Genomic DNA, 144,179 nt, shown 5'->3' with positions numbered 1-144,179 from the left:
TCACGTCTTTCTACTTGTTTTCTTTACAATCAGCACCTGTGTGGCCGCAGTGGGCGGGGCCATGACTAACATTTCTTCACGTGCACACGAAGTGGACAAGGGTATGTGTCGGTCCTCCTGCGGCGGCAGCGAGCAGGTGTTCATCTCTCCTCCTTGCGTGACACCTTGGACGAGTGCCAGGCGGTGGACCTGAGAACACGAGATGCACGCTGTCAAAACTAGAGAAGTATATCATGACGATATTATCGATACCCATACCAATATCGATACCGGTATTCATCGGTACTCCTATCAGTACTATATGTAATTTGTGTCAGTAAAGATGTGAAAAAAATGCATTTTTATTAGCACAGGAGGTTGTGCACAAGTAACATCATGGAACATCTCACAGCAGGGAAGTCTTTTAACAAGTCTTAAACAAGCCAACGATGTTTGCATGTCATCATCTTGTCAAGACCACAGCGACCCATCACCCTGTTTCTATCTTACAATGACACTTACTATCTGTCCATCCATTTTCAACCGCTTGTCCCTATAATAACATTAAAAATAATAGTAATAAAATAATGATTGATACATTTTGTAACTAATTCTTATTCGTGTCTATGTTGCACATGGACCTATTTGAGTGACGGACTCAAATCCAGTATTGACAGCCAACATATGTGTGTTGTATTAATTTAAAAAAAACAGTGATTATTTAAAATGTTAACTATTATTACTGGATCGGTAGTAGGACGGCCAGGTTGATGAAGCGCCGTAGTGGCAGTTATAGGGATGTAAATCTCTTTTTGATGGACGATTTGATTCGCAACTCGATACATGGATTTCCAAAATTATTTGATGCGATTCGATTTAGCATATGAACCATTCATTAAGATTCCATACGGTGTATGCATGATTAAATTCTATGGTTAACATTTGTTGACGGACATTCCTTTTTACACCACAAAAGAACAAAAGCATTCCTTCCTGTGCGTACACTCCTCCTCAGGAGCAAGTGCTCAGACTAGAACTGTCCAAGCTAAATCTATGAGCATGAACTGATGAAAACTACTCAGATGAGAGGCCAAATGTCCTGTAAAACAATGGATCAGTTGAATGCCATGGGAATAACAATAATCTGATAAATGAGAACACCTGCAGGCACATTCATCTTTAAATATAAAAATACACATTCTATAAAAGTGACATGATTCCAGTATTTTTTGTTATTTTTACAACAACATATTATCTCCAAAGATGTTAAATAAAGTAAAAAGGCAAACATGTCTAATATATATTTATTTTCCACGAATCAAGTCAGTGCGGTCACGGACGCCTACGTGTCCTAGCCAAAGGCTTGACTGGGGCGGCGGGACTTCCTGGACAAGGATGGAAAGTAACTTGTGTTGTGCGGGTGAAAGGTCGTTTGAGAAAAGAGAGCGGGACACGAAGGTTGAGCCCGTTGTGCGAGAACGATGCATTTTGTGAAATAAAGTAAGAAGCTGGGAATCCGCCATTATCTGGAGCTTCTTTTTATTAACTACCGGTAGCTGCACACGCTGGAATTGAGTATTAAGGGCAGAATAATTCATTTATTGACAGTGCAGTGTGAAAGCCCATGTGTTTACTTTGCAATTAAGTAAACGCAGTCTCAAAGAAATATAACCTGCGGAGGCACTTTCTGACAAAACACCCACATTTTGATGTCCGGCCCCTGAGACCATGGGCTCTTCAAACTGCGGCCCTCTTCATTATGCAGTTGAATAGCCCTGTCCTAAAGATTCACAACTGAATCTTATAGATTGAAGGCGCTGTAATAGAACCGGCCACTTTTCGAACCGAATATCGTTAACCCTCGGTGGTCACGAGTTAAACGGTGTTCATTTCAAACGGACACTAAGGCTCAATATGAATTTTCCCTCCTGCCCCTTCCCTCTTCTACTAGAACCCTCGCCCCCCACTGGCTCTAGCATCTAGTGCCATGGTGAAGTATTGAAAATACACCCCAATGCATACGGATGTTGATCAACTCTCGCCGTTTGCCAGCAGTGACGTAAGGCAGATGCGACAAATGTTTGTTTACTTTCAAGATGCCGTCACACGCGATGTTCGACTTTGTTTGGGCTCTTTTTTTTTTTATTTGCTGGTTTAGAAGACAACGTTTTAGGCGAAATATGCAAGTGCTGGCGAAAATTAGTTTCATTGTGTATTTGTGTTTGAAGCCAATATTTACATTAAAATGGTTTTGAGTCTGACTAAAATCAGCAGTGTCGTTACTATGACAATTAATTACGCTGATTACTTAGATTTGTACACTTCGCTGGGTTTCTGGTCTGCCCCCTTTCTCCTCGCACTCGACAATGTAGGGAGGTCTGCGAGCTCACTTCGCTTCGACGGAAATACTTCGCCCTTCCTCTCTACCTGGCGAATAATTTGAACGACTCTTGATTGACATGAACACACATAACCGAGCAGGGAGGACAAAAACAAGGGCGGAGGAGGGGTATTCCAATTGAGCCTAGCTCTTATTAGCGTGCATAACTTTGAGGACTAGGAGGAATATTGTTGTGTGGTGTTGCTTCCTTATTTGTGATTATTCCAAGCTGATTTTCATCTACCCGTGAATGTGATTGTGTCATAATTTATCAACTCGATTAAAAAAAAAAAGAAGATAACAGTATCATTAGTTCGGAATCTTCACGGTCTTCCTGGAACGACCCAATTACATACATACATCCCCAGTCAAGACGAGGGAAGGCGGCGGGCTCACCTGATGAAGGTCTTGAAGGCGGCGCTCTGAGGGTTGATGCACAGCGGCACTCGCTTGCCCTGCTGGTGCTCGGTGATGAAGCGATGGATAAGCTCTGAGAAGAGGAACACGTCAGTCACATGCCAACACTTGTAGGAGGGTGCGCGGGGGATGGGGGGTGGGCGTACCTTTGCCCTGCCACACCGACAGCAGGCTGTTCTCGTAGCTGTGGCTGAATGGACGCTCCGCCGCCGGCTCAAAGTCGCGCGTGTACACGCGCCCGCTGGGCACTGAGTAGCAGCACTGGCACATGCACGTGTGGTAGCGCAGGCGCCCTTCGTCCAGGTACGGGTGAGACAGCGCGTCGCCGCCGGAAATCCGCTTTGCCTGCGGGGAAAAGGCGGATGAGACTTGGCCAAACAAAACGCTTACAGGAGGCGGCGTTCGGAACTCACCGGATCGAAGACAAGCATGCGACAGAGCAGGTGCACGGCCTCGTGCGTGGCGCCGTCTGACAGCATGTAGAGCACCGACAACGACGGCTGCGCAAACGCACACACATGTTGTAGCACATAAATGTCCTAAGCAGGAAGGGGCGGGGTCAGAGCGTACCGGCTTGTGTGGCCCACGCAGGATGTGGGCTCTGGCACCCTCACAGGCAGACGCCAGCGCCGACAGCGGCGGCGTACCCAGCAAGTCCGTGATCAGATCCAGCTGAGGAGATAGAGCACCGCGGGTCATTGAGGTCAGAGGTGAGGCAGGGCGCCGGCCGGGCGACAACGCTTACCTGCTGGATGGGACTCTGCGCCTGGAAGAGGATGCGGCGACCCAGCAGCTCGGCGAAGATGCAGCCCACAGACCACACGTCGATGGCAGAACCGTAATGCCGGCAGCCCATCAGCACCTCGGGCGCTCTGTAGTACTGCGTCACCACTTCCTGGGTCATGTGACGCGAGGGGTCCGGCTCTTCCACCCTAGCCAGCCCGAAATCACAAATCTGAATAGAGGAGAAGAAAGTTCTGCACACTGGAGACTAAATATTGTGTGTGTGCGACATTTTGGGCCACTGATCCAGATCGGATTTTTTGGCCTTTGATCTGATACCTTGAAAAAAATATAGAAAATGTTTCATAACTACAGTAAGACATTTTTATAAAGCTTATCTTATTAAATGTAGAATTTGCTAGTGTTGTTGTGAATCCGATGACATTAAATGTGTGGTATTATTGTTATATACATTTTATAAACAAAATAAAATGTCTCATGCAAAATAAGTGAACAGAAAACTATTATCTCCCATATAAATCATTTGAGTCTTGTCCTTAAGCCTTCCTGTATTAGACACTTACTCCATCACTTTTTTAAACAATAACAAAATACACCAAAAATTTATTTATTTTTAATAAAAACAAGAAGAAAAAATATCAATCTAATCACTTTAGTATCATTTATATACTCATACTATTCTAGGACTCGATGTAATCGACATCTGGATGGATCAGCCCTACTTTACATTGAAGCTTTAGCAGTTAAGTTTATTGTGTCGTCCTGCTCGATGTGTAGCATGCTCAGCCATTCCTTTTTCTTTAGTCCTCCAGTGATAACGTTACGTGAAAGAAAAAGTTAATTTCCACCATGGTGATAAGGATTAGTATCTTAGAAGCGACTTTGCACTGTGGATAGACGATATGTTTGTTGCAGACATGCACCCTCCTTAATATGAATGCAACTCCTGCATGTGTGTAGCGAGGAATATGAAATATAATAACGATGTCTTCCTTGGCCTGCATCCCTTTTGAAGGAAACCCTACACGCGAGTACAATGTAAACACCCAATCCGATCCAATGATGGAGACATCACTGTCGTGTTGCTTGGTGGAAGAACAAATACATTTAGCAAGAAAGACAAAGTGCTTAATTGACGCACAATATTCCCAGGCTTTCACGGTCCACATAAAAAAATGTGGTGGGCCTGATCCTGCCACCAGGCCTTGCGTTGAACACGTGTCCCGAGTGTTTTGTTCCATCTAGGTGCTGCTAACATTAGCTACCTTGCTCTAGATGTTGCTAATGTTTCAGCATGGAGAACAAAAGGAACATTTCAAATGTCATCTTACGCCATCACCCAAAACTAAAGGCAGCTTTGACCGTCTAAGTTTTATTACTACTTTTATTTTTAGGCTTAGTTTTCAGTTTGTCTGTGCGGACTTTATTAAGACTGTCAGCCAGTCTGTGGCAGGACATGATGCACTTCTGTTAATTATAACATTTCACATCATTCAATGTAAGTGTGTGGTTGTGTGTGTGTGCGTGTGTACTTTGAGCAGGCAGTTGCTGTTGACGAGCAGGTTTCCAGGTTTGATGTCACGATGGAGGATTCCGGCAGAGTGAAGATACTTGAGACCTGGGAGTGACAGCTGTCAATCACAGGTGCAAACAAGAGGTGGCGCTGCTGCACAGAGCTCACCTCTCAGGATCTGGTAGAGGAAGACTTTGATGTGGTCCGTGGTCAGCGGCTGTGGCGACACGATCACCTTGTGAAGGTCGCTCTGCATCAGCTCAGTGATCACGTAGCTACACTTCCTGTCAAGGACCGTAAGCTCCGCCCACATACACACTGTACAGCATGTGTCAAACTCAAGGCTTGGGGGCCAAATTTGGCCCACCACGTCAGTTATGTGGCCCACCATGTCATTTAAACTAGCCCACCACGCATCATCATTTTATTGGCCCTACTCGTCATTCAGGTGGTCAGCCACAGAATTCTGTGGTCTGCCTTTTTATTTTTAATAGCCCGCCACATCATTTATGTGGCCCATCACGTTATTTTATGTGGTCCGTCACATTAGTTTTAATGGTCCTACTCATCATTCATGTGGCCTGCCACATCATTTTAAGTGGTCCGCCACAGAATTCTATGTGGTCCGCCTCTTTATTTTTAATAGTCCGCCGCATCACATTTTATGTGGTCCGTCACATTATTTTTAATAGCCTGCCACATCATTTATGTGGCCCATCATGTTATTTTATGTGGTCCGTCACATTAGTTTTAATGGTCCTACTCATCATTCACGTGGCCTGCCACATCATTTTAAGTGGTCCGCCTCTTTATTTTTAATAGCCCGCGGCATCATTTATGTGGCCCGTCACATTAATTTTAATGGCCCTACTCGTCATTCATGTGGCCTGCTACATCATTTTATGTGGTCCGCCTCTTTATTTTTAATAGTCTGTCACATTATTTTTAATGGCCTGCCGCATCACTTATGTGGCCCGCCACATTATTTTAAGTGGCCTGCTACAAAATTGTACATGGTCCATTTTAAACTTGCCCATTACTTTTCTTTAATGGTCCACCAAATCATTTATGTGGCCAGCGAAAGGCCAGAAATAATAAAGCACTTGTGGCTAAACGTGTTTGTTCTGTTAAATTTGACAGAAAACATGACTGCATGTAATTGCATACTGTATGTTCTACTCTTTAATATTATTGAATCATGCAAAAAGATGTTTCAAGCATTTTTAGGGGGGGTATCAATCAAAAAATCTGCTATTCGCCTCGACTTATGATTGCAAAAAATAAGCAGTCGCCTATGCAAATTGTGTAACGAGGCTATTACATGATTAAATTCTTATACATTCACTCTGTGGGCAGCCATAACTGCGATGTGGCCCTTAATAAAAACAAGTTTGACATTCACACTTTACGGGGTTAGACACCGTCACCGTGGCAACCAGGAAGGCAGGAGTCAAGTGTACGAGAAGGATACATCTCCTCGAAGCAGTCTATCTGCGGCGGCTGTAAGATGTCCAACGCCGACAAGACCTGTACGACAAACATCATCACGTCATCATCATCAACAGCGTCGCGTCCACGGGGGTCAAAGGTCACGTTACGTTGTCGTGTTTGAAGAAGCACAACATGCGAAGCTCCCGGAACACTCTCTTACACGACACCAAGTTCTGGAAGACATTGGGCATCTTTTTCAGCGCCACCTTGCGTCCATCGCGAGGGTCCGTCACCGACCTGCACACACACACACCCACACTGAGGACTCCAGACGCACACAAAGCATTTTCAAAATGAATAGTGTTCTTACCACACCACACCAAAGGCGCCATAGCCAATGGGTCTGTCGGGCTCCATCTCTGCCGGGCTGGGCACCTCGCTCGCCGGGTTGCTGTACGGCTGAGGCACGGCGGCTCCACCGCCGGTGCTCCCCCCCAGAGCGGTGGGGTGCCTGGGGGTCCCGGCCGGGGCAGGGGGTCCGCTTACACACGGGGTCGCGCTGAGGCCGGCGGTGGGGGCTCCGCAGGAGTTGACGTAGAAGTACTTACGGCCCAAGTCGGAGGCTGAGAACAAATCGCCACAAACGGTCGGGCGACCTGCGCCGTGAAAGGCCATCTTCAGACTGGCGTCGGCAACGTTGTCGTTAAATCTGGCTACTTTTTTTTTGTAAACAGCTACTTGTGACAAATCTAGCAACTTTCTCCGGTGTTATTGGCAAACACGCTTTGCCTCAACGAGCGTGAGACCCTCCCCCTGTTAAAAGGACTTACGGGCAGTCAGTGTAAGTGCAGCTGGTGCTGCGCGAATTAGGCAGAGACCCTCACCACTCAAAGTCCAAACTGCAAATAAAATACGCATGTGCAAAGCTGCCGCTGTAACTGTCTAGTCACGCTCAAATAATTCACTGCAACGTCCTAATCCAATTGTTCATGTTAATGAGCCAGTCAATTGATGAGAATGTCACAACCCTCTAGTTTTGATCAAATTTGATTCTATTTAAATTGAAAGAAAAAACGCTAAAAATCAAATTAAGAAAGTTCTGAGTATAGTTAGCATTTCTTTAGAACTATTTTTTTTCTCCCACAATATTATTCCTCTCTTCTACAGCATCCATCACAATCAATTATGCAAATGAGGCGATGACCTCATCCAGCGACTTTAAGGGCAGCCAATAACTGCTTTCTTTACAGATGGTTGGCCCCCAGAGTGCTGCTGCTGGCCGGCTCGACGCGGACGGGTCGCGGATCTATGTTACGCATGATCCCAGCACGTAGAAAAATCTCCAATGACGTAATTTATGATTTAAAATAAGATTCTGATAGACAGCGGCTACCTTTGTTTGTAGCCAGTTAGCTGCTACCTAAAGGCACCCGAGTTGAAACAACAAATCACCGCCGCTGCATCAAAAACAACACTGGTGGACTTAAATGCAATAAAAGTAAAGAATATGCTGGCGAACATAAACTTAATCATAACCAATAAAGCTGTGAGCTAGCTATGCTAACCAGCTGTTAGCTAGCAAGCAGGCTAAGTAGCGTGACCCACATACTCGCATCGTTCAGCTACACTGACCTATATACTTCCATAACATTATCATTTATTTTACCGGACTCACGTCCAACCCCCGCCGGAGACAACGTCGCATTACACGGTGATGAGTGTGGAGAAAGGCCGAGAAAAAAAGATGTTGACCGTCGCCGACCAGCTAGCCGCAGCTAGCTTCTCACCGCTCGCTAGCTGGACATGATTCCTGAAGGGACGTCGAAATAAAGGCGTTTGTTGCGCTAAAATCTCCCAACACGGCCACAATGTCCGGCTAAAGCACCGACTCGTTGCAGCCTCTCACCGGCGGTTGGTTAGATGGTCGATGGATGGTAGATGGACGGTAGATGTTGCCTGCCGGAAGGAGGAGAAGCCGCCGTGTGGGGGAGGGGCGCAGCTGTAAACAAAGCTAACACTAGCTTAGCTTGGACGTCCTCAATCCAGACATGCACGCTGCTGCATTTAATACACAAACAATCAGTACGCACAGAGAAAGTTTCACCAAGAGAGCTACGATGAAGAAGAACATTCAAAGTTGATGACAACGATGTTTAGAAAATTATTTACATGCTAACACATCATTGGCTTCCTCACGCCCACTAATTAAAAGTGACAGACGTCTTTAGTTCACATGAAGCAATCATCACATGACAGTGATGTAATCATGACGTCGACACTAAGTCACGTGCTAGCTGTGTGTCTGGGGGGCGATGCTGGAGCAGTCAGTCACCAGTAGTCCCACCTCGCCGCCCCCCGACACACCGGCGGCGCCCGCCGGCTCCGCGCCTGTCGGTTCGAGGTCCGCTTGGCTGGCGTGGGTTCCCATGTGACCCTCCAGCTGCGTGGAGGTCTTGCACTGCACGCCACACAGCTGGCACAGCAGCACGCCGCCGGGCCCCGCTCCTCCGAAGCCGCCGCGCGCGCCGCCGCTCTCCTTCCACTCCTGGCCGTGGTGCTTCTGAGCGTGCACGCGCAGGTAGGTGAGCGTGGTGAAGCCTGGCGGACAAACAGCATCAGCGGGACATGTCACAAAGGCGGGGGAAGGGCCAGGTGGGAGGGGCTTACTGCGGTTGCACAGGTGGCAGGAGTGGTGCTGTGACTGGTTGTGGACTCTCATGTGGTCGCTGATGTAGGCGGCTGACAGGAGCTTCCCGCAGATGTGACATGGAACCTTCTCCTCGTGGCGAATCAGATGAGCCCGCAGACGGTCCCGCGTGGCGAAGGCCGACGTGCACGTCTGCGGACGACCACAAGACGAGGCCGGTTAGGCGGGGGCGGAGTCAGTGTGTGCGGCGGCGGCGTTGTCGTGAGTCGTTACCGTGCACTTGAAGGGCCTCTCCGTGGAGTGAACCTGACGCACGTGACTGTTGAGGTGGTCCGGGCTGAAAACAAACATCTTACACATTCAGAAACAGGAGCGGGTTCAAGGAGCAGCAGGTGGTGCAGAAGGACCACTTCACTCAATCACAGACCTACTAACCTTCCAGACATTACACTGATTGGACATCTTACTCACGTGTACAACTATGTCAACATGTCAGAAGAATGTCCTATGTGGAAAAGACACAACAATGACAATGGCTGTGTCTCAATTTGTACACTTGAATACTTACAGTGCATAGATGTGTTACATATGCATACTTGCACTCAGTCTTTGAGTGCATAAGTGTGTTTCACTTGTGTACTTACACTTAGTCTTTGAGTGCATGAGTGTGTTACACTTGTGTACTTTCACTTAGTCTTTAAGTGCATAAGTGTGTTACACTTGTGTACTTCCACTTAGTCTTTAAGTACATAAGTGTGTTACACTCGCATACTTTCACTCAGTCTTTGAGTGCATGAGTATGTTACACTTGTGTACATGCACTGTCTTTGAGAGCATAAGTGTGTTACACTTGTGTATTTACATTCAGTCTTTTTTGACTTTGTCTTTGAGAGCATTAGTGTGTTACACTTGTGTACTTACACTTAGTTACACTTGTGAACTTAACACTTAGTCTTTGAGGGCATAAGTGTGTTACACTTGTGTACTCACTTTCAGTTTTTAAGTACACTCGCATACCTAAACTTGGTCTTTGAGTGCACAAGTGTGATCTACTTGTGTACTTAGTTAGTCTTACTTAGTCTTTAAGTCCATAAGTGTGTTACACTTGTGTACTTACACTTAGTCTTTGAGAGCATAAGTGTGTTACACTTGTGTACTCACATTCAGTCTTTAAGTACATAAACACTTGCATACTTAAACTTAGCCTTAAAGTGCATAAGTGTGTTACACTCGCATACTTGCACTCAGTCTTTGAGTGCATAAGTGTGTTACACTTGTTTACTTCCACTTAGTCTTTAGGTGCATAAGTGTGTTACACTTGTGTACTTCCTCTTAGTCTTTAAGTGCATAAGTGTGTTACATTTGTGCACTTACACTTAGTTACACTTGTGTACTTACACTTACGCCTTTGAGAGCATAAGTGTGTTACACTTGTGTAGTCACATTCAGTGTGTTACACTCGCATATTTAAACTTGGTCTTTGAGTGCAAAAGTGTCATCCAGTTGTGTACATCTACTTAGTCTTTAAGTGCATAAGTGTGTTACACTTGTGTACTTCCACTTAGTCTTTAAGTGCATAAGTGTGTTAGACTCACATACTTGCACTCAGTCTTTGAGTGTTACACTTGTGTACTTACACTTAGTGTTTGCGTGCATAAGTGTGTTAAAATTGTGTACTTACATGTAGTCTTTAAGTGCATAAACACTCGCATACTTAAACTAATTATTTTGAGTGCATAAGTGTGTTACACACGCATATTTAACTTAGTCTTTTAAATACATACAGTAGGTGTGTTACACTTGAGTACTTACACTTAATGTATTCAGTGCAATACACTGTCAGTCCATGGATGTTGTACTTATAACCCTCACAATGAGGAGTGTGGTGATAGACACTTACCAGCCTCAATGGTCGCCATCTTGGCTACGTAGCGGAAGGGGAGAGACTAACAAACGAAAAGCGACGCCTTTGAAGCAGGAAGCCAGAGAATACTGGCAGATATTTGATGGGTGATCCAAATGTTAAATACTTTGTTGATACAGTAACTGCACTACACAGTCACAAACTAGGTACAAAGTGTACTTAATGAAGTGTACTTAAGCAAGTATCCCATTTGAGACCCAGCCACTATGATGCTGTGGCGAGTGTGTAAGAAGGCGTCCTACCGTGAGAAGGCCTTGGCGCAGTGAGGACACACGTAGGGCTTCTCCACGCCGCCCTGGTGCGAGCGCACGTGGTAGCTCATCCTGTCTTTCCGCTTGAAGCGCTGCTGGCAGATGGGACACGAGTACGGCTTCTCGTCCGAGTGGGACAGCCGGTGGCGGTTCAGGTGGTACACGTCTCGGAAGGCTTTCCCGCAGGCCTCACAAGCGTGGTTCTTGCGCACCTGGTTGGCGTTGGGGTTGGGGACGGGGTTGGGATTCTGCGATGGGACACACGCAAACACATTTTCCCGCTTCCATCTTTCAGTGGGGTTCTAGAAGGAGGACCCGGGCACCCACCTGCTCCACAGAGCCCACCACCACTAGGGCTGCTTGGATGGGCTGAGGCGCCATTGCCACGCTCACGCCCACCGGGGCGATGGACACTGACACCGACTGGCCGTGCAGGGGTAGGGAGTCGGGGGCCGCAGGGGAGGAGGGTTCGGGCAGAGGGGGCGGCGGCAGGGAAAGCTGGAGGAGGGACAGAGGGATCGTCTGCTTCTGGACCACCCTGCCCCCCTCCTCCTTGTCCCGGGTGCGGTCCTTCATCTTGATGCCCGTGTGGACCGACTGGTGGCGCCGCAGGTTGTAGCTGTTCTTGAACTCCTTGCTACAGGTGGCACAGACGTGGGCAGGCCGCGGGGCTTTGGGCACAGCCTTGACTGGCGGGGGACATGAGAAGAGGTCAAAAGGTGACGTGCTTTACAAACAGGTCTTCCCTCACCTGGAGGCGGCTCTTCGCTTAGTGCGGCGGTGTCCACGGTGGACGGCGGCGTGGTCATGTGATCCGCCAAAGGACTCTGCACCTCGCCGGTCAGTTCGGGCAGAAGCTCCGACTGCAAGGGCGCCTCCTGCTGGCTCGGTGTCGCCGGCGTCTGAAAAAAGAAGATTTAGCTTTCATGTGACAACAAAATTTAACAGACAGCGACTGCCTCATTTCTCACCAATAAGTTTAGTGACTAATTAGCAGAAGACATCCATGAAGTAGTACAATTACAGTGCAGTCAGACCTCCATTTACGAACCCCTCTATTTGTCAATTTACAAACTTTTAGATCGAGTCAATTATGGTTCCGTGTGCGAACCATGTATAACCATACATTTTACTTTTTAAAACGTTTATTATTGTAGCAATATGGTTTTTAAAGTTAAGAATTTTTATATTTCTGATCGTTTGTGAGGGCACCAAAGGGACTTTCGTTTATGTGCACGTGTTGGCAGAGCAGCGCATACAGGACAGTTAAGTTCGTCAATCGAGGTTCCAATGTACAGTATATGCCATGCACAGGTAATACAGTATGTACATGAATACAATACACTGCCATTTATATATGTAATACAAGTAATTCATGAATTAATACAGTATATATCATTCATGTATGTAAATACAGTATACTGTATGTCATTCATGTATGTAATACAATATATGTCATGTAATACAGTATGTCATATATGTAATACAGTATGTCATTCATATATGTACAGTATATTTCATGTAATACAGTATGTCATTCATGTATGTAATATATGTCATGTAATACAGTATATGTCATGCAATACAGTATGTCATGTAATACAGTATAAGTCATTCATGTATGTAATTCACTATGTTATTCATGTATGTAATACAGTGTCATTCATGAATCACGTCATTCATGTAATATAATAATTTCATGTAATACAGTATATGTCATTCATGTATGTAATCCCATATATGTCATTCATGTATGTAATATAGTATATGTAATTCATTAATCATGTCATGTATGTAATACAGTAATTTCATGTAATAGAGTATATATCATTCATATATGTAATACAGTATACTTCATTCATGTATGTAATACAGTGTATGTCATGTAATACAGTAATTTCATGTAATAAAGTATTAGGCATTCATATATGTAATACAGTATATGTCATTCATGTATGGAATACAGTATATGTCATGTAATACAGTAATTTAATTGAATACTGTATGTCATTTATGTATGCAACACAGTATATGTAATTCATGTATGTAATACAGTAATTTAATTTAATACAGTATGTCATTCATATATGTAATATAGTATATGTCATTCATATATGTAATACCATATGTCATTCATGTATGGAATACAGTATATGTCATGTAATACAGTATATGTCATTCATATATGTAATACCATGTCATTCATGTATGGAATACAGTATATGTCATTCATATATGTAATACCATGTGTCATTCATGTATGGAATACAGTATGTCATGTAATACAGTAATTTAATTTAATACAGTATATGTCATTCATATATGTAATGCAGTATATGTCATTCATATATGTAATACCATATGTCATTCATGTATGGAATACAGTATATGTCATGTAATACAGTAATTTCATTTAATACAGTATGTCATTCATGTATGTAATAAAGTATATGTCCTTCATATATGTAATACAGTATATGTCATTCATATATGTAATACCATATGTCATTCATGTATGGAATACAGTATATGTCATGTAATACAGTAATTTCATTTAATATAGTATGTCATTCATGTATGTAATACAGTATATGTCATTCATGTATGTAATACAGTATATGTCATGTAATACAGTAATTTAATTTAATACAGTATGTCATTCATGTATGTAATACAGTCTATGTAATTCATAAATGTAATACAGTATATGTCATTCATATATGTAATACCATGTGTCATTCATGTATGGAATACAGTATATGTCATGTAATACAGTAAATTTAATTTAATACAGTATGCCATTCATGTATGTAATACAGTATATGTCATTCATGTATGTAATACAGTATAAGTATTTCTCAGCATGTAAACATTGGAAGCAGGTGGGCGGCTGACCCGAGCGTGACCCCCACAAACCAAACAAGAATTTTCTCTCACCTGGAAGAGGAAATTACTCCATGATGTGTCCATGCTGCAGCCTCACTCCACCGCTGCTAAATGACTAAATACTACTAAATAGTACTACTACGTACTATAGTACTGCTAGGTAAATACTAATACGAGGCCGTATCGTCTGCTTTAAATCAGTGTTGCTTCTCCATCTTTACTCAAACAAAAGCTGTCATTCGTATTCCAGTGGTTTATGTTTACAGTGATAAACGTTAAAATGCACTAGAAAGCAAAAACATGAGTAAAATAACGTGACAAAAAGCAGCTAACGACCCCCCGCAGACATTTTTAGCAATAGCTCCAGGAAGGCCTTCGCGCGGGTGCAAAGCCTCGGCCTCGCGTTAGGTTCATCCCCCAACTAGAACGCTCCTGGTCCGCCGCGATCCCGGACTTCGCCTCGCTGTTTGAATGGCCGGGATGACATCTTTCTCTTTTTTCAAACCGTGTCCCTCCCTCCCTCGCTGTCCTTCTCCCGTTTTTTTTTTTATCTCGTCGTGTCCCTTTCAGCTTTAAAGGGAAAGTATTTGCTCTCTGCGCCTCCCCACGGATGTCTTCTCCTCCTCTCCCGACATTTCGGGGAGCTCCACCGACCGACGACCACCCGCCGCTTTCTCTCGGTCGACAACAAAGAGCACCGGGTGCTCCTTCGGTAACCGGGCCGAGCTGGACGCTTGGTAAAATGGTGTCGTTTAGGCGCAATAGGCGGCACAAGCCTCCGTCCGCCGCATCTTAAAGGTACCGATGCGCGCCAGTCAACAGCTGGACAGGCTCAGCTCTCACCAGAGTCCGTCCACAAAGTCACATGCTTTGTCTTTGGCTACTTGTCACGCCGCCTTTCACCTTCCGACCCGGCGGGTCAACTTTGAGCACCGAACTCTCCACTTCGGCACTTGGCAAACACAAACAGCTGATTTGCATGATGACTTTTATTTCCTCCATTATGTGCAATGCAAGCAAATCTGTCATTACATCTGATTTCATTTCTAGATGGTGACCTGAAGACCTGACCTAAGTCAAAACTCCTTACACTCCAATGATCACATAAGTATAGCGTGTTTTTCCTCTTTATTTACAGTATTCAAAGCACCAACCACTAGTAAATATGGTTTTTAATATCTTCATATTTACAGTCGTCCCTCGCCACATTACATTTCAAATATCGCAGCTTTATTGTATCGCAGATTATAGACCTTTATTAAGTGTTAAATGAAGTCTTATTTTTATTACATTGTATTATTTAATATCATATTGTGGTGAACAACAATGAAGTCTTTGTTTCCGGGTTAAGGGTGAAGAATGCTAACAACAACACGGCGGATAATCTTGGCGCTATCTTTCACAGCAACAAGCAATTTGACCAACTTTTGACAAAGCAACTTTCTGATGTACTCGAACTTAACTCCTGCCTCATCAATAACACATCTCCACATCGGTGAGTCTTTGACTTGAGTGATGTCAAAAGACAAGACAAGTTTTAGCAGTACTGGTGCGGCATTTAATGCTAACAAGACTGCTATGAGCAGCTGTTAGCGATGCTAAGTGGAGATTAACTCTGTTGAGACACTTCATCTTCAAAATGTACTGCATGGAATGCTAACAACACAGCTCATGGTCATAGCTGCGACTGTCATGTTTACCAACTTTTGCAGAACAATTTACCCCTGTGGTTTCAGCACATGTTCTAACTTAAAGGAATTAACCAGGATGTGATAAAGTATTTCCAGGTAGTGGTTGTGTTGTAGTGGCCGGGTGACAACCATAGAAATTAAGCTTGGAGGATCCTCCAGGCTACCAGTGAGTACTGTAATGTACAGTAGAACACACTCAAGGCTACTATATTGGGTGAAAATTGAACTATATGAACGTTATGTTTACAGGACTCTAATAATTGTGTAATTCTGAAAATATTTAGTTTATCAATAATAATCCTACTTTGCAAATATCCGTTTCGGCGGTCAGGCTGGGAACCAATTAACCGCGATAAACGGGGGACGACTGCTGCAGAGTTCAAACTTGTGTATACTGATATTCTCTAAAAATACATTCTGCAAATGTAACATCACCCATTCTAGATCAACTAGAGCAGCACACGTGTAAAAAAAGATACAGTTCAACACAAATTAGCACACATGATTGAAAACGTTTTTACATGAAGGCCTTTGTTCAAAACATAAAAGATAATTCCATCCATCAATGCTAAGCTAAGTCAGTTTGTGGCTAAAATGTGTGCAAAAAACACGAGTTGGCTCGAGGTCCCCAGAAGAATAAATAATTAAAAAAGGCTGGTTAATTAACCAAAAGAAGTCACACATAAACCAGCGCGAGTCAACAATACTTAAAGCAGTCAAAAGACGTCGTCGGCGCTCTCACTGCGTCTTCCTGGCTATCTCGCGCTCTGCGGCATCCATGGCGACCATGTTCTGGGAGGAGTTAATGAGGTGCACCACGCTGATGGCCGACTTGAGCACGCACACCACCCCGCTGAGTCCCAGCAGCCAGTACAGCCATGCTGCAAAACACACACGCACACGTTGTATTATATATATATATATATATATATATATATATATATATATATATACATACATATACACACACATATACATACATATATATATACAGTATATAAGTAGCAATCATTTGTAATCCTGTGTGTGTTGTGTACAATGCGTAATATGTTTATAGTGATGCTAAATTAATAATGTATATCCACGTCGTTGTCCGTGTGTCTTAGATTATCGGCGCCGATATTTGGCATTTTGACGTGTATCATTTTGTTTCTCTTCTCTTTCAACTCTAATGAACTACATCAGCAGATACCATATATAAACATATGATACCACTATTTAAAAAAATAATTGATTGTTCTTACACAGCACATCATTTTTTGCTTTGGTGTCAAAACTTAATTTTTCCAGGAAAATCCAGTTTTTGTCTTTCTTTCCCGCCGTCTTATGTTTGTTCTGCCAATGAAACACAATCCTTCGTTCATAGCACTCGGAGTGTGGGCTCGTTAAAGGAGCGCGCAGAGTTTCATGTTCCGTGATTACATCAAATAATACCGCAACAGACGACAGGAAATATATCTCTGCCAAAAATCCGAACTTTGTTTAAATATCTTGACAAATATTACATTATTTCATAGGTAGAGAAGAGCAGGAAGCATCTCACACATTCTCATACTTTCTGTTTCATCCATCTGGAAAAAATGTCTCAACTATAATCTACGCGAAGGAGCCCAGAATTGTTATTAATAATGGATTAGATTTATATAGCGCTTTTCTAGACACTCAAAGCGCTTCACAGAGAAGTGAGAACCCATCATTCATTCACAGCTGCTGGTGGTAAGCTACTTTCGTAGCCATAGCTGCACCTGGGGTAGACTGACGGAAGCGTGGCTGCCAGTTTGCGCCTCCGACCACCACCTATCATTCATCATTCATTCACCAGTGTGAGCGGCACTGCGGGCAAGGCTGAAGTGTCCTGCCCAAGGACACAACAGCAGCGATTTGGATGGTAATAATAATAAAATGTTTACAATATTTCAGGGTTCCTCACAAAAAAACCACACAACGTAATACATTCATAAACTGCCATAATATTGTATTTGAGTAGATGTTGAGTTATTGTGATGTTGAAAAATGCCATATTCTTACCAATTTTCCCAGGAGATTTGCCATATTTTGAAATGCAAATGTTGATGCTCCTCTTAGACACATATAATAAAGGTGTTTGATGTATTTTTCTGCTAAATAACCCACAACATAAGCACCACATTAAACATTATGTCGCTACTGGTCCCACGCTTCCTAAGAATTTTTTTTTTTTTTTAAACATTTAGCCTTGTCCAGCTGTTTACGGGCGTATACTGTTCATGTTTAAATAACTTTTACTGCAAATGAATATCGGCACCAAATATCAGTTATTGGCCTCCTTTACTACTAATAATCGGTATCTGTATTGGCCTGAAAAAACATATCGGTTGATCTCTAGTGTGTCCTCTGCTAAAGAATGATATATGTTCCAAGATATTGCACATTTCACCAGGCTACTCAAGAGGCACTAACGTTACCTTCAGGCTGCTGGACATGATGGAGGGCGTAGAGCAGACAGAAGAAAAGCTCGTTGCCCAGACACATGACAAAGAGAACCATCTGCACACAAAAAGAACATCCAGCGTTTGCAGGAACAGTCAAGCGTGGCCAAGAAGCTCAGGCATCACCTTGTTGGTGTAGTAGAGGTGCAGGATGGGGTTGCCGGAAAGGTCGATGCTCTTGTGACTGGCTGCGCCTTTGATGGTGGAGCTACGATGCGCACACGCAAGGTGAGCTCACAGGAAGTTGAGTTACGGGAAGTTGAGATACTCACCTGTGCAGGTGCAGCCAGTGGCTGGAGATGTCCAGACACATGCTGAGCTGGAAGAGGAAGGTGTAGGCAGGGTACAGCAGCGACAGGTTGACCAGCAAACACATCGTGGCGCAGCGGTCAGTCAGCATGTCCAACATGGCGCCAAATCGGGTACCTGGAAGCCAACACACTACCCATCAGCTCATCTGCAAGGTGGTGCAATTAATACATACATACATATACGCATATATATACAATATATGTAAATATATGCGTATAAATCACATATATACATATACACACACATAAAAATATACATATATTGACATTTGACATTACACCAGTTTTAAAACCTCTGCATTGGCTCCCTGTGTGTTTCAGAATCAATTTTAAGGTTCTTCTTATGGTTTATAAATGTTTTTATGGTATTGGCCTTCTTGTCTTTCAGATTTGCTTTTACCCTACAAACCTTGGCGAGTTTGCGGGCCCTGAGATGCTCCGGAACTCATCTCCTAATTAGTCCAAAAGTCAGGACACAAAGTCACGGGATGGCATCTTTCCACTATTATGGCCCCCATCTATGGAACAGCTTGCCGAAATACCTCAGGGCTGCAGAGAACGTTAATGTTTTTAAGAGCAGGCTTAAGATCTGAATTTTATTAAGGTCATTCATACTTCACTTTTTATCTTATTACCGGTAGTTATGCAAGATTTTACTTAGTTTTGTTTATTTATTAGATATTTACTGTATATGTATTTGTTTATCTTTTTATCTTCATATGTCGTACTTGTATTTTATCCTTTATTCCTACTGATGGTTCTTACTATTCTACAGGTTTTATTATTTTTACTTTCCAGCGTTCCTCAGAGGGAGCCATCAGAGGTTATCGGACGTGCTGTGGGAGTGCTTTGTGTCAGCGTCCTAGTGGCCATGGTCTGATGACCTCCTGGTGCAGATGGCTCCTGTGATAGTGTTTACTCACATGTCACCTCTGTACTTAACCATGCATTCATTTGTTCATATACTGTATGTGCATATGTGTGTGTGTGTCAGATAAACAGACAACATTCACGCTCACATTCACACACTAGGGTCAATTTAGTGTTCCCAATCAACCTATCCCCAGGTGCATGTTTTTTGGAGGTGGGAGGAAGCTGGAGTACCCGGAGGGAACACACGCAGTCACGGGGTGAACATGCAAACTTCACACAGAAAGATCCCGAGCCCGGGATTGAACTCAGGAACTTCGTATTGTGAGGCACATGCACTAAACCCTTTACCACTGTGCTGTGTGTGTGTTTGGTATATTTGTGCGTGCATGCGTGTGTGCGATAATGGGGTATTGTTTTTCCTGTGTGATTAAAGAGGGGATAAACGGGGAAGTCTTTTAGCTGCCGCCTTGTTTTGTCATATATTACTGCCTTTGCATATATACATATATAAATATATATACATATACACACATATATACTTGTAAATGTAAATGTATATATATATATATATATATATATATATATATACACATACATGTATGTATGTATGTATGTTTATATATATATATATATATATACATACATGTATGTATGTATGTATATATATATATATATACATACACACTTACATGTATGTATGTGTATATATATACACACACACGTGTATGTATACACATTGGCCCTGCGATGAGATGGCGACTTGTCCAGGGTGTACACCGCCTTCCGCCAGAATTGCAGCTGAGATAGGCTCCAGCGCCCCCCGTGACCCCGAAGGGAGTAAGCGGTAGAAAATGTATGTATATATATATATATATATATATATATATCCTTAAGATCAGCCGATCAGCTGCTGTTGACGGTCCCTGACACAAGGCTGAAGCTTAGAGGTGACAGAGCTTTCGCCGTGGCTGCTCCCAAGCTCTGGAACGACCTACCCCTGAGTGTTAGACAAGCCTCCTCTCTTCCTGTTTTTAAATCTCTCTTAAAAACATACTTTTATTCCATGGCTTTTAACACTGAGTGATATCCATCCTGCAATGGCGCCCCATAATACACCTTCTGTGAACCTGTTTTTATGTTTTTATTTATTCTATTTTAATTATTTATTTTTTATCGTGTTCTGTTTGTGTTGTCTTTGCTCGGTACTCGTTTTATCTTTTAACCTGTTCATTGTACAGCACTTTGGCTACCCCTGTGGTAAATTTTAAATGTGCTTTATAAATAAAGTTGATTTGATTTGATATATATATATATATATATATATATATGTATGTATGTATGTATTGCAGATAGATATCATTTTTCATCATTAATAAGTGTACCATAGACAGATCATTTTCAAGTTTTTCACAGCATGACGAGACAATTAGTTTGCTTTAATGAATTGTGTTTTACACATTATGCTTTGTTTAATAGCTCAACTCAAAAAGGACAAACACACATTTAAAAAAATATATCTGCAATGTGTTGGTTTCTTGACAGATTTTGTATTTTGTAGAAATACAGAATTTCTATTCCTGCTTTGGAGAACTTGCATTCAGAGGAGGAGCTACTCTTCCATGTCTAGACACCAGTTTCACGCAATAACAACATAAAATGTGGATTATAACAATCATGGTTTGATTGTAAAAGATGTTTGGTAAAATAACAAATGCCTGAATAAATGCTTCTGATATTCTGTATTTTACATGTTGCACAAGTTAATGGTCCTCATATTGCTGCTTGACAATGTGTTAACCTTCTGTATTTATAAATAAAATGTAATATTCAGCCCGGTAAACATTATGAAACTAAGGAGTATCAAACAGAACATGTTATAAAATAATTTACACAATATTTCAGTCAGCCAGAAAAATTACCCCCCATATTCCTCAACGGATGCATTTATTTAGGGTGCAAGTATCACAGATGACTTTACAAAACATATTTGACAAAGCATGTTCGTAATCTAAGACAGTCAAGGCATTTTTATTTAGTTAATGGAGTTAAACCGGATGTAATGTATAGCGCTCTTATTTTGAAGCCAGAAAAGTGTAATTAGTTTCAAAAGGTGTCTTAACAAGACGGACCAGACATTTTGCAATAAAATATTCCCCTTTTAACTTCCTGCTTACAGTCTTTTATTTCTGTTGAGCTTTTATGCTATCTTACTAAAAGCAGTCACAGTAATGATCTGCATTTTATGTTATCAATGCACGGAAGTAAACCCCCTCTCTGAAGCGGCATTAGGCGCCTCCAATGACGTCGTCTCACGACATTCCAATATTTCCATAATGTCCCCTTTACCTTGTGCAATTTTGCTTGCCATTTTCAAGCGCGTGGCTTAACAGTAACTGAACGCCATTACGTTACACACATATATATATATACACATACATATATATATATATATATATATATATATATATATATATACAGAGGTGGGTAGTAACGCGCTACATTTACTCCGTTACATCTACTTGAGTAACTTTTGGGATAAATTGTACTTCTAAGAGTAGTTTTAATGCAACATACTTTTACTTGAGTATATTTATAGAGAAGACACGCTACTTTTACTCCGCTACTTTTATCTACATTCAGCTCGCTACTCGCTACTAATTTTTATCGATCTGTTAATGCACGCTTTGTTTGTTTTGGTCTGTCAGACAGACCTTCATAGTGCCTGCGTTTCAACAAATACAGTCACTGGTGACGTTCACTCCGTTCCACCAATCAGATGCAGTCACTGGTGACATTGGACCAATCAAACAGAGCCAGGGGTCACATGACCTCATAAGTTGAAAAACTTATTGGGGTGTTACCATTTAGTAGTCAATTGTACGGAATATGTACTGTACTGTGCAATCTACTAATAAAAGTTCCAATCAATCAATCAAAAGTGTGAAGGAAAAAAATACCCTTTTTTATTACAACCGTACATCCCGTCAAAAGCCTAAAGACTGACTGCACAGTTCCTGTCTTCACAATAAAAGTGCCGCTCCATCGCGCCTGCGCTTTCAAAATAAGAGTCTCCGAAAGCCAGCGCAAACAAGCTTGCAAGCTACGGAGTTTGCCGCCAATGTATTTCTTGTAAAGTGTATAAAAACGAATATGGAAGCTGGACAAATAAGATGCCAAAAAACAACTACTTTCATGTGGTATTAGACAGAAAGGAGGAACTTTTTTTCTCCTCCATTTGAAAACGTGGACGTTATCAGCACTACTGTCTGATTACAATCAATGCAAGTCATCAGAATCAGGTAATACACCAACTTATATTCTTGTCTTCATGAAAGAAAGGAATCTATATGTGTTAAACATGCATGTATATTCATTAAAACACCTTTAACATGTAAACAAAAACGGCAAAATAAATAAATATAAATTATATACTGTATATATCAATGTATGTATATATATATATATATATATATATATATATATATATATATATATATAAATATATATATATATATATATATATATATATATATGTATATATATGTGTGTGTGTATATATATATATATATATATATATATATGTGGGTGAGAATATATATACACACACACACACATATACATATATATATGTATACATATATGTGTATATATATATATATATATATATATGTGTGTGTGTGTGTGTGTGTGTGTGTGTGTGTGTGTGTGTGTGTATGTTACTCATCAGTTACTCAGTACTTGAGTAGTTTTTTCACAACATACTTTTTACTTTTACTCAAGTAAATATTTGGGTGACTACTCCTTACTTTTACTTGAGTAATAAATCTCTAAAGTAACAGTACTCTTACTTGAGTACAATTTCTGGCTACTCTACCCACCTCTGAATATATATACACACACGAACACATGTACTGTACATACATTGGTTGAGTGCCCTGGCGGCGTGGCCGTCGAAGGCGTCCAGTAGCGCGCTCAGCATGTAGCAGAAGCAGGCGGACCACGGACAGCAAGGCATCAGCAAGAAGGAGAGCAACGCCAAGATGATGCGAGCGTAGCCTGAGAGAGTAGACACAATTGCTTATTCCACAGACATTAGGCTATTCATGATGGAGAGAGGACCCCCTACTTTAAAACACTGTGTTTTAAATTGAACTGGTCCTAAAGGGGCCCTGTTGTTGTGCAATACTAAGATATTCAAATAATATATTACACAGGAATATACAATTGAAAAAGCCAATCAACAATCAATTACCCCCAATCACCCGCAGTACCCCCACTGACCCACGAGGGGTCACCATACGGACATACTCTTCGCTATATCGTGGTGTTTAAATGTTGCCACTATTGGACATAACGCACATTTGGAAGACACACAACATTTTCGAACAACTAGTTAGTTATTTAAGAGCCTGTTTGCCGTCTTTTATCATCCGACAATTTCACGTTATTTCAGTTAGCTTAGCAGCTACAAGCTAGTTACCACGCAGCAAACTCACCGATCAAATTGGGAACAAAGAGAAATATGTTCTCCTGTGTCATTTTTGCGTTGGGTGGATAATGTTCACTTCAAAGAGAAAACACGTCCTGCAGGTCGTAGAAAATTATTTGGGTTGGCTAAAGGAATCCTTCCTCAAGTAGAAGCTTGTCGTCGAGGTGTTGTTCAAGGTGGCCACTTCCAGTATATTCGTTTTTTTTTTATTTAAAAAAGCGTTTTGTTCCTATTACATGAGATTTTGGTTTTTTAATTGCACTATGAGGAAACACATGATCAAGAGACAAGTTAGAATATGCTATCATTTGTTGTGCAATTTTGGAGAGAACCACTATGCTTTTAATTGTGATGATTGTATTTCCGGTTTATGTCTCCTCTCCCCCATACAACAGAAACCCGACTGGTGAGTTTGACGTCATTTCCGCACGTCCCCTTTAACGCAGTTCTATTTATAGCGTCCTCGTTGTTATTGTACTAAAACAGGGGTGTCCAAACTGTTTCTACTAAGGGCCGCACACTGAAAAAATAAAACATGCGGAAGCCATTTTGATATTTTACATTTTGAGGACCCAAATAATATTACTGCCACAATTTCAACTAATTTCACGCTTCTGTTATTGCAATGCATGATACACGGGGGTATTCGAGTATTTTTATTTTTTTAAACGAGGCACTTAAATCTATATCTGCGGCCTAACAAAAAGTAAACTTTTAAATTGTCAGTATTGTGAATTGAGTAAAAAGCAGTAAAAAAAGATTGTTTGTTTCTGTACGGATCCATACAGTTTGAAAATAGTGTTCTTAAATAACGTTTGTTTTGTGTATTAGTAATCTTTTATATGACATTGTTATTGAAATTATTATTACAAAAAAGTAACAGTGTGCACGAACATAACTGCTGTAAAACAAGTTGACCGGAAGTGATACGTGTAAATACATATGATACGTACTGTCATAGACATCTTATGAGTAAACGCAGCATTGGCTGCTGTGACGCGAGAAATTCGACCGCCATCTTGAAGTGGTGATGAGGAGCCGGCGAGCAGCCTAAACTGACAGTTGACAGGTAGAAAACAAAACAGCGTTTTCCTGCTCAATTGAGCGGACTGTTGAAAATAGGAATCGGGGGGTTACTTCTCACAAGTAAGATTTAACATTAACGTACTATTGGTTGTATTTTGTGAAAATAATATTACCAGGGGGAGCAGGGGCGCCGCTAGGGATTTTGGGCCCCATGAAAATAATCTTTACAGGGCCCCCAACACAATGTCATTATTTTTTCTGTATTATAATTTCATCATCATTAGGGGCCTCTCTGGGCCCCCCTCCATCATGGGCCCCTAGAATCCGTCTCCTTTACCCCCCCTTTTCGGCGCCCCTGAGGGGGAGTTCCACAAACCACGTTAAACCCACGAAACGAAGAAGACAGGGAGTGGTAGCCTTTGCGCATGTGTGGACTGATCGGGAAGTGACAGGCCTTTTTGATACTTTTAATTTCTACAGTCTAGATTTTGTGAGTGCGATGTTAGCGAAGGATAACATTTCAACTTTTTCTCGTTACATACTTTTGATAGTTTTTTTTAGTATGTGTTTCGAGCATATTCCGAGTTGTTAAAAACGTTGGACACGCCTGAGTTAAAGAATGAAGTACTCAAACAATAGCGCAATGTACTGTTGTTTATTTTTCCAAAAGTATTTTGTTATTACGCTTCTGTACAACTTTCACAGAGGAAATGTCAAGTTTACTCCTTTAATATGTTGGACGTTCCCTTCGAGGCTTCCTACCCTAAATATTCTGATTTCTTCCTCTCTTCGAAACACTAGAAAAATAATCTTTACATGGAGGACGTTGCCATGACAACTGCCGGAAAGCGTCAAGGCATTCCTGTTTCTCTTCACGTTCTTTCATGAAATGCAACATTTGCAGCTAAATGGTCTCCAAACAAGGTCTGAGAATGTGCAAATGAGGTAGACATGACAACAAAATATGTTTCCTGCCTGATGCTTCCCAAGTTCTAGCTGGTCTTCGCAAGCTGACATGAGGTGTTTTTTGTCCACAAAAAGCAAGATCAAGTTGAGGATGGCACCAAAGCGTCATAATACTGACGCAAAGTAGAAGAAAGGAATGCTGGGAAATGTAGTCGTAACGCCACACAGCGCTGATTCTCCACCTAGTGGTCAAAATTGGCAGTCACATTTAACAAAAACTTGTCATACAACATAAATATTACAGTAGTAGCAATAACGAGAGCATCTAGTTGTCTTCAGCTGACAAAATAATCCTTATTCTTACTAAGACAGTTGGAGTTAGTGCTCGTATTTACAACAGCTTCACATTTACATACACTTCTATAAATACATGGCGTGCACCCGCCTTTAAAAGCGCCACTCAACATTTTGGGAAATTTACCGGGAATCCTTCGGAAGTCTTAGAGACGTCGCCTTGGTAACGTGCGGCGTAAAAATACTGTGATGTTCCCTTCACACATAAAAATGTTCAAAGTCAGTTATGAAAATAACTTTTTCAAATGAAGAAGTGGGGATAAAAAGCAAGGCGCAGACACCGGGCTAACTAAGCTAGTGAGAATACGGAGCAAAAAGCTAAGCTAGTGACATGTCGCATTACGTAATTGGGAAGCTTTTAAAGCAGAGCACTGCTAACATATATGGACCGTGTGCTAAGCTAAGCTAAGCTATTTCCCAAAATGTTGGTGTGGCGAAGCGAAGTTTGTTTTTGTTGATATCTGACTTCCACTCATCTATGTACAAATTGGGCGTGGCTTACAAGCACCGCTAGCTAGCTGAGAGGGACAGTTTGTGCACGCGCGCGAGGATCAGACAAGAAAACCTCAAAGTTGTTGTTGTTGTGCGCCGTCTGAAAGTGGGGCCACGGGACCGAGCGACGAGCCACGGCGGCCATGTTGCGTTCACGAGTAGGACAGGTGCGAGCCGTTGGAAATGTGGGACGTGACCGACGTGCTCCGACTCAGACCCCCGTCACTGCCGCCGCCCCCTGGGCCCCCCGAGGCCGTCCTGCGCAGAGGCTGGGGGCTGTTCCTGAGCGCCATCAGGCCGGGGCCCCTGACCCCGAGCCCCCCGCCCCCATACCCTCCCTGAGACGAGGAGGAGGAGGAAGAGGCGGAGGAGGGCGGGGAGGAGGAGAGGGCCAGGGGGGGAGGCCCGGATGGGGGGGGCAGCAGAGCAAGGGACTGCGAGGAGGCGTGGGAGGAGAGGTGATGGTGGTGATGATGGTGCCCCTGGGAATGATGGGAATAATGGCCTCCCCCTCCCACCCACTCCCTGGCCCGCTCGCGCTCGTCGCGGTACAGGTGCGGCGTGCTCTGGTGGTGCTGGTAGTGCTGCTGCGGTGCCGTCAAGTGGCTCCTTCCGGTCTTGCTGGCGTCGCCGTCCCTGCCGAAACCGTGCGAAGACACCACGGACTCCGTACGGGCGAAGACGCCCCCGCCGTGGTTCTGACTGCGCCAGGACGGCGTGGCCACCGAGTTCTGCACGCTGTGGCTCCAGTGGCTGCCCGAGCGAGGGACGGGTCGCGAGGGCCATCCCCCGGAGCCCGAGGAGGGGCTGGGGGTGGGGTAGCCCTGGTTGAAGGCCTCGGCGGGGATGCCGCTCAGCGCCATGTTGCTGAAGCCCAGGCGCATGCTCTCCGAGTCGAAGGCCTCGATCTCGTGCGCCTGACGCTCCAACAGCGTGCGGATCCGCTCCGAGCGCTCGTTCTGCAGGGACAGCATCTCCTCCTCGATCTGCGGGGACAAAGCGAGACGTGTGATATGAGCGCGATGGACAGGAGGCGGCGTGTGGGCGTACCCGCTGCTCCAGCAGGGCGCGGCGTATGGACACCCTCTGCTCCAGCTCCTTGATCTCGCGCTCATGCTGCGTGTCCGTGTGGATCTTGATCTTGCTCTGGTAGGCATTGAGCAGCTCCAGTTCCTGCTGCAGCTGCATGTGCAGCACCTGGTACTCCGCCTCCTGGGTCTCGTCCAGTCGCAGCTGAGGCAGCACAAAGGGGAGGGGCATAAAGGGTCAGGTGCTGGGCGGCAGGTGAGAGAGGACGGGTGTGCTCGGTGCGCGGGAGGTCCTTGCCTTACTCACAGCCTGAGTGGACAGCATGTCGTTGATGGAGTGGTCGTACTGCTCGGCCAAGATGGCCAGCTTACGGGTCTGCTCCTCCTTCACGCGTTTCAGCACGGCCTTGTGCTCCGACTTGGGCGTGTTCTCTAGCAGGTGGTTCCGCAAGGCTTTGTACTGACGGGTCTGGATCTTGCAGGTCTCCTGGAACTGCCGCTTGATCTGCAGCTCTTTGGACTGCGACAAAAGGGTCAGAGCCAGAGGTGTGATGTTTGCGAACGAAGCAAGTCTTCCGAACGGCTCTTTTAATTGAATGATGAGAATCGATTCACAGTTGGGGGCCGTTTTTTATTGAACATGCACATTTTTATTATAACTGTATTAATTTATTTTTTTTAATGCAAATTGCGTGCCACCTGATAGGCAACTTGACTACAAAATGAGTCGGAGTTAAAAGAAACGTAGCAGCATTCTAACCTAACTTCAAACTTTTTTTTTTTTAATCTATAACAATAAATAGTTATATACATATATACATATGTATATGTACGTATATACATACCTACATATACATATATATACATATATATATATATATATATATATATATATATATATATATATATATATGTCTTAATAAGGTTATCCAAAAAATAGTGCTCGATACCGTAGTAGAGCGCAATATATGTATGTGTGGGAAAAAAATCACAAGACTATTTCATCTCTACAGGCCTGTTTCATGAGGGGGTTCCCTCAATCATCAGGAGATTTTAATGGGAGCATTCACATACCATGGTTTATATAGGGCACAGAGTGGGTGGGTACAGGCTGGTGTAGGGGCGTGGTGATTGGCTCATGTGTTACCTAGGAGGTGTTTCAGCATGCCGCCACAGACGGAAACACCTCCTAGGTAACACATGAGCCAATCACCACGCCCCTACACCAGCCTGTACCCACCCACTCTGTGCCCTATATAAACCATGGTATGTGAATGCTCCCATTAAAATCTCCTGATGATTGAGGGAACCCCCTCATGAAACAGGCCTGTAGAGATGAAATAGTCTTGTGATTTTTTTCCCACACATACATATATATATATATATATATATATATATATATATATATATATATATATATATATATATATACACTAGAGATGCGCGGATAGGCAATTATTTCATCCGCAACCGCATCAGAAAGTCGTCAACCATCCGCAATCCACCCGATCTAACATTTGATCAGAACCGCATCCGCCCGCACCCGCCCGTTGTTATATATCTAATGTAGACGATGCAAGGCATTAGTGAGGTTATAAAGCTTTTGCCTGTTAAAGAAAGGAGACTGATCCAATGCAGCACAGACATTCGCGTGCCACGCTGTAACGACCCAGACGCACACCAGTGCGCAATCATATGGGAGTCGCGCTGAGCGCACCTCCAAGCGCGTCTCGCTGCCGGCGACGGCCGGGTATATGGGCCCGACGCTCCAGCGCCATCCATTTTCAGGGCTAGTTGATTCGGCAGGTGGGTTGTTACACACTCCTTAGCGGGTTCCAACTTCCATGGCCACCGTCCTAGCTGCTGTCTATATCAACCAGGGTGAGCCCCACCCCTTTCGTGAGCGCACTGCGCGCGGAGTGACCCCTGTTACGCGCCCCCGGCAACAGGGGTGGCGGGCAGGTAAGCTGCGCGGGCGGAGCGCGCGGAGTGACCCCTGTTACAAGCCCCCGGCCACGGGGGTGTCGGGCAGGTAAGCTGCTTACCTGCTGCACGTGACGCCGGCCGCGGCAGGGTGTCGGTGCAGTGGGCGCGGTGGTGACCCTGGACGTGCGTCGGGCCCTTCTCGCGGATCGCCTCAGCTACGGCTCCCGGTGGGGCCCTCTCGGGGGAAGGGGCCTCGGTCCCGGACCCCGGCGAGGCGTCCCTTCTCCGCTCCGTAAAAGTGTCTATCTCTTTTTCTTTTTTTTCTTCTGTTGTGGCATATGCAGCAGGTGCCTGCTTGTTTTTCGTATGTGGGTAACAACATTTAACTATGTATATATATTTCCGAATTGGTTTAACTGCCACCCGCCTGAATCTATTTAAAATCTAATTTTTTTTTATTTCAACCACCCGACCCGACCCGACCCGACCCGCGGATAAAATCTAATTTTTTTTAATTTCATCCGCCCGATCCGCGGACTCCGCGGTTGTGCCCGCAAACCGCGCATCTCTAATACACACACACATTTTTTAAATTATAATTTTTAAAATTGTTTTCATTGTTGTTTTTATTTGGATTCACTTTTCAGGTTCATTATTCTAAAACAGGGGTGTCCAAACTTTTTCCACTGAAGGCCGCACACTGAAAAACTAAAGCATACAGGGGCCATTTTGATATTATTCATTTTAAAAACCAATACAATATATAATTTTTTTAAACTTTTAGGGCTCCCTTCAAGTTTGGTTTCAGGCGCCCGGAAGGGTCTCAGTCAAAAAAAAAAAAAAAAAAGAAAATAATTATATATACAGTATATATATACCGGTATATATATATATATATTTTTTTTTCAATGCTTAAATCTCGAGATCAACTTTAAATCTATCTGTCGATATAAATATTTTTTTATGTTTAATGCTCTTTTTGACAAAGAAAACTCAGTTTTTTAATGGCAAAAACACAAAATGTGCAATGTACCCCTCTTTTTTCCAAAGTGGAATATTTGACGTGAAGTAATTGCAGCCTTATATTCTTAACAACCTTGATTTGTATTCATTATTATTTTTTGAGCAATGACAGCTTAAAAAAATCCCATAGATTTAAAAGGGCCCGACTCCTAAGTGTTACAAATAAGTCACACACTTTAGCTCTATTTGTTGATAAAAAAATGTTTTTCTTTAATCATTTTCATTTCATTTAATCAACCAGCTCAGTGGCCTTTTGGTTAGAGTGTCCGCCCTAAACTAAATGATTCTGATATACATCTTATTGTATAACTGATGCTATTGATGGTTTCCTTGATAAAAACAGTAAAAAACAAAACAACAACAACTATATAATAACAAGCCAGTCTTTTAAACGTTTTTTTTGAAAGAGCCATAAATCCCATCAATAGTTTTGAACTAACGCTTCTTAAATGATGAGCGGCCCCACTCACCTTCAGACTTTTGGGCTGCTGCCGGACCTCCACCGTGTGTTTCTGTCGAAGTTCTTGTTCCCTCCGCTTGTTGTACTCCATCTGGTTGGTCAGCTCGGTCTGGTGCTGCGTTCGGATCAGCTCCACACGCGTTCGCTGCACCGAGCCCAGCTGCCTGAACTCCAGCTCCTGCGTGGACTCATGGTGGCGCAGCAACATGGCGCACTCAAGATCCTTCTGGGTCTGCTTCTTGTTCAGGTCCTAGTGGCACATGGCGGCACATTGGACGGGACTACTTTTACAAGCGGATACAGAAACCTGTCAACTTTTCATCTGGCCCGCCACAATAAAATCCCTAAATTCAGGATAGTTTGCATTATCAAATAACTAAAAAACAGTAACAATAATAATCATATATCTAATCCATTTCGGATGGGTAATTTTATTGTGAAAATGCAAGACTTCCTCACTTTATCTGTGATTTCCTTCAAGTTGCATAACGCCAACGCCAACACAACTCTTAAATCTAACTTAATATTACTGATGTTTAATCATTACTTAATTTGACTGTGCATGCCCCTTGCTGTCATTTGGACTTATGAGCTTTAAAAATAATATTGTGAACATACACGTCTTATATTCTACACCAGGGGTGTCTAAACTTGTTGACTTGGGGGCCACATTGGGCTAAAAATTTTTGGCCACGGGCCAAAAGCCACCTGCATGTAAAGTAACTATACACTATACAGTATATATATATATATATATATATATATATATATATATATATATATATATATATATATATATATATATATATACTAATATAATTGGATATTAAGAGTATGTGAAAGTTCGACTCTGACCTTGTTTATTTCCATGACGACCTTCTTAAAGTTTTGTAATCAATCAGAAATATTAAGCAGCTAAAATGCGCCAAACATAGATAGGTGTGGAGAGAGTGTTTTGCACTTTTCCTGTCTTTTTTTTTTTGCACCATGACTAGGGAAGGTTGTTTGGATTGTGTCATATTAGTGAATGATGTGCTATTATTTTACAGTACATTCAAGGGTCATTCATTTAATTTACTCACGTCATCTACAAAATGACAGCAAATATTTAGCATTCAGAGAGAGCCTGGTGTGTAATATTAATAGTACTCCGCGTTGGATGCTTTATTGAACTCATGATGTCTTGCGGGCCGCACTTGGCTTGTGGGCCGTAGTTTGGACACCTCTCTTCTACACATTAACCAACACAGTGAAGTATTTCAAGAATACTGTATATGTATTCATACTGTATCATTTGCAGCTAATAACAAATGTATTTAAATGGCCATACAGTAGAATATTGTCAAATAGTGATTGAAAAAACCAAAGCTCAAAAACTGGCGCTTATGCCGCTAGCTTAATGTTAACTTACAGTGGACAAACCCATTGACAAGCTAAGGAAAATTAGCATGGTTATTGTCTTAAATTTGTACAAATGTTTAACAAATTGAAATAAAACATTAAATATATTTGTACTTACAGACATATAGTCACCAAACCCATCAACATACCAAACAGTGTTTCCCATACATTTATTGATTTGTTTGTGGCAACCCGCCACAAATACATTGTAGACCGCAACAAATAAAAAAAACTAATGTTTAAACTTTGCTTCTCGGGTGATAAATGTGCTGTCCTCTCCCCAACTATGTTCCACAATACAACGACAACGTTATTTGTCTTCCAATGAAAGTTTCAGGTTTCAGCAACAGGCTTCTGTAGTTAGTCAGCACAGAGTGCAGAGTAGCAGACGAGGGTAGTACAAAGTTAGCATCAATATTCGATTGTTTGTCATATGTGTTTCCTTAGCCTGTCAGTGGAATCATCGGCATGATCGGTAAGTCGGCATTAAGCTAGCAGCATACGAGCCAAACGTTATTCTTTATAACTATTATTTTTTTTAGTTTACACCAAACTGTATTGTTGATTTAACATGATTCCTACATGAATGTGTACTTCATATGAATATTCATGTACTGGCCTTTGTGTGCTTACTTTTACTGTCATTTCATTGTGGTGACTATCAGAAAACAACCTCAATATATAACCTTTTCTCTCTCTAATTTAAAGGATACAGTATATTTGGCAAACTAAATTCCAACATTAAAGCAGGGGTGTACAAAGTGCAGCCGATGTTATATTGTTGTATTGAAATAAGTAGTAACAATTGAAAAATACAGTACAACGATGTAATATAATGTAAGAAAAATACATGTTGGTACTAATAATTATCTTTGAATATATGTACACCATTTTTGTTTAGCCTTTTAAAAAATATATATATGTTAAGGCCAATTATCCAAATTATATGATGACGGCATCTTGAGAGAGCCCGCCATCACAAATAGATTGCTGTTCTGTGGGAAACATCAATTAATAATACCGGTATGTTACTTTGGATACAGTATTCATTTTACTGTCTGCTGAGTCCAGTTCTAGTCCTGCACAAACTGACAAGTTCAGAAGTAGCGTACCTCACGGAGTAAATCCTGCTCCAGGTTGTGTCGAGCAAGAAGCATCTTCCTCTTGTACTGGCGACACTGCAGCTCGTAGTACTGCCTCTGCCGGCGCAGTAGACCGGCCTCCTCCTCCGCCTGCATCTGCTGCAGACACTCCTTCTGGCGGATCAGCCATTCCTGCTTCTCCCGCTTGGGAGTGGATTGGTTCTCGTTGAGCTCCTGCTTGGGGGGGTGCAAGGAGACAACGTCAGTGGTGGGGAAAAAAAGAGCGTGAAGTGAGCGCTGCTGATGCTTCGTGCCTCTTTAAGCTGCTCCTTGCGCTGACGATACTGACGCTTCTGGGACTCTAACAAACTGGTCAGTTCTTTCTTCTGCTGGCCCAAAATGTGCTGCTGGAACTTCTTCTCTTCTGCCAGAGCAGCTTTTGTCTGCAGGAGAACATCAAAGCAGTGTATTAGGGTCACATGCCCACCATGCAGTCCAGTCCAAGTAAAGGTTTGGAATTGTGTGAGTGTGACTTAGTGATGTGCGGATTGAAACTGAAAAATTGATACCGCCATTACCAGATCTTTATGCTTTAATATCCATTCTAAAAATCTAAATATCAATACTTTTGATCCTTACATTGTTTAAAATAATGTATATCATTAACAGGACGACAGTGTATCATTAATATCTTGTCTAAATGAAACGCGATTGGTGGATCTACTTTTTCTTCCGTCAATGTAAGTACGCACAAGCAAGAAAATTACTGGCAATTAAAGTGAGTCACTCATACAGAGTTTCTGCAGGTTTTAGCAAATCTAATTTCCTGTTTTTTTTAATGCATTTTTATTGCCACAAATTTGATGCCCATGTCCTATGGCAAAGAGTTATTCTAAACAGTCAAAAGCTTACAACTGTCTATATAGACAACATTGTAAGTGTTTGACAATGATAATCTTGAATAGTTGAAATGTTTACATTAACTGTTACTCTTTAGTGGATTAGAATTGTCTTATGAAACTGTTTACTCTTTTTCTGTAATGGTAGCAGCAGCTGCCAGTCGTCATAGCGTCGTGGCAGCAGCATAAGTAGCTTTGTCGGTCACGCCAAAGAAATGTGGCACTATTTACTGATGCTTGTCTTCAGGGGCGCCGAAAAGGGGGGGTAAAGGAGACGGATTCTAGGGGCCCATGATGGAGGGGGGCCCAGAGAGGCCCCCAATGATGATGAAATTATAATACAGAAAAAATAATGACACTGTGTTGGGGGCCCTGTAAAGATTATTTTCATGGGGCCCAAAATCCCTAGCGGCGCCCCTGCTTGTCTTTATTGCCTACAATGTATATCATTAACAGGAAGACAGTGTATCATATATATCTTGTCTAATAGAAACGCGATTGGTGGGAACTACTTTTTCTTCCGCCGAGGTAAGTATGTGATACGCAAGCAAGAAAACTGATGGCAATTAAAATTAGTCACTCAATGGGTTATTGCAGGTTTTAGCAAATCTAATTTGATGCTTTTTAATGCCACCATAGTTGTAGCAGCAGCTGCCAGTTGTGGTGGCATCATGGCGGCAGCAGAAGTAGCTTTGTTGGTCACACCAAAGAAATTTGGCACTGTTAACTGATGCTTGCCTTTAATTGACGATTTGTGATTAACTAATAGCATGTGTGATTTCTCCGCATTTAATGCCTCTAGACATGAAATGTAATGGTTTTTAATGCAATTCAAGGCCTAAATTTTCACAAAGTCCATTTAATGACTTTTAATACTTTTTAATGACCCGCGGAAACCCTGGGGTGAAACAGTATTGCAGGTACTGCGGTAGTGCGATTTCAAAATCATGGTAATAATGCCGTGACGTCTAACTGTATGAAACGAAAACTTAGTGAGTCTTGTTTTTTTCTGGCACTTATGCATTGTGCCGGTCTAAAAATAAACTAAGGGAAAGCGTCCGGTCTGCACACCGAGGGAAATATTAGAAGCTACTTGATGAAACATCAACCAGAAAAGAGATTTGAAGCCAGCAAAGCTAAACATACATTTTTAAAGGTATTTACATTATTAAAAGTTACATTGTCATATATATTTGTTAGAAAGAGTGGATATTTCAGCACAATTCTTTACACTTAAAAATACATGTTTGTATTAATAAATATGATTAGAACACTTGAGCATTATGTTTGTGTTAAATTACAACAGTCCTTCTCAAATAGTGAGGCCGGCCCCACTGGGGGGACGCGGTGCGATGCCTTTCATTGTACCAGAATACGATGAAACGTATGTAGCACTGGGCTTAACTGTAACCACAATGGGAGATGAAGAAAGACCGGTGTGTTGTTTACGTTAATTTTAATAAGCTTTCAATGTTATGCAGAGGTATAGTTATAACAATTATATAGACAAATTATAATATTTAATGTCACGGTGGAGAGTGGGGGTGCGAAATATTTTCTTCTTCCTATGGGAGGCATAACAGAAAATATTTGAGAAGCCCTGAATTACAGTAAGTGTGTTTATCCTAAACATTCCTGCCACTTCAGTTGACACACTGGCATTTTTAAGACTTTTTTTTCTTTCTTTTTTTACATATACCACAATAATATCCCACCGTAGCTATAATACCGTGATATTTTGATATTGTTACATCCCTAGTCACTCAGTATTATAAAACAGCAAGTGTATGTATTCTTTTATTGTATGCTATTTGGAGACACTACACGCAGCATTGAGCAATAAGACAACACATTCAGTGAAGAATAACGCTATCATTTGTTTCACTCGGTGATTTTATATAATTTTAAAGAGGATTCCCGAAAAGCAGCAACACTTAAAATACACTACTTTTTAAATTTTACAAGTCACATTAGGTATATTTGCACAAAGTATCGGATCGGTATCTATCGCCGATACCAGTCTGAATTTTACTCTGTATTGGATCGGAAAGAAAATCAGTGGTATCGCACATCACTAGTGTGTGTGTGTATGTGTGTGCTTGTCTGCTGCCAGGATCAACCCCATCAGTGATGGTATGATGTGGCCAACAACAATGAAGGACTAAAAAGGAGAAAAACACACACATACACACCAAAAAAACTAACAACAATAGAGGACATTTTTTTTCTTCTTTTTCCTCATTCTGCAAGTGACCATTCTCCCATTATGTCAAGCCCCCACCCCTTTAGCTGCGCTACCAGTAAGAAAGTGTGATGATGAAGACACAGTGGGGTCACTGGTGTAAATATTCCTTACCTCTTTCTCCAAGATGGCCTGGTGCTTCTTGACCAACTTGTCGGTTTCAGAAGAGAAACTGTTCCTCTGGTTCTCCAGCTCCTTGTCCAACTTGAGCTGATGCTCGTCCATCTCCGCCTTCAGCTTGTTCTCCAGGCCCATCAGCTGCTTCTGGTGCTGCCGCCTCATGCGCTTGTATCCAGACATCTGCTCCCGCAGCGCAGAGCCCTGCTCATGCTCCTGAATCTGCCGGGTCACCTGCAGGACAAGTTGGGACACGTTGGAGTCACGAGCGCGGGCGAGACGTGCACGTCGCACTCGGACCTACCAAGGAGGCGGTCCTGATGGTGGCAAAGTGGTCACGCTTGCGATAGTAGGCTCGGTGGCGGCCTGCAGAGGGCGCCTGTGGTTGCTCAAGCTCTGGCTGGTAAGGGTCATCGTAGATGTTGTCCTGAGCCTGATTGGTGACAGGGTTCATTTAAAAGTTGCCCAGCAGCGTGAGAAGAGTTGGTGTTTACCGTGGGCCGGTGGATGATGGAGCTGTTGGATGTGACCGTGTGTTCGCCCTCCTGCATCATGGCCATCTCGCCGCTGCTGTCGTCTGAGGCGTCGGCCAGGCTGTTGACGGAGCTGCTCTGGGAGCTGGCTGAGATGGACATGCTGGGTACGGACTGGGAGCTCTCCATGCTGTTGACTGTACCTGTCCTCAACAGGTACTGCTCCGCCTCCTAACGCACACACACACACACACACACACTGAGTACATCACTCAGCTCTTTCCGCGCTCCCTTCTCTCTCCCAGCTCACCTCCTCGTCCTCTCCTCCCTCAGACACAGGGCCGTTCTGCTGGGTCTCCTGGAAGAGGATCTTCTTCATCTTGCGGTACTGCAGGTTGTCCAGCTCTCGTACAGCATCCTTGGTGCGAGCGATCAGGTCCATAACCGCCGTCAAAGGGCGCTCGCGACACAGGAAGCGATGCTGAAGACGCAACAGAAGAGGAGAAATAGAGTCCAAGTAATGTTCTGCATCCTCTTCACCCAAGACCAGCTAGACTAACACCCAAGTGGAGCTGACAAAAATAGTGACTTGAAACAAAAGCTGCTCCAATAGACGTGAATTGTGCCACTGGGATGTAATAATAAACTGTAAAACTTCTGACGGTTAGTATTACCGCTTTAAATTAACGTGATGGAAAAAACGTGACTGATAACTGCATTTTGATAAACTCACGGACTGACTAGCGCTAGCTCACAAGCTTGAAGGGGAATTGCGTTTTTTTTTTTAATTGTGTCTTTCATTCACAATGAAAGACAACACGTTTTACTTTTTTTATGCATTCTAACTCGTAAATACGCGCTATCAGGGTAGCCAATAGGAGTCGCTCTATTCCGCCTATAATGCACTCTAAAAAACAGTCAAAGACCTCCTTTAAGGTTTTATATCCATCCTTTTAAGTATATACATAATGTAGTAACATTTATAATAACATGAACATATTAATTTCACAGACGCAAAGCAACGGTCGTTTTTCCCTTTAACAACGATACCACTACTAACCATAGCAGACTTAATGACAGACAACAAAAACTACTTTGGGACAAATGATGATCAGAAACGTATATTTTTTATCCTGATTATAAGGAGAATGATCTACAAATTTTAGACGTTTCATGTAAAACAGATCCAGTTTTAGTGAAACACTAAGCATCATGTAGCAATATTGCTAATTGCTAAACAAGATATACAAACTACGAACATAATAAAACAATCACTTACTGTACAATATCTGCTCTCACTGAAATGCCGACTGGTGGGATGTTTATATCTTCCAGTTTGTATGAAGAATTAATCATAATCTTCACGCAGCTTAAAAAAAGGTTCCTCAAGTCTGTTTGTGTCTTTCTCGCCATTTCCGGGTCTAAGTTGGACGTCAAAGTTGACTAACTTCTCTGTTTATGGCCACAACCTTATACTATCCAGGTGAGAGGCATGATTTATAATTTAGAAGTAACTTTCACCAACTCAAGTTAGCTGTTTGTGATTACGGCACCGCTAAAAATTAGCGGTGCTAATCAATGTCAATAAAACAAAAGAAATATGGTTCAACCCCCCCTCACCTCAGAACCCCATCATCATAAACACACAAACAGTTAAAACAGTTGACACTTTTAAATACCTGGGCGTAACCTTGGACAATAAACTCACCTTTGGTCAGCACACCACGGACATTCAAAAAAGAAGTCAACAAAGACTGTCAGCCATCCGAAAACTCAAAGGACTATACGTTGCACCTCATCTCCTGTTATTACTTTACCAAAGCATTGTTCAACCCATCCTTATGTACTGTTCCACATGTTTTTTCACCATGCTTTCTGTAACCAACCGGACCAAACTCACACGCATTACAAACATAGCAGCTAAAATCATCGGCCTACCCACACCCAACATTTTAGACTAAAACCACAGGTCCATCACTCGACTGGCAAAAACAATAGTCCAGGATATCACTCACCCACTACACCAATACATCATCCCACTACCATCAGGGCGCAGGTACAGAACCATCAAATTCCGGAGGGCCCGCCTCAGGAAAAGCCTTATCCTTGCAGCTATAGCAGCCCTTAACAGCAGGCCCGGCCGACCTGTCTGACAAGCCTGTAAATGTGTGTTGGTCATGTAGGATGCCCTTTTGTTATTTTTGTTTTTGTGATGTGTACCGTAATGTCTATTGTTCAAATGTACGGCAGTGAAAATGAATTTCTCCAAGGGGACCAATAAATCTAAATCTAAAATAGATCCTCTGCATTAGCGCTTATTATATCAATATGGTTAATACTTGGTTAATATTCAAGTCACAAGATGTTAATGTTTTTAAGAGGGCTTTATGGGCACAATAGATTCCTCCCATTAGCTGCATGGATAGCCACCTCATACTTGCCGTATTTTACATGTTAGAATGCATAAAATAACTAACATACAGTATGTGTTCTTGTCTTACATAGGGGTTGTAAATGATAGGCAACATTTCCCAAAAAATGCAGTTCTCCTTTAAATGCTAACATGAAAACCATATACATTAACATCTTTCTCCATTACGAAAGGACATAACCCAATCTCAACTTATATAAACAAATTACTGTCTGGACAACTAAGATATTCAATTGTGCACATTGAACCTACAAGCTGTGCTCTCTTAAAGCAGAATGATCCTTCTATACTCAGAGGAATATGCAATCTATTAACCCCGGAAGTTAAAAGTAGGAGCTGGGAATGACGTCACAGTCGAGTTGGTGTTCCAGTTACATTGTTTTTGTTTTCTTTTACAACTTTTTGAACAAAGATGAAAGTGTCTCCAACAGGAAGTGAACTTGCGGGACGTCACATAAACCGGACGTGAAGCAAAGTGATCAATTTGCCTTTATCAATAAACAAAAAACTAACTCTAAAAAAAAATTATTGAAAAAATTGTGTCAATTTATTATAGTTATTGATTTAGTAAAACTTGGTTAAAAGATTTCAGCATGTGTTTAGCAATATCGTGAAAGAAATGATAACCGTGACAATTTTGCTGACAATAACCGTGATATGACATTTTCATGTGGTGACATCCCTTCTCTATATATATCGGATTCTTGTAAACAGGTGAATTAATGAGGATTCCACATTAAATCTATGGAAGCTAAACAATCAAAGTGTTCCAGTTCTCACATTGAGCAGCACATCAGAGGTGGGCCGGTCCTGCGGAATCTTCTGTAGACACGAGTCCACAAAGTTGCGGAAGGAGTCGGACCTTAGTGAGTTGCAGGATGAGTTGGTTAGGAATGAGGAGGGTCAATATGGGGTCATGCTGTCTCACCAGTGATTGGACTGCAGGACGGGGCTTTCGTTCTGAGCGATGTGGTATAAGGCACTCATAGCGTTCATGTTGAACAGGGGCGGCTTCCTCTCCGCTGTGACCACAACACATGTTAGACTTTTCCTTTCATCTGCTACATCTCCATTCAACCACTCAACATTTGATTGGGAATAAGATCAACTCTTTTGGTGAATACTGCCACAATAACTCAACGAATGTGTGTCAAAGTCAACCAAAACAAGTGAAATCTGATAAATGAGGAAATGTTTCTTGAACTCATCTTGATGAGTTTGCATGTGTCCATATTGATATCTCTGCTTATTACTGCTGACACGTTATTGATTCAATGACATATTTCTTCAATTACACAATGGTGCTTGACAAAAGAGCGAGTGCATCTCCTACCCAGCTCTATGCAGGTGATTCCCAGCGACCACACGTCCACTTTGCCATCGTACTGACCCTCGTCCATAGCCAGGATCACCTCTGGAGCCATCCTGTACAAGCACAGCACAGCACAGGTAGGGCAACATTTGTACCATCTTTAGATTCAATAGGAGGTGTCAGAAGATAGCTTCTGTCACATTTTCTCATCCGTATTTATTATTTGACACTAGGGATGTATCGATATGAACAGTTTTTATCACGGGTATTGTGACTAAAATGATCACGGTTATCATTATTATCGTGGTATTGTTGAATGTGCTCAAAAAGTACTAATAAACGCACTAAAACTTTTAACCTAGTTATATATATATTTTTTTTAGACACACTATTAGAAAAGCCACTATTTTGCATATTTTGTGTTTCTGATGCTTCACTGACATAGTTTTATATGTTTTAATGGATAAGCTTTTATTGTTTTAAAAAATGCTTTGGATTGTAGCACTTTAAGATTTATTTCAATGAAAAGTGCATAACAAATTAAATCTCTTATTGATATTATTGTTCATTACTTCTGGCGGGCGTCCTTGAAGGCACCGTATAAAAACACCTTTGTCTCATATTGCTCAGAGTATAGAATGATTACTTTGTGCTAAGAGTGCACAGCTTGTAGTTTCAATTTTCAAACTGAATATCTTGACAGTAAAATATTTATATACGTTTAGATTGGAGTATGTTTTGTCTTATTGGGGAAAAACTAGGCCTGGCCCAATAACACATTTTGCTCGAGGATATATTGACCTACAAAGTATTACCAATATACAATATTTTTTAACATTATTTTGAGACCAAATTAACCACTAATGTTAATACATAATATTAATGTAAGTATAAACTTTAAAATGCCAAAAAAAATTGCATACTTTAAAATTGTAATTGGAATGTAAAGTTTTAAATACCAATAATAATACCAAATAAAGCAAACAAATAATAAAAAAAAAAAAAAAGCTCTGTTAGCAAAATTTTGCACTTGAATATAAAATCACTATCAAAAGCAACAAAATAACCTGAAGGTGTTGCTGGAAGACCATCAAATATACACAACCAAAACAATAGATAAAATCTTCAAATGACATTATTGTGACCAAAATGATCACGGTTAATATTGAATGTGCTCATAATGTACTGATGCGCACACTAAAATCTTTTGACCACGCTATTCTTTCAATAACTAAAATAAATAGACACACAATATACTTTCTTGGCAGAGGAAACATCAAATATTGTTCTGGCTTCATAAAAGCCATATTTCTATTTGTGTGTTCAAATATGTTTATCTTCTATTTTAATGTGTAACCATTTAAGAATGTTTTTGTAATAAATGCAAATTTGGTGATCGGTTTGTTTCACTTCCGGTTTATGTGACATCACGTGAGTTCGCTTCCTGTTGTTTGGACGTCCTTCAGTTTCAACGCGATGCCGTGGAGTTTATTTTCGAACACTTTGTTCTAAGGCAACACAGCCTTTAAGTTCATTGTGAATACAGTGGAACCTCGTTTTACAAACTTAATTGATTCTTGAATATGGTTTGCAAACCGAAAAGTTTGTGTAGTGAAGCAGAGTTCCCCATAAGAAACAATGTAAACATGAATAATTGGTTATAGCTTCGACAAAAGTTGCTATTTTGTTAAAAAAAAATGCGCGCTTTGAAGACACTACGGGTGTAAGGATTAATTTGAACAACGATTCGATATTTGTGATAGCCGATACAAATTATTTTAATTTAAAGTGGTAATATTTCAGTGGTGATCATTAACACCGCTTATTGCCACATCCCTATTGACACTAATGTTTCTTGACTGGTGCGCTCCATGTCGCTGCACACTGTGCCACTCACCAGTAAGGCGTACCCACAAAGGAATTGGCCGGGGCCACGATGGACGCGGAGCCAAAGTCGCCCAGTTTAACTTGGCCTGGCTCCGTCAGCAGGATGTTGCCTGCTTTCACGTCTCTGTGGGCAACATCATGATAACAAAGAAAGAAGCATGACGATGCAGAGAAGAGCTTGGACGTTACCTATGGATCATGTTGTGAGAGTGAAGGTACGCCAGTCCCTGCAGTGCACCGTGGGTAATAGCAGCAATCTCAACTTCTTGCAGGGGCTTTTTGTGAACTGCAAACGACAAGGAGGTCAACAAAAGACACCCAAGCAACCGTGATGACCATCTTTTGTGCTTTTCTGACCTTCTAGGAGATCGGAGGCGGAGCCTAAGCAATACTCCATCACCAGCTGCAAAGGACAAGACAAACGTCTCAAAAAACACGAAGGTGTCACACACTAATTGGACATACCCATGCTGTGTGCTCCTTCAGGTAACATCCACGATACTCAATAGTGTTTGGATGGCGAAGTTTCTGCAGGAACTTCACCTCCTTGATAATGTCCTGCCATTTCTGCACACGAGAGCAACAACACTCGGTCAGCATTCGTATGCTACGTGTAACCGCATGCACACGCCCGTGTCTGTCGCACGCTCACCTCGTTTGTCTGCTTGCCGCTGTACGACATCTTCTTGATGGCCACCACTTCATTGTTGCACACATCTCTGGCCTGAAATAAGAACATATGTGTTTAAAAAGGAGTGACTTGATATATTATTAACACACTTTAGTGTCATGTCAAGATGCAACACTATGTGGCCAAATACCCAGCTGTTCAGTCCCTTTATGGAACAATTCCCCTTTTACTTTGTGTGCGGGGTATGGCTGCATGAGTTCTGCGATTTAAAAAAGAAACGAAACAGGGAACCTTTCTCATACAGGGCAAAGGGCTGGTGCTTGAGCAGTGTTTATTACCATCAACTTCACTAATTTATTTTTTTTAAAGGGGAAATGCACTTTTGGGGAATTTTGCCTATCGCTCACAATCATTATGAAAGACAAGAACAGACTTGTCTTTTTTTTTTTTTAGGATTCTAAAGATGATAAAAAAACGCTTGCAAAATGCGGCTAATAGAATTAACCATTGTAGCCTTTAAAGTCCTCTAAAATAACTTCAAAACCCTCCATCAAGGTTTTATATACACACTGCAAGTATGGCTGGGGGATATGGCCTTTTATTAATATCTCAATATTTTTAGGCCATGTCACGATACACGATATATATCTCAATATTTTGCCTTAGACTTGGATGAACACTTGATGCATATAATCACACCAGTATGATGATTCTATGTGTCTACATTAAAACATTCTTGTTAATACTGCATTAAGATATGCTCTTTTTAAAGTATCATGCAGAGAGGGAAATCACAACTAAGTCAATTTACCAAAACTGTATTTATTAAACAGTTATTAAGCAGTGGCACATACATTCATGTCATTTCCAAAACAGAAAGTGCAAGATTGTCAGAGACATTTTAAAACAAGCTATAAGTGCACTTTTGTGAATGATGTCACCAAGATGACTTATCAAAACAACACTAAATTAAAGTGTACTTTTTGTACAGAACGCCACTACAATAGTTAAAAACAAATAAAGTGCACTTTTGTGCATGATGTCACACAAGATATTTCAACAACTGTCAAATGCAAATGAGCTGCATAATAGGAAATCAAATAGTGTATGTTCTTCGCTATATGGTAGAATACTGTGGACGTTATCTCCTTCTGTTGTTGATTTTTTTTTTCCATACGGTGTTGATGTGGAAATATTTGCTTCGGCATTTTGTTGGTGTGGCACCGGCCGGAGATGTTGACGTGCAGAGTTTCAAGCATTCCTCATTCTCTAGCGGGTGACTTTTCAAATGATGCTACATTAGCAGTGCTGCTACTTTTTGTAGCAACGCTTTTGCCGCATAACTGTTGAACTAGGGCTGGGCGATATATCGATATACTCGATATATCGCGGGTTTGTCTCTGTGCAATATAGAAAATGACTATATCGTGATATTGGAGAATACGTTCTCACGCAGTTGCTTTTAGCTGCAAGCATTACACTACAGGCTGTTCTCACTCTTTCTAGTCTCTCCTTCTCACAGAGACTTAAACAAGCGCACCTTCTTACATACGTCACATACGTATACGCCCTCGCTGAGTAAAGAGGTAGCAGCATGGCTAAAGTTAGCTGTGGTGCGAGTGGTAATACGAGAGAAAGAAGGTGCGAATCTGGTAACAAACGAAGGAAGAATTAATTCCTAAGAAAAACAGCACGGGGTCCATCGTCTGGCGGTGGTTTGGTTTCAAGTGGGAATATGTCAATCAGACAACCGTAATTTGTCAAGTGTGGGGCGAAAGCGTTGCTAACATGTAGCATCATTTGAAAAGTCACCCGCTAGAGAATGAAGAGTGCTTACTCCGCACGTCAACATCTCCGTTCGGTGCCACACCAACAAAATGCCGAGGCAACCATTTCCACATCAACACTGTATGAAAAAAATTGTCCACGACATAAGGAGATAACGTCTGCCGGAACCTACCACATAGCGAAGGACGTACACTATTTGATTTCCTAATATGCAGCTAATTTTTATTTGACAGTTATTGAAATATCTTGTGTGACATCATGCACAGAAGTGCACTTTATTTGTTTTAAAGGGGAACATTATCACCAGACCTATGTAAGCGTCAATATATACCTTGATGTTGCAGAAAAAAAGACCATATATTTTCTTAACCGATTTCCGAACTCTAAATGGGTTAATTTTGGCGAATTAAACGTCTTTCTAATATTCGCTCTCGGAGCGATGACGTCACGTTGTGACGTCACATCGGGAAGCAATCCGCCATTTTCTCAAACACTGAGTCAAATCAGCTCTGTTATTTTCTGTTTTTTCGACTGTTTTCCGTACCTTGGAGACATCATGCCTCATCGGTGTGTTGTCGGAGGGTGTAACAACACGAACAGGGACGGATTCAAGTTGCACCAGTGGCCCAAAGACGCGAAAGTGGCAAGAAATTGGACGTTTGTTCCGCACATTTTACCGACGAAAGCTATGCTACGACAGAGATGGCAAGAATGTGTGGATATCCTGCGACACTCAAAGCAGATGCATTTCCAAAGATAAAGTCAAAGAAATCTGCCGCCAGACCCCCATTGAATCTGCCGGGGTGTGTGAGCAATTCAGGGACAAAGGACCTCGGTAGCACGGCAAGCAATGGCGGCAGTTTGTTCCCGCAGACGAGCGAGCTAAACCCCCTGGATGTCTTGGCTCACACCGTCCCGAAGATGATCAAGAGAAGAATATCGACCCTAGCTTCCCTGGCCTGCTGACATGAGGGTATGTCTACAGAATATATTAATTGATGAAAATTGGGCTGTCTGCACTCTCAAAGTGCATGTTGTTGCCAAATGTATTTCATATGCTGTAAACCTAGTTCATAGTTGTTAGTTTCCTTTAATGCCAAACAAACACATACCAGTCGTTGGTTAGAAGGCGATCGCCGAATTCGTCCTCGCTTTCTCCCGTGTCGCTGACTGTCGTGTCGTTTTCGTCGGTTTCGCTTGCATACGGTTCAAACCGATATGTCTCAATAGCTTCAGTTTCTCCTTCAATTTCGTTTTCGCTACTTGCCTCCACACTACAACCATCCGTTTCAATACATTCGTAATCTGTTGAATCGCTTAAGCCGCTGAAATCCGAGTCTGAATCCGAGCTAATGTCGCTATAGCTTGCTGTTCTTTCCGCCATGTTTGTTTGTGTTGGCTTCACTATGTGACGTCACAGGAAAATGGACGGGTGGTTAAAATCAGGCACTTTGAAGCTTTTTTTAGGGATACTGCGTGATGGGTAAAATTTTGAAAAAAACTTCGAAAAATATAATAAGCCACTGGGAACTGATTTTTAATGGTTTTAACCATTCTGAAATTGTGATAATGTTCCCCTTTAAACTATTGTAGTGGCGTTCTGTACAAAAAGTGCACTTTAATTTAGTGTTGTTTTGATTTGTCATCTTGAGGACATCATGCACAAAAGTGCACTAATAGCTTGTTTTAAAATGTCTCTGACAATATTGCACGTTCTGTTTTGGAATGACATGAATGTTTGTGCCACTGCTTAATAACTGTTTAATAAATACAGTGTTGGTCAATTGACTTAGTTGTGATTTCCCTCTCTGCATGAAAGTTTAAAATGAGCATATATTAATGCAGTATGAACAAGAATGTTTTAATGTAGACACATAGAATCATCATACTGCTGTGATTATATGCATCAAGTGTTAATTCAAGGCTAAAGCAAAATATCGAGATATATATCGTGTATCGCGATATGGCCTAAAAATATCGAGATATTAAAAAAAGGCCATATCGCCCAGCCCTATGTTGAACATATTCCCGCTTGAAGCCAAACCACCGCCAGACGATGGATCCCGTGCTGTTTTTCTAGGGAATTAATTCTTCCTCCATTTGTTACCAGATTCGCACCTTCTCTCTCTCTCGTATTACCACCCGCACCGTACTGTTAGCATCACAGCTAACGTTACCATGTCGCTACCTCTCTGCTCCGCGGGAGCGTGTGACATTGCACACATGACGTGTGTAAGAAGGTGCGCTTGTTTTACGTATCTGTGAGAAAGAGAGACAAGAAAGAGTGGGAAACGCATGTAGTGTAATGCCCGCAGCTAAAAGCAACTGCGTGAGAATGTATACTCGAATATCACGATATAGTCATTTTCTATATCGCACAGAGACAAACCCGCGATATATCGAGTATATCAATATATCGCCCAGGCCCAACTGCAAGCATATATACTGCAGTAACAGACAAGTTCATAACAATATGTAATATGTTCAATATTTACAGTATTTTGATCACTTTAAGCAATACCGGAACTTATTTCCTCAGCGCATTTATTTTCATTCCCATAGAAATGCATTTCCGACCCCTGGCAACAAATGTGTGTTCCTACTTTCGAAAACAAACGCCTGTGTTTTCTAATCATGGCAGACTTGGCAACAGAAGACGACTATTTTTGAAAAATGAAGATTCACATCTTTATCTTTTTGAAGCTGAATACACAGAGGATGAACTACGGATTATAGAAGCCAGCACAAATAGAGGGTGAAACATTGAAGCATACGGAAGCCGAGCGAGTGAGGTCGATGTGACTTGACAGTGTGAATGTGGAACTTGGGGACAACCTATGGACTGCTTACCCAAAATCAACTGGAAGAAAGCTTCCCTGGCCAGCTTGACCAAGCGGACAACTGTGCATTAAGTGAGTGACTATATTATCGATCATCATACATGCAGCACAACAAACTTGTTGGTACAACTACAGTACATATGCTGTCGATCGAGTTGTGTACAACCAAAACATGAAATGTGGGCCAAATCTTTACAGGTACTGTAATATGATCATGTTTTTCAGTCAATACAGACTGGTGTCCTATTGCATTTCGTTGTGCATAACAAACTCAAAAGCCATTCAGCTGCTGACGCAGAAGGCAGCTTACAGCTTAAGCTGTAGCATGCCGTCGCAAAACAATGTGTTACTACACTAGAAAAAGAGTACTGTGGTCCATCCATCCATTTTTTACCGCTTGTCCCTTACGGGGTCGCGGGGGGTGCTGGAGCCTATCTCAGTATTTACTCTTATTACAACAATGTCGCTACAGCTTGGTTATTATAAAGGTTAGGGAATGTAAATGAAGTATTGTTGGTGGTTTTTGAAAGCATTTTCAAAGTGACTTAGAGGCAGAATTGATTGAGCCAATTAGCTGCATTGCTAGCCACCTAGAGCGAGACGATTATTACAAATTAGGATGCAAAAAAACCCTAAACCTTTGTCCTCGTCTCCTATAATGATTGTGAACGATAATTGAAGTTCTCCTTTACATACTAAGTAGGGCTGGGCGATATGGCCTTTTATTAATATCTCGATATTTTTTAGCCATGTCACGATACACGATATATATCTCAATATTTATCCTTAGCCTTGAATGAACACTTGATGCATATAATCACAGCAGTATGATGATTCTATGTGTCTACATTAAAACATTCTTGTTCATACTGCATTAATATATGCTAATTTTAAACTTTCATGCAGAGAGGGAAACCACAACTAAGTCAATTTACCAAAACTGTATTTATTAAACAGTTATTAAGCAGTGGCACAAACATTCATGTCATTTCCAAAACAGAAAGTGCAAGATTGTCAGAGACATTTTAAAACAAGCTATGAGTGCACTTTTGTGCGTGATGTTACTAAGATGACATATCAAAACAACACTAAATTAAAGTGCACTTTTTGTATAGAACGCCACTACAATATTCTAAAACAAATAAAGTGCACTTTTGTGCATGATGTCACACAAGATATTTCAATAACTGTCAAATAAAAATTAGCTGCATAATAGGACATCAAATAGTGTATGTCCTTCGCTATGTGGTAGGTTACTGCGGACGTTATCTCCTTATGTTGTTGACTATTTCTTTCATACGGTGTTGATGTGGAAATGGAAGATGCCAGGCTCAATTGGGTCAGTGCTTGTTGCTTGGGCATTTTGTTGGTGTGGCACCGAATGGAGATGTTGACATGCGGAGTTTCAAGTACTCTTCCTTCTCTAGCGGGTGACTTTTCAAATGATGCTACAAATTAGCAGCGGTGCTAAGTTGCTAACGCTTTTGCCGCATGCTTGTTCAACATCTTCGCGCTTGAAGCCAAACCACCGCCAGACGATGGACCCCGTGCTGTTTTTTCTTGGGAATTAATTCTTCTTCCTTCATTTGTTATCAGATTCGCACCTTCTTTCTCTCGTATTACTACCACTTGCACCTCTTCGTTAGCATCACAGCTAATGTTACCCATGCTGCTACCTCTCTGCTCCGCGAGAGCGTATGACGTTGCACGCGTCAGTATGTGATGTATGTAAGAAGGTGCGCTTGTTTTAAGTCTCCGTGAGAAGGAGAGACAAGAAAGAGTGAAGAAAAGCCTGTAGTTTAATGCCTGCAGCTAAAAGCAACTGCGTGAGAACATATACTCGAATATCAGGATATAGTCATTTTCTATATCGCACAGAGACAAACCCGCGATATATCGAGTATATTGATGTATCGCCCAGCCCTAATACTAAGTACTGATATCATATGTGTATATATTGTATCTGCTAATGTAGTTATGTTGTTGTTGTTTTAAAAAAATGCCAAATATTGGCGCCAATAATCGGCCTGGCCAATATTCGGTCGATCTCTAGTGCTAATGACGCCAGAAGCTGCAGACTCTTTTTAAGAGTATTCCATTGGAGACACAGCTTTTGTTACAACACAGAAATGAGCTGGCAGAAAGGTTTTGTACTTGGTTTGACACTGCAAAGTACAGAAAAGTTGAAAAAAATAGTACTCACAAAGTAGACAGCTCCAAAGCTGCCATGGCCGATCTCCCTGAGGTCAGCAAACAGCTTCTCTGGGTCATCTCTGCAGAAGAGGTCCGCCACGTCCGGGTCCTTAAGATTGCCCGCCCGTGCGCTCGAGGGCATGGCCAGGGCCTGGAGGGGCGACATTCACGCAGCATGAGTAAATAGTGCAACATAAGAGCTCACAACCAGGATATACGAATAATAATATTGCATCTTCGTTCATCATGTTATTGATGTGCTTTAACACTCCAATGTATCATGCATCCTCCAGCTGGATCCTCTCCCACAGAAGTGGGATGTGGAAGTGATGGAAGAGGAAGACTAGAGAGGAAGAGGAGCATGAAGAGGAGCATGAAGAACAGCGTGGGAGCAACAAAATGGCAGTTGCTTCTCACAAAGTGTACTTTATCATGGGTGGCGAGTCGTGTTGTCACGTTAACCAACCTTTGCAGTGCTTGATGTGTGGGGGGGACTAAAGACAGGTGTGATGCTACAATACTCATCATGAGAGAGAATAATGGCAATTGTCACGTAACCTTTTGACAGTTTTTCTTAGACCATTAAAGAGTTGTGCCTTTTTTAAATGGACCAGCACCCCCGCGACCCCGAAAGGGACAAGCGGTAGTAAATGGATGAATGGATGGATGGAGACAGCTGATATTGACGTGTGGTGGTGCTCACAAGGCTGTAGATTGTGAAATATTCCTTCAAAAAGTTGTACCCCGAGGTGGACCACTCTTCCTTGCACAGCTGTGGGCTGACCTTGCTGAGCCCAGAAGAAGATCCCCTGTGATGATGGACTGGACTCCCACATGACCTATTAATCTAATAATGCAATAATCCAACAATATTAACGTAACAATTCAATAATTACACCCACTCGACATCCATGGCAGCCGATTACACTGCAAGGTTGGTCCTTACATCTGTGATCCTGTCTCAAGGCTTCCTCGTTTTCCCCAGCTGGGCTCTTTCGAGTTTTTCCTTGCACGAATGTGGATTTAGATCGGAGGATGTTGTCGTAAGTTCGTGAAGCTCTTTGAAGGACTTGTGATTAAGGGATTTATAAATGCACTTTGATCGATTGATTGAAGTAATGCACGCTCAGGGAAGCAAAATTACGTTTCCATATTCTTTGTTACACACATGCAAGCGGTGTAGGAGAGAGTGCATGTCTTTCCAGAACACCGGCTGCAATTTGAACAGAAGCTGCATCGGCTAATATCCATCCACAGAAGCAGCTTCCAAGTTACTCATCCTGGCTTTCGTGGTAGCAAATAAACTATGTTTCTAAAAAGTATTGTTAGCAGTGAAGGACTACAGCAGTGGTTCTCAAACTTTTTTCACCAAATACTATCTCAGAAAACACTTGGCTCTCCGAGTACCACCATACATACCACCATGATCGTAGTAGGCTTAAGTATTCATTAAAACTAGGCAGATATTTAATTTAATTAGGCTCCAGCACCCGCCGCGACCCCGAAAGGGACAAGCGGTAGAAAATGGATGGATGGGATGGAAGTATATTTTAAATATTTAGGACACACTTTGTCTTGTTGTTATTATTATATAACACCCTTTCTTTGCGGTTTGTGTTTTTGTTCGGAATAAGTTCCAAGATCGAGGATTCCAATTTTGTAGTCTACAGTCTAGTATGTTCATTCACTAGGGGTGTAACGGTACGTGTATTGGTATTGAACCGTTTCGGTACGGGGGTTTCGGTTCGGTTCGGAGGTGTACCGAACGAGTTTCCACACGAACATATTAAGTAGCCGCCAAAGCTAAAGTCTTAACAAGCTGCTCCGCTTCTACTGCCTGTCTCTGTCAGCACTCTGCAGCACCCAGCATTGTCCCACCCACACAACCATCTGGTTGGTAACACACAAAGCGGTAACAGCCAATCAGCAGTGCGTATTCAGAGCGCATGGAGTCAGTGCTCGTCGTGATGAGCATGTGGGTGTTTAGCAGGTAAGCATAATGCAGCGGACTCTCCCCAAATTATAATAAACACCTCCCAGTCAACTACTAGTAACATCACTATGAGCCCGTTGACGTTCTAGAAATATAAACTGCAGCTCAGCTCGCTCGCAGTCCTGGCTTGAGGTGAAGGCTAATTCGCTTTTAGCGTAACGTTAGCTCATTTTGCGGTGTGTGTGTGTGTTATGGACAGCAAAGCCCTGTCTGTCTGTTATTTCACTTTACCTTTTTCTGTGTTGATTGAGCTGTGTTGAAGCAGCAAAAAAGGACATTATGTTAAATGAAGAGTTTCCTGAAGCTGTCTCTGATAGTTGATATAATAATGTAACTGCATCATTAAGCCTACACAAACTCCATGGTGTTCAGGGATGAATAGTCTCTCCTATTGCTATTGTACTATTTTTTCAGCTATAGTTACATTAATCATTAGTAATGGAGCAGCTTAGTTTTGAATGGCAGGGTCCCTGCTATCACAAGTTGATAAAAATATAACATTTACATAATAAAAATCAACTACAGGCTTCCCAAATGCTGTAATAAATTAAGCATGATGAGTTGACTTGAAACTTTTTAATGTTGCACTTTTTATATGTAGAAGAAAAGTTTTGTAATTTTATTTAATCTGAGCAACAACTTGAGGCAGTTTAATGTTGATTAACGTGGACCCCGACTTAAACAAGTTGAAAAACTTATTCGGGTGTTACCATTTAGTGGTCAGTTGTACGGAATATGTACTGTACTGTGCAATCTACTAATAAGAGTCTCAATCAATCAATCAAAAAAAGCACTTTATATGTAAATAATGATAAATGGGTTATTCTTGTATAGCGCTTTTCTACCTTCAAGGTACTCAAAGCGCTTTGACAGTATTTCCACATTCACCCATTCACACACACATTCACACACTGATGGCGGGAGCTGCCATGCAAGGCGCTAACCAGCACCCATCAGGAGCAAGGGTGAAGTGTCTTGCCCAAGGACACAACGGACTTGACTAGGATGGTAGAAGTAGAAAGGTTTTGTTAAGAAACCATTCTGAGCCTTATCTTATTTAGTTTTTATTTTATATATGTTGACCACATTAACCCTGGCAATGGACCCTGTGTGTATATGTATGTTATGCCATTGTTTACAAATTTGGTAAATAAATAACCAAAACATTTATATTTAGTCGTTTTCTTACTGTACCGAAAATGAACTGAACTGTGACCTCTAAACTGAGGTACGTACGTAGGTACGTTTAAAGTATCGAAATACATTTTGGCATCGGGACAACACTAGCTGGTACTGCACCATCCCTGCCAATGCTGGCTTGATCCTTCAAAGTTCATTCATGTAATTCTCAGCAGAAACAGTAGGGGAAGTATTTTGCAGTGAGCAACTATAACACTCTTTGACTATTTAGCTTGTTAGCTTCATCCATTCATTGAGTAATTGTCTTAAACAGACTCCAACCATGTGCACAGTAGTAAATGGATTATATATGTTATATATTCTACTTAGGGGACGGCGTGGCGCAGTGGAAGAGTGGCCGTGCGCGACCCGAGGGTCCTGGTTCAATCCCCACCTAGTACCAACCTCGTCATGTCCGTTGTGTCCTGAGCAAGACACTTCACCCTTGCTCCTGATGGGTGCTGGTTAGCGCCTTGCATGGCAGCTCCCTCCATCAGTGTGTGAATGTGTGTGTGAATGGGTAAATGTGGAAGTAGTGTCAAAGCGCTTTGAGTACCTTGAAGGTAGAAAAGCGCTATACAAGTACAACCCATTTATTTAAATGTGGAAGTAGTGTCAAAGCGCTTTGAGTACCTTGAAGGTAGAAAAGCGCTATACAAGTACAACCCATTTATCATTATTTATTTACTTTCAAGGTACTCAAAGCACTTTGACACTATTTATACATTCACACACACATTCACACACTGATGACAGAAGCTGCCACCTAACCACGACCCATCAGGAGCAAGGGTGAAGTATCTTTCCCAAGTACACCATGGACGTCACTAATGGCGGAAGTTAATGCCATAACTTACATTCTTTTTTTCTGGTGAATGCACACCATCAGCATTAAAGTTGTACATTTAACATGTGTGCATAACACTCAAAACACTCAAAGAATGTAAACAAAATTGTAAAATCACATTGAACACTTAACAATAAGCTCTTAAAATGTATGTGCAAAAATAAGGAATATGTAATAAATGTTTAATACAGTGTAAGAAAATAGTGCAAAGTGTGAAAATGTAAACAGAGAAACCTGAGAAGAACTATTTTCTGCAGATTTAGTGCGAGAAAGTTACAGCTGTTCTCTAAAGGGTAAGCACGGCTAAGGTGGCGTGGTACTACCGGTCTTGCATTATTTCCAGACCACATTGGTCTGACTACGATCCCTTTGAAAAAATCCCAAAACGTCCCATACTGTCCAGGTGACTTTTCCTCTTTTATCCACAATTTCTTCATTTTGACTTTCTCTTCTAACTCCATGCCAAGAATCAACCGCCAGACAACAAGATCACACAACCAAACTTGGTAGTAAATACTGTTATCTGATTGGCTGTTAGCGTGTCACTCCTACTGATCAGTGATCACTTCCTGCGTTGCTCTGTTACCGGAGAGCGAGTGCCATTGTTCATACAACCAACCTTGCTTTGCAACTTTTACTTTCTAACGAAGAAACAAATATACATATATTGAATGTTTTATCGCATTTCTTATATCGATTACGTGTCTATCCTGATATTATATATAATTTTATCGCCCAGGCCTTTGTGTGCATTAATAAAAATGTAAGAAAAAAACAACTCTCCGCTGTTCGCCGCCACACAGCTCAATGTGCACCCACACACACACACACACACACACACACACACCACCTTTTTAAAGTGTGCCCTATGTCTGCCTATTAAAGTTCCGGGCACTCCAAGCGGTCCAGATTTTGGCATTTTTTATTGGTTACACTCAAACAATTAATCGAAGCGGCAGAATATAAATAAAAACATTTTACTAATTGAATTAATGGATTAATTTGCAGCCCTTTCAAACAAACGTTCCTTCTCTTCACAGTGACATAATTTCACTCAAATCACATTCATTTCCACGACTTTACGTGTTTAATAGTAGATGAATTCAAATCATTAATTCAGTCCACAATCGCACGTTAGTGCTGGTAAGATACAGCTGTCAAAGGTAGACTGACAAAAACATGGCTGCCAATGTGTGCCTCTCCGACAGAAGACACTGGACTAGAAGGACCAACAACCTCCAGTTTCCGGACAATCTGTTCTAACAGGATTGTGTCCCACCTTCATTATCCTGCTCTCATTATCATCCATTCTTTTCTCACCGCAGTGTGAAAAGAAAAGTGTGTGTAAGAAGGCGGATGTGGAGCAGATGTACTTGTGTGTGTGTGTGTGTGTGTGTGTGTGTGTGTGTGTGTGTGTGTGTGTGTGTGTGTGTGTGTGTGTGTGTGTGTGTGTGTGTGTGTGTGTGTGTGTGTGTGAAGCGTGCAGACAGCATCAGCGGGCCTTAGTGATTCAGTCAATGCATAAAGAGAGCCTTTGGGCCTACGTCAACCAGCGCATCAACCCCCACCCAACATTCTTTCAAAATGCGGTCAACCAATTTCCATTTATACATTTTGTGGCCTTCAGCGGCCTGATGCAGCTCGACACACTGCGAGGAAGCGGACGCATGCAGCTGCTGGGAGAAGTCAGCGCCTGTGAAGCATCACATGACAATACACTCCGCACAAGCAATCAGTTCGTGTCCATGCACTAAATTAGTCCGACTTCTCAAATAGTTGGGCTCTAAATAAGACTCCTACAGCCCATGGAAATACCTTAATCCGATCGTGTTCGTTTTTTTGAAAAGTCGGACTAACACACCTGGACTATGCGATTGGAAACCAGATCTCTTGAGGGGGTGGGAGGTGGGGGTGCGGCAGGAGAGGACCCTTAGTATCGTCCATGCTCGACTAACTGGTTAATAAAAGTGCCACTGACTGTTTACAGTACAGTTGTCATTCACTTCAATTTCAGTGAATCGCGCTAAAGAATTAATATCTTCATATGTATACTTACGAGATATACTTTTTCGTCCAGCCCTATGGAGCAGGTATATTAAAGGCAAATAATAAAGCATACACAAACCTCTTCACACTGCATTTGTGCAAGCCAACTGATTCCCTTTCCGTACAACTGGCGAGGTAGTCCAGAACACAGAACAATAGCAACCTTCCTCTGGATATCAGTCGGGGAACTACGGATTTAAAACTCCTTCTATCAATCCCCAGAGCCTTTTGAATTAACTCTGAGACATTCAAAAGTTTTGTTTCCATGATTTTCGTCCAAAAATTCCTTCGAAAAAACTTTTCCGCCGGTCTTTCAGTGCATCCGACCTACATCCGCCCCGATACAGTCTTGGTAGTAGCGGCATGTTCGTAGCGCAATCCAAGATAATTTCTAATGCTGTCTGCTTCTTAACATCAACATAGCCATTAGAGACGTAATATTTGTAATCTGTGTCAATATCACAGCGGACATCACAACAGAGCTATGCTGTTAACGTGGTAGAAGCCACAGGCGCCTGGTGTGACGTCATATGAGTCAACCAGAAAATAAATAAATTAACCGAGCTAAAAGGAAATAAGTGCCCCTTCAGTGTACGGGAGGCACACTGCACTGCGTATGACCAATGGTTGCATTAGAGAAAGTGCATGGACACTTGGACTTCACACGTCGGTATGAAAATACAAAAAAACAACTATTTGAGAAATCAGACTAATTTAGTGCATGTAAACGCAGTGAATGACATTAGAAATCGACCGATTCTCGGCTCCGATATTTGGCATTTTCTACCGCTTGACCCTTTTGGGGTCGCGGGGGGTGCTGGAGCCTATCTCAGCTGCACCGAAAATACCAGTACTTTGTAGGCCTTTGCCGATGTTCGATAAGCCAATTAACCGGACGATAAATGAAAAGGAAGTCAGTAAGTTTGCCAGCCTCGACAATCGCCATATGTATCTGTTGTTATGAGTTACAAGAGCGGTCACTCTTTTGCATCGGTTTCAGCAGCTATAAGTGATTGTACTACAAATAATTGGTAGTAGTAATGATAACCACTGTAAAACACCAAACAGTTGGTATTATCGTGTTTAATGAAAAAGATTGAAAAACTGGGATTGATAACCACATGTTGCTAAAATTATGGTGACCAACTAGCGTTAGCTTGCTGGCTATCTTATTGCTAACATGTAAACCAGTGACATTAACATCTTTCCCCATTAAGAAACGTCATTCACCCATCTAAACTTGTATAAACTGGGTTACAGTAATCATATTAAACAAAAAGGCTGTGCTGTTTTTGCACAGTTATCGATATAAATTCCACAGTGTCGCGTTGAAACAGACGAGTGTCCGTTTAACAGGAAGTAAACTTGTGTGACGTCACATAAACTGGAAGTGAATTAACTGATCAACCAAATACATTCATTAAAAAAAAATTTACAAATGAAAATGGAAGGGCATAAACATATTTAAACACACAAATAAAATTAATAGGGCATTAATGAAGCCAGAACAATATTTGACGTTTCTTCTCCCAAGAAAATATACTGTGTAGCTAGTTATTTTATTTATTAAAAAATACAACTTGGTTAAAAGATTTAAGTGTGTGTATAATTATTTTTGTGCCCATTCAACAATACCGCGATAATAATAACCATAATCATTTTGGTCCCAATAACTTTATTTAAATATTTTATTTATTGTTTTGGTTTTATATATTTGAGAGTGCCCTACCTCTCATTAACAAAATTGGAAACCTATTTTATTGCTTTTGGTTGTGATTTTCATTCAAGTGCAAAATTTTGCTAACAGAATTTTTTTTTTTTATTGTTTGTTTTATTTAACTTGGATATCCAAAATTTAACATTCCAATAATAACATTCCTTGTTTTTTTGGTGAAATGAAGTCATGCCTTGGAGCGCTTTTTCCGGTCCATTTTTTTCCTGCTTTCCCCATCTGCGCCTAATGACTGAGCTACGTGACGTCATTTCTTGTGATGTCCCACGGGGCATTTCTTGTCGGGATGGGATTCGTTCCCAGGGATTCGAATAAAGAACCAACTCGTTTTCTTTACTATAGTGGTCTTGATAACGGGTACCGGTTCTCAAAAAGGGATTCGAGTCAGAGGACTCGGTTCTTTTCTTATCGAACAACCGGGAAAACCGGTTTCGAGCATCATCCCTTATGGGGGTGTATTAGTGCCCAAGACATGGGTAACTTACGGGTAACTTACACATCTGTGAAGGCGCCATTAATGTTGAAAGTTACATACAGATTTTGGAGCAACATATGTTTCCATCCAAGCAACGTTACCATGGACGCCCCTGCTTATTTCAGCAAAACAATGCCAAGCCACGTGTTACATCAACCTGGCTTCATAGTAAAAGAGTGCGGGTACTAGACTGGCCTGCCTGTAGTCCAGACCTGTCTCCCATTGAAAATGTGTGGCGCATTATGAAGCCTAAAATACCACAGCGGAGACCCTCGGACTGTTGAACAACTTAAGCTGTACATCAAGCAAGAATGGGAAAGAATTCCACCTGAGAAGCTTAAAAAATGTATCTCCTCAGTTTCCAAACGTTTACTGAGTGTTGTTAAAAGGAAAGGCCATGTAACACAGTGGTAAACATGCCCTTTCCCAACTACTTTGGCACATGTTGCAGCCATGAAATTCTAAGTTAATTATTATTTGCAAAAAAAAAATAAAGTTTATGAGTTTGAACATCAAATATCTTGTCTTTGTAGTGCATTCAATTGAATATGGGTTGAAAAGGATTTGCAAATCATTGTATTCCGTTTATATTTTTACATCTAACACAATTTCCCAACTCATATGGAAACAGGGTTTGTACAGTACACTGATGCTATAGTGTTTCAATAAAGCTGCATCCGTTTGGTCCTCGGATTTTTAAACTTATTGCTCATCCTCTTTGTTTTCAGGCTCAAAAATATAAGATTCTGGGTCATAATTTTTAAACGCCCGTCGATTTGTTCCATTGTTTCTATATTGTAGGTTGTTGTTGTTTTGGCTTTCGCTGGGCAGGAAACCCTGAAATGACGCAGTAACAAACTGAGAAATCACAGCTCTACAGGCTTAGCTAAATTTGCTTTGATATGCAATCAAGTGAGGGTTTGTGGGGTGGTGGAACAAGATTGTGCAAACTACGTGAGGCAAAGAGTTTATTCCAGGCTTGAGCCTCAGCAGCTCCAATGGAGGACGTTGTCGACTTTAGTGGGAAGGCAACAGAAGTTGGACAGCTGCCAGAGGTTGGTAAATAAAGTCATGTCGATCTCTAGCTAAAAGCTAATACTAGTGAGTAATACAGTGGCATGTGGCGGGGAAGCTCGTAACTCCAATGTATGCTGGAAACTTAAAACATACAACAAGCTGAGGGACGGCTCTTGTATCTCAAAATACTACTTTTCCCAAAATTCCCAAATTATGTGGGCTCTATTGATAACCTCACTAACAACTTTAACGACACCCTGCGCGAAACCATTGATAGTATAGCACCGCTAAAGCTAAAAAGGGCCCCTAAAAGGCGTACCTCATGGTTTACAGAAGAAACTAGAGCTTTTAAATTATCATGTAGAAAGCTGGAACGAAAATGGCGCGCGACTAAACTTGAGATTTTCCATCAAGCATGGAGTGAGTTTAATAATTTATAAACGCATGCTTACCTTAGCTAAAGCTAAATACTACTCAAATATAAGGCTGCAGCTAACGATTATTTTTCTATCGATTAATCTATAGATTATTTTTTCGATTAATCGGTTAATCTATAGATTATTTTTTTCGATTAATCTATAGATTATTTTTCCTTTTACCGATTATTTTTTTTATTTAAAATGAAGATGAAAAAATAAATGTAGGCCAGTTTTTTCAAAAGGCATGGCTTTTATTTACAAAAAAAAAAGTATGGCCACTCAGTCAACATTGACAACAATATGACAAAATATTCTGTAACAATGTAAACATTTAACAAAATTAAAAGTAGCTTATTTGCTTTTAATGTGCAAATATAAAAGTAAACATCCAGTGCAAATCTTAATATTCTGCAATAGTATAAGCATTTCAAAAGTAAAAGTATTGCTTATTTTGCTTTAAAATGTGCAAAAATAAAGATAAACATCCAATTCAAAAAAGTGCAAAACGGAAATATTCTGTAACAACAGTGTAAACATTTCAACAAAAGTAAAAGTATTGCTTATTTGCTAAAATGTGCAAAAATAAAGATAAACATCCAATACAAAAAAGTGCAAAACGAAATATTCTGTAACAACAGTGTAAACATTTCAACAAAAGTAAAACTTTTGCTTATTTTGCTTAATAACACAACAATGATAGTATGATTAAAGTGAAAGTTAATTGTTCGTTTGTACATAGTATACGTAATTGTTAATGTTGTAAAAGGTATTTGCACAACTAATTAACATTAGCGTTAAAGAGGAGCGCGTCTTTGTAAACACTGAACAGGCACGCCAAACGCTCCTCTCAGAGCGAAACGGTGCTTTAGTTTATGAATTTACAACGCAGATACAAATGACACATTCATGTTTTTGTGTAATGATGACAACGTATACTCACGCGGACGATTAACTAGTTGATGGTGATGGCAAGAACGCTGCCGTTGTGCTGCTATGATAGGCCATTTCCGCTCGACACAGTGTGCATACAACAACATTATTAGCAGAGGTGGGTAGAGTAGCCAGAAATTGTACTCAAGTAAGAGTACTGTTACTTTAGAGATTTATTACTCAAGTAAAAGTAAGGAGTAGTCACCCAAATATTTACTTGAGTAAAAGTAAAAAGTATGTTGTGAAAAAACTACTCAAGTACTGAGTAACATACACACACATATCATATATATATATATATATATATATATATATATATATATATATATATATATATATATATATATATATATATATATATATGTGTGTATATATATATACACACACACACACACACACACATACATATATATATATATATATATATATATATATATATATATATATATACATACACATACATTGATATATACAGTATATAATTTATATTTATTTATTTTGCCGTTTTTGTTTACATGTTAAAGGGGTTTTAATAATTATACATGCATGTTTAACATATAGATTCCTTTCTTTCATGAAGACAAGAATATAAGTTGGTGTATTACCTGATTCTGATGACTTGCATTGATTGTAATCAGGAAGCAGTGCTGGTAACGTCCACGTTTTCAAATGGAGGAGAAAAAAAGTTCCTCCTTTCTGTCTAATACCACATGAAAGTGGTTGTTATTTGGCATCTTATTTGTCCACCTTCCATATTCGTTTTTATACCCTTTACAAGAAATACATTGGCGGCAAACACCGTAGCTTGCTAGCTTGTTTGCGCTGGCTTTCGGAGACTCTTATTTTGAAAGCGCAGGCGCGATGGAGCGGGACTTTTATTGTGAAGACAGGAACTGTGCAGTCAGTCTTTACGGTTGAAATTAAAAAAGGGTCTTTTTTCCTTCACACTTTTGATTTGATTGATTGGAACTTTTATTAGTAGATTGCACAGTACAGTACATATTCCGTACAATTGACCACTAAATGGTAACACCCGAAGTTAGCTCGGAGACCGTCAGGTCATGTGACCCCTGGCTCTGTTTGATTGGTCCAACGTCACCAGTGACTGCATCTAATTGGTGGAACGAAGTGAAACGTCACCAGTAAGGCAGGCACTTTGAAGGTCTGTCTGACAGACCAAAACAAACAAAGCGTGCATTAACAGATCGATAAAAATTAGTAGCGAGTAGCGAGCTGAATGTAGATAAAAGTAGCGGAGTAAAAGTAGCGTTTCTTCTTAGGCCGTTTATTGAAATACTTCCACACTTTTGACGACTTTTGGCGTGCTTTTTTCCCCTCGCTCGCACCGCTCGCATCGTCTGCTTTGCGCTCCGCCATGACGGTAGTGTGACGTAAATATGCGACGCGTCGACGAACAAAAACGTCCTCGACGTATTTACGTAACCGATGACGTCGACTACGTCGACGCGTCGTTTCAGCCCTACTCAAATCTCTAATCCACCTCAACAAAAACAATCCTAAATATTTGTTCAGTACAGTAGCATCGCTAACCCAACAAGGGACTCCTCCCAGTAGCTCCACCCACTCGGTAGATGACTTTATGAATTTCTTTAATAAGAAAATTTAACTCATTAGAAAAGAGATTAAAGACAACGCATCCCAGCTACAACTGGGTTCTATTAACACAGATACGACTGATATTGCCTTCCAAAATAGTCTCTCTCTTTTTGATGAAATTACATTAGAGGAATTGCTACGGCGTGTAAATGGAATAAAACAAACAACATGTTTACTTGACCCACTATTATATATATATTAGGTCCATCAGAAAAGTAGGTAAGAGGTAAACAGTGCACTAAAGAGCCTGGACACAACTAAAGCAGCAGGACCTGACCAAATTGAACCCTTTTTCTTAAAATTGGCTGCTGATTTTGTTGCTGAGCCTCTCTCGCATATTTTTAACCTAAGTCTAACAAGTAAAAGCATTCCAAAAATCTGGAAATCGGCCTTTGTTCTTCCCCTGCTAAAAGGGGGTGAGCCCACAAATATAAATAATTACAGACCAATTTCTAAATTATGCATTTTAGCAAAATTGTTTGAGAAGATCATCAGTAACCAGCTAGAGGATTTTTTTAGAATCAAACAATATTTTATCTCCATTTCAATCTGGTTTTAGAAAACAGCATAGCACTATTACAGCTGCTCTTAAGGTCCTCAATGATTTAATCGAGGCTGTAGACGGCAAGAAATATTGTGTCGCCCTATTTATTGATTTGTCAAAAGCATTTGACACAGTAGACCATAGTCTGTTAATTCAAGCCCTTCATCACGTTGGATTATCTAAAAATGCAGCTGCTTGGTTCACAGACTATCTTTCCAGCAGAACACAACGTGTACAGGTGGCTGGGACCACCTCTTCATTACTGGACATTACCAAAGGAGTTCCACATGGCTCAGTGCTGGGGCCCATTTTATTTTCTATCTACTTAAATAATCTTTGCAATAATTTGTCAAATGCAATGTACCATTTTTATGCAGACGACACCATTACGGTATATATTGCTGTTCAACCTCAATCACTCAGGCTTTTGAGTTTTTACAAGCTGCTTTTGATGTCATCCAGGCTCGCCTATTTGATCTTAAATTGGTTTTAAATACAGATAAAAGCAAGGTAATGGTTTTCTCTCATTCAAGGGTGCTACTGGAAAATATTCAAAATATCGTAACATCAAATGGAAACCCTATAGAGCAGGTCTTAAATTACAAGTACTTGGGTTTTACTCTTGATCAGGAGCTTTCATTTAAAGCCCATATTAATAACTTGGTCTCTAAGCTTAGGGTAAAGCTTGGTTTCTTTTTTAGAAATAAAAACTGCTTCTCCTTAAAGTCAGAAAGAAATTGGTGACAGCAACTATCTTGCCTGTAATTGATTATGGAGACGTGGTTTATTTTAGTGCTTCATCTAAATGCCTCCAGTCCTTGGACACTGTTTTTTATTCAGCACTAAGATTTGTTACTGGCTGTCGTAGTCTCACCCACCATTGTCAACTGTATATGAAGTCAGACTTATCTTCATTGAGTGCACGCAGATACACACATTGGCTGACTATCATTTATAAGGCTCTTTTAGGTTTAATAGCTCCATACTTGTGTACTCTGTTTCAAAGAAAAAGCAGCTCTTACGCATTACGTTCTAACAATTTGTATGTTTTAACTGTTCCTCATGTACGGACGGAATTTGGCAAAAGAGCTTTTGGCATTACTGCTCCTATGGCATTGAATGCATTGCAGACAAAACTGAAACTTACAGAACTACTTCCATTTGGAGCCTTCCGTTCTGTCCTGAGGGACAGACAGCGAGAGACGTTTGCACAGTGCCTGTGTTTTTAAAAGGTGTAAATCTTTTTTGTTTTACAGTTCCCTTATGTATTTTAAAATGTATGTTTTAACGTATTTTTTTTTTAAACTGCTCTGTGACATGTGCTGTTGACCTCTTGGCCAGGTCACCCTTGTGAAAGAGATCTTGATCTCAATGGGTTTCTCATCTGGTTAAATAAAGGTTCTAATCAGTGCTAAATATTATAAACATATCACTTTCCACTGGCACTGTTCCCCTAGCATTCAAAAAAGCGGTTATTCATCCTCTGCTCAAAAGACCTAACCTCGATCCTGACCTCATGGTAAACTACCGGCCGGTGTCTCACCTTCCGTTTATTTCGAAAATCCTCAAAAAAAATGTTGCACAGCAGTTAAATGAACACTTAGCGTCTAACAATTTCTGTGAACCCTTTCAATCCGGTTTCAGGGCAGATCACTCTACGGAGACAGCCCTAGCAAAAATGACTAATAATCTATTGCTAACGATGGATTCTGATGCGTCATCTATGTTGCTGCTTCTTGATCTTAGCGCTGCTTTCGATACCGTCGATCATAATATTTTATTAGAGCGTATCAAAACACGTATTGGTATGTCAGACTTAGCCTTGTCTTGGTTTAACTCCTATCTTACTGACAGGATGCAGTGCGTCTCCCATAACAATGTGACCCTGGACTATGTTAAGGTAATGTGTGGAGTTCCTCAGGGTTCGGTTCTTGGCCCTGCACTCTTCAGCATCTACATGCTGCCGCTAGGTGACATCATACTCAAATACGGTGTTAGCTTTCACTGTTATGCTGATGACACCCAACTCTACATGCCCCTAAAGCTGACCAACACGCCGGATTGTAGTCAGCTGGAGGCGTGTCTTAATGAAATGAAACAATGGATGTCCGCTAACTTTTTGCAACTCAACGCTAAGAAAGCGGAAATGCTGATTATCGGTCCTGCTAAACACCGACACCTATTTAATAATACCACCATAACATTTGGCAACCAAACAATTACACAAGGCGACTCGGTAAAGAATCTGGGTATTATCTTCGACCCAACTCTCTCGTTTGAGTCACACATCAAGAGTGTTACTAAAACGGCCTTCTTTCATCTCCGTAATATCGCTAAAATTTGTTCCATTTTGTCCACTAGCGACGCTGAGATCAATATTCATGCGCTCGTTACGTCTCGTCTCGATTACTGTCACGTATTATTTTCGGGTTTCCCTATGTCTAGCATTAAAAAATTACAGTTGGTACAAAATGCGGCTGCTAGACTTTTGACAACAACAAGAAAGTTTGATCATATTACGCCTATACTGGCTCACCTGCACTGGCTTCCTGTACACTTAAGATGTGACTTTAAGGTTTTACTACTTACGTATAAAATACTACACGGTCTAGCTCCATCCTATCTTGTTGATTGTATTGTACCATATGTCTCGGCAAAAAATCTGCGTTCAAAGAACTCCGGCTTATTAGTGATTCCCAGAGCCCAAAAAAAGTCTGCGGGCTATAGAGCGTTTTCTATTCGAGCTCCAGTACTCTGGAATGCCCTCCCGATAACAGTTAGAGATGCTACCTCAGTAGAAGCATTTAAATCCCATCTTAAAACTCATTTGTATATTCTAGCCTTTAAATAGACCCCCCTTTTAGACCAGTTGATCTGCCGTTTCTTTTCTGCTCTGCCCCCCTCTCCTTCGTGGAGGGGGGGAGGGGGGCAGGTTCGGTGGCCACGGATGAAGCGCTGGCTGTCCAAAGTCGGGACCCGGGGTGGACCACTCGTCTGTGCATCGGTTGGGGACGTCTCTGCGCTGCTGACCAGTCTCCGCTCGGGAAGGTCTCCTGCTGGCCCCACTATGGACTGGACTCTCACTATTATGTTAAATCCACTATGGACTGGACTCTCACAATGCTAGATCCACTCGACGTCCATTGCACCGGTCGCTCACTTTTGTGAGGATTATGTGAGCGTCCAGTCGGTCGCCATCCCAGTGAGAGTAGAAATATTACAGTAAATGTTTGTTTTATTCTAGTTTGTTTTATTCTAGTTTGTTATGTTTAATTTGTATGTTTAGCACCTAGCAATGCTGCTGATGCTATAGTGTTTCAATAAAGCCTCATCCGTTCAGCACTCGGCTTCTAAAACTTATTGCTCATCCTCCTTGTGTTCGGGCTCAAAAATATAAGGTTCTGGGTCATAATTTTTCCCAAAGTGATCGTTGTCGGCTCTCACAAAGTCTACTTGATTAGCTGGGGAAGGGATCTGTGGTTTGTCCCTCGACCTCACGGATCACGTGACTGGCTTGCTCATTAACTCTCAAAATGGTTTGGGAATTTCCGTGAGATTTATACTATTTTGATCATATCTTGCAAACTTTGTAAGTCTTTTGGTGTCATAAATCAGATATACAGTCGTGGTCAAAAGTTTACATACACTTTTAAAGAACATAATGTTATGGCTGACATGAAATAATTTTCACACCTCTTATTTTTTTGTGATAGAGTGATTGGAGCACATACTTATTGGTCACAAAAAACTTTCATGAAGTTTGGTTCTTTTATGAATTTATTATGGGTCTACTGGAAATGTGACCAAATCTGCTGGGTCAAAAGTATACATACAGCAATGTTAATATTTGGGTACATGATGCTGGGTATTGTGGCCAAACAGGTACAATTTTGTTTCATCTGACATCACATGGACAAAGATAAGATAAGATCTGTGGTCAGATGAAACAAAAATTGAGCTGTTTGGCTACAATACCAAGCAATATGCTTGGAGGAGAAAAGGCAAGGCCTTTAATCCCAGGAACACCATCCCATCGGTCAAGCATAGTGGTGGTAACATTATGCTCTGGGCTGCCTGTTTTGCTGCCAATGGAACTGGTGCTTTACAGAGAGTAAATGGGATAATGAAAAAGAAGGATTACCTCCAGATTCTTCAGGACAACCTAAAATCATCAGCCAGGAGGTTGGGTCTTGGTCGCAGTTGGGTGTTCCAACAGGACAATGACTCCAAACACACGTCAAAAGTGGTAAAGGAATGGCTAAATCAGGCTAGAATTAAGGTTTTAGAATGGCCTTCCCAAAGTCCTGACTTAAATGTGTGGACAATGCTGAAGAAACAAGTCCATGTCAGAAAACCAACAAATTTAGCTGAACTGCACCAATTTAGTCAAGAGGAGTGGTCAAAAATTCAACCAGATGCTGGTTAGAAGATTGTGGATGGCTACCAAAAGCGCCTTATTACAGTGAAACTTGCCAAGGGAAATGTAACCAAATATAAACATTGCTGTATGTATACTTTTGACCCAGCAGATTTGGTCACATTTTCAATAGACCCATAATAAAATAACCAAGCTTGAATTAATGTTTTTTGTGACCAACAAGTATGTGCTTCAATCACTCTATCACAAAAAAACAAAAATTGTCGAAATTATTGGAAACTCAAGACAGCCATGACATCATGTTCTTTACAAGTGTATGTAAACTTTTGACCACAACTGTATATGATAATAGCTTCAATATAGAGTCAACTTGTTTTTCCATTATACTGGTACATTCCTCAAAATTGACGGGAGCCATATTGGTTTTGATAATTAAAAAAATATAAAAATGGCCCCCGCATGCTCTAATTTTTCAGTGTGCAGCTTCAGTGAAAAAAGTTTGGACACCTCTGCTCTAAAACATAGAAATCAAAATAGAAACAAAGACACACTATTCGTTTGTTCTTAGCCATTCAGTGTTGCATGACATGTGATTAGTCAGTGATGCCGAATGAGCATCACATGACTCAGGAACACATTTGGATAATGGAAGCTGACAACTCCACACACTACTAGTAGACTGACAGCTGTGACTTATTTTTAACTTTCATATATGAAACGCATCTGTCAATTCTCTGACTGCTTGGGTCTGGGGATTTGTTTTTAGGCGGGGGGGGGATTGTGCAATTTTGTCGATGACGTCAAAAGTGACCAATTTGTCTGCATCATGTCATTGGTTTCCTTCCATTGAAGCAGAACGTGTGAACAATAACAATATATGACAAAAGCGAATATAAATAGATGATTGTTGCAAAACTATCATTGAACTCCTCCCTAAGTGGAGGAGTTCAAGTACCTCGGAGTCTTGTTCACGAGTGAGGGAAGAGTGGATCGTGAGATCGACAGGCGCATCGGTGCGGCGTCTTCAGTAATGCGGACGCTGAATCGATCCGTTGTGGTGAAGAAGGAGTTGATCCGGAAGGCAAAGCTCTCAATTTATCGGTCAATCTACATTCCCATCCTCACCTATGGTCATGAGCTTTGGGTTATGACTGAAAGGACAAGATCACGGGTACAAGCGGCCGAAATGAGCTTCCTCCGCCGGGTGGCAGGGCTCTCCCTTAGAGATAGGGTGAGGAGCTCGGTCATCCGGGTGGAGCTCAAAGTAAAGCCGCTGCTCCTCCACATCGAGAGGAGCCAGATGAGAAGGTTCGGGCATCTGGTCAGGATGCCACCCGAACACCTCCCTAGGGCGGTGTTTCGGGCACGTCCGACCGGTAGGAGGCCACGGGGAAGACCCAGGACATGTTGGGAAGACTATGTCTCCTGGCTGGCCTGGGAATGCCTCAGGATCTCCCGGGAGGAGCTGGACGAAGTGGCTGGGGAGAGGGAAGTCTGGGCTTCCCTGCTTAGGCTGCTGCCTCCGCGACCCGACCTCGGATAAGCGGAAGAAGATGGATGGATGGATGATTGTTGCAAAACTGATGGAGATACCTTGTCTTATTCGGCTCTACCTTCGCGAAGTGCGGACTGACGTGTCAACAACATCCTGATGTAATCATACAATTGTCTTTAGAAAACATTTAGACGCTAAATGGCTAAAAGTAGCTTTACTTACCGCGGCTTATTGTGGTTCCGCTCTGGAACGAAAAACCAGCGCGAGCAGTCCAGCTAACGGGCGAGTGTCCTCATTGCAGCAGCAAATCAACACGGCGTTTGCTCATCTTCACCACAATACCTCCAATGAAATTGACCGGACTGTGCTTCAGAAAAGGCCCGCCGGTCGCTCCTGACTCGCCCGTTAGCTCCGCTCTCCTCTCCGCTGCTAACATCCGATACACTGCTAGCTTTAGCCCTGCTAGCTTGCAACGTTAGCGCCTGTGCGGGGTGTGGCTGGTGTTTGGCCACGAAGCTCCAACTCTGGGTCTAATGTCCCATCGATGATCGGATAATTATCCTTTAAAACTTTATTTCAAACATAAGCCCAATTTTTCTCTTGGCCTTGATTCAGCCACCGTTTTTGTTCAAGATGGCACAGACAGATGGGGCGGGACTCCGGTGCAAGCCGGAAAACTATTTTCTCTACTTCCGGTAAGACTTCCACTTCAAAAAATAAAAAACCGAAAACTACGTTTAGTTTTTCAAAATAAGATAGTTTAAAGCATTCATACTCATAAAGGATGTCTTGATCATCCATCCATCCATTTTCTACCGCTTGTCCCTTTTGGGGTTGTGGGGGGTGCTGGAGCCTATCTCAGCTGCATTCGGGCGGAAGGCGGGCTACACCCTGGGAAAGTCGCCACCTCATCACAGGGCCAACACAGATAGACAGACAACATTCACACTCACATTCACACACTAGGGCCAATTTAGTGTTGCCAATAAACCTATCCCCAGGTGCATATTTTTGGCGGTGGGAGGAAGCCGGAGTACCCGGAGGGAACCCATCATGTCAACTTTCTTCACAAACACCGGTTTATTTTTGTTATTCAAACTATTTCCTTTACTTCCGGTAAGACTTCCACTTTAAAAAATTAAAACCGAAAATTACGTTTAGTATTTCAAAATAAGATAGTTTAAAGCATTCATACTCATATATTATGGGCCGTTATTTTTGGCAGTAACTAGCCTAACGCATTATTTTTTATATTCAGTAACTCTGTTACCGTTACTACATGATGCGTTACTGCGTTATTTTACTTTATTTTTTATGTAGTATCGGCCAGAAACAGAAGATCTGAGTGTGTTTTATTGGAGAGTTGCAATGTCGTCCTTCTGATTCTTCCTGTGTCACAAGAGGCGCGCTCTGTGTGTGTGTGGGGGGGGGGGGGGGGGGGGGGGGCCGAGTTTCTTAACATGGAGATATTCTCACTACTTTTCTTTTGTCGAGCACAGAGAAAACAACATTTTAGTTCAATGTAAGTTGTGTCTTCGATCAAAGATCCTATCTACTGCCCAAAACAGCAATTCAAATCTGCTGAAACAGAGGTATCCTAGTGGGCCAGGCCAATCTTTCCTTATCTATAAACTAAAACTGGGGAAATGCGTAGTGGTCTGGGCTTCAGTACAGTGTTGATCTCCTAAAGACATGATTTTATTTCACAATTCCTGGAGAGAAAAAATGCCTGGTTAGGCTTTGTGTATGTCATGTGTGCCTTCCTTAGGTGAAGCCAGGTTTAAAGCTATGTTGTTATTATGCTGTTTGTTATTTATGTATATTATGTTGCAGCTATTTAAAATAGTTGTTTTCAATTTGTTCCGGCATGAAATAAATTGGCCCTTTGAAACATATCTTTGTGTATGTGTGTTGTATGTAGACCACATGGCTTAGCAAAGTTCAATGATGCAAATGCATGTCAAGTTGCTCAACAGATTGTATTATTCTCCAGTGCAATAACAGTATTGAAATGAAGGCTAAAAGGGCATTAATGGGAGCCTTAAAAATAAAAAGAAGAAAAAAAGAAGTAACTAAATAGTTACTGTTCACAGTAACGCATTACTTTTTGGTGTAAGTAACTGAGTTAGTAACTGAGTTACTTTTGAAATAAAGTAACTAGTAACTGTAACTAGTTACTGGTTTTCAGTAATCAACCCAACACTGATTATGGGTTGTTGATGTCAAATTTATTCACAAACACTGATTTATTTTTGTTATTCAAACTATTTCCTCTACGTCCGGTAAGACTTCTGCTTCAAAAAATAAAAAACGAAAACTACGTTAAGTTTTTCAAAATACTCAGTTGCCTAGTGGTTAGAGTGTGAGTTCAATAGTCATACCAAAGACTATAAAAATGGGACCCATTACCTCCCTGCTTGGCACTCAGCATCAAGGGTTGGAATTGGGGGTTAAATCACCAAAAATGATTCCCGGGTGCGGCACCGCTGCTGCCCACTGCTCCCCTCACCTCCTAGGGGGTGAACAAGGGGATGGATCAAATGCAGAGGACACATTTCACCACACCTAGTGTGTGTGTGACAATCATTGGTACTTTAACTTTAACTTTAAAAGCATTCATACTCATAAAGGATGTCTTGATCATGTCAACTTTATTCACAAACACCGGTTTACTTTTGTTATTCAAACTATTTCCTGTACTTCCGTTAAGACTTCCAAAAAATAAAAACCGAAAACTATCCATTCATCCATCCATTTTCTACCGCTTATTCCCTTCGGGGTCATGGGGGGCGCTGGAGCCTATCTCAGCTACAATCGGGCGGAAGGCGGGGTACACCCTGGACAAGTCGCCACCTCATCACAGGGCCAACACAGATAGACAGACAACATTCACACTCACATTCACACAACCGAAAACTATGTTTAGTTTTTCAAAATAAGATAGTTTAAAGCAGGGGTCGGGAACCTTTTTGGCTGAGAGAGCCATGAAAGCCAAATATTTTTAAAATGTATTTCCGTGAGAGCCATATAATATTTTTTTTAACACTGAATACAACTAAATGCGTGCATTTTTAAGTAAGACCAACATTTTTAGAGAATAATAAGTCTCTCATTTTTTTAATAACATTGTTATTCGGAAGCTAACCAATAATAAATAAAATACTTCTTACCATTAATGCGACTTCTTGAACAGGTGCGGTAGAAAACGGATGGATGGATTAAAATGCATGAGAATGTTTTATATTTTGAATGTTATTTTTAACACTGTGATTACCAGCGGAATTATTCAGTACTTATCCTGTTAAGTAATGTCAGCTAAGATTTATCTGAGAGCCAGGTGCAGTCATCAAAAGAGCCACATCTGGCTCTAGAGCCATAGGTTCCCTACCCCTGGTTTAAAGCATTCATACTCATAAGTTATGTCTTGATCATGTCAACTTTATTCACAAACACTGATTTATTTTTGTTAGTCAAACTATTTCCTCTACTCCCGGTAAAACTTCCATTTCAAAAAAAAAATTGAAAACTATGTTTAGTTTTTCAAAATAAGATAGTTTAAAGCAGTTATTTTTAACCAGTGTGCCGCGGCACACTAGTGTGCCGTGAGAGATCGTCAGCTGTGCCGTGGGAAATTATTTAATATCTCCTAATTAACCATTGTCGGGTGTCTGTGCTATAATAAAGTGCGGCAGATAATGTAATACTCTTCTATTTCAGTAGGTGGCAGCAGAGGGCGATAAATACCTGTAAAGACAATTGAGTTAGCGCTGCGCAACACATGACAGTGACAGTTTGGGATCGCAGCAAGAGGAGGCGAGCAAGTGACAGTTTTGATTGATTGATTGAGACTTTTATTAGTAGATTGCACAGTGAAGTACATATTCTGTACAATTGACCACTAAATGGTAACACCCGAATAAGTTTTTCAACTTGTTGATTCATGATACAGATATATACTATCAGATATATACTAGGCTCTGCGATGAGGTGGCGACTTGTCCAGGGTGTACCCCGCCTTCCGCCCGATTGTAGCTGAGATAGGCTCCAGCGCCCCCCATGACCCCGAAGGGAATAAGCGGTAGAAAATGGATGGATGGATGGATATATACTATCATCATAATACAGTCATCACACAAGATAATCATCAGAGTATATACATTGAATTATTTACATGATTTACAATCCGGGTTGTGGGATGTGGAGGGGGGGGGGGGTGGATGCAACTGCGGAACAGGGTCCTGGACAAAATTCTGACCCAGATGAAGGCCCTAGTATGAGTGGTCGACAAAATAAAAAAGACAAGACGGTAATCTCGAGGCAATACAGCGAAAGCTATCTTTCATTTGGATTTACTGTCACCGGGGATGTGACAGCACCGACTCCGCAATGCTTGGTGTGTGGTGAGTGCTATCTAATAGCGCCATGGTGCCAAGCAAGCTTAAACTCCATCTCCAAACGAAACACCCTTCCGTTCAAAACAAGCCGATGGACTATTGTGTACGCTTTCGTACAAACAATGAGAAACAGGCAACTTTTCTTAGAAAAAACACAAAGGTAAACGAGAGAGCCCTCAAAGCTAGCTACCTTGTTGCTGAACTCGTAGCTAAATCAAAAAAGTCCCACACTGTGGCAGAAACATTAATACTGCGAGCTTGTAAAGCCATTGTAAATTAGATGCTCAGGCCCAGGTTTCACACTAGGTGAGTATAAATACATTTAGAACGTATATTATTAACTATATGTATTATATACTGTGTTAGAGTGTAATTTTGTGTCATTTTGGTTGGTGGCGTGCCGCAGGATTTTGTAAATGTAAAAAGTGTGCCGCGGCTAAAAAAAGGTTGAAAATCACTGGTTTAAAGCATTCATACTCATAAATAATGGGTTGTTGATGTCAACTTTATTCACAACCACTGATTTATTTTTGTTATTCAAACTATTTCCTCTACTTCCGGTAAGTCTTCCACTTAAAAAAATAAAAACCGAAAACTACGTCTAGTTTTTCTAAATAAGATAGTTTAAAGCAGGGGTCACCAACCTTTTTGAAACCAAGAGCTACTTCATGGGTACTGATTAATGCGAAGGGCTACCAGTTTGATACACACTTAAATAAATTGCCAGAAATAGCCAATTTGCTCAATTTACCTTTAACTCTATGTTATTATTAATAATTAATGATATTTATCTTTGTGGAAACACTGATCATCTTAATGATTTCTCACAATAAATGTATATTGAAACAAATAAATATCAATATGCAACACTTTATTTTTATATTTTCTCTAAGTGCACATTTTTCAAATTGAACATTTTCAAATGATCACTTCTAAGACATCCATCCATCCATCCATTTTCTACCGCTTATTCCCTTTTGGGGTCGCGGGGGGCGCTGGAGCCTATCTCAGCTACAATCGGGCGGAAGGCGGGGTACACCCTGGACAAGTCGCCACCTCATCGCAGGGCCAACGCAGATAGACAGACAACATTCACACTCACATCCACACACTAGGGCCAATTCAGTGTTGCCAATCAACTTATCCCCAGGTGCATGTCTTTGGAGGTGGGAGGAAGCCGGAGTACCCGGAGGGAACCCACGCAGTCACGGGGAGGACATGCAAACTCCACACAGAAAGATCCCGAGCCCGGGATTGAACCCAAGACTACTCAGGACCTTCGTATTGTGAGGCAGATGCACTAACCCCTCTGCCACCGTGAAGCCCACTTCTAAGACAGTCTTGTGAAATCACAATATCCCATTTTAACTAGCTAGCGACTAACATTTTTTAACAAATCATGAATTACTTTGCATCATGTTTGTACAAATAATAATTCATGTAAAATACAAAAGTCAACCCTCAAATTTTGAAATAAATCATGTCACACTTTGAACTGGACACCAAATCTGTTATCTGTTTCTTTGTCAGTTAGTGGGAAGCCTGGCATTGCATGCTGTTAACTAGTGTGTTGTACTCTGGTTCGTAACTTGACACTGCAACTCTGAGTGAGTCTTGCAGATGTGCATCAGTGAGGCGTGTTCTGTGTTTGTTCTTGATGAAGTTCATGTCAGAAAAGGCTGATTCACAAAGATAAGTTGAACCAAACAGGCTTACAACCTTCATAGCTGCTGCGCATACACCGCTGTACTTTTCTGTGTCAACAAGGCACCAGAGATTTGGTGCAGTCTGGTGGGCTTTGAGGTGGAGGTCATTTTGCAGTGTTACAATTTCAATCTCCACCTGTTCAGCATCCAGGCTGAATGTTGCACATAATTGCTCAGCAATTCATGATATGTCCACGTTCATGAAAGGATTAGAAATGAGCGACACACATGGTTCAAGCTGACCCAGGTCACAAAACCTGTTCTCAAACTCTTGCCCAACTCTGTTTATGACCTGAGAGTACTTTTCTGCAACTTTGTCAATCATCAATCAATCTTTATTTATATAGCCCTAAATCACAAGTGTCTCAAAGGGCTGCACAAGCCACAACGACATCCTCGGTACAAAGCCCACATAAGGGCAAGGAAAAACTCACCCCAGTGGGACGTCGATGTGAATGACTATGAGAAACCTTGAAGAGGACAGCATATGTGGGTAACCCCCCCCCCTCTAGGGGAGACCGAAAGCAATGGATGTCGAGTGGGTCTGACATAATATTGTAAGAGTCCAGTCCATAGTGGATCCAACATAATAGTAGGAGTCCAGTCCATAGTGGGGCCAGCAGGACACCATCCCAAGCTGAGACGGGTCAGCAGCGCAGAGATGTTCCCAGCCGATGCACAGGCGAGCGGTCCACCCCGGGTCCCGACTCTGGACAGCCAGCACTTCATCCATGGCCACCGGACCTGTGCCCCCCCCCCCCCCCCCCCTCAAGGAAAAGGGGAGCAGAGGAGAAAAGAAAAGAAACGGCAGATCAACTGGTCCAACAGGGGGGCTATTTAAAGGCTAGAGTATACAAATGAGTTTTAAGATGGGACTTAAATGCTTCTACTGAGGTAGCATCTCTAATTGTTACCGGGAGGGCATTCCATAGTACTGGAGCCCGAATAGAAAACGCTCTATAGCCCGCAGACTTTTTTTGGGCTCTGGGAATCACTAATAAGCCGGAGTTCTTTGAACGCAAATTTCTTGCCGGGACATATGGTACAATGCAATCGACAAGATAGGACGGAGCTAGACCGTGTAGTATTTTATACGTAAGTAGTAAAACCTTAAAGTCACATCTTAAGTGCACAGGAAGCCAGTGCAGGTGAGCCAGTATAGGCGTAATATGATCAAACTTTCTTGTTCTTGTCAAAAGTCTAGCAGCCGCATTTTGTACCAATTGTAATCTTTTAATGCTAGACATAGGGAGGCCCGAAAATAATACGTTACAGTAGTCGAGACGAGACGTAACGAACGCATGAATAATGATCTCAGCGTCGCTAGTGGACAAAATGGAACGAATTTTAGCGATATTACGGAGATGAAAGAAGGCCGTTTTAGTAACACTCTTAATGTGTGACTCAAAGGAGAGAGTTGGGTTGAAAATAATACCCAGATTCTTTACTGATTCGCCTTGTGTAATTGTTTGGTTGTCAAATGTTAAGGTGGTATTATTAAATAAATGTCGGTGTTTAGCAGGACCGATAATCAGCATTTCCGTCAAAAGCCTCAGATTCTACAGATTTTCTAGATTTGCCAGAATAATTTTTTTGAATTTTAATCATAATAAGTTTGAAGAAATATTTCACAAATATTCTTCATATATTCCAAAAAACAGAAGCTAAAATGAAGAATTAAATTAAAAATGTATTTATTATTTAAATTGTCAGGAAAGAAGAGGAAGGAATTTAAAAGGTAAAAAGGTATACCGGTATGTGTTTAAAAACCCTAAAATCATTTCTAAGGTTGTATTTTTTCTCTAAATTTGTCTTTCTGAAAGTTATAAGAAGCAAAGTAAAAAAATAAATGAATTTATTTAAACAAGTGAAGACCAAGTCTTTAAAATATTTTCTTGGATTTTCAAATACTATTTGAGTTTTGTCTCTCTTAGAATTAAAAATGTCGAGCAAAGCAAGACCAGATAGCTAGTAAATAAATAAAATTTTAAAAATAGAGGCAGCTCACTGGTAAGTGCTGCTATTTGAGCTATTTTTAGAACAGGCCAGCGGGCTACTCATCTGGTCCTTACGGGCTACCTGGTGCCCGCGGGCACCGCGTTGGTGACCCCTGGTTTAAAGCATTCATACTCATACATTATGTCTTGATCATGTCAATTTTATTCACAAACACTGATTTATTTTTGTTATTCAAACTATTTCCTCTAATTCTGGTAAGACTTCCACTTCAAAAAATAAAACTATGTTTAGTTTTAAAATAAGATAGTTTAAAGCATTCATACTCATAAGTTATGTGTTGGTCATGTCAACTTTATTCACAAACACTGATTTAATTTTGGTTATTCAAACTATTTCCTATACTTCCGGTAAAACTTCCACTTTAAAAAAAAAAAAATCAAAAACTACGTTTAGTTTTTCAAAATAAGATAGTTGAAAGCATTCATACTCAAAAATGAGGTCTTGATCATCCATCCATTTTCTACCGCTTATCCGTTTTGGGGTCGCGGGGGGTGCTGGAGCCTATCTCAGCTGCAATCGGGTGGAAGGCGGTGTACACCCTGGACAAGTCGCCACCTCATCGCAGGGCCAACACAGATAGACAGACAACATTCACACTCACATTCACACACTATGGCCAATTTAGTGTTGCCAATCAACCTATCCCCAGGTGCATGTCTTTGGAGGTGGGAGGAAGCCGGAGTACCCGGAGGGAACCCACGCAGTCACGGGGACAAAATGCAAACTCCACACAGAAAGATCCCGAGCGCAGGATTGAACCCAGGACCTTCGTATTGTGAGGCAGACGCACTAACCCCTGTTCCACCGTGCTGCCTATGTCTTGATCATGCAACTTTATTCACAAACACTGATTTATTTTTGTTAGTCAAATTCTTTCATCTACTTCTGGTAAGACTTCCACTTCAAAAAATAAAAACCGAAAACTACGTTTAGTTTTTCTAAATAAGATAGGTTAAAGCATTCATACTCATAAATTATGTCTTGATCATGTCAACTTTATTCACAAACACTGATTTATTTTTGTTATTCAAACTGTTTCCTCTACTTCCGGTAAGACTTCCACTTCAAAAAATAAAAACCGAAAACTATGTTTAGCTTTTCAAAATAAGATCATTTGAAGCATTCATACTCATGAATTATGTATTGATCATGTCAACTTTATTCACAAACACTGATTTATTTTTGTTATTCAAACTAAACACATAAATTACATCACACTGCTGCGTGCATTTGGCAATTTCGTGGTTTCTGTTGCTGCTTTGCGGTGCTTTTTCGGGAACTTGTGGATCTGCCTCATGGGGAGCCATGGCCATGTTTGCGCTGGAGATCGGCTGCAAACATGGGACCCAGGAGATGCGGCCTTAGCGTTGAGCGTCGGGATGGACGAGCTTCGCTGAGCCCTGGCGATTCTCGCTCATTTCACGGATTGCACATTGGCTGAGAGCTAGTGAGCAGCCTAGGACAGCTGCCTCCTTATCTCCATTGCAGCGGTGGCTTGTGCCCGCTCAGATCAAGGTGGTTTGCAATGTGCGTCAATTTTTTCTGTGTTGTGGGGTTTTATTATTGTACTAAATGAAGAGCACACAGGTTGATGACAGACTTCATATTTCCCGAAAGTGCCTCGACTTCGAAATTCCTGTGTCTTACAGTGTTGGGACTAACACGTTACAAAGTAACGCGTTACTGTAACGTGTTACTGTAACGCCGTTAGTTTCGGCGGTAACTAGTAATCTAACGCGTTGTTTTCTATATTCAGTAACTCAGTTACCGTTACTACATGATGCGTTACTGCGTTATTTTACGTTATTTTTTATGTAGTATCGGCTAGAAACAGAAGATCTGAGTGTGTTTTATTGGAGCGCTGCAGTGTCGTCCTTCTGAATGTTCTTGTGTCACAAGCCGGAGGCGCGCTGTGTGTGTGTGTGTCTGGGTGTGGGTGTGGGCAGTGCCGGCCCAAGCCTCCATGGGGCCCTAAGCAAAATTTGATTTTGGGGCCCTCTATTTCTGCCAATAATATTGATTGTTGATCATTCACACACCTACTATAAACTCATTGCGGCTCTGGCAGTGTTGTTTACATTATCCTATTGTCAGCCTGGCATGTCTTTACAAATGACATGTCATTTATAAAGATATGGGGGTGGCCCAGTTAAGAACATAAATAATACCAATGAATGAACGAATGATGTCCAGAGTGCCACATATGGTTCCTAATCTTAAAATGTAGAAAACATTCAGCTACAAGAGTGGCCTGGGGTTGAACAGTCCCAAGTGATAAAGCTTTGTATTTACAGTAAAAGTGTCATCTTGTCTCATCAGTCTTGTACATATTAGTCTTTAATTACTAGTTTACATTTTTAGTTAATTGTTCATATTTAATGTTTACTTTGTACAAAGTGAGCGCAGTCTACTGAAGTTAAATTCATCAATAGTTTTCCCCTTTGAAAGACGCAAGGGAAATTCCTTCCATTTCACCATGTTGCTACAATGATCTTCACTGTTTTCATGCTGTTTCAGCAGTGCACCTATGTTGACCCAATCCCGCTGTCCCTCGGCTGCCAGTTTTAAGGACTTTTTGGAAAATAATTTGCAGCAAAAGCAATAGACTGCATCTTTACTTCTTGAATAAGTCAGCCAGCTACGCTTGACTTTTTCCCCATTGACTAGCTGTCTGTAGGTATAATGATAATGAAAACTTCGGCCATCATGCCGTTTGGGGAATGAAAAGTTCTCCTTAATAGATAGTGGTCCTCTGATCACCTGCTCAGTCCTGTCTGAATCTGAGAGGAAAGATATGGCGTCACATTAGTGCCAAAAATCCAAGCGCATAAAAACTGTTATCGCACGCTGATTCTCCACTTTGTGCGCGCGCGACACCCTTTTGCATGCGCGTGGTGTCTTTTTGCGCGCGCGTGGTGTCTTTTTGCGCGCGCGCGGTGCCTTTCTGGGCGCGCGCGGTGCCTTTCTGCGCGCGCGCCGTCTCGGTCTGTGCGATCTCTGTGTACTCCTGGCATCTCTCCTCGCGCTGTCATTTTTTTTGTGGCACTTTGGGGGCAGGTATGCTTAGACAGCCCCTCCTTTCTGATTGGCTCTGAGCATTTTTCATATGACCAATCATTCTCCAGCGTAGCAACGTTGTAGCCATCTTACCTCGGACAGCTAGCCTCAATCATTACATTGATGTCAAAGCAAGTTATGGTAATTTAATTAGTACATGTACCAATTAAATTACCATAACTTGCTCGATTTTCGACCAATTTACAAACGGTTTGCCTTGTTACAAATCTTATTACATGTAGATATGACATAGGATGCTGCACCTGTTGAAATTACCTCTTTCGCTATAAAAAAAAAAAAGACTTAATTGTGCAACATAGTTGTGTAGGGTCAGTGATAGTCAGTTCTCTGATTATTTTAAACTGTTTCAGAATACATTATTAAAAGGCTATTTTTAACATTTTAAAAACAAAATTCAAAGATTATTTCATTAATTTTATGGCTGAATCAAAAGAAATTCCATAAATTAGAAAACAATGTTCAAGAAGAAGTGAAAACTTTGCGCCTATAACAATCTTGATACATATTGACGATGACCCGCCCTGCTATACTTCTGATTGGCTCTGAGCATTTCGCCTGACCAATCAGAAAGAAGGGGCCGTCTAAGCATACCCGCCCCCAAAGTGCCAAAACGAAACATGCCAACGCACAGACCGAGACGGCGCGCGCGCAAAAAGGCACCACACGCGCGCAAAAGGGTGTCGCGCGCGCGCACGAAGTGGAGAATCAGCGCGCGATAACAGTTTTTATGTGCTCGGATTTTTGGCACTAATGTGACGCCATAGCAGGCGGCAAACGTCACAGGTGCAGCAGAGGCAGCTTTACATTTAAAGAGAGGCAGGAAGAATCACTAGGCCTAGATCAGCAGCAGCACTCTGTTGACCTAAAATTGTGTTTTTGTACAATAATATATCTTTGATCATTTAGAAATCATCAGTCAGACTCGTACATGCAAAAAATTAAAAATAAGATTTTTTTGTTAATTGCTTTTGGGGGCCCCCTGGTGGCCGCGGGGCCCTAAGCAAGCGCTTAGTACGCTTATGCCTTGGGCCGGCTCTGGGTGTGGGAGTGGGAAGGAGAGGGGAGGGGACGGGGGGCAGGGCCGGCCCGTGGCATAGGCCGTATAGGCAAATGCTAAGGGCGCCGTCCATCAGGGGGCGCCATGCCAGTGCCACAAATGTTGGAGGGGAAAAAAAAAAAAAAGTTGTTACTATTATTTCTAAATACAAAAAATAATCTCACGTTAATTAAAATGCAAAGTAAAGCCTATTTAATAGAAATATTATTAGTTACAACATTATCCCCCCCCCCCAGTACTGAAATGAAGGCTAAAGGGCATTAATGGGAGCTTTAAAAAAAAAAAAAAGAAGGGGAAAAAAAGTAACTAAATAGTTACTTTTCACAGTAACGCATTACTTTTTGGTGTAAGTAACTGAGTTAGTAACTGAGTTACTTTTGAAATAAAGTAACTAGTAACTGTAAGTAGTTACTAGTTTTCAGTAACTAAACCAACACTGGTGTCTTATTTCTCAACGTGCCAAATTCTTTCATCTACTTCAACACACTCAATCAATCAATCAATCAATCTTTATTTATATAGCCCTAAATCACAAGTGTCTCAAAGGGCTGCACAAGCCACAACGACATCCTCGGTACAAAGCCCACACAAAATATTACATCTAAAAATCATCCAAAAATATAGCCGACGGTAAGTTTGCATCTCTTTACTTATAGTTTAAGATACATTGTTCAGGAGAAAACTTGAAGGAAGTGTTGAGGAAAATAGAGGTTGAGTTGCTTCTGCTAAAAAAATGGTTTGATATTAATAAGTTATCATTAAATGATAAGAAAACTAAATGTATGGTGTTTAGTGGTGCAAGGACAAATTGTGAAGCAAAATTTAAAATAAATCAAGTCGAAAGTGATGGAGTATATGAAACTAAGTTCTTGGAAATAATAATTGATCATAAATTATGTTGGAAACCGCAAATTGAATATATAAAGGGAAAAAAATCCAAATCCATTGCTACTCTTTTTAAAGTAAGACACATGCTGAACAAGAAATGTCTGCATATGTTATGTTATTCTTTTATTTTTCCATATCTAACATATTGTGTTGAAGTTTGGGGAAACAAACATAGACCCAATAAATAAACTTTAAAAAAGGGTAATTAGAATAATACACAAAGCGTGCTACTATGAACCTACCAATCCATTGTTCATAAGTTCTAATGTGTTAAAATTTTCAAATATTGTGTTTTTAAAAACAATGGAAATTGTGTTTCGAGTAAAGAACAACAGCCCTCCAGCTTGTATTCTTAGGTTATTTAAATTAAGAGGAGAAAACTATAATTTACGGAGATATTGATTTTTGAAATATTTAATGTAAGAATGAATATAAAATACAAATGTATTTCATTTTTAGGAGTTAAATGGTGGAACAAGCTCAGTGATGAGTTGAAGACATTAAGGTTTAAGAAAGCCTTGAAGGGTGAAATAATAGAAAATTATAAAATATAGCAACGATTACTTTCATCCCATTGATTTTTTGAACGTTGATGTTCCAGGCAATCTAATTTTCAGTGAATAGTATAGGATAGGCAAATATAAGCCTTGTCTTCAGCCTATTCCTTTTTTGGTCATTCTTTTTCTTTTTGTGTGTGTATTTGTATGATTGTTACTATGTATAATCTGTGCTGTTAAAATGATCACACAAAATGGTTGATTATATGACCGAAATAAACTAATTTAATTTCATTTTCATTTCATGTTTATATACATATCTGTCCTTATCATCCTGAAATATGAAGTCAATCTGAGCCTTGAAACATTGTTTTTCTGCTAGCTAAAACTATATGTCTGAGGCCGCCGCCATGAAAATCCCCAAAAATTGTGAAACATTTCATCCAGAAAAACTCCACTATGGTCAGATGGTATCATAATAATACACAATTATTCACTCTAAATGGCGTTTTATGATGTTTTAAAGCATTCACCGTTTGTATTCAAAACCGTATGCTTATGGTCTTTTCTAGGTTCCATCCATCCATTTCTACCGCTTATTCCCTTCGGGGTCGCGGGGGGCCCTGGAGCCTATCTCAGCTACAATCGGGCGGAAGGCAGGGTACACCCTGGACAAGTCGCCACCTCATCACAGGGCCAACACAGATAGACAGACAGCATTCACACACTAGGGCCAATTTAGTGTTGCCAATTAACCTATCCCCAGGTGCATGTCTTTGGAGGTGCAAGGAAGCCGGAGTACCCGGAGGGAACCCACGCAGTCACGGGGAGAACATACAAACTCCACACAGAAAGATCCCGAGGCCGGGATTGAACTCACGACCACTCAGCACCTTCGTATTGTGAGGCAGACGCACTAACCCTTCTTCCACCGTGCTGCCCCTTTTCTAGGTTAATAAACTAAATGAAATAATAATAAAATAATCACGTTTTTTTCTCTCACTTCTTTAGGTTACTGAACTAATCCAATTGCTTTTTATGAATTACATTTATGACAAATAACAAGGGAGCAATGATGTTTTGAGGTTAATTTTCCAATATATAGGTCATACATTTCTCTATTGTCTTCATGGATAATTCAAGACAAAACATTTGACTGATTCTTTAACTTCAAAAATCCTTAGCTCCCTTAATAATTGGCCTATTACAATGGTGCAAGTACCATTGGACATTTTTTCCAAGGTATTTAAAATGGTATCAATTGCTTTGAGATATTTTGCATTTGAATGCGTCACATGTGGCGCGTGACATTTGATTTGGCTTTTACCTGATATTAATTATTTTATTGAAGTCATTTGTGTTTTACTTTTTATCCTATTAGTTATGCAAGATTTTATTTATTTATTTGTATTTATTTATTTACTGGATATATATATATATATATATATATATATATATATATATATATATATATATATATATATATATATATATATATATATATACAGTCGCGATCAGAAGTTTACATACATTTGTAAAGAACATAATGTCATGGCTGTCTTGAGTTTCCAATACTTTCTACAACTCTTATTTTTATTTTATTTTATTTATTTATAAAAAATTTTGCAGCACTTACTCTTCCGGGACGCTACAAAATACACCCCGCTACCACCAAACCCCCCCCCCCCCCCCCCCCCCCCCCCCCCACACACACACACACCTTGTAGCGTCCCGGAAGAGTTAGTGCTGCAAAGGGTTCTGGGTATTTGTTCTGTTGTGTTTATGTTGTGTTACGGATCGGATGTTCTCCCGAAATGTGTTTGTCATTCTTGTTTGGTGTGGATTCACAGTGTGGCGTATATTTCTAACAGTGTTAAAAAAAATAAAAATAAAATATTCGGCTACCCTCAGTGTAACCTGTATCACTGTTGATGAAGTGACTGGGCCAGCACTAGTGATGGGAATCGGCAGTTCTTTTGACTGTACTGAATCACTAGAATCAGTTCCTTAAATTGATTCGTTCAAAAGATTCGTTCACCGAATCACCCCGCGGCCACCAGGGGGCCCCCAAAAGCAATTAACAACAAAAAATTTTTTTTTATTTTTTGCATGTACGAGTCTGATTGATGATTTCTAAATGATCAAAGATATATTATTGTACAAAAACACAATTTAAGGTCAACATTTTTGCACATTGCTATTTCAGGTTTTTGTTACCAAAAATAATCAAGTGAATCAGAATCAGCTTTATTGTCCATGTTTAACACACATGGAATTTAACTTCAGTAGACTGCGCTCTCTTTGTACAAAGTAAACATTAAATATGAACAATTAACTAAAAATATAAACTAGTAATTAAAGACTAATATGTACAAGACTGATGAGACAAGATGACACTTTTACTGTAAATACAAAGCTTTATCACTTGGACTGTTCAACCCCAGGCCACTCTTGTAGCTGAATGTTTTCTACATTTTAAGATTAGGAACCATATGTGGCACTCTGGACATCATTCGTTCATTCATTGGTATTATTTATGTTCTTAACTGGGCCACCCCCATATCTTTATAAATGACATGTCATTTGTAAAGACATGCCAGGCTGACAATAGGATAATGTAAACAACACTGCCAGAGCCGCAATGAGTTTATATATTATTTATATATTATTGGCAGAAATAGAGGGCCCCAAAATAAAATTTTGCTTAGGGCCCAAGCAGTGCCGGCCCAAGCCGGCACTGCAGTACAGTGTGCGCAGGTCGGCGAATCACCGAATCACTTCTGCAGCAGCAGTTCTGTGCGCAGGTCGGCGAATCACCGAATCACTTCTGCAGCAGCAGTTCTGTAAATATGCAAACAAAAAGAAAATAAATACCTTCAAAATAAAACAAATAAATTAAGAGCCAGAAATGCCAACATAAAAACGAAATGTTCTGTAGCCTACGTTTAAAAATATAACAAAGAAAATATTCACTTAAATGTGCAAACAAAAAGAAAATAAATAGGCTACCTTAAATAAAACTAAACAAATATTAAACCAAGTGCCAGAAAAGCCAACATTAAAACTAAAATTTCTGTAGCTTACATTTAAAAATATAAAAATGGAAATATCAACTTAAATATGCAATAAAAAAGAAAATAAATAGCTTAAATAATATAAAAATCAAGATAAATAATAGCCTATGTATATGTACATACATTAGTTATTATTTTTATTTTAAATCTTCTCAAACAGCCTGCCCTACACTTTACGCCCCGCCCCTCCCCCTCGCGTCGCTGCTGCTCAGCCTTGCCCTGCACTGACTTTCTTTCTGTCTCCTCTACTCTCATAACTTTATGTGTTGAGATAATGTGTGTGTTTGTTTTCATGTCAACATTAGCCGTTAGCTTGGAGAATGAATGGAGAACGGATGCCAATGGCATGAAACATATCCCCGCGACGGGAGGAGAATCACTCGCGGCATTGGGGCAAGCAGAGCAGAGAGCGAGAGCGTTGTCGTTCACAGAGTGATTCATGTCGTTAATCCGCGCGGTGAACGAATCGTTCGCTCAGTCCCTCCCCCCGCCCCCATGATGAGTAGCTGGCTGCGTCGTTCGCCGACGTCACAGAATGCGCCAGTTCCACTCATACCGGCAGGGCCGGCCCGTGGCATAGGCCGTATAGGCAAATGCTAAGGGCGCCGTCCATCAGGGGGCGCCACGCCAGTGCCACAAATGTTGGAGAAAAAAAAAAAAAAAAAAAAGTTGGTACTATTATTTCTAAATACAAAAAATAATCCCACGTTAATTAAAATGCAAAGTAAAGCCTATTTAATAGAAATATTATTTGTTACAACATTACGCGCCCCCCTCATCCCCCGCACGTTGCGCCCCCTCCCTTCCCGTATCATGACTCTTTTTGGACGTCACCACATCAAAAAATCAACACAAGATGTCGAAACGGCTAAAACTGTCAAGTGCCCAGGGAAGAAAAAAGAGAAAAGAAGAGGAGGAGAAACGAGAAAAGACAGAGGTAGCAGGTAGGTAACGTTAGCCTACATGAAATTATTTGTCTGTTACAGAATGTGATAGTAACCTGGCTTTTTAGCATTAAGCTAATGTTACATGATTCGGCAATTGCTAATCAATAAATAGCTAGTTCTGTTTTAATGTCGGGTTAATATTGTGGAGGGGGCTAAATTGTTATGGAAAATAATAATGTAACGTTAGGTAATTACAGTACTCCCACCCAGGGGCGCCGAAAAGGGGGGGTAAAGGAGACAGATTCTAGGGGCCCATGATGGAGGGGGGCCCAGAGAGGCCCCTAATGATGACGAAATTATAATACAGAAAAAATAATGACACTGTGTTGGGGGACCTGTAAAGATTCTTTTCATGGGGCCCAAAATCCCTAGCGACGCCCCTGCTCCCACCTTACATTCCTCAGGGACATTTGTATTAGATCTTTTAAGCAGGTGTTTTTTGTTTACATTGTTATTGCCTTCTGGTTAGCTAATGTTTGCCCTGCAGGTAATAGTCACTTTTCCACCCCTTTATATATTAGGTATAGTTGTAAGTAAAAAAAAAAGGTCAAAGACAAAGCTATTCGGGTTCTTGTGAGTATATACACTTCACTGCCGATGTGGGGGGGCGCCACCTAAAATTTTGCCTAGGGCGCCAGATTGGTTAGGGCCGAGCCTGCATACCGGCATGGTCGCGGCGGAGCTCAACTGAACTGAGAAAGGAATGAATCAGTTCATGAAGTGATTCGGTTCAGTACGTTCACTAAAAAGATTCGTTCGTTCGAACGAATCGTTCGCGAACGACACAACATTAGCCAGCACTCATTGGACTGGCTGAAAAGCAGACGTGACGATTTTCAGGAGGAAGACTCTCGGGAGGGTTGGCAAGTATTAGAATTAGCGGCGAATGCGGTATACCGCGGCACCACCGCAATACACAAACCCCGTTTCCATATGAGTTGGGAAATTGTGTCAGATGTAAATATAAACGGAATACAATGATTTGCAAATCATTTTCAACCCATATTCAGTTGAATATGCTACAAAGACAACATATTTGATGTTCAAACTGATAAACCTTTTTTTTTTGCAAATAATCATTAACTTTAGAATTTGATGCCAGCAACACGTGACAAAGAAGTTGGGAAAGGTGGCAATAAATACTGATAAAGTTGAGGAATGCTCATCAAACACTTATTTGGAACATCCCACAGGTGAGTTTACAACCCCCTGGCGCTGTTTTGTACTGTTTCTGTACTTGTTTTGATTATTGTTATTATTTGCTTGTATGTAAATGTTGCATATCATAAATAAAGGTCTATAGAAAAAAGAAAAAAGAAATCCATGGGTTGAGACATTCCACCCCAGGCCGCCGAGTGGCAGCAAAGTTCCCTCGCGGTGGCTACGAGCCGGCCATTACCGGGAAAAATAGAAGAAGGTTTGAGGCGGTTGTCCATTTTGGATCGAGTGCAGCGTGAAAGTATTACTTTGACCACATCTGCTCCTCAAAGTGTTGCTTTGAGAATATCTGCTTGTGAAGCCCCTTCTGTAATATCCGCCAAGAAGCACGTACACGTCGTGTAAAAGTTTCACTTCGTGGAAGGAAGGAAGGCCTGACTGGAGCATCATGAGTTACGGAAGGCCTCCGCCTGACGTCGACGGCATGACTTCTCTCAAAGTGGACAACCTGACGTACAGAACCACGCCCGAAACTCTGCGACACGTCTTTGAGAAGTACGGCCGGGTAGGGGATGTCTACATCCCCCGGGACCGCTACTCCAAGGACAGCCGGGGCTTCGCCTTTGTCCGCTTCCACGACAAGCTGGACGCCGAGGACGCCATGGATGCCATGGACGGCGCGCTCTTGGACGGACGCGAGTTGCGGGTTCAAATGGCTCGCTACGGCCGACCCCCCGATTCACATCACGGGGGCTCCAGTCGCCGAGGTGGACCCCCCAGGAGATACGGGGGCTCCGGTCGCCGGAGCAGAAGGTGAGAGGGAATTATACTTTGCCAGATATCTGACGTATTTTTGGGCGCCATATTCGCCATCACAATAGACCAAGTATTCCTAAAAGTACATCTTCTTGTCAGCAAAACCATTTTTTAAGCTTTTTGCTGTCTTTGTGAAAGAAGTGCATTGAAGATAACCTTCATCAAAGATCAAATTAGTGAAGAAAACAAGTTTTATGTTGGGAAATTCTCTGTGTACAAAATAAGGCTCTGGGGCCATTAGCGGCCCGTAGCTAGAATTTTAAAGGCCTGCGGCACAATCGTTTGCAGTTTGATGCAAGTATGCTAGCTTTTTTTACTCATTTTGCAGCGTCAAGTTCTTCGTTACTTGTAGCCATCTGAAATGTCTGCAAAAACGTGGAAACGTGTGCTTAAAATATTCATATACGCATCATATCACCTCCACGATTTCTAAATGAAATACCAATAGAAAAAGGGTCCAAACCAGTGGTTCTTAACCTTGTTGGAGGTATCAAGCCCCACCAATTTCATATGCGCATTCACCGAACCCTTCAAAAGTGAAAAATACAATCTTTTTTTTTTTTTCAAATACAAGACATAATAATGTTTTACTGGTGCACAAAATGAACTGTGCATGAACATCACCTTGTTCAAAGAACAAAACCAACAGAGTGCATGAACTCACAACAAATTACACACCTGCAAATCAGTGTGACGTCTGCAGTTGCCGTATCCATAATACGCCGATAGGGAGAAGTTTTTATTTACACGATGAGTAGGGTGTGTCTTGACCTCCGCGGTGGAGGCTCCGTCGAACCCCTGAGGCCGACTCACCGCACCACTAGGGTTCGATCGAATCCAGGTTAAGAACCACTGGTCTAAACAAAATGTAAGCAGCCGCAGGTACTCTCAGTTGCAGGTCAGGGAGACAATCGGGAGCACCGAAACAAGCTTGCTAGTTAGCTAACCATCGAGCTAGCTTACTTGATTTCGCTCTCTAAGCCACAACGTTGACAGTTTCGCGCTCAGATGCTAATCATATTTGGATGATTACAATCCAAACACTTTTAGTTCCAAACCAAATGTAGTTCTCGAGCAGTGATCCTCAAACTGTGGTAAATGTACAACTAGTCAATCAATCAAAGTTTATTTATATAGCCCTAAATCACAAGTGTCTCAAAGGGCTGGATCTAGTGGTATGCAGGTTCCATGTAGTTGTATGCAAAAGAGTCACTCGATTGAAATAGTGTTTTATTTTCCTACATTCAAACAGTGTTACTTTTCAAACTGTGTATAATGTTACAGTGTCCATCAATATTGAATGTATTTGTTAAATCAAACCTCTGCCTTTTTCTTTTTTTTTTTACTGAATACTTATGGCTATTAAGCTACTGTATTTTAATGTTGGTCATCATAGTTGTACTTTGAAAGCAAAGTTGTATTCATTTAGTTTATTAATTCTACTAAGGATATTTTCTTGATGCTAACAAAAAGCACCAAAGACGTTATGTGGTCATCCGTGTCGAATAAAGCACTTTGCTTTCCTGCACGACAACAACTGAGCTTTAATTCCGTGATGTAAATCACTAATGAAAATACGGTGGATTGGACCAATAATTATTACTAGGACTTGATATGGACATTAGTTTATTTGCACTATCAGGTCTTAGTACCGTATTTTCCGCACTATTAGCCGCACCTAAAAACCACAAATTTACTCAAAAGCTGACAGTGCGGCTTTTAACCCGGTGCGCTTTATATATGGATAAATATTAAGATTCATTTTCATAAAGTTTCGGTCTCGCAACTTCGGTAAACAGCCGCCATCTTTTTTCCCGGTAGAACAGGAAGCGCTTCTTCTTCTACGCAAGCAACCGCCAAGGTAAGCACCCGCCCCCATAGAACAGGAAGCGCTTCTTCTTCTACTGTAAGCAACCACCCGCCCGCGTAGAAGATGAAAAAGCGCGCGGATATCACCGTACGTTTCATTTCCTTTGTGTGTTTACATCTGTAAAGACCACAAAATGGCTCCTACAAAGCGACAAGGATCCGGTTCATGAAAAGACGCAATCTCTCCATCCGCACACGGATTACTACCGTATTTCACAGCAACTGATATTCCTGTGAACCGCACTGTGGAACGGGAGCACGTACGGTGAATATTCGCACCACAGGGAATGAGAAGTCATCCTTCACTGTGGTTCTAGCTTGCCATGCTAATGAAACTTCCACCCATGGTGATATTCAAAAGGAAGACCTTGCCAAAAGAGACCTTTCCAGCCGGCGTCATCATAAAAGCTAACTCGAAGGGATGGATGAAGAAAAGATGAGCGAGTGGTTAAGGTAAGTTTAAGTTTACGCGAAGAGGCCGGGTGGCTTTTTTCACGCAGCTCTGTCCATGTTGATATACGTATGTTTGTGATTGCACATTTGCGTACATTTTGGGAGTGAACAGAGTTGTTAGAACGCTGGTTTTTAATATATTATTAAAGTTTGACTGACCTATCTGACTGTTTTTTTGACATTCCTTTAGCGCAGTTAGATGCGGCTTACAACACCGGGCGGCTTATAGGTGGACAAACTTTTGAAATATGCCGTTCATTGAAGGCGCGGCTTTTAACCCAGGGCGCCTTATGGTGCGGAAAATACGGTAGTCCTATTTAGACATAGCAACAACAAAAGAACACAAACTAATGCGATTGTTTGTCCTTTCTTTATGTTTAGTTCTGCTCTCAAACACTACTATTATAGTAGAGAATAAACTTGATTGCATCAGAGAAAGTTTCTCAAACAAATCAAATGTTCAAACAAAATTTTACAAAGTGATCACTGCAGACACAGGCGTGGTCCAATGTATGTATTGTATTGATGAAAGTGATATTTTTAAGAGCCATTTCCTTCGACGCACTTTGGCTTTTTCCCTGACTTTATTAACCACTTCTTTCGGTTGCATGTTATAGAATTTTACATGACGTTTTCAATGATAACAATTAGGGCTGGGTGCGATATGGCCTTTTAATAATATCTCAATATTTTTAGGCCATGTCACGGTACACGATATATATCTCGATATTTTGCCTTAGCCTTGAATGAACACTTGATGCATATAATCACAGCAGTATGATGATTCTATGTGTCTACATTAAAACATTCTTGTTCATACTTCATTAATATATGCTTATTTTAAACTTTCAAGCAGAGAGGGAAATCACAACTAAGTCAATTTCCCAAACTGTATTTACTAAACAGTTATTTATTAAGCATTCATAGCATTTCCAAAACAGAAAGTGCAAGATTGTCAGAGACACAAGCTATGAGTGCACTTTTGTGCATGATGTCACTAAGATGACATTAAAACAACACTAAAGTCACATATGCGGTCCTCTCCAAGGTTTCTCATAGTCATTCACATCGACGTCCCACTGGGGTGAGTTTTTCCTTGCCTGTATGTGGGCTTTGTACCGAGGATGTCGTTGTGGCTTGTGCAGCCCTTTGAGACACTTGTGATTTAGGGCTATATAAATAAAGATTGATTGATTGATTGATTGAAAGTGCACTTTTTGTACAGAACGCCACTACAATAGTTTAAACAAATAAAGTGCACTTTTGTGCATGATGTCACACAAGATATTTCAATAAGTGTCAAATAAAAATGAGCTGCATAATAGGAAATCAAATAGTGTATGTTCTTCGCTATATGCTAGGTTCCTGCGGACGTTATCTCCTTCTGTTGTTGACTATTTTTTTCATACTGTGTTGATCTGGAAATAGTTGTGCCGGCCTTTTGTTGGTGTGGCACCGAACGGAGATGTTGACATGCGGAATAAGCACTCCTTAATCTCTCGCGGATGACTTTTCAAATGATGCTACATTAGCAGTGGTGCTACTTTTTGTAGCAACGCTTTTGCCGCATACTTGTAAAACATCTTCCCGCTTGAAGCCAAACCACCGCCAGGCTATAGACCCCGTGCTGTTTTTCTTGGGAATTAATTCTTTCTTCATTTGTTACCAGATTCGCACCTTCTCTCTCTCTCTCTCGTATTACCACCCGCACCGCACCGTTAGCATCACAGCTAACGTTACCATGTCGCTACCTGTCTGCTCCGCGGGAGCGTGTGACGTTGCACACGTGACATACCGGTAATTAAGAAGGTGCGCTTGTTTTAAGTCTGTGTGAGAAGGAGAGACAAGAAAGAGTGGGAAATGCATGAAGTGTAATGCCCGCAGCCAAAAGCAACTGAGTGAGAACGTCTACTCGAATATCACGATATAGTCATTTTCTATATCGCACAGAGACAAAACCAGCCCTAATAACAATGTTAGTAAATGATCTCCTAAAAATTCTGTGGTACATTACATCGGATATGTAAGTGTCAAAAAGACAGTCAACAGAGGTTGTTAGATGAGAATAAGTATAAAGGTAAAATATAGTGTAGAAATGCACCCAATTGCAGGAAATGTGGTCTTTTTAGCTTAATTTTTAGGTATACACCTCAGCCGTATTTTGGTACTTGATGCATGCTAACATTAGTAGGCTAGCATTTTAAACACGTTTTTTGGGTACACATCTCAGCGTAGGGACTACAAAACCCATTCAGAAACACTTCCTTTATAAGTTGTACACCACAACCTTTTTTACCGCGATATAAGCCAATACCGCCAAGGGATTTAATTTATACTGTTATAAGAATTTTAGGTCATACCACCCAGCCCTAGTTCGGACTTAAATCTGTCAGTAAACTCTATATGGAAGCACTAAAAACTACAGCGTGGCTGACATAAGAGCCACCATTACATGTTATGTAGACCACAAGGACTTGCTTGACATTCGGGCTGGGCCGAGGAAGTCACTCACGCTCTGGGAAACAGGAAGTGCCACTGACAAATGGGAGGGAGACCCTCACAGTCAATTACAAAACAGTATCAACTACCAAGTTTGGTTGTGCCGTCATTCTGTCTCGCTGCGGATTCTCTGCATGGAGTGAGAAGAGAAAATAACAGAAACTTGTCTTTAGTTGTGTTGGTTTTAAAGTAGACGGTACAGCAACATCCTGACACAAATCCCCAAAAATTATTCCTGGGCATGGCCACCGCTGCTGCCCACTGCTCCCCACACCTCCCAGGGGGTGATCAAGGGTGATGGGTCAAATGCAGAGAATAATTTTGCTAGACTATAAAAATGGGACCCATTACCTCCCTGCTTGACACTCAGCATCAAGGGTTGGAATTGGGGGTTAAATCACCAAAAATGATTCCCGGGCGCGGCCACCACTGCTGCCCACTGCTCTCCTCAACTCCCAGGGGGTGATCAAGGGTGATGGGTCAAATGCAGAGAATAATTTCGCCACACCAAGTGTGTGTGTGTGACAATCATGGGTACTTTAACTTTTAATGTAATGAGTAGCTTCCAAAACTACCGTATTTTCCGCACCATAAGGCGCCCTGGGTTAAAAGCCGCGCCTTCAATGAACGGCATATTTCAAAACTTTGTCCACCTATAAGCCGCCCGGTGTTGTAAGCCGCATCTAACTGCGCTAAAGGAATGTCAAAAAACAGTCAGATAGGTCAGTCAAACTTTAATAATATATTAAAAACCAGCGTTCTAACAACTCTGTTCACTCCCAAAATGTACGCAAATGTGCAATCACAAACATACGTATATCAACATGGACAGAGCTGCGTGAAAAAAGCCACCCGGCCTCTTCGCGTAAACTTAAACTTACCTTAACCACTCGCTCATCTTTTCTTCATCCATCCCTTCGAGTTAGCTTTTTATGATGACGCCGGCTGGAAAGGTCTCTTTTGGCAAGGTCTTCCTTTTGAATATCACCATGGGTGGAAGTTTCTGGCCATTAGCATGGCAAGCTAGAACCACAGTGAAGGATGACTTCTCATTCCCTGTGGTGCGAATATTCACCGTACGTGCTCCCGTTGTATCCACAGTGCGTTTCACAGGAATATCAGTTGCTGTGAAATAGTAATCCGTGTGTGGATGGAGAGATTGCGTCTTTTCATGAACCGGATCCCTGACGCTTAGTAGGAGCCATTTTGTGGTCTTTACAGATGTAAACACACAAAGGAAATGAAACGTACGGTGATATCCGCGCGCTTTTTCTGCTTCTATGCGGGCGGGTGGTTGCTTACAGTAGAAGAAGAAGCGCTTCCTGTTCTATGGGGGCGGGTGCTTACCTTGGCGGTTGCTTGCGTAGAAGAAGAAGCGCTTCCTGTTCTACCGGGAAAAAAGATGGCGGCTGTTTACCGAAGTTGCGAGATCGAAACTTTATGAAAATGAATCGTAATATTAATCCATATATAAAGCGCACCGGGTTAAAAGCCGCACTGTCAGCTTTTGAGTAAATTTGTGGTTTTTAGGTGCGGCTAATAGTGCGGAAAATACGGTACTCTGTAGTGTTCTATAGTGTATGCACTACTGCCACATAAGGTCTCAAAACTGCAACTACCTTCAAATCTACTTGAATTATTGTAATACCTTAGCTGCGCTCATCCTACCTGGCTACCAGACACCTTCTCCACAGATAAATAGCACCCTTGGGTAAGTTGGAAATCAATTTACTGTATTTATTGGCAGGCTTAATTAAATAAGGCATAAAAAATATAAATAATTATCGATCAATACAAAAAAAAATTGCCCAGGCCTACTTTACATGTAGTAAAATCACAATATTTAAAACATCGTCATAGTGCGTCTTTGTAGGTCACGTGACCCAAGGTGCCTTTGGACTCATTGTGCCGGTCTTTCCCGCAGCCCGAGACCCAGGAGACGCAGCAGGTCCCGCAGCAGATCCCGCTCTCGCTCCCGAGGCCGATCCCGCTACAGCAGGTCCCGCTCCAGGTCTTACTCCAGATCCAAGTCCCGCTCCCCCAGGAACAAGAAGACCAACGCCAATTCCAGGTCCAAATCCCGGTCCAAGTCTGTCAGCCGCAGCCCCTCTCCCAAAAGAGTGTCCAGGTCCAAATCCAGGTCCAAAAGCCCCCCCAATTTGTCAGCGGAAAATGGAGGAGACTCTCCATAGTAGGTTGGGCGCATATAACGGGACGCCATGCTGTCGTGGTCATACAGCTGATGTGTCCCTATGTCTTCAGGTGTGGACGTTGGAGAAGACACGCTCACTCCCTGACCAGGTTGTCCTCCTTGCTCCAGTCCTTGATTCCGACGTCTTTATCCCCCTTCGATTTTAAACATCTGCTCTCAAGTGAGCGTGCTCGTGTGGCAGGGACACTTTTTAGCAGTTCCACTTCCTGTCCAGGCTGCACACAAAGCCAAGGGCGTCGGTGTGATTTAAAACTTCATACTACTTCATACAGCTACACATATTTTTTTTTTTTTATGTTGATCCTTAACGCAAGATTCAGTTTAGTTTCCGTGCCCTAGGCGCACTCGAGTAGCAGTCGTTGCGTGGCCTTCAAGGTGCCACACCTTTTTTGTATAAGGACTTGTTTGCTTTTCATTAAAAATTTTCTCAATATTGTCTTTTTTATGACAAGGTTTAGGTTTATCGCTTTTTGAACGTCTTCAAACATAAATGTTACTCAACACAAAGCTTCGCTATATGCGAGATGTGTAAGCCATCATTCCAGTCGCCATTTTTCACCTATGGTAATTTTCCTCTTTTCCCACATGTAAATATGGTTGCAATATTTAATCGCGTTATCGCCGAAGCATCAAATCATAAGGTTCATGCATTTTAGACGTGAGTAGGGCTGCAACAACTAATCGATTAAATTGATTAAAATCGATTATAAAAATAGTTGGCGATTAATTTAGTCATCGATTCGTTGGATGTATGCTATGCGCATGCGCAGAGGCTAGGTTTTTTTTTTTTTTACTTTTATTTATAAACTGCAACATTTACAAACAGCTGAGAAACAATAATCAAAATATTAGGGGTGTAACGGTAAGTGTATTTGTATCGAACCGTTTCGGTACGGGGGTTTCGTTTCAGTGCGGAAGTGTACCGAACGAGTTTCCACACGGACATATTAAGTAGCGTACTGCACGTTGTGTAAACAATACTCAGCCCCGACAGCCCCGCAAAAGATGACATGTCCGGTGAAAAGAGGACGTATGGTCAGTCTATACGTAGCCCGTTAGCTGCGAGCATGTTAGCAAAAGAGGACTAGCAGCGATCGGTTTCACCGGACTAGGTCCTGACCATACGTCCTCTTTTCACCGGACATGTCATCTTTTGCGGGGCTGTCGGGCGGTGTTTCTCAAATGTCCGGCATTTTGATTTAGGGTTGCGTGTATTTTCAATGTACGTTCAGGGTTAAGAAGGTTAAAAACACAACAAATTGTGCATGCAGCAGCATTCGTTAGGGAGGGGGACAGACAGAGAGAGCGAGAGAGTTGTGATAAATGCGCATGCGTCGTCAGGCTCTGCTTTTTATCGATACATTTATCAGATTTAATTTTTTATTATCTATAGCAGGTGTGTCAAAAGTGTGCATTTTTGTAACATTTTCCTTGTTTTATTTGGCAAGTTGAAAGAACATGGCGCCAGTATGCTGTTTTTTTTCCAATAAAATACTGGAAAGGATAGAAATGTAGTTTGTCTCTTTTATCCGATTATTAATCGAAGTAATAATCGACAGATTAATCGATTACCAAATTAATCGTTAGTTGCAGCCCTAGACGTGAGCTTAGAAGCCCTTTTGGATGCCTCATAACGCTGTTTAACAATCGTATGCATTTTGTGATGTCACTAATTGACAGACGTACTTAATTGGGCACTGAAGTACAATATGTCTTAACCATAGTTGGGCCACGAGTGCCCCCTAGAGGGCTGCCAAATGTTTCCCAGCGGCAGCAGCACTCTTGTAATGCACTTTTCCAATTGTGGCAGTAATGACAATCTCAAACAAACAGAAGAACTCTGGCGCTAAACTCAGAAGTTTCTTAAGCGCAAGAATTATGATTAAAGTGGTTAAGCTGTTTTTGTCATTTACACTTTAATTTCATTGACAGTCTAGTTAAGAAACATATTCATTTAGTTTATCTTGACACAACATATTTGTATGTAAATTTATTTTTTGCCTTCTTATGCAGTATATTTCATTTTTATTTTTACAATCAGCCTCACCTAAGCCTAAGGTTTATTTGTTAATTAAATAGTTGTCTTAATTAATCAATCAATGTTTATTTATATAGCCCTAAATCACAAGTGTCTCAAAGGGCTGCACAAGCCACAACGACATCCTCGGTACAAAGCCCACATAAGGGCAAGGAAAAACTCACCCCAGTGGGACGTCGATGTGAATGACTATGAGAAACCTTGGAGAGGACCGCATATGTGGGTAACCCCCCCCCCCTCTAGGGGAGACCGAAAGCAATGGATGTCGAGTGGGTCTGACATAATATTAATTAAAAACATGCTTTCATATCATTTGACAAGGTTGTAAACTGAGTAGATTAGATATGATTATTTAATGTCATTAAAATCAAGAGTAAGATTAATAATTCAGTGTTGATATTTGAATGGAATGGAGAGAGAAAAACGCCCCCTTTGTGACATTACTACTTGGTTTGAGGGACCGCAGGAGAAAGTGCGTTAAGTATTATTGTCATATAATCTCGGCATGCACACAGTAATATACGACATGCAGTCACATAAATGCACGTACAGGTGTTCTTATTGTCGGGGAAGGTGAATCTGTATCATGTTCATAAAGTTAAATAGCGGTGATTATTGTCATCAAGATAAATATGTAACGAGGCACATTTTCAAAGGATACATTTTGATACTTCTGGAGAGGGTGCAGTGTAAAGGGTTTCATTTGCAATCTAAAGAGAACACATGAACAGTTTGCAGACATACGCAAAAAGTGTGTATCCAGTAAATAACATCTAAACCACAAGGAAGTGTTTGAAAGTAGATTATCATCATAATTCCTCTTTAATGCACACTCCAATAATCAAAACATGTATTCAACTTTTAGCAGATCTTCTCCATGCTTTTCTCTGCACATACCATAAATAGATGGAAATACTGTGTGTATTTGGTGAGAAAAGTATTCCATCCTCTGCCGATTTTATAAGTTTGCGCCCTTTCACAGATATCAACAAGAATGATAGTTATGTGAAGCAAAATCCTAAAAAATAACATTCAGTAAATATGATACATTCATTTGTGTTTGAGGGAAATAAGTATCTCATCCAATCACCAAATGCAAAACATCACTTAGTACATGTTGGCAAGCAAAGTGGATTTGTAGTTTTTTCTTGTAGTACCTAAAGTGTATTTAAGTTTCTGTTAGTTGTAGTACTCGCTGTAGTTTATTGTAGTTTCTTCTGGGTGCAGTAGTTTATTTTAATTTCTTGTAGTTGTAGTTTATTGTAGGTGTAGAACTGTAATGTATTGTCGTAGTGTACTGTAGCTTTTACTATCCATCCATCCATTTCCTACCGCTTGTCCCTTTCAGGGTCGTGGGGGGTGCTGGAGCCCATCTCAGCTTCATTCGGGCGGAAGGCAGGGTACACCCTGGACAAGTCGCCACCTCATCGCAGGGCCAAATTTTACTAGTGCAGTGTAAATTGTATGTGTATGTAGAAGTGTTTGTATTTGTTGTAGTGTTTTATAGGTGTAGTACTGTATTGTAGTATATTCTGGGGCAGTAGTGTATTTAAATTTCTCGTAGTTGTATTAGTGTAATGTAGTTGCTTGTAGGTGTAGTGTTTTGTAGTTTATTGCCGTTGTAATAGTGTACTGTAAGTTATTGTAGTGTACTGTAGTTTTTGTAGTTGTAACATTCCAGTTTGTTGTAGTGTACTGTCCTTTTTGTACTTTCTTGTAATTATTGTAGTTTTTGTAGTTGTAGTGTATCACGGTGTATTGTATTTGTATTAGTGTATTGTAGTTTATTGCAGTTGTAATAGTGTACTGTAAGTTATTGTAGGTGTAGTGTACTGTAGTTGTAGTAATGTATTGTAGTTTGTTGTAGTGTACTGACCTTTTTGTAGCTGTTTCTTTTAGGTATAGTAATTGTAGTTTTTGTAATCGTGATAGTGTATTACGGTGTATTGTATTTGTAATAGTGTATTGTAGTTTCTTGTAAGTGTAGTGTATTGTAGTTTTTTGTAGTTGTAGTAACGTGTTGTAGTGTACTGACTTTTTTTGTAGTTGTTTCTTGTAAGTATAGTAATTATTGTAGATGTTATAATCGTAGTAGTGTATTACGGTGTATTGTATTTGTAATAGTGTACTGTACTTTCTTGTAGTTGTAATAATGTCATGCAGTCTATTGTAGTCTCTTGTAGATGTAGAAATGTTTTGTAGTTGTAATAGTGTATTTTAGTTTATTGCAGTTGTAATACTGTATTGTACTTTATTTTCTTCTCGCTGCAGGACTGTATAGTAATTTATCTAGGTGTATCGTAGTTGTAGTTTCTTGTAGTTGTGATAGTGTACTGTAGTTTATTGTAGGTCTATTGTACTGTAGTCTTTTTGTAGTAATGTGTTGTAGTTTCTTTTAGTTGTAGTTTCTTGTAAGTGTAGTAATGTTTTGTTGTCGTAGTAGTGTATTTTAGTTTATTGCAGTTGTAATAGTGTATTGTAGTTTTTTGTAGATATAATGTCATGCAGTCTATTGTAGTTGTAGTAGTCTATTGTAGTTTCTTGTCGATGTAGTAAGGTATTGTAGTTTGTTGTAGTATTAAGTTTCTTCTCGGTGCAGGATTGTATAGTAATTTATTGTAGGTGTATTGTAGTTGTGATAGTGTACTGTAGTTTATTGTAGGTGTAGTGCACTGTTGCTTTTGTAGTTGTAATAATGTGTTGTACTTTCTTGTAGTTGTTGTAGTTTCGTGTAAGTGTTTAATGCATTGTAGTTTTTGCAGTAGTGTATTGTAGCTGTAGTAGGGATTTTTAGTTTGTTGTAGTGTATTGCATTGTAGTTTATTTTCATTTTATTGTAGTGTAGTGTAGTGTAATGCATTGTAGTTTTTTGTAATAGTTAGGTTAGGCTACTATATTAGTACCTGAAGGTAAACTTGTTTTGCAGCCAGCAAGATCAGGACATCCATTAACCATACAGTCTTGTCCATGTTTGTGTAGACTAAAGGTTTGAATGAATGGATCGACTTTATTTATCCCACTAAGGGGAATCATGTGGTTGCAGCGCAGATACAAAAAGTACCGTATTTTTCGGTGTATAAGTCGCACCGGAGTATAAGTCGCACCTGCCGAAAATGCATAATAAAGAAGGAAAAAAACATAAGTCGCACTGGAGCCCGGCCAAACTATGAAAAAAACTGCGACTTATAGTCCGAAAAATACACTTAAAGGGAAACATTAAATAACACACAAAGTACATTAAAACATTGAAAAAGCACAGAGGTGATGCAATCAGCTGCGACTTCAACGGCGCCATTTCTACATACAGCTACAAAAATAAAGCAAAACAACAAATGAGCAATAAATACTTATTGCACACATACAATTGCACCATGCACAGACACAACAAAAACACAATTTCAACACCCATGTGCACATACCCTGCGCTTGCCTCTACAGCGCTCCACGGCATCGTCTGCTGGAGGGGTGAAACAGAAACAGACCCAACAAAGCAACCAAGAGAGCCGACTCCGTCCTAGGCAGCTCACTAGCCCCCGGCTAATGTCCAGTCTGTGCGGATGAGCTGTAATCTGTCTAGGGAGACCGAAGTGTCCGATTCATGCTCAACGCGAGCTCCGGTTTCTTCACGCGGACTCCGGTGTGGCACAGAGCCAGCAGCATGGTGTCCGGTGCAAACATGGCCAGAAGGCTCCCATGAGGCAGATCCAAAAGTTGCACCACCCCTTGCTGCGCAGTCCCAAAAGCCACAAACGTCAAGAACACCAAGGAGTGTATTATTAATTTCCACTTAGTAAGTTCAGATTCACGTAGCACTTTCTTTAAGGTATGGTACTCATATGTGTTTACATAAATAAGTAAATGTACAAATCACTGCAATGGGAGGTCAATATGCTTGCTGATTGGTACATTAATCAAATACATATTTCCTTAAATCAAATAAAAAATAATTTATAACCTTTATTTAATTGTTTTTTTCAGGATCAATAAAACAACCTTAAAAGTCTGTACTTTTCATATCCTAAAGTCAGTATGGTTCAAACACTTTTTCTTCTGAAATATATTTAACCAGATTAATAAACTACTACATATTTATCAGATGTCCTAATGGTATACATGTATTTGTATAATACCTGCTTATAACTATTTTATTATTTGTATAAGTGTTCAAATTCGACACGATGCGTGTATTTCATGCACAAAATAGCATGAAGACAATGAGCACACTGAGTGGAGATCTGCTCCGTGGTAACGATAGTGATGAATGTTGAATGATTATTTATAAATAAAGTGCATGTATGCATATGTATGATTGATGTAATAATATACATACTAGAAGTTGTTTACTGTTTCACAGAGCAAAGCACTGATGAGTCACGCACCACGTGACGTCAGGGGTGTGGTGACGTAACGGTAGGCGGGGCTATAAAGCCTTGTTTTCTTGTCATCGCCATCTACGGTCGCCATTTTGAGAGAGCTTGCCGGAGCCGCTGAACGTCGTCCCGTCTAAACCCCTAACTCGAGCACAAAGAAGTCTAAGTTAGCCGACAAACAGCTCGCTAACCAAGTTACTATCCGAAAGGAAAGCAAATCTTATCGTATGTCCGCTATTCAGAACCTCCAAACTTTTGGTGAGTATTTGACTGTTTGTGCGCGAGGGGTGGGGGAAGGGCGATAGCTCGCAGAGCTAATGCTAACGTTTAATCAGCCGATGTTAGTTTTTTTCCTTGCCAGTTATAATATCAGCATTATACCGTCTGAAATGGTGAATACTGTTTATGGGCAGAAAGGGTGATGCCAAGGGCTGATTTTCCAGGGTAGCCGGCCAAACCTAGCTAGGCTCATGAGGCCGCCATTAGGCCTTTAGGAAGCTAGCGGCTCGTAGGTTTGTTATTCACGGCGAGGTTTTATTCACCCAGTTTTAGCTTGGTTGGAAGTTTACTCGCGGTATATTAACAGAACATTACAACATGTCTGTCAATGCTGCCGCTCGTCGATAGTGAAAGTATTCGGTGGCTACTGGCCAGAACGCTAGCTACTCTTGAGTAAGCTGTTTTGTAGCACATCTAGTGAATGCGCATGCGCAATGTTGTCAACTCCTTAGTAAGGAAAGTAGCTATTGGCTGTCACAGAAGTCGCCAGAAGACGTCATTGCCTTATTTGCATAAATTATTGCTCTGGATGTTTTTGGTGTGTGTAATATGGGGATCGATTTTTTTAAGACAGATTTTTTTTCATTTTAATTTGAACACACACACTCACGCAATCAGTCCTGTCGCCGAAGCACCCAATTAAGTGTCAAGTTTGGGTCATGTGACTGTACACGCCTTAAGTTTTGAAGCAATGAATATTTCCGCACTGAATTTTTTTCTGCATTGAGTTTTTTACACTGCAAACTGCACTTCAGTCTCAAAGACACAATAAAAGGTTCGAAGGCACTAGGAAAGCCTCACAATAACATCGAAATGAGTTGCTAGATTTGTCGCTTGTAATCTGTTTACACAAAAGTTGCCGGATTTAGTGATAAAGTCCAAGTTGGCACCTCTGACCTTTTGCTCCAAATTAATATATTTATAAATATAATGGTGCAGCTAAGTTCTGTCACTGTCTTTGTAGACCCCTTTGCTGATGCAACTAAGGGTGATGACCGCATCCCAGCTGGGACAGAGGACTCCATCCACATAAGAATTCAACAGCGGAACGGCAGAAAGACCCTCACAACTGTCCAGGGCATCGCCGCGGACTATGATAAGAAGAAGCTAGTCAAAGCCTTCAAAAAGGTCCGTTCACGCGCCTCGTTTGGTTGTGTTGCCGTTTCATGACTTTGTTTTTGTCACCCATAGAAGTTTGCCTGCAATGGGACAGTGATCGAGCACCCAGAGTATGGTGAAGTGATCCAACTTCAGGGAGACCAGCGCAAGAATATCTGCCAGTTCCTTGTTGAGGTGGGCTCATCGGTGTCAGTATGGGTCTACGATTGTAGCCATAGAGTCTGATCATGTTTCTTTCTGTGCAGATTGACTTGGCAAAGGAAGAGCAGCTCAAAGTCCACGGCTTCTAGAGGCGAGCGGCAGCCCCTGCACCTGGAAGACCATCACTCCCCTCCCCCATCCCTCTATGTGCTGCTGTTGCTCTTCCTTCCCCCAGGCCCCCTCCTGCCATGCTGCCCACCATCTCCTGCTAGCTAAGGGGAACCTCGACCTCTAACATGGGACTCTGTAACACCACTGCCACCCCTTACCACCAGGGGGCAGACGTGATCTGGCGTAGACACACCATGGTTCAGTGTGACATCAGGGATGAATGGTGATGACGTCTACATATTTCCTCCTTCCTTGTTGCTTTTATTTTGTTCCTTTTTAGGTCTCTGCCTCGATAAAAGGCACTACTCGTAACTTTTTTTGTTTTGTACTTGAAGGTGTTTCAATAAAACGATGAGTCTCCATCTGCCTTTGAGTGGTGTTCTGGGGGCAGGATGGTCCGTGTTGGGAAAAGTCCCAATGACATGTAGACATTTTGACATTTGTTTTTAAAAGCTTTTAGCAAATATTTCAGTCAAAGGTGACATTTCTTTGGGTGATAATTAATATTGGTACCACATGTTTTCCTCCTAAGAGAGTAAGCTTGATTAGCAGCCAAAATCTACTCTGGCCTAGTTGTTAGAGTGTCTGCCCTGAGATTGGTAAGTTGTGAGTTCAAAACCCCGGCCGAGTCATACCAAATACTATTAAAAAAAAAAGGGACCCATTGCCTCCCTGCTTTGCACTCAGCATGAAGGGTTGGAATTGGGGGTTTAATCACCAGAAATTATTCTCGGGCGTGGCACTGCTGCTGCCCACTGCTCCCCTCACTTCCCAGGGGGGAGAACAAGGGGGGTCAAATGCAGAGGACAAATTTCACCACACCGTGTGTGTGTGTGACAATCATTGGTACTTTAACTTTAAGAATCATTTAACATGCAGGCAGTGAAATACTAGTATTTGCAAATACTTCAGTTCTAGTACTTTACTGAAACTAGTCCTCATTCCTTAGTAGAATCTGTCCCAAGTTATATTGACTCTTGTGACACTAACAGGTGCTTGTCAGGTTGATACATTAAAATAAATACTTAAATACCAGTGGTTTCTGATCAATTACTTAATGTCTGTGTTCAACTATCATAGCCTGGATTTAATGAAAAAACAAACCACATCTTATATTTTTAAAGATGAAAATTGGTGCATTTTCTTCCGCTTATTTGAGGTTGGGTCGCGGGGACAGCAGCCTAAGCAGGGATGCCCAGACTTTCCTCTCCCCAGCCACTTCGTCCAGCTCTTCCCGGGGGATCCCAAGGCGTTTCCAGGCCAGCCGGGAGACAATCTTGCCAACATGTCCTGGGTCTTACCTGTGGCCTCTTACTGGTCGGACGTGCCCGAAACACCTCCCTAAGGAGGCGTTTGGGTGGCATCCTGACCAGATGCCCGAACCACATTATCTGGCTCCTCTCGATGTGGAGGAGCAGCGGGTTTTCTATGAGCTCCTCCCGGATGACAGAGCTTCTCACCCTATCTCTAAGGGAGAGCCCCACCACCCGGCGGAGGAAACTCACTTCGGCCGCTTGTACCCGTGATCTTGTCCTTTCGGTTATGACCCAAAGCTCATGACCATAGGTGAGGATGGGAACGTAGATCGACCGGTAAATTGAGAGCTTTGCCTTCCGGCTCAGCTCCTTCTTCACCACAACAGATCGATACAGCGTCCACATTACTGAAGACGCTGCACCGATCCACTCTTCCCTCACTCGTGAACAAGATTCCTAGGTACTTGAACTCCTCCAACTCCTTTTGGGCAAAATATTAGAAATAACCTCCAACAATGTTTATTACATTTCTACAGTTTAGTTTACTAAAACAGTGTAAAAATGGCCACAGTTAAGTGTTAACATGACGATCACACACGCAGCTAAAATATATCAATTAACTTTCCCCTATGGTCTACAACAGGGTTCCCCAACTTTATTTCTCCCAGGGACCGGTTTAATGGATGCATTATTTCCACGGACCGACTTTCTACATGTGGCGGATAGATTCAGCCAATAAATGAGCATGAAACATTTGCCTACAATCTGGCACATTAACATTTTACATGTCCATTAATGTGCACTGTCCCATGTACTATAACAAAAGAGTTGTAATATACATCTCTTAACAAGCTTATTGGTGTGTTTAGTGGGACAGGAGAAAGTTAAGTGTGAGAAAATGCGTTACTTTATTAATTAATTGTTTCTGTGCGGCCCGGTAGGAAATGCGTCACGGACCGGTGGTTGGAGACCAATGGTCTACAACGGGGGGGGGGGGGTATGTTGATTTAATTTAAAAAAAAAAACTTTTTTTTTTCCCCTTTTTTTTCTTGTGCGGCCGGTACCAATCGGTTCGCGGTGGTTGGGGACCACTGGTCTACAAGACAATATGAAATATTTAATTTCTTTATTCAGTTCATTTCGTCATAGATTCTGAAACAAATTGTTTAGCTGACGGAAATCTTCAGATCAATTAGTTCAAAATGCTTTCGAATAGATGTGTTTTGAGCCTTCTCGTGACCCGTCCGTCTCTATGACAACACTCCTGCCGCCATATTGTTTTGTGGCGGCCAAAACGCGAGCTTCTTCTTCTTGTTACGATGCATTTTTAGTTGTTTTTTTTACGTGAAATTAAACAGACGTGGTCTCGTTGGCTCGTTTTAGATTAATCTTTCAATCCCGTCCGGAAGAGCACCGAGCAGTGAGATGATTTGTGGCCGTGAAATGTGACGAGCAGGCTAACGTAACAAGCTAGCTGCTTCGCGTTGAAATGACGATGATTGACTTTTCTTCTTTCTTTTAAAGTTTCACGTCAATGTTTCCCGCCACACAACAACGACACGGACTAGCGTCTTATTTCCTGTGTGCTTTGTCGCCTTTCCCACATAACCTGCAATACCAGGTGAGCGCAGTTCTACAGGGGGTGTGCTACATTTACCTGTCTGAGATTTGTTTCCCTCAACCCATCCATTTCCTACCACTTGTCCCATTCTGGGTCGCGGGGGGTGCTAGAGCCTATCTCAGCTGCAACCCGTCATACAGATTTTCGGTGCAAGGGATGGATTTTTATTTTTATTTTTTTTAAACTTGGAATTAGGTAGGCTATAAGGTAAACATTCCAACCATTGTACCGAAAATCTTTCTCGGACTTGAACATTGACAAGTATATTGAGGAGCAAACATAATAAACCTTTTTGAGATCATACATTTATATCCATATTTATATTTACTGCCTTCTAATGGAATTTATAAGTGCAATGTGCTTCAAAACCTTCAAACGAACTGATTAGTTCTGGTAAAGTCCGGCAAACAACGATGGAATCCTCAGAACCCCAAACTGGACCATACTCACTCTTGACTGGTAAATATGTTGTCCTGGTGCTTTTAGATCTGTCTGCTGCGTTCGACACCGTCGACCACGCCACCTTAATCACTCGTCTTGAGAACTGTGTGGGCATTAAGGGCGCCGCCCTCAACTGGTTCCGGTCGTACCTAACCGACAGGAGTTTTTGTGTAAAAGTAGACAGTTTTATGTCGTCCACAGCTCCTTTACCACATGGGGTCCCCCAGGGCTCAATCCTTGCCCCAATTTTATTTGCGCTTTACCTTCTCCCCCTTGGTTCTATTTTTAGGAAGTACAGTATTGCATTTCATTTTTATGCCGATGATTGCCAGATTTATTTTCCCATGGCACAAAATAACACGGTTCAACGTCTTATTGACTGCCTGCACGACATCAAAGTCTGGCTTTCAGCTAACTTCCTGAGCCTAAATGAAGATAAAACAGAAGTTATGTTGTTCGGTCCAAGTCGCTCTCCCTCCCCCAACGTTGACCTCGGCACTCTGACCCCGTATCTCAGCGACTCTGTCACAAACCTGGGGGTAAAGTTTGACTCAGATTTTAAATTCGAAAAACAAATCAGCAGCGTCGTTCAAAAAAGCTTTTATCAATTACGCCAAATAGCGAAAGTGAAACCGCTTCTGTCAAGACATGATCTTGAGAAATTAATCCACGCTTTTATCTCGACTCGTCTTGATTATTGCAATGCCCTGTATGTTGGCGTTAGCCAGGCCTCCCTCGCCCGCCTGCAGCTCGTGCAGGACTCTGCTGCTCGTCTGTTAACACAGACCCGCAGACGTGAGCACATCACCCCTATTTTGCGTCCCTTCACTGGCTCCCTGTGCGTTACCGAATACATTTTAAACTCCTTTTATTTGTTTTTAAATGTCTAAACAACCTCGCGCCAACCTATCTCTCCGACCTCCTTCAGCCTTACTGCCCCACCCGATCCTTAAGATCAGCCGATCAGCTGCTGTTGACGGTCCCTGACACAAGGCTGAAGCTTAGAGGTGACAGAGCTTTCGCCGTTGCTGCTCCCAAGCTCTGGAACGACCTACCCCTGAGTGTTAGACAAGCCTCCTCTCTTCCTGTTTTTAAATCTCTCTTAAAAACATACTTTTATTCCATGGCTTTTAACACTGAGTGATATCCATCCTGCAATGGCGCCCCATAATACACCTGCTGTGATCCTGTTTTTATGTTTTTATGTTTTTATTAATTCTATTTTAATTATTTATTTTCTATCGTGTTCTGTTTGTGTTGTGTTGTGTTTGCTCGGTACTCGTTTTATCTTTTAACCTGCTCATTGTACAGCACTTTGGCTACCCCTGTGGTAAATTTTAAATGTGCTCTATAAATAAAGTTGATTTGATTTGACTACGAAAACGATGAATGTCATTTGTGAAACGATAACATCATTTATGAAAACGATGAACATCGTTTGTGTAAACGATGAACATCATTTATGAAACGATAACATCATTTATAAAAACGATGAATGTTTGTTTTCATTCATGAAAACAAACATTTATGAAACAATGAACATAATTTATGAAAACGATGAACATAATTCTTGAAAACGATTAACATAATTCATGAAAACGATTAACATAATTCATGAAAACGATGAACATCGTTTTTCCATTTATGAAAACGACTAAAGTTATTTATGAAAACGATGAACACAATTTATGAAAACAATGAACAGCATTTATGAAAACGATGAACATTATTTATGAACATGAACATTATTAATGAAAACGATGACCATCATTCATGAAATGAAATTTATAAGTGCGATGTGCTTCAAAACCTACAAACGAACTGATTAGTTCTGGTAAAGCCCGGCAAACAACGATGGAATCATCAGAACCTCAAACTACACCATACTCACTCTTGACTACGAAAGTGGTGAATGTCATTTGTGAAACGATAACATCATTTATGAAAACGATGAACATCGTTTGTGTAAACGATGAACATCATTTATGAAACGATATCATTTATAAAAATGAAGAACATCGTTTTTCATTCATGAAAACAAACATTTATGAAGCAATGAACATAATTTATGAAAACGATGAACATAATTCTTGAAAACGATGAACATCGTTTTTCATTTATGAAAACGATTAACGTTATTTATGAAAACGATGAACACAATTTATGAAAACAATGAACATCATTTATGAAAACGATGAACATTTTTATGAAAATGAACATTATTTATGAAAACGATGACCATCATTCATGAAATGAAATTTATAAGTGCGATGTGCTTCAAAACCTTCAAACGAACGGATTAGTTCTGCTAAAGTCCGGCAAACAACGATGGAATCCTCAGAACCCCAAACTGGACCATACTCACTCTTGACTACGAAAACAATGAATGTCATTTGTGAAACGATAACATCATTAAGAAAACGATGAACATCGTTTGTGTAAACGATGAACATCATTTATGAAACGATAACATCATTTATAAAAACGATGAACATCGTTTTTCATTCATGAAAACAAGCATTTATGAAACGATGAACATAATTTATAAAACTATGAACATAATTCTTGAAAACTATGAACATAATTCTTGAAAACGATGAACATAATTCATGAAAACGATGAACATCGTTTTTCATTTATGAAAACGATTAACACTTATGAAAACGAACACAATTTATGAAAACAATGAACATCATTTATGAAAACGATGAACATTATTTATGAAAATGAACATTATTTATGAAAACGATGACCATCATTCATGAAATGAAATTTATAAGTGCGATGTGCTTCAAAACCTTCAAACGAACAGATTAGTTCTGGTGAAGTCCGGCAAACAACGATGGAATCCTCAGAACCTCAAACTGGACCATACTCACTCTTGACTACGAAAACGATGAATGTCATTTGTGTAAACGATGAACATCATATGTGAAACGATAACATCATTTATGAAAACGATGAACATAATTCATGAAAACGATGAACATCGTTTTTCATTTATGAAAACGATGAACACAATTTATGAAAACAATGAACATAATTTATGAAAACGATGAACATTATTTATGAAAATGAACATTATGAAAACAATGACCATCATCCATGAACATTAACAGCAATTAACATAATATATGAAAACAAAGAACATTCATGAAAACAACTGGTTAGTTAACTTATTCAAACTGGTAAATTAACTTACTATGATAACCTAATATAAACTGGTTAATCAACGTATTCAAACTGGTTAGTTAACTTACCATGAAAACCTAATAGAACCTAGTTAGTCAACTTGATATAACCTGGTTTGTTCACTTATTCTAACTGGTTAGTTAACTTACTATGGCAACCTAATACTCACTGGTTGATTAACATATTCAAACTGGTTAGTTAACTTACCATGACAACCAATATAACTTTAACTTAATATATATTGGTTAGTTAACTTACCACAATAACTTCATTTAGACTGGTTAGTTACTTAGTCAAACTGGTTAGTAAATTGATCATGGCAGCTTAATATAAACTGGTTAGTTAACCTATACAAACTAGTTAAATGAGCATGACAACTTAATATAAAGTGGTTAATTCACTTATTCAAACTGGTTAGTAAACTTATGACAGCTTAAAATAAATTGGTTAGTTAACATATTCAAACTAGTTAGTTAAATGAGCATGGCAACTTAATATAAACTGGTCAATTAACTTATTCAAACTGGTTAGTTAACTTACCACAATAACTTCAGTTATACTGGTTAGTTACTTATTCAAACTGGTTAGTAAACTTACAACGACTACTTAATATAAACTGGTTAGTTTACTCAATCAAACTAGTTTGTTCACTTACCATGACATCTTCATATACGCTGGTTAGTTAACTTGATATAAACTGGTTGGTTAACTTATTCCAACTGGTTAGTTACATTCCCATGACAATGTAATATGAACTGGTTAGTTAACTTCACTAACCACTTTGAATAAGTTAACTTATTGTGACAACATAATATAAACTGGTTAATTGACTTATTCAAACTAGTTAGTTAACCTACAATGAAAACCTAATATACATTGGTTAGTTAACTTACTAAAACTGGTTAGTACCATGGCGACTTAATACAAACTGGTTAGTTAACTTACACAAACTGGTTAGTAGCATGGTGATCTAAAACAAACCGGTTAGTTAGCTTACAATGGCGACCTAATATAAACTGGTTAGTTAACTTATTCCAACAGTTTGGTTAGTTTATTGAACTAAAGTAAGTAGAAATAAAATTGACAGGTGTGTGTGTTTCCCTGCAGACGTGGAGGAGATGTGACGTTTGTGCTGGCTGAAAATGAGCGTAAGCAAAGTTTGCTGATGTAAAAGTCAACCTGAGCCTCCATGATTGTGTCATGAAGTTTGTCATCTTTAGGTCCTTCCTGCCTGGGGGCTGTCCATCCCACTGCCTGCTGTCATCTTCATCGGCGTCTCCATTTACATGCTCGTCTTGGCGCTGGCACTCTGGATACGATTCTGCCTCAAGGTTGGCCTCACAGACTAACAAACATTGCGGTGTTATGGCGGCATTATGAAACAAGCAAACATGATGGCGGTGGTAACGAAACAAACAACATGGCGACGTTATGAAACAAACATGGCGGTGTTAATGAAACAAACAAACATGGCGGAGGTAATGAAACACACACATGGCGGTGTTTATGAAACAAACAAACATGGCGGCGTGTTAATGAAACAAATATGGAGATGTTAATGAAACAAACAAACATGGCGGCATTATGAAACAAACAAACATGGCAGTGTTAATGAAACAAATATGGAGATGTTAATGAAACAAACAAACATGGCGGCGTTATGAAACAAACATGGTGGTGTTAATGAAACAAACAAACATGGTGGTGTTAATGAAACAAACAAACATGGCGTTGTTAATGAAACAAATATGGCGGTGTTAATGAAACAAACAAACAAGGCGGTGTGAATGAAACAAACATACATGGCTGTGTTAATGAAACAAACAAACATGGTGGTGTTAATGAAACATATATGGCCTGTGAATGAAACAAACAAACATGGTGGTGTTAATGAAACAAACAAATATGGCGGTGTTAATGAAAAAAACAAACAAGGCGGTGTGAATGAAACAAACATACATGGCTGTGTTAATGAAACAAACAAACATGGCGACGTTATGAAACACACAAACATGGCGGTGTTAATGAAACAAACAAACATGGTGACGTTATGAAACACACAAACATGGCGGTGTTAATGAAACAAACAAACATGGCGGAGGTAATGAAACAAACATGGCGGTGTTAATGAAACAAATATGGCATGTTAATGAAACAAACAAACAAGGCGGTTTGAATGAAACAAACAAACATGTCGGTGTGAATGAAACAAACATACATGGCTGTGTTAATGAAACAAACAAACATGGCGACGTTATGAAACACAAACATGGCGGTGTTAATGAAACAAACAAACAAACATGGCGTAGGTAATGAAACAAGCAAACATGGCGGAGGTAATGAAACAAATATGGCGTGTTAATGAAACAAACAAACAAGGCGGTGTTAATGAAACAAACAAACATGGCGGCGTCGTTAAGGAAACAAACATGGCGTGTTTAATGAAACAAATATGGAGATGTTAATGAAACAAACAAACAAGGCGGTGTAAATGAAACAAACAAACATGGCGTGTTTAATGAAACAAATATGGAGATGTTAATGAAACAAACAAACAAGGCGGTGTAAATGAAACAAACAAACATGGCGGCGTTGTTAATGAAACAAACATGGCGAGTTTAATGAAACAAATATGGAGATGTTAATGAAACAAACAAACATGGCGGCATTATGAAACAAACAAACATGGCGGCGTTAATGAAACAAACAAAAATGGTGGTGTTAATGAAACAAACAAACATGGTGGTGTTAATGAAACAAACAAGGCGGTTTGAATGAAACAAACAAACAGGGCAGTGCTAATGAAACAAATATGCCGGTGTTAATGAAACAAACAAACAAGGCGGTTTGAATGAAACAAACATACATGGCGGTGTTAATGAAACAAACAAACATGGCGGCGTCGTTAATGAAACAAACATGGTGTGTTTAATGAAACAAATATGGAGATGTTAATGAAACAAACAAACATGGCGGCATTATGAAACAAACAAATATGGCGGTGTTAATGAAACAAACAAGGCGGTTTGAATGAAACAAACAAACATGGTGGTGTTTATGAAACAAACAAAAATGACGGTGTTAACGAAACAAACATGGTGGTGTTTATGAAACAATCAAACATGGCGGCGTTGTTAATGAAACAAACATGGCGTGTTTAATGAAACAAATATGGAGATGTTAATGAAACAAACAAACATGGCGGTGTTAATGAAACAAACAAACATGGTGGTGTTAATGAAACAAACAAACATGGTGGTGTTAATGAAACAAACAAACATGGTGGTGTTAATGAAACAAACATGGCGGTGTTAATGAAACAAATATGGCCGTGTTAATGAAACAACAAACACGGTGGTGTTAATGAAACAAACAAACATGGTGGTGTTAATGAAATAAACAAGGCGGTTTGAATAAAACAAACAAACATGGCGGTGTTAACGAAACAAACAAACATGGTGGTGTTAATGAAACAAACAAACATGGTGGTGTTAATGAAACAAACAAACATGGCGGTGTTAATGAAACAAACAAACGAGGCGGTTTGAATTAAACAAACAAACATGGCGGTGCTAATGAAACAAACATGGTGGTGGTAATGAAACACATATGGAGGTGTTAATGAAATGAAACAAACAACCATGGCTGTTAATGAAACAAATATTGAGGTGTTAATGAAACAAACATGTTGCAGGAGAGATATTCGCTGGCGTGCGACTGTGGCTGTCCAAGCTGGTCCGTGTGGGAACATTGCTTCAACGTGGCGCAGTCATGTGACTGTCGCCTCCCCTCGCTGCGCTCCTGTCTGAGGGACATGTGCGCCTCCCCCTCCGTGAGTGGCGCACACGTGGCGACACGAGCCAGGTGTAACATGTCTTCATGCTTCTTTCATCTCAGTGTGGCAGGTGGGATTGCGCGTGCACGTGTCAGCCTCCTGAGTGCGAGTCCTGCAACTGCCTTTGCTTCGAGATCCGCGTCAAATAGCATCCAGCACACTGAAGCTAAAGTCATGTATTGTGGCCACTAGGAGGCGCCAAAGTCGACAGTGAAGCCTTCAGTGTTCCCAATCTGACAATGACGTCATACGTCTGCATGTGTTTACCTTTCCATTTCAATTCTTTGACGTTTTTATTACAAATGTGTATTTTATTTTTTTAAAGACGTCACCATGAGACAAATTTAAAGCTAAATGTGGACATTGAAGAGACCTGAGAATAAAATGTACAATTATCTTTATTCTTCTGAGGAAACTTCATGAAAGAACATCTACACTACACAACAAAGTCACATGACAGTCACATGACCCACACGTGAACCTCCACTCAAACGCTCTCATTACTTCCGCCTGCTGCTGGACGTGCTGCCAGGTGACGGTCTGCTGCCGGCGAGGGGAGACAAGTGTTAAAAGGTCAAAGTTCATGCTCAGGTGAGTGGGTGCACACTGTCATCTGACCTGCGGCGAGAGGAGGCGTGGTCTCCTCGCATGTGTCGTGGCGGCGAGTAGCTGAGCGAGCGCGAATCTCGCAGCGAGTCTGCCGGCAGCCTGTCGGAAAACAACGAGCGCTGTCACCAAGTGCACAGGCAACACTTCCTGTTTAGGACTTCCTCTTCCTGTCTCATCACCAAAATGATTCCCGGGCACAGCCACCGCTGCTGCCCACTGCTCCCCTCACCTCCCAGGGGGTGATCAAGGGTGATGGGTCAAATGCAGAGAATAATTTTGCCACACCTAGTGTGTGTGTGACAATCATTGGTACTTTAACTTTAACTTTATTAGTGTACATGTGTTGTTAGTGCGTGTGTTCAGTACTTATACTTGTTTTTTTTGAGTGCATAAGTGTGTTAGCCTTATTTTCAGTAAGAGTCCGATGACCGTAATAATTATGTACAGTAGTGCACTACTTTTTGCAGTGTACTCACATAAGTATTACATTTAAGACAGCTGCACAACTGAGAATCCAAATTACTTTGCATAAATTGATTGCTGTTCTGTAGGACCATTTTTTTCCTGACAGATGTGCGTGCTTTTGTTTTGAAAATAAGCGTTTACAGACATAATTGTATGTAACACAGACAAGTGATGAGTGAATTTTTGTGATGCTGCTCGTTAAAGTTTTTTTTGTTAATAATTAGGAATTACATTACATGGTGGCGTGAGTCCAGATATACATTTTCCGTTCATTCTTACCTTTTCTTCTCGTTTTTATCACCGCCTGATGAAGAGCGTGAACGCTCAGCTTTTTCTTTCCTGGAGAAAAAAATGTACATTAAACAACCAGCAGCTTGTCACTTCCTGTTTCCTCTTTCCCTAGTCACTTCCTGTTTACGGCTTACCCCTTACCTTTGTCACTTGTTATTTTGCTCACCCCTTACATTTGTTACTTCCGGTTGTCTGCTTACCCTTTACCTTTGTCACTTCCTGTTTCCAGCTTGGCCGTTACCTTTGTCACTTCCGGTTTCCTGCTTACCCTATACATTTTTCACTTCCTGTTTCCTGCTTACCCTGTACATTTGTCACTTCCTGTTTCCTGTTTACCCTATACATTTGTCACTTCCTGTTTCCTGTTTACCCTATACATTTGTCACTTCCTGTTTCCTGCTTACCCTATACATTTTCACTTCCTGTTTCCTGCTTACCCTATACATTTGTCACTTCCTGCTTACCCTATACATTTGTCACTTCCTGTTTCCCCTATACATTTGTCACTTCCTGTTTCCTGCTTACCCTATACATTTTCACTTCCTGTTTCCTGCTTACCCTATACAGTTGTCACTTCCTGTGTCCTGCTTACCCTATACATTTGTCACTTCCTGTTTCCTGCTTACCCTATACATGTCACTTCCTGTTTCCTGTTTACCCTATACATTTGTCACTTCCTGTTTCCTGTTTACCCTATACATTTGTCACGTCCTGTTTCCTGCTTACCCTATACATTTTCACTTCCTGTTTCCTGCTTACCCTATAAATTTGTCACTTCCTGTTTCCTGCTTACCCTATACATTTTTCACTTCCTGTTTCCTGCTTACCCTATACATTTGTCACTTCCTGTGTCCTGCTTACCCTATACATTTGTCACTTCCTGTTTCCTGCTTACCCTATACATTTGTCACTTCCTGTTTCCTGCTTACCCTATACACTTGTCACTTCCTGTTTCCTGCTTACCCTTTTGCTTGTTGGTCCTCAGAGTCCGAGCTGTCTGAGGACGATGACGAGGATGAGGAGGACGAGGATGAAGATGAGCTGGAGCTGCTGCTTCCTTTCTTGTCCGTCTTGGCCTCCTTCCCGTTGACGACACGCTTAAGTCGCACTTCCTCCTGAGACTGGCGGGCCTCAGGTGGCGATGGCTTCCTGTCCAGAGAGCGAGAGGACTCCTTGCGCTCTGATTGGCTGCCAAGCGGCAACATGGAGGTCACAGCTGAGTCTTTGCAAGGAGCGGCCGAGTAGGCGGAGCTACTTTTCTGCATCTTGTCTTCACGACTTTTGTCATCCTGCTGGTTCTTCTTGTCTTTGGCCACAGCACTTCGCTCTCTGCTGTGTCCAGATGAGGACGAGGACGAGGAAGAGGATGATGATGAGGATGCGGACGAGCTGGAAGAGGACGAGGAAGACGAGGACGAAGATCTACTGGGTTGACGAGTGTCTTTAACGACGACGCGTTCCTTCCCTCTCCCTCGCTCTTTGTCCGTCTCTCTCAGACTCTTTACGTCTCTTTCTGTGGACGCAGGCCCATAACTCTGATTCTTTTGTATCGGTGAAGGAGAGCGATTGATTGGCTTCTTCAGCGAAGGTGATGGCGAACGACTGTCCAACCTTCTGCGTGGCAGAGAAGGAGGGCGGCGGCACCTAGGGAACAAAGATGGTGGGTCATGTGCACGTCTGGGACCAGAAACTTTGATACACTACATTTTCTCCCACAAATGATTGCAGATAAACCACACTGTCAGCATTTTTCTCACACTAAATGAAACATTAATGTCAATCTCAATAATTATAATAATATTCAAAATAATGCAAGATTTATTGCAGAAAAACACAATGTCAGCATTATTCCCACACTCAATGAAGCACTAATGTCAAAACCAATATTAATAATAATGATAATCATAGTAATGTGATGGCAGATAATGTCAGCATTATTCTCACACTAAATAAAGCACTAATGTCAATAGCAATATCAGTAATAGTATTATTAATGATAATAATAATAATAATAATGCAAGTATGATTGCAGATAAACCACACTGTCAGAATTATTCCCACACCAAATAAAGCACTAATGTCAATAATAGTAACGCTAGTTTTTCTTTCAAACGCAGTAAACGTTTTATTTGAAATTAGAATATTAAGAACTTTTAATTGTCCTAATAAGTAAACAATACAAATAAAATGGACTCTAATTCTCTGCCAGCAAAAGCTGCACATCAATAAATATTGTGGCTAACTTGAGAGGTTCCTGGTACGAATCCAGCCTTCACCATTTTAGCCACTGCTGTTGTGTCCTTTGGTAAGACACTTCACCCACCTTGCCTCCAGCGCCGCTCACACTGGTGTATGAATATGAATAATGTTTGGTGTATGAATAATGTTTGGTGTATGAATATGAATAATGTTTGGTGTATGAATATGATTAATCTTTGGTGTATGAATATGAATAATGTTTGGTGGTGGCCGGAGAGGCTGTAGGCGCAAATTGGCAGCCATGTTTCTTTCAGCCTACCTCTAAGCAGCTGTGGATACACATATCTCTTATCATGAATGTGGTTATTATTATTATTATAATCAAATGTAACTTCCCACCATCAATGTCTTTTTATTAATATTATATTGGAATGTAGCTTACCACCATCATGTTTATTACTATTAAATGTATCTTACCATCATTGTGTTTATTATTATTATTAAATGTATCTTACCACCATCAATTGGTATATTAGTATTCTCAACTGTAGCGTACTCGTATGTCTTTATTATAATTATTAAATATAGCTTACCATCATCAAGGTGTTTATCATTATATTAAATATAGCTTACTACCATCAAGGAGTTTATTAATATTATTATTAACTGTAACTTACAACCATCAAGGTGTTTATTGATAGTATTATTAAATGTACCTTGCCACTATAAATGTGTTTATTAATATTATTAAAGGTAGCTTACCACCATCAAATCCTTTGTTATTGTTATTAAATATAACTTACCACCACCATCAAGGTGTTTATTGATAGTATTATTAAATGTACCTTGCCACTATAAATGTGTTTATTAATATTATTAAAGGTAGCTTACCACCATCAAAGCCTTTGTTATTGTTATTAAATATAACTTACCACCATCAAGGTGTTTATTGATAGTATTATTAAATGTACCTTGCCACTATAAATGTGTTTATTAATATTATTAAAGGTAGCTTACCACCATCAAAGCCTTTGTTATTGTTATTAAATATAACTTACCACCATTAAGGTGTTTATTATTATTATTGTTATATGCAACTTACCACCTACTGGTCCTACGTTTCCTAAAAAATAATGTTAAAAACAACTTACAAGTTTTGTCCAGCGGTTTACTGACGTATAAACTTTGACAGCAAATGAATATCGGCTCCAAATATCAGTTATCGGCCTCCTTGACTACTAATAATCAGTATCTATATCGGCCCTGAAAAAAACACATTTAGTATTTTCCCTAGTTAGTAAAACTGGGTTGAGTGGCTTGTTTTATCTTTTTGTTGCCATCACTTTCCTACAATTTGGACATTACTTACTTGTTCGTCAGTGTTTCTGGTTCTTGTTGATCACGTTTGAAGCAGAAATAATTCCACGCCAAACATTTGGTTTTGCAATCATTGTTTTTCCTCCTAATATGTGTTAACTTTGCGGTGCTTCTCACTATAGCTCGTCGCTATAGTGAGACACAGAAACAAAGGTTAATGGCTGACAAGAGGGTTCACTCCATTCATTAAATTCTGCTTTTAAACAAACTCAGGTGCTGAGAACAATGCACAGAGCGAACCCTCTTGCAAGCTGATTGAAAGCGACAAAGAAAAAAACCAAGGACGTGAGAGCAAAGTTATTGAGTTCATTATCGTTGGATCAATAGACAATTGGCCCAGACATATACAGGTAAAAGCCAGTAAATTAGAATATTTTGAAAAACTTGATTTATTTCAGTAATTGCATTCAAAAGGTGTAACTTGTACATTATATTTATTCATTGCACACAGACTGATGCATTCAAATGTTTATTTCATTTAATTTTGATGATTTGTAGTGGCAACAAATGAAAATCCAAAATTCCGTGTGTCACAAAATTAGAATATTACTTAAGGCTAATACAAAAAAGGGATTTTTAGAAATGTTGGCCAACTGAAAAGTATGAAAATGAAAAATATGAGCATGTACAATACTCAATACTTGGTTGGAGCTCCTTTTGCCTCAATTACTGCGTTAATGCGGCGTGGCATGGAGTCGATGAGTTTCTGGCACTGCTCAGGTGTTATGAGAGCCCAGGTTGCTCTGATAGTGGCCTTCAACTCTTCTGCGTTTTTGGGTCTGGCATTCTGCATCTTCCTTTTCACAATACCCCACAGATTTTCTATGGGGCTAAGGTCAGGGGAGTTGGCGGGCCAATTTAGAACAGAAATACCATGGTCCGTAAACCAGGCACGGGTAGATTTTGCGCTGTGTGCAGGCGCCAAGTCCTGTTGGAACTTGAAATCTCCATCTCCATAGAGCAGGTCAGCAGCAGGAAGCATGAAGTGCTCTAAAACTTGCTGGTAGACGGCTGCGTTGACCCTGGATCTCAGGAAACAGAGTGGACCGACACCAGCAGATGACATGGCACCCCAAACCATCACCCAACCATGCAAATTTTGCATTTCCTTTGGAAATCGAGGTCCCAGAGTCTGGAGGAAGACAGGAGAGGCACAGGATCCACGTTGCCTGAAGTCTAGTGTAAAGTTTCCACCATCAGTGATGGTTTGGGGTGCCATGTCATCTGCTGGTGTCGGTCCACTCTGTTTCCTGAGATCCAGGGTCAACGCAGCCGTCTACCAGCAAGTTTTAGAGCACTTCATGCTTCCTGCTGCTGACCTGCTCTATGGAGATGGAGATTTCAAGTTCCAACAGGACTTGGCGCCTGCACACAGCGCAAAATCTACCCGTGCCTGGTTTACGGACCATGGTATTTCTGTTCTAAATTGGCCCGCCAACTCCCCTGACCTTAGCCCCATAGAAAATCTGTGGGGTATTGTGAAAAGGAAGATGCAGAATGCCAGACCCAAAAACGCAGAAGAGTTGAAGGCCACTATCAGAGCAACCTGGGCTCTCATAACACCTGAGCAGTGCCAGAAACTCATCGACTCCATGCCACGCCGCATTAACGCAGTAATTGAGGCAAAAGGAGCTCCAACCAAGTATTGAGTATTGTACATGCTCATATTTTTCATTTTCATACTTTTCAGTTGGCCAACATTTCTAAAAATCCCTTTTTTGTATTAGCCTTAAGTAATATTCTAATTTTGTGACACACGGAATTTTGGATTTTCATTTGTTGCCACTTCAAATCATCAAAATTAAATAAAATAAACATTTGAATGCATCAGTCTGTGTGCAATGAATAAATATAATGTACAAGTTACACCTTTTGAATGCAATTACTGAAATAAATCAAGTTTTTCAAAATATTCTAATTTACTGGCTTTTACCTGTATATGGGTTGTACTTGTATAGCGCTTTTCTACCTTCAAGGTACTCAAAGCGCTTTGACACTACTTCCACATTTACCCATTCACACACACATTAACACACTGATGGAGGGAGCTGCCATGCAAGGCGCTAACCAGCACCCATCAGGAGCAAGGGTGAAGTGTCTTGCTCAGGACACAACGGACATGACGAGGTTGGTACAAGGTGGGGATTGAACCAGGGACCCTCGGGTTGCGTACGGCCACTCTCACACTGCGCCAGTGAATATAAATTATATATATGAATGAGGTAGATCCCCACGACTTGATCAATTGAAAAGTAGCTCGCCTGCAGAAAAAGTGTGAGCACCCCTGATCTAGCCTATTTCTATTGTCCATCAGTCAAATATTTTTAAAGACTACTCCAATTGTTTAGCTGACTATTTATATCTGTGTGTGGCATTGCATTAGTGTTTTACAAGAATAAATAAATGCAAACAGAATAATGCCACGTATGATGTGTGGAGACATTTCACCCCAACCAATGTAGGCGGAAAGGCTGTGTACATTTGCAAATACTGTGCAAAGAGCTACGTCAAAATTGCCACAAAGATGCAGCAGCATATAGACAAGTGCCCAATAATATATCATTATTGTAATTCCCCATGAATTACCATATATTGCCATTAGTCACTTCACAAACTTCAGCTTCTGCAGAACTCTGCAGCCCGGATAATCACCAGAACCCCTTCAATCCAGCACATCACCCCTGTTCTGCAGCAACTCCACTGGCTATCCATCGAACTCGCATCCACTTTAAAATAATTATCCTTACTTTCAAAGCCATCCATAACCTCTCTCCATCATATCTCTCTGACCTGATCCATGTCGCCACGCCCTCACGTTCCCTAAGATCCTCTTCATCCATCCATCTCACTGTCCCTTTATTTAAACTGTCCACCATGGGTGCCTGAGCTTTCAGCCGCTCTGCCCCACATCTTTGGAACTCTTTACCACCAGACCTTCGCAACTTAGATTCAATATCCCTCTTCAAATCAAGACTCAAAACACACCTACTCCTGACTGCTTATTCATTGTAATCATCTTTTCTTTTCTCTTTGTTGTTGTTGTTTTTTTTATCCAATTTGATTTTATTGTTGTGATTTTGTACGGTGTCCTTGAGTGCCCAGAAAGGCGCCTTATAAATAAAATGTATTATTATTATTATTATTAATATTAATTTCCATGGACGGTGTCCAACTTTGAATCATCAAAAAATGGTCATTATTTCCAAACTTCCCCATACTTTTCAGTGTGAATGCATTTACTGTTTGCACTTGAAAGACAGAGTGTAAGTGCTAATGTGCAACTTTAGACATAGCAGAAGTCTGTGTGTAAAGTACTGTACATCAGAGTTTAAAAAAAATTCCAGGCTGCTTACCTGACAACAGGGCTCCTCCTTGGGCTCCTGGTCCTGGATCCACTACGCCTCCTCGGGCTTCTGGCTTTAGATCCACTACGCCTCCTTGGGCTCCTGGTCCTGGATCCACTACGCCTCCTCGGGCCCCTGGTCCTGGATCCGCTACGCCTCTTCGGACTCCGGGTTCTAGATCCACTACGCCTCCTAGGACTCCTGTTCCTGGATCCGTTGGTCCTCATGGGGCTCCTGGTCCTGATGGGACTCCTGGTCCTGATGGGACTCCTGGTCCTGATGGGACTCCTGGTCCTGATGGGACTCCTAAACCTGGACCCGTTAGTCCTCATGGGGCTTCTGCTCCTGGACCTGCTGCGTCTGGCAGCACGCTCACGTCCTCTGTCCCTCTGGCGGTCTCTGTCCCAGTCTGAAGGAGGACTGGTTCTCCTGTGGCGGGGGAGTGGGTCCTGGTACTGTTTGGGCGGGGTGGCACGGGACGGGGGCGAGCGTGACCTCCTGGTTGCAGGACTGGTCCTTGTGGCGCGTCTTGATTGGTCGACTCTGACCTCTGACCCCCTCACCCTATCAAGTCCAGCTAGGCGGGGGCAGGGCGGCGGACTGGGACTGTACCGCTGCTGGCCTTTGTTTGGAGGGGCGGGCACAGGTGCTGGTTGGGGGCGTCGCTCATTGCCTTCCGTCTGTTTCTGGGGTCTGGTTGGGGAGGCGACGCTTTCCACGCGTCCGTTGGCGATGTACCTTTGAACGGCCTCTCCGACAGCAGACGAGCCACGTTTGTCTTTGCTGGAAGTCGTTTTGGTTTTGGCCTCGTCTTCAGAGGACGAGGATGAGGAGGAAGACGAAGATGAGGATGAGGAAGAAGAGGAGGAGGAGTCACTGTCGCTGCTCTCCTCCCTTTTCTTCTCCGCCGGCTTCCTCTTCCTGTCTTCTAGTGTTTCTGTCCTCCTGCTGTCGCTCCTACTTCCTGCCGCTTCATCGGGCTTCCTGCCTCCTTGCAGGGCCCGCCCTCGGTCTTCCGCCCCGCGTCTTGTGTCCTCGTCCTCCCTGGGGGGTGAGCGTAAGCGGGGCTGCTGAAGCCTGGTCTTGTCATTAGTCCTCTGAGGAGGAGACTTGCTTTCTCTTCTCGTCCTGTCAGGAGGCGGCCAGGGAGACGTCTTAGTGTCTTGATGTTTCTTGAGGCTCCTGTCCTCCTCGCGTGCTCTACTCCCACCACCCCTGCTGGCCACCTTGGGAGGAGGAGAGGGAGAGGAGGAGTCATGTCTCAACCTGTGGGGGGGAGACGTCCGAGCTCCGCTCCTCTTGTCTCTGCTCCTGCTCTCTTTTCCACCTTCTGCACTTCCCGGCATTTCTGCGTCTTTGCTCCTTGACCTTCTTCGCGGGTCCTCCTTCACTCTCCTCTTCTCAGTCCCTTTGCTCATGGAGCGTCTCCTCTTCTGCGCGTCTCGGCTTCGGTCCGTCTGTGAAGGCGAGGACGAGGATGAGGAGTCTCGTCTTTTGGTGGTGGAGGTTTTTTCCCTTCCTGTCTCCTTCTCTTGTCTCCTCTAACAAGACACAGCAGACAGAAAAGCAGTCAGCATCATCATCATCATCATCATCATCATAATAATAATAAACGGCCATGGCATCATGATCCTCACCTCCCGAGGTGCTCTTTGCTCCGGGGGGTCTGCCCTCCGTTGTGGAGACGCTGGTCTGCGTGCGTCCTCTTTGTGCTGATGCTGACGCAACCTTGGCGGTGCAGGTGAGCGGCTGTTAGCAATGGAGGAACACATTTTGTAAGAAAAGTATTTCAGACAACTGACTGTACAGTAGAACTGGATTAACTTTGGTCTCATTCCCGTGAGAATCCTGCGTGTGACTGGAGAGTGGGGGTTGGTTTAGTTATCCAGGTCTAGCTGCAGTGTGCTTAAATTGGAACAGCACTTTTTTTCCCTGGGATTTTGTCTATCATTTACAATCCACAAGAACATACGTTTTTCTTTTTGTATGCATTCTAACTCATAAATACATGTGATCAAAAGTCTGCTTACAATAGATCCTATGGGGTCGCTCTATTCAGCCTACAAAGCCCTTAACACACCTCCATTAAGGTTGTATATACAAGCTGTAAGTTTATGTAATGTATTAACAGGCACATTTTATAAAAATCTGTCATATTTACGTATTTAGCTCATTTTAAGCAAACACGGCGCATTAATTTAAAAAACGCAACACGACTTTAGCATTTTTTCTTTGACAATATCACTGTTCACTGCAGACTTCATCAGAGCCAACAAACATCACTTACTGTTCAATGTCTGCTGTCGTTAGGATGCCGACTGATAGAAACTTGTTATTTTCCCGTTTAGATGAAAAATGACTCACAATATTCGTGAGGAAAAGGGGGGTGGAACCAAGCGTCTTTTCTGGTCTTTCTCGCCATGTCTAAATTGACTGTGTGTACCAACTTGTCGGAATACATCCTCATCCTTCTACAATTCAGGTGAGAGGCATGATTTATGACCGAGGCGAGGAAGCAGCTCACCATTGGGTGACGTCAACAGTGGCCAACAAGCTAGTGATCACGGCGCCGCTATAAATAGTTTGTCTGCGTTAGCGCTTATAATAACAATATCCCTAATACTTTTTAATATTCCAGTCACGAAATGTAAATGGATGACGGTGGCCTTTTTTTTTTAGATGGTTATTCATTGGGCTTTAGGGCGGAAAAGAGGACGTCCCACTTGCTCCGCTGTAATCAGACTTTTATTTAAGAGTTAGAATTAGCCATAACCCAAAGCTCATGTCCTTTCGGTCATGAGCTTTGGGTTACGACCGAAAGGACAAGATCACGGGTACAAGCGGCCGAAATGAGTTTCCTCCGCCGGGTGGTGGGACTCTCCCTTAGAGATAGGGTGAGAAGCTCTGCCATCCGGGAGGAGCTCAAAGTAAAGCCGCTGCTCCTCCACATCGAGAGGAGCCAGATGAGGTGGTTCGCGCATCTGGTCAGGATGCCACCCGAACGCACGTCCGACCGGTAGGAGGCCACGGGGAAGACCCAGGACACGTTGGGAAGACTATGTCTCCCGGCTGGCCTGGGAACGCCTCGGGATCCCCCGGGAAGAGCTGGACGAAGTGGCTGGGGAGAAGGAAGTCTGGGCTTCCCTGCTTAGCCTGCTGCCCCCGCGACCCGATCTCGGATAAGCGGAAGAAGATGGATGGATGGATGGATGGAGTTAGAATGCAGTCAATTTTATTTTGACATATTCTGACATATACTGCATTCTAACTTTTAAATAAAAGTCTGCTTACAGCGGTATATGCACATATACATATATATACATATATATACAGGTAAAAGCCAGTAAATTAGAATATTTTGAAAAACTTGATTTATTTCAGTAATTGCATTCAAAAGGTGTAACTTGTACATTATATTTATTCATTGCACACAGACTGATGCATTCAAATGTTTATTTCATTTAATTTTGATGATTTGAAGTGGCAACAAATGAAAATCCAAAATTCCGTGTGTCACAAAATTAGAATATTACTTAAGGCTAATACAAAAAAAGGGATTTTTAGAAATGTTGGCCAACTGAAAAGTATGAAAATGAAAAATATGAGCATGTACAATACTCAATACTTGGTTGGAGCTCCTTTTGCCTCAATTACTGCGTTAATGCGGCGTGGCATGGAGTCGATGAGTTTCTGGCACTGCTCAGGTGTTATGAGAGCCCAGGTTGCTCTGATAGTGGCCTTCAACTCTTCTGCATTTTTGGGTCTGGCATTCTGCATCTTCCTTTTCACAATACCCCACAGATTTTCTATGGGGCTAAGGTCAGGGGAGTTGGCGGGCCAATTTAGAACAGAAATACCATGGTCCGTAAACCAGGCACGGGTAGATTTTGCGCTGTGTGCAGGCGCCAAGTCCTGTTGGAACTTGAAATCTCCATCTCCATAGAGCAGGTCAGCAGCAGAAAGCATGAAGTGCTCTAAAACTTTCTGGTAGACGGCTGCGTTGACCCTGGATCTCAGGAAACAGAGTGGACCGACACCAGCAGATGACATGGCACCCCAAACCATCACTGATGGTGGAAACTTTACACTAGACTTCAGGCAACGTGGATCCTGTGCCTCTCCTGTCTTCCTCCAGACTCTGGGACCTCGATTTCCAAAGGAAATGCAAAATTTGCTTTCGTCAGAAAACATGACTTTGGACCACTCAGCAGCAGTCCAGCTCTTTTTTTCCTTAGCCCAGGTGAGACGCTTTTCGCGCTGTTTCTTGGTCAACAGTGGCTTGACACGAGGTATGCGGCAGTTGAAACCCATGTCTTTCAAGCGTCTCTTGGTGGTGGATCTTGAAGCACTGACTCCAGCAGCTGTCCACTCCTTCTGAATCTCCCCCACATTTTTGAATGGGTTTTTTTTCACAATCTTGACCAGGGCGCGGTGATCCCTATCGCTTGTACACTTTTTCTGACCACAGTTTTTCCTTCCCTTTGCCTCTCCATTAATGTGTTTGGACACAGAGCTCTGAGAACAGCCAGCCTCTTCAGCAATAACCTTTTGTGTCTTTCCCTCCTTGTGCAATGTGTCGATGGTTGCCTTTTGGACAGCTGTCAAATCTGAAGTCTTCCCCATGTTTGTGTAGGCTTCAGAACTGGACTGAGAGACCATTTAAAGCCCTTTGCAGGTGTTTTGAGTTAATCAGCTGATTAGTTTGTGGCACCAGGTGTCTTCAAAATTTAACCCTTACACAATATTCTAATTTTGTGACACACGGAATTTTGGATTTTCATTTGTTGCCACTTCAAATCATCAAAATTAAATGAAATAAACATTTGAATGCATCAGTCTGTGTGCAATGAATAAATATAATGTACAAGTTACACCTTTTGAATGCAATTACTGAAATAAATCAAGTTTTTCAAAATATTCTAATTTACTGGCTTTTACCTGTATATATATATACACATATATATACATACATACATATATATGCACACACACATGTATATATATATATGTGTATATATATATATATACACATATATGCACACACATATATATATATATATGTATATATATATATATATATATATATGTGTATATATATGTATACATACATATACACATATATATATGTGTATATATATATATGTATACATACATATACACATATATATATACACACATATATATATATCAGTGTTTCCCACACATTCATTTATTTGTGGCGGCCCGCCACGAAAGAATTACGTCCGCCACAAATGCATTTTTCGGCTTTTGACTCGCTCGACCGCTCATAAAAGCAATGGGACTCTGTCTGTGAATGTACCTTGTAGTTACAACTCCAGTGCAGTAGGTGGCGGTAGCCTACTATGCATTGTAACTCCAGCCAATAGCACTTAATTCACCTGGTGAGCCAGAAGAAGAAGAAGAAAAAGAAGAAGAAGAAGACGGCGGAGTAAAAGAACGGACCGACCGGATCAAAATACGAGGGTAATATAGGTTGTAGGTAGATAAGTTATAGCTGCATCGCTCGCGGCTCGTCATATATTTAACGTTAATCCGCGATTTCACAGAGCGTTTCATTGACGGTGAGCAGCCTGACGCTGCTTCATTAACACCGCCGCTGTTGTCACGTCACGTGTTACAATACCGACGAGCTAACGTGTCCAGGTTATAACCCTGTTGTCAATAAACACACGTGGAGACGGTGCTTCAGATACTGCATTAATAATGAAGCTAAATTGTCCACTGTCCACTGCAGCATGTGAATGCAAGAATAAAATCTGAGCCAACCAGCTGTTAAAATGTTGTCCAGGTTAATGTTTTGGCCATTAAAGGCCCTTCATTTCAAGATTTCAACTGTGATCGGGCTTTAAACAGGTGGCTGACCTGTTCAGATGGGTGTAACTCAGGGGTGCTCACACCTTTTCTGCAGGCGAGCCACTTTTCAATTGATCAAGTCGTGGGGATCTACCTCATTTATATATATAATTTATATTTACTTATTTATGAAATATATGTTTTTGTTAACAAGTTAAATGTGTTTAATGATAATGCAAGCATGTTTAACACATATAGTTAATATTGTTAATAAATTAAAGGTGTTTAATGATAATACAAGCATGTTTAATACATATAGTTAATATTGTTAACAAGTTAAAGGTGTTTAATGATAATACAAGCATGTTTAACACAGATAGTTAATATTGTTAATAAATTAAAGGTGTTTAATGATAATACAAGTATGTTTAATACATATAGTTAATATTGTTAACAAGTTAAAGGTGTTTAAAGATAATACAAGCATGTTTAACACAGTTAATAAATTAAAGATGTTTAATAATAATACAAGTATGTTTAATACATATAGTTAATATTGTTAACAAGTTAAAGGTGTTTAATGACAATAAAAGCATGTTTAACACATATAGTTAATATTGTTAACAAGTTAAAGGTGTTTAATGATAATGCAAGCATGTTTAACACATAGTTAATATTGTTAACAACTTAAAGGTGTTTAAAGATAATACAAGCATGTTTAACACATATAGTTAATATTGTTAACAAGTTAAAGGTGTTTAAAGATAATACAAGCATGTTTAACACATATAGATTCCTTTCTTTCATGAAGACAAGAATATAAGTTGGTGTATTACCTGATTCTGATGACTTGCATTTATTGGAATCAGACAGTGGTGCTGATAACGTCCGCATTTTCGAATGGAGGAGAAAAAAAGTCCTCCTTTCTGTCCAATACCACATGAAAGTGGTTGGTTTTTGGCACTTATTTGTCCAGCTTCTGTACTCCTTTGTATACACTTTACAAGAAATACATTGTCGGCAAACTCCGTAGCTTGCTAGCTTGTGCACGCCAGCTTTCTGAGACTCTTATTTTGTTAGCGCAACTGTGCAGTCGGTCTTTGGAGTTTTGACGACAGGTACGGCGCCAGAGTCTGTTGAAATAAAGTGTTTCTCGCCTTCCTGTCGGTAATTTTAATGAGCTAAATATGTACATAAAGTGTTGTACTTATATTCCAACTCCGCGTTTTTCTTGGTCATCGCCGCTGCCGCCGTCACCCCCCGCCCACACCACCACAAATAGATGCCTGTCCTGTGGGAAACACTGTATATATATATAAACATACACACACACATATATATATATATATATATATATATATATACATACATACATACATATATATATATATGTGTGTGTGTGTGTGTGTGTGTGTGTGTGTGTGTGTGTGTGTGTGTGTGTGTGTGTGTGTGTGTGTGGAGTTTTGCATGTTCTCCCCGTGACTGCGTGGGTTCCCTCCGGGTACTCCGGCTTCCTCCCACCTCCAACAACTTACACCTGGGGATAGATTGATTGGCAACACTAAATTGGCCCTAGTGTGTGAATGTGAGTGTGAATGTTGTCTGTCTATCTGTGTTGGCCCTGTGATGAGGTGGCGACTTGTCCAGGGTGTAAAGCGCCTTCCGCCCGAATGCAGCTGAGATAGGCTCAAGCACCCCCCGCGACCCCAAAAGGGACAAGCGGTATAAAATGGATGGATATATATATATATATATATATATATATATTTACAACTATAACAGATCGACATCAGCAGATACAATATGTACACATGAAATACCAGTAATTACCGTATTTTCCGCACTATAAGGCGCACCTAAAAACCTCCAATTTTCTCAAAAGCTGACAGTGCGCCTTATAATCCGCTGCGCCTTATATATGGACCAATATTGAGCCACAACAAACCTAAACTTTATGAACTACAGTAAGCAGCTGCCAACTTTATTTTCCCCCGTAGAAGAATAAGTTCTTCTTCTACGGTACGCAGCCGCCCCCGTAGAAGAAGAAGCGCGGTGCATGCTGGGATATATGACTGCGCGAGGCGTGTCGTTTTGATTTCCATTTGTTTGTTTATGTAAAGACCCCAAAATGGCTCCTATTAAGAGACGCTTACGACGCAGAGTTTAAACTTAAGACGATCAGTCACGCAGTAGAACACGGGAATAGAGCAGCAGCGACACTGACTCGATTAATGACGACTTCGACGAGACGAAGCCGGCCGGGCATGTTGGATGCCGTATCCGCCAAACTGTTTGATTCGGACAGTGAAGAAGAAGAATTTGAGGGATTCGTGGATGAGGGATAACTTCATAAAGTGAGCTTTACATGTTTATTTTGTGTGTTGTGTTGTGTGACATTAACGTTTGAGCAACGTTGAGTTATTGATATATTGTTATTGCTCTGCACTATTTCGAGTGTTACTATATTGTGATTGCACTAACGTTTGTTTTACCGTAACAGTATCACTGTTTTTTACGTGTTTATTGAATCAGGGAAAAGTTCCCTCCACTATGTGATATAAATGTTGCACTACATGTTATACCTTGCTGTTGTTAAAAGATAAACAAAACACGTCACTGACTTTACCTCGGGGAAAATAATAAAACAGCTGTTTATTCATTTTGAGAGTGAACAGAGTTGTCAGAACGCTGGTTTGTAATCTATTAATAAAGTTTGACTGACCTATCTGACTGTTTGGTTGACATTCCCTTTAGCGCAGCTCCATCTAATGGATGCATAAGTGCGCCTTATAATCCGGTGCGCCTTATATATGAACAAAGTTTTGAAATATGCCATTCATTGAAGGTGCGCCTTATAATCCGGTGCGCCTTATAGTGCGGAAAATAGGGTAGTATTAAAAAAAAAAGAAAAAAAAGTGAAGAAGACCAACCAACCAACCAGGGTTGCTCACGAGGAACCCTTACAATGTATATAAATCCATAAACTGTTTAAAAAATTTATCAAATAGAGTAGATGGCGAGTTATGATGATGTAGAAAAATCCTACATTACACATTTTCCCAGGAGATTTCCCATTATTTGAAATGCAAATGCAGATGCTCCTCTTAGACACATGTGTAAAGGTGTTTTTGGCTGCTAAATTAACCACAACATTAGCGTCGCATAAAACATTGTTGCTACTGGTCCCAAGTATCCTAAACAACTTAAAGCCTTGTCCACTGACATATACTATTCATGTTTAAATAACTTTTACTGCAAATGAATATCCAAATATCGGCCATATTGTTTTGCCACATAATCCTAATAAGGAACTATTAGGAGCTGTAGGATCTGGCACCTGTGAGCTGAAGTGGACGAGACGCTCCTGTGCCGCACTGTCTTTGTCTTTGCAGGACTTTTACTCGCTTTCATCGTTGTCTTCTTCTTCTTCTTGGACGCCTTCTGCTTGTCATCTGGGGAACTTTGAAGGAGAGAAAATATGAAACCAGGAGAAAAGAAAAAGGAGGCCAATGTTCCACATGTCCCTTACCCGTCTGGCTGCTCTTCCACTGACGACTCTCTGGAATCATTTAAAACAAACATTTAACTACACTCAACTTCAACTTGTAACCAGTGTGGGCGGAGCTAAGTCAATTACCGTTTCTTCTTTTTCTTGGATCTTTTCTCTCGGCGAGGAGATGGCGAGCAGCTCTGCGACCTGCACACGACGACGGTGAAGACAATTGCTTGATCAATACACTTGAAACTGTGTTTTATAGGAGGACATTTTGTTTTGATGGACACACCAAGCAGCCAATCACGCCTCATCTTATCACATAGCATAGACGTACATATGCTCCAATATGAATAAAGACCCTCTAAAAGACGTTTTACAACGAGACATAGCCAACAAATCGCCTGACATGTAGGGATGGCAATCGAAAAACGGTTCCTGTTCAGAACCGGTTTCCAGTGTATCAGTTCCTTGGAATCGCTTGTCATTTTTTCAAACGATTCCTTCAACGATTCCTATGGGGGGAATGGCATCATTCCACAATGTGTGTAGTGACGTCAGACGGCAACATGGCACCCAGGCCGCGTAAACACTCCAAAAGATTGCCACAGCGCTACATGTAATAACTGCAAGGTTGCCATTTCATCAAGGAGGACATACAGTACGAGCAATGTGCTGAACCATTTGAACAAACGAGTATGCATTATCTATAAATGAATGTCGCGTTTTTGAATCGCGCTGATCTTATCCTAGCAGCAGTTTGGCATGAATACAAGACGTACTAACTAAGACCGCCTTTAATGTTAGCGCCATTACCTGTTAAATTTAAATGACTGCCTTCTCATTTTGATGAGCATGAGGAGACATATTCTGACTGGTTTCAAAGCGGATAAGTACTCGCTCCAAGTCACGTCTACGGTGCCTCCTTTCACTGTGGCAGGTAAGCGTACATGCCACACCAGGATAGACAATCATCACCGAGCACTGACTAAGTTTATGGTCAAAAGCTTGCACACATTTGCCACGGTAGAGGCTCCTGATTTTCGGTAGGTGAATGTTCAATTGTAGTCAGAGAAAAGTTGCATGTTTTCCTTCAACCAGATTTTTACAGTCTGGATTGTACAGGTGAAACTTGTTAAAATCAATTAATGTCAGTAATTCAACTTCAAATGTGAAACGAATATGTGATGTTAACTCATGTAATGTGAGATATGTCAAGCCTTTATTTCTAATAATTGAGATCATCATGGCGCACAGTTTTTGGAAAACCCCACATTTTGCGATTTTCGATTGAAGGTTTTTATAAGCTGTAAACCATAATCATCAAAACTATATAAAAAGAAGGTTAGAAATATCTTGGGTTGAATGCTGGGCTGAGGGGTGTTGCCCCTACCCAAACCTCAACACCCCAAAACACAAAAACAAACATGATTTTACTCAATAGTACAGCAACATTGCAAAAATATCATGCATTTTAAAAATAATTTTGTTCATGAATACATCTCCTTTGCGACGGGTGCATGCACAACTGTGCGAGTGTAACAGACGCCCATCAACTTCAAGAATAGTGCTGGCGATCTGGGAGATTTTAGCTTAGTAGTCAGCATGCTTGCCTCGCACACCAACACAGCCGAGAGAGACAGTACACTATCACTACATGAAGCATAGCTGTCTGTCATTGACAGCAATGAACAACAATCATTGCATTACGCCGTCAAAATTGGCTTCAGCTCAATTAGGCCTGGTTGCATGTTAATAAGCCTGTTATATATTACTTTTGCTTTGCAGGGATGGGAGCACCCTTTGAGGAAAAAAAGAGGAACTTTCTATCAGCACGAAGTGCTGCCATACAAACTACATTTCCTGCAATTTAATGCATTTTAACACTATTTTTACCTTCAGATTTATTCTCATCGACCAACCTAGTTTGGCTGTCTTTATGACACATGTCCCAAGTAATGTTCCACAGAATCCAGTAGATCATTTACTAACATTATTATCATTGACATTGTCATGTAAAATTCTATAACACGTATGCAAAAAAGTCAAAAAACGTTTCCCATTTGGCAACTCTATTTTGTAGCCACGTCCCCTCGGGTGTTATATACTTCCGATGTTGTGACATCCATTTACAATCCGTCTCGTCAAAAATATATGTTCGCGCTGGCTACTAATACATACTCTAGAACTACAACTGCTTTGGAACTAACAGCGTTTGGGTTGTAATCTTCCATATACTGTATGATTAGCAGCAAAGTGGACAGTCGCCAACATTGGTGAGCTAGCCAGATGGTTAGCTAACGAGCAAGCTTGTTTTGGTGATCCTGGTCGCCTCCCCGTCCTACAACTCAATGCGGCGTTTCGGCGAGAGGAACAGCGACTACATGCGGCTTAGGTGAGCGTTCAACAAATTTTATTTGGACCATTTTTTTTTAAATTCATTAAAAAAAGGCAGAAGTGATATTTTGACGCAAAAATGGATGCATGCCTCCTGACCTTGCAAATCTAAACAAACCTTTGTACAATATTCTATGTGTTTTTATTTATTTCACCAGTATATTTTCGAGGTAGATGACAACAGTTTTTAAACTGTTACTAAATATGCTATTCTTGTGTAATTCCCACATGTTTTATGTTGTTAAATTCGACAGAAGAATATTTACTTTCAAAAAAGTAGTTTTTCCCTATGCTATACACAGTATGTGCCTTTAAAGACCTCACTGTTGGCTTTGTAAGGTCATGTTATCTCAAAATTAAACAAAATTGATGCTAATCCACCTTTTTTTCCAAATAAGAATCCATTAGGGTCCAAATTGTTAAGCAGAATCGAAATTGGAATCGGAACCGGAAAAATCTGATCAATTCCCATCCCTACTGGTGTGTATATTATACTTTTCCCAAATACTGCAAAAATTACAGAAATGTTTCCGCCATTAGGAGATGGCTGTCGTGTGCTCATCAAAGAACTCACCCAGCCCTCTTCCGGTTCTTTTTCTTCTTCTTCCGACTGCGTTTCTTTGGTGGGGAATCAGAGTCCTCTGAGTCTTCTATCAACCTGTCAGGAGGACAGCGAAGCAAGAAAAGACCTCAAGACCGGAAGTGTGTTCGCGCTTTAGAGTTGTCCCAATTAATTATTTTGGTACTGAAATATATTCAAAAAATTTTCAAAATAAAGGGGACCACAAAAATGTCATTATTGGCTTTTTTAAACATAAAATGTTATTTTAAACATTTTTTTTGTTGCAAGAAAAAAATGTTGGCATTACATAAAAACATACTAGATAACTTCTCTTTTAGTAGTAAGTAAGCAAACATGATACAAAGGCTCCTAATCTGGCTGCTGACATATGCAGTAACATATTGTGTCACTTTCCTGTCTATTATTTTGTCAACATTATGAGGGATAAGCGGTACAAAATGGATTATTAATCTCTTTGTTTATTTACTGCTTATATCTGTTTAGTTTCTGTTTCAACATGTTCTATCTACGTTTATGTTAAAATGTAATAAGCACTTATTATTCTGATGTTTGGATACTTTATATAAGTTTTGGGTACTATTACAAACTTGGGTATAGATCCTATACCAAGTATTTACAAGATCATACATTGGTCATTATTAAAGTTCTCCTGTGTCCCGGGACATATTTCCAGACTTTATAAACAATAAAGGAGATTTTGTGATAATAAAAAAAAATATAGATGTAATCACTGTAGTATCAACTATATAAGGCTCTTGGAGTTGGTATCGTTACAGTCGATATTTGCAATTAAAATAAAAAAGGGGACCGGTATTTTTTTTTTGTAAAGGCAGTATAATACCTTTTTTTTTTAATTATTAGGTACCGCAGTACTTTATTAGTACCAGTACAACCCAAATGTGCTTGTGTTAAAAAGCTGCTTTGCACTCACGTGTATTGCTGCTGCTGCTTTTCTCTCTCCAAACGCTCCTGCTCTCGCTTCTCTTTCTCCTTCTCTTTGCGATCGGCATGGAACGACGATCCGTCGACGTAGTCGCTGGAGATTCCAAAGGCCTCCCGCAGACGATCGTTCTTCTGCTGGTTGGCCGCGGCCAGAGCGTGAGTTTCTGTTACGCTGAGCAAAAGGAATCAGTAACGGTCAAACGCGAAGATGGCGATAGAACAGTAGCTGCCTAATTGTTGACTTACGACGCCTTGTCGGTGGAGGTGGGGGGCTTCTCTTGCTGCTCCTGCAGCATCATTCGAAAACTATTCACCTTCTCCTCAATCTCCTCTGCAGAGTATCTGACCAAGCAAGCATAAAAAACTATTAGAAACTTTCTATTAAACAAATATTACAATAAGTACAGCCAGGCCAAGCAGTATAATGCTCAGCTGTGCTGCACTTTAACAATTTACAGTCGTCCACTGCGCTTCAAATATTACAAATTCACTACATCACTTTTTTTTTTTTAAAGCATATTCTATATATTTTTGGCCTACATTTAATAATTTAAATCATATTTATGTCTTACATATCTGCAGGGTTTTGCCTTATTTTGTATTATGTTGTGGTGATGGATAAAGATATTCACAAAGCAGGACTTCTGTTTCCAGGTTCAGGGTGAACAACGCTAACACATGACAGCTAACTTTGGCGCTATGTTCACCGCGACATTCCAGTCAACCCACATTTTGATGCGCTTCATCTTCGACCCTTGCCTCATCAATACCACCTATCCACTTTAACGTGAGCGATATCAAAAGACAAGACAGACCAGTACTTGCCACTTAATGCTATCAGCAACTTTCCAGGACATGCTGAATGGAGATGAACTCATCAGCAATGCTAACAACGCAGCTAATTTTTGTAGCTGCGACTGTCAAGTTGACCAAGTTTTTACGGAACAACTTGCGCCTGTGGTTTCAGCACATGGAAACCCAGTACTAAATTAGAGGAATTACCGAGGATGTGATGAAGTATTTCCACGTTGTGGCCAATGTTCCCTCTAATTTTTCGTGTGTGAGCAAACGCAAAAACTCCCTGAGCATTCAGTGGAGCCCATGTGAGCAACATCAGACGTGCACACTGTGGCTACACCAGCAGCACACCTGTCCCAAACCTGACTAAATAACAAGTTCAATCTCCATCCATCCATCCATCCATCCATTTTCTACCGCTTGTCCCTTTCGGGGTCGCGGAGGGTGCTGCATTCGGGCGGAAGGCGGTGTACACCCTGGACAAGTCGCCACCTCATCGCAGGGCCAACACAGATAGACAGACAACATTCTCTTATTATTATAATCAAATGACAGCAGTCATTTCCATGAGATTATTTTCTAATATAAGTGTTTAGGCCCACTTACAATGACAATAACAAAAAATATTGTTTTTTATGAACTGTGTACTTGTATTGTTTGTCTGAGTGGAGGTCCTGCATTGGAAATAATTTGTACCCCTTTCAGATATTGCATTTAGTTCCCATTAAAACATTCACATGTTGCACAATGAGATGTAAGCAGGGAATCATGTGTACATTCCTGTAACTTCCTGTTTGTAAAAAATATATTTTATTAGTATTTATTTAATATACTAACAGCATTTCATGACTAATATTTATAAATTAAAATTTCTAATAAATGACACTAGAATAAGCACACATTTGATTGGTAGATCATAGTGTAACGACCTGGAATTACACTTTATGTGTGGTGTTGGAGTTGTCCGACTTTTTGTGTGGCTGTAAACACATCACTGGCTAAGTGCCATATGTGCATGTGTTGGCGCAAGTAAGAAAGAGCGAGCGGCTGCTGTTGATATAACAAAGTTTCTTTTGGTCTGGTTTGTACTGCAGAAAATGACCACTTTTGCTAGATATCATTTTTTTTACTCATGTTTTGGTGATGTGTTTATGGCCGACAAAGAGTTTTGCTCAGTAAAGTGATCGATGGAATTCATGTCCTCAAAGCGTCTCGACAGACGTTACAATATTTGAACAATGATGACGAAAACTGTTTTCTCTGTCGTGTCCGTGTGTCGAAAATTGTTATGCGCTTTTTAAATTTGACTTTGTGTGTGGCATAGATTTGCCGTGCGCAGAGGACGCTTGAGCAGTGCGCAATTGCACAGGCGCGCACCTTAGAGGGAACGTTGGTTGTGGCTGTGTTGTAGTGGCTGGGTGACGACCATAGCAATGACGCAAGGAGGATCCTCCGGGTTACCAGTGAGTACCGTATTTTCCGCACTATAAGGCGCACCTAAAAACCACACATTTTCTCAAAAGCTGACAGTGCGCCTTATAACCCGGTGCGCTTTATTACGATTCATTTTCATAAAGTTTCGATCTCGCAACTTCGGTAAACAGCCGCCATCTTTTTTCCCGGTAGAACAGGAAGCGCTTCTTCTTCTACGCAAGCAACCGCCAAGGAAAGCACCCGCCCCCATAGAACAGGAAGCGCTTCTTCTTCTACTGTAAGCAACCACCCGCCCCCGGAAGAAGAAGAAAAAACGCGCGGATATCACCGTACGTTTCATTTCCTGTTTACATCTGTAAAGACCACAAAATGGCTCCTACTAAGCGACAAGGATCCGGTTCATAAAAAGACGCAATCTCTCCATCCGCACACGGATTACTACCGTATTTCACAGCAACTGATATTCCTGTGAACCGCACTGTGGAACGGGAGCACGTACGGTGAATATTCGCACCACAGGGAATGAGAAGTCATCCTTCACTGTGGTTCTAGCTTGCCATGCTAACTTCCACCCATGGTGATATTCAAAAGGAAGACCTTGCCAAAAGAGACCTTTCCAGCCGGCGTCATCATAAAAGCTAACTCGAAGGGATGGATGGATGAAGAAAAGATGAGCGAGTGGTTAAGGGAAGTTTACGCGAAGAGGCCGGGTGGCTTTTTTCACACAGCTCCGAAGGCGAACACACCTTCACTAAGACGGGCAGACAGCGCCGGACGACATACGCCAACATTTGCCAGTGGATCGTAAATGCCTGGGCAGATATTTCGGTCACAACTGTGGTCCGAGCTTTCCGGAAGGCAGGATTCACAGAACAACAGAGACACTGACTCCGATGACTTCGACGAGACGGAACCGGCCATTTTGGATACCACGCTTGCGCAACTTTTCAATTCGGACACCGAAGACGAAGAATTCGAAGGATTTACGAATGAAGAATAACTTCAGAAGGTGAGCGCTATGTTTATTTTGTGTGTTGTGACATTAACGTTCGAGCAACATTATGTTGCTATTGCTCTACACCATTTTGAATTTTACTATGTTTGTGATTGCACATTTGCGTACATTTTGGGACAGAGTTGTTAGAACGCTGGTTTTCAATATATTATTAAAGTTTGACTGAACTATCTGACTGTTTTTTTGACATTCCCTTTAGCGCAGCGTAGGCGCGGCTTATAATCCGGGGCGGCTTATTGGTGGACAAAGTTATGAAATATGTAATTCATTGAAGGTGCGGCTAATAATCCGGTGCGCCTTATAGTGCGGAAAATACGGTACTGTAATCTACGGTAGAACCCACTTAAGGCTACTATATTGGTGAAAGAAAAGCAAAGGGAACTATAAGGCTGTTATTTCATGTCTAGAGGACTCTTAGCTATGTTAAAAAAATATTTAGAAGGTCATACACAGCTTGTTCTTGGTCAAACTATAAAAATATTTGATTATTAACTTTGCTGTCAGGCAATTGCGCACTGCTCCCGTGTCCTCACGCACAGCAATCTATGCAGTCCACAAAATCTAACCAATCCTACTATTGTTTCTGTACTATTTTCAAAGAGCAATCACAACAGATAAAACAATGACTTCAGCTGAAATATTTTGAGGAGAAGGAGGTTGTCTGCATCAACAACCACACTAAAACAACATCAGCGACAAAACTACTATGTAGCAAAACTGTTCACTTTCTGCCGTAATCGCACCAAAACAAACAAATTAAATGTCGCATTGACATCAACCGCTCGCGCTCTTTCATTTGCGCCAAAAGACGCACACACTCTGCTCAGCCAGTAATGCGTTCAGGGCCACAAAAAGTCAGGCATCTCCAAACCCCACACAAGGTTGTTACACTATGATACGATTCACACGCAGCCAATCAATTTCATTAACAGTGTGTTATGTGTGCATAAACTCTTATTTTGGCAAAACGAACAAGCACTGTACACCCAGACTCCCCAAACACATGTGTGCTTATTCTAGTGTCATGTATTAAGAATGTTTATTTGTGAATATAAATTATGACTTGCTGTTCTGAGATTACATTAATGCTATTAAACAACCCTGCAATGATGTATTTTACAGACACAAAGTTGTACACTGTATCCCATGCTTGTGCTACAGCACACATCTCATTGTGCAAAATGTGCATGTTTACAGCTGGAAAAAAATAGATCTCAGAAAGGACTACATGTCTCAAATTCTTCCACGGGAGGACCCCCACCCAGACATTCAAAATACAGCTCATGAAAAATAAGATTTTTTTTTTCATTGTCACTGGGCTAAATCTTTTACATTAGAAAATATTAGAATGAAAATGACTGCTGTTATTTGACTACTACTGTGTAATAAAACATTTAACTTGTCAGGTTTGGGACAGGTGTGTGGGATGCTGGTGTGGAGACAGTGCACATGTCTGATGTTGCAAACATGTGGTCCAAGGAATAATTAGGTAGTTTGTGCGTTTGCTCAGACACATTAAAAATTAGGAGGAACATTGCGAAGAACCAATTAGCCTCGATAAACAAGGGACAACTGTAAAACAATCCATTTGCTGGCGGGATGTATTCTCCTCACCCTTGCTCCTCCATCATGTCCTGCAGCTTGGCACACTCCACCTCCAGCTGTCTCTTTCTCTGGTGCTCCAGGATGTCGGCATTGGGCTGCCTGTTGAGCTGACTCTCCAGCCGCTCCCGATCCTTTTCGTCCCGTTCTCCACCGCGTTCATCTCGCGGCCGTTTGGCTCGCAGCGTGGACAAGTTCCGCTGCACGTAACCATTGGTGCCGCTGCCCCGAGGAGTGGTCAGGCCTATGCCATTGTACATGGCGGCTCTGTAAATGCAAACATTGATTATAGTCACGTATTCAATTCTGAAATATTGTCATAGATTCCATTCTGAATTATTGTCATTGATTGCATTCCTCATTTCTCCGGAGGACCAGCTCACGCAAACTTAAAAGTAAAGCCACATAAGTAGTTTTTAGGCACCTTTATAAAGCTTGACAAGTGTTACGGCGGGAAAAATTGTGGTTCAAATTGAGCACATGTGGTAGGTATGTGTTTTTGCAGCAGGCTGGATCGCCACAGTGGTCACTCAGACCGTTCCACGTCTGATCGCGCCATCGTGAGTAGCGACTGGGCCGCTGTATTCAGAGTTCAACTGCGTTTGCATTGTTTTCATCACAACTCTACACCAATACTCATGACGTAGAACACATATCCTAGTTTATCCACAATATCAAAATTTTCGGACCGGACAAGCTCCGTCAACATTTGGCAACAATTCCCCTGCAAAAATTCTACGATGAGTAAAATGTTCATTGGAATCTTATTATAGTATAAGTGACAAATATCTTTTAAATTGATTGATTCGCACACCAATTTTTTTGACCTATCAATTGCCTGGTCGTTTGTTTCGTGACTCTAACCAGCCATTTTTACTCAGATTTTCCGTCACTTCAACACTAATTTCATGAATGGAAATGATCAAAAAAAACACCTTAGCTTATTAGCGTAAGCTTTTAATTCTATTTCTTTGTTTAACAAGCTTTCAAATGATACCAACATTTTTAAAATGGGCTAAATATTAAGAAATGTAAGACTTTTTTTTTTATTTTTTTTTTACAAAAAGTCATACCTAAAGTATTGACCCATTGACTTTGTACTGAAGAAGTTAACGAGAAATTAGTGCATTATCTCCGGTATAAAAGTCCACAACTTTTTAAATATTTATCACAGGGAAATAATACTTATATATCTGTCTGATAATCCTAGTTCATGTAAATATTTGTATTAAATGTATGTTACATACAAACTGATCCACACCGGAAGCAATCAAACAGTATTACATGTGTGTAAAAAGAACAGAAATTGGGAGTAATGTCAGACGATCAGACACATTTACATTAAATTGCATACATGTATTTTCATGTTTTACTACTTGCAAGAAGACCCTATTACGCATGCGCAAAAAAGGCCTAAACCAAACGACGCATGTCGTCGAGTCAGAAGAATAATGAAAAATGTTTCCATTATTCGCTCGGTAGGTCATAATAACACTCGCACCAAGAAATAATTGCTAAAATGTGTGATGTACTTAGTAAAAAGGTCGTCATGGGCCTAAACACTTGTAGGCCCGACAATCACTTAGCTGAGCTATTAGCTAACTAGTTAGCAAGGAAGCTAGCGGGCTTGTTACCTACCAGGTCTTCCCTCCTTGCAGCCGACAGACACGTCACCTAGAGGAATATAAAATTAGATTTTTCTGCTTCTTAATCCCTGCTTGTATAATCACAGTTTCTTTCAAATGTTTGCTCGCAATGAAGGGAGGCTGGTTTGCTCGGGTAACTAGTCCGTCTCAAACGAAAGGAGGACGAGCTAAACTGCTTCTTCTTTTAGTCCAATGGGAGTTTTAGCCAGGACTGAAAAGGTGCATAGCGTCACCTACTGAACCGGAGTACTAACTTTATAATATTGAATAAAAAAGTGAATAAAAGAGCAAACAGGGGGAATTTAACGAGAAAAAAAGTTAAAATGTTGACATAATCTTAATCTTTTTGTATGTGTTTTTCACTTTTCTCAACTTTTCTTTAAAAGCCTAACGAGGGACGAGGGTTGCAAATTAGCATGTGGCTAGAAGTCTTATGTACTTTGACAACAGTTACCTATGGCTAGCAATGTTTAATTGTACTGTCCCTGTCATATAACACAAAGCTACCATGCAGGCTGTTTAAAACGGTCATTACATGATAATGAATCAAAATCAATGTTTTTATTAATTATTTACCTATTTAAAGCTCCAACTACTACACATCAAATATTCAACTGGGTATTAGCACTTACTACTTCTACTTGGTAGTAATAGTAAGTACACGTGTTCCTGCGTACTTAACACTTCTACTGGGTAGATGTAGTAAGTACATAGGTGTTCTTGTGTACTCACGAGGGAGCATGTTGATTATACTAAGCACTGCTCCCACCTAACTGCAGGCTTGAGTATCGTTCTCACATGAATACTCGAGTGTAGCGCTTTCTGCTTGCGACCCCCCTGACAACCCCTAGGGCAGGGGTGTCAAACTCATTTTAGATCGGGGGCCACATTGAGAAAAATATACTCCCAAGTGGGCCGGACTGGTAAAATCACAACACGATAACTTACAAATAAAGACAGCTTCAGATTGTTTTCTTTGTTTAAAAATAGAACAAACACATTCTGAAATTATACAAATCATAATGTGTTTGTTTTTTTCACAATTACCTGTTGCGGTTAATAGTATATATACTTTGTTTGTTGTTATTTACAAACCCTGTTTCCAAATGAGTTGGGAAATTGTGTTAGATGTAAATATAAACGGAATACAATGATTTGCAAATCCTTTTCAACCCATATTCAATTGAATGCACTACAAAGACAAGATATTTGATGTTCAAACTCATAAACTTTTTTTTTGCAAATAATAATTAACTTAGAATTTCATGGTTGCAACACGTGCCAAAGTAGTTGGGAAAGGGCATGTTCACCACTGTGTTACATCACCTTTTCTTTTAACAACACTCAATAAACGATTGGGAACTGAGGAAACTAATTGTTGAAGCTTTGAAAGTGGATTCTTTCCCATTCTTGTTTTATGTAGAGCTTCAGTCGTTCAACAGTCCGGGGTCTCCGCTGTCGTATTTTACGCTTCATAATGCGCCACACATTTTCAATGAGAGACAGGTCTGGACTGCAGGCAGGCCAGGAAAGTACCGCACTCTTTTTTTACGAAGCCACGCTGTTGCAACACGTGCTGAATGTGGCTTGGCATTGTCTTGCTGAAATAAGCAGGGGCATCCATGAAAAAGACGGCGCTTAGATGGCAGCATATGTTGTTCCAAAACCTGTATGTACCTTTCAGCATTAATGGTGCCTTCACAGATGTGTAAGTTACCCATGCCTTGGGCACTAATGCACCCCCATACCATCACAGATGCTGGCTTTTGAACTTTGCGTCAATAACAGTCTGGATGGTTCGCTTCCCCTTTGGTCCGGATGACACGATGTCGAATATTTCCAAAAACAATTTG

General features: G+C 41.0%; 8 protein-coding genes across 11 annotated transcripts in view; 3 read left to right on the top strand and 5 right to left on the bottom strand.

Annotated features, from left to right (window-relative positions):
* The window catches only part of nlk1 (nemo-like kinase, type 1), a 9,549-nt gene extending 1,097 nt beyond the window's left edge, over positions 1 to 8,452 (bottom strand). Inside the window, exons 1-11 of the mRNA XM_061981518.1 lie at positions 6,835 to 8,452; positions 6,632 to 6,761; positions 6,505 to 6,560; positions 5,202 to 5,308; positions 5,053 to 5,138; positions 3,522 to 3,731; positions 3,347 to 3,448; positions 3,190 to 3,276; positions 2,923 to 3,121; positions 2,756 to 2,849; positions 1 to 189 (exon numbers count right to left, since the gene is read on the bottom strand). The exon at positions 1 to 189 is cut by the window's left edge and continues 1,097 nt beyond it. Of these exons, the coding sequence (XP_061837502.1) occupies positions 141 to 189; positions 2,756 to 2,849; positions 2,923 to 3,121; positions 3,190 to 3,276; positions 3,347 to 3,448; positions 3,522 to 3,731; positions 5,053 to 5,138; positions 5,202 to 5,308; positions 6,505 to 6,560; positions 6,632 to 6,761; positions 6,835 to 7,139 (1,425 nt within the window). The 5' untranslated portion in view covers positions 7,140 to 8,452 and the 3' untranslated portion in view covers positions 1 to 140. The remainder of the gene's footprint in view (positions 190 to 2,755; positions 2,850 to 2,922; positions 3,122 to 3,189; positions 3,277 to 3,346; positions 3,449 to 3,521; positions 3,732 to 5,052; positions 5,139 to 5,201; positions 5,309 to 6,504; positions 6,561 to 6,631; positions 6,762 to 6,834) is intronic.
* Positions 8,453 to 8,505: 53 nt separating this feature from the next.
* maza (MYC-associated zinc finger protein a (purine-binding transcription factor)) lies at positions 8,506 to 15,746 on the bottom strand. Its single transcript, XM_061981519.1, has 7 exons — positions 14,224 to 15,746; positions 12,038 to 12,188; positions 11,614 to 11,975; positions 11,278 to 11,534; positions 9,385 to 9,448; positions 9,132 to 9,303; positions 8,506 to 9,062 (listed from the first exon to the last, which is right to left on the bottom strand). The coding sequence occupies exons 1-7, from the start codon at positions 14,254 to 14,256 to the stop codon at positions 8,755 to 8,757; spliced, it is 1,347 nt and encodes a 448-aa protein (XP_061837503.1). The 5' UTR covers positions 14,257 to 15,746; the 3' UTR covers positions 8,506 to 8,754.
* Positions 15,747 to 15,751: 5 nt separating this feature from the next.
* cdipt (CDP-diacylglycerol--inositol 3-phosphatidyltransferase (phosphatidylinositol synthase)) lies at positions 15,752 to 24,353 on the bottom strand. The gene is made up of 6 exons (XM_061981527.1): positions 24,012 to 24,353; positions 23,437 to 23,571; positions 18,604 to 18,757; positions 18,458 to 18,539; positions 18,308 to 18,389; positions 15,752 to 16,744 (listed from the first exon to the last, which is right to left on the bottom strand). Exons 1-6 carry the CDS (start codon positions 24,052 to 24,054, stop codon positions 16,602 to 16,604), a joined length of 639 nt encoding a protein of 212 aa, XP_061837511.1. The 5' UTR covers positions 24,055 to 24,353; the 3' UTR covers positions 15,752 to 16,601.
* A 1,318-nt stretch (positions 24,354 to 25,671) lies between these two features.
* taok2a (TAO kinase 2a) lies at positions 25,672 to 69,842 on the bottom strand. 2 transcript variants are annotated; one of them, XM_061981515.1, is made up of 20 exons: positions 69,410 to 69,842; positions 50,526 to 50,666; positions 43,716 to 43,787; positions 43,529 to 43,630; positions 43,421 to 43,466; positions 43,253 to 43,349; positions 43,074 to 43,187; positions 41,198 to 41,289; positions 40,793 to 40,886; positions 40,645 to 40,726; positions 37,744 to 37,914; positions 37,455 to 37,664; positions 37,265 to 37,393; positions 36,958 to 37,194; positions 34,017 to 34,145; positions 33,733 to 33,936; positions 31,230 to 31,469; positions 28,109 to 28,330; positions 27,833 to 28,015; positions 25,672 to 27,768 (listed from the first exon to the last, which is right to left on the bottom strand). In XM_061981515.1, the coding sequence occupies exons 2-20, from the start codon at positions 50,655 to 50,657 to the stop codon at positions 26,935 to 26,937; spliced, it is 3,390 nt and encodes a 1,129-aa protein (XP_061837499.1). In that variant the 5' UTR covers positions 50,658 to 50,666; positions 69,410 to 69,842; the 3' UTR covers positions 25,672 to 26,934. The 2 variants fall into 2 exon arrangements, with proteins under 2 accessions (XP_061837499.1, XP_061837501.1); XM_061981517.1 differs by having other exon boundaries at positions 28,118 to 28,330.
* An 18,382-nt stretch (positions 69,843 to 88,224) lies between these two features.
* srsf2b (serine and arginine rich splicing factor 2b) lies at positions 88,225 to 96,285 on the top strand. 2 transcript variants are annotated; one of them, XM_061981514.1, is made up of 3 exons: positions 88,225 to 88,818; positions 95,567 to 95,837; positions 95,905 to 96,285. In XM_061981514.1, the coding sequence occupies exons 1-2, from the start codon at positions 88,454 to 88,456 to the stop codon at positions 95,832 to 95,834; spliced, it is 633 nt and encodes a 210-aa protein (XP_061837498.1). In that variant the 5' UTR covers positions 88,225 to 88,453; the 3' UTR covers positions 95,835 to 95,837; positions 95,905 to 96,285. The 2 variants fall into 2 exon arrangements, with proteins under 2 accessions (XP_061837498.1, XP_061837497.1); XM_061981513.1 differs by having other exon boundaries at positions 88,227 to 88,818; positions 95,567 to 95,833.
* Positions 96,286 to 102,327: 6,042 nt separating this feature from the next.
* Positions 102,328 to 104,334, top strand: eif1 (eukaryotic translation initiation factor 1). Its single transcript, XM_061981512.1, has 4 exons — positions 102,328 to 102,520; positions 103,506 to 103,669; positions 103,733 to 103,834; positions 103,906 to 104,334. Exons 1-4 carry the CDS (start codon positions 102,490 to 102,492, stop codon positions 103,948 to 103,950), a joined length of 342 nt encoding a protein of 113 aa, XP_061837496.1. The 5' UTR covers positions 102,328 to 102,489; the 3' UTR covers positions 103,951 to 104,334.
* Positions 104,335 to 106,480: 2,146 nt separating this feature from the next.
* On the top strand, positions 106,481 to 114,699 carry LOC133620217 (uncharacterized). Its single transcript, XM_061981511.2, has 5 exons — positions 106,481 to 106,849; positions 111,590 to 111,630; positions 111,703 to 111,813; positions 114,177 to 114,314; positions 114,380 to 114,699. The coding sequence occupies exons 2-5, from the start codon at positions 111,625 to 111,627 to the stop codon at positions 114,464 to 114,466; spliced, it is 342 nt and encodes a 113-aa protein (XP_061837495.1). The 5' UTR covers positions 106,481 to 106,849; positions 111,590 to 111,624; the 3' UTR covers positions 114,467 to 114,699.
* Positions 114,698 to 142,544, bottom strand: srrm2 (serine/arginine repetitive matrix 2). 2 transcript variants are annotated; one of them, XM_061981509.1, is made up of 14 exons: positions 142,319 to 142,544; positions 140,693 to 140,947; positions 136,078 to 136,173; positions 135,821 to 136,003; positions 134,881 to 134,964; positions 132,054 to 132,113; positions 131,946 to 131,975; positions 131,754 to 131,876; positions 124,240 to 124,351; positions 122,612 to 124,143; positions 116,646 to 117,326; positions 115,671 to 115,730; positions 114,936 to 115,025; positions 114,698 to 114,860 (listed from the first exon to the last, which is right to left on the bottom strand). In XM_061981509.1, the coding sequence occupies exons 2-14, from the start codon at positions 140,938 to 140,940 to the stop codon at positions 114,818 to 114,820; spliced, it is 3,342 nt and encodes a 1,113-aa protein (XP_061837493.1). In that variant the 5' UTR covers positions 140,941 to 140,947; positions 142,319 to 142,544; the 3' UTR covers positions 114,698 to 114,817. The 2 variants fall into 2 exon arrangements, with proteins under 2 accessions (XP_061837493.1, XP_061837494.1); XM_061981510.1 differs by having other exon boundaries at positions 114,698 to 114,857.
* Positions 142,545 to 144,179: the final 1,635 nt, after the last annotated feature.

The sequence above is a fragment of the Nerophis lumbriciformis genome, linkage group LG24 (genome assembly GCF_033978685.3).
Source record: "Nerophis lumbriciformis linkage group LG24, RoL_Nlum_v2.1, whole genome shotgun sequence".
Taxonomy (NCBI): Eukaryota; Metazoa; Chordata; class Actinopteri; order Syngnathiformes; family Syngnathidae; genus Nerophis; species Nerophis lumbriciformis.
Note: the sequence above shows the minus strand (reverse complement) of the source record. Positions and strands in the feature narration are given on the sequence as shown.

What these genes read in the sequence shown, in the direction of transcription:
- srsf2b (XM_061981514.1), top strand. Translation starts at nt 88,454, where the DNA reads ATGAGTTACGGAAGGCCTCCGCCTGACGTCGACGGCATGACTTCTCTC. An exon ending in TCCGGTCGCCGGAGCAGAAG is followed by an intron (nt 88,819 to 95,566) that starts GTGAGAGGGAAT and finishes TCTTTCCCGCAG; the next exon opens with CCCGAGACCCAGGAGACGCA.
- taok2a (XM_061981515.1), bottom strand. Translation starts at nt 50,657, where the DNA reads ATGCCCTCGAGCGCACGGGCGGGCAATCTTAAGGACCCGGACGTGGCG. An exon ending in GCTTTGGAGCTGTCTACTTT is followed by an intron (nt 43,788 to 50,525) that starts GTGAGTACTATT and finishes TTCTTATTTCAG; the next exon opens with GCCAGAGATGTGTGCAACAA. An exon ending in GCAAGGAGCAGCTTAAAGAG is followed by an intron (nt 33,937 to 34,016) that starts GCACGAAGCATC and finishes CCCCCCAAGCAG; the next exon opens with GAGCTCAACGAGAACCAATC.
- maza (XM_061981519.1), bottom strand. Translation starts at nt 14,256, where the DNA reads ATGGACACATCATGGAGTAATTTCCTCTTCCAG. An exon ending in GGAGTAATTTCCTCTTCCAG is followed by an intron (nt 12,189 to 14,223) that starts GTGAGAGAAAAT and finishes TTCTTTTTTCAG; the next exon opens with ACGCCGGCGACACCGAGCCA. An exon ending in TGGTGGGCTCTGTGGAGCAG is followed by an intron (nt 11,535 to 11,613) that starts GTGGGTGCCCGG and finishes GTCCCATCGCAG; the next exon opens with AATCCCAACCCCGTCCCCAA.
- srrm2 (XM_061981509.1), bottom strand. Translation starts at nt 140,940, where the DNA reads ATGTACAATGGCATAGGCCTGACCACTCCTCGGGGCAGCGGCACCAAT. An exon ending in AAGCAGCAGCAGCAATACAC is followed by an intron (nt 134,965 to 135,820) that starts GTGAGTGCAAAG and finishes TCCTCCTGACAG; the next exon opens with GTTGATAGAAGACTCAGAGG. An exon ending in TCGTCCACTTCAGCTCACAG is followed by an intron (nt 124,352 to 131,753) that starts GTGCCAGATCCT and finishes CATTGCTAACAG; the next exon opens with CCGCTCACCTGCACCGCCAA.
- LOC133620217 (XM_061981511.2), top strand. An exon ending in GGATACGATTCTGCCTCAAG is followed by an intron (nt 111,814 to 114,176) that starts GTTGGCCTCACA and finishes AACATGTTGCAG; the next exon opens with GAGAGATATTCGCTGGCGTG. An exon ending in ACATGTGCGCCTCCCCCTCC is followed by an intron (nt 114,315 to 114,379) that starts GTGAGTGGCGCA and finishes CTTTCATCTCAG; the next exon opens with TGTGGCAGGTGGGATTGCGC.
- eif1 (XM_061981512.1), top strand. Translation starts at nt 102,490, where the DNA reads ATGTCCGCTATTCAGAACCTCCAAACTTTTG. An exon ending in TCAGAACCTCCAAACTTTTG is followed by an intron (nt 102,521 to 103,505) that starts GTGAGTATTTGA and finishes CTGTCTTTGTAG; the next exon opens with ACCCCTTTGCTGATGCAACT. An exon ending in TCTGCCAGTTCCTTGTTGAG is followed by an intron (nt 103,835 to 103,905) that starts GTGGGCTCATCG and finishes CTTTCTGTGCAG; the next exon opens with ATTGACTTGGCAAAGGAAGA.
- cdipt (XM_061981527.1), bottom strand. Translation starts at nt 24,054, where the DNA reads ATGACACAGGAGAACATATTTCTCTTTGTTCCCAATTTGATCG. An exon ending in CTTTGTTCCCAATTTGATCG is followed by an intron (nt 23,572 to 24,011) that starts GTGAGTTTGCTG and finishes CTACTCTCTCAG; the next exon opens with GCTACGCTCGCATCATCTTG. An exon ending in CACTGGCTGCACCTGCACAG is followed by an intron (nt 18,540 to 18,603) that starts GTGAGTATCTCA and finishes TGCGCATCGTAG; the next exon opens with CTCCACCATCAAAGGCGCAG.